This window comes from Gouania willdenowi, chromosome 9 (assembly GCF_900634775.1).
Source record: "Gouania willdenowi chromosome 9, fGouWil2.1, whole genome shotgun sequence".
NCBI classification, from domain to species: Eukaryota; Metazoa; Chordata; class Actinopteri; order Blenniiformes; family Gobiesocidae; genus Gouania; species Gouania willdenowi.
The window spans coordinates 42,058,275-42,202,453 of NC_041052.1; the positions used below are offsets into that span (position 1 = coordinate 42,058,275).

A 144,179-nucleotide genomic window follows, 5' to 3' on the forward strand; every position below is an offset into this window, starting at 1 on the left:
TGTTTGTGTTCATGGCGGGGCAGTCCAGATGACTGTGCACCTGCCCGCTGCATTGCTTCATTGAGTGCGTTGTCACCGTATCTGGAGAGCAACCGGGCACTGGCTCCGCAGGGCGCGCACTCACCGGTGCAGAGCCGTAAGAGACGGGTGAGTCGATTAACCCCACCAGCGATGGGAAAGATCCCGGTGTGGGCTCCTCCGGGTAAGCACCAAACACGCTGTAGATGGAAGTGGAGGGAACGCTGATACTTCTCCCAGGAGGCAGCAATGCCCTTTAACATAAAGGGCAAAAATGTGGAACAAAAAGAGACAAAATGTAGGAAAAAAGGAAACAAGTAGTATTTATAGAATATTTGGATGAAAAGTGGCCAAACAATTTTTAAAAAAAGGACAAAAATTGGATAAAAGTGTAAAAAAGAACTTGCAAAATTGAACAAAAAATAGGAAAAATGGGATATTAATTGTCAAAATGTAGTTAAAATCTGAAAAAAGTGTCAGAATAAAGGAAGTTAAAAAGTTTTTTCCCTTTTAAGGTTTTCTAAGGGAATAATAATTAAAATTAAGACAAAGAGCCACATGTTGAGAATCACTGACTTCATAACAGCTTCTACATGGTTTCATCACTGATAATATAGTGATAATGTATTGATAATGTATTGTATTGGCTCAGGGGTTTCAAACTCATTTTAGTTCAGGGGCCAAATATAGACCAGTTTAATCTCAAGTGGGCCACAGATTATCTGTAGTAAAATGAGCACTATTATCATTCATCTTCCCACGTATAATAATATTTAAAGTATGTAAGGCACTGACAATATCTAAGCAATAAGTGACAAGTATCAGTCCCAAGATCAACTCATAAATTTACTTTGTCACCAATTATTATTTAATTTGTGGAAATCTTGGCTAATAATTTGAGGGAAACTGCAGTATTTTGGAAAAGATTGAGAGTATATAATACAGTTTGAGATTAAAAAAGGCTGCCATCATGTAATATAGGCGTGGGAAAGCTGTGAATGTGTGTATTTGGAGAGGCTGAGATATCTACGGCTGAATACGTTGGTGATTTACACAACGAGTCAGGTTTTCACTGTCATCTTCATTTTCTCCTGCGGGCCGAATTGGGAACTTTAAAGGGCCGGGTTTGGTCCCCGGGCCTTGAGTTTGACACATATGCTATAGCTACTCAACTAAAATGCACAGACAGGCGCACATGAACAGTTTGAACCTGAAACGTTGAATTAATCAGATTACAAATAAATACAGGGATGACAGGACAGGGTGGTTCTGTGTAAAGGAGGGTTTGTATGAGGGGTGGGGGCTGCACCCTAGTGCTGTCAGGGTAATGACCTAACATGTTGGTGTAGATACACTGACCAGGTCCATCAGTTTATAGAGCGTCTCCAGCAGCTCCTCGGGCCTCTTCACATCCACAGAAGAAGGAAGAAGACTTCTCAGCTTCTGTCTCACACTGATGAGAGGACTTCTACTGCCACCTGCACACAAACCAGTCAGTGTGGTGTGAATCTGTTCAAGTGGCTACGGGGGTAAGCTACATCCAGTGCTTCATTTAATGTGTAAATCATCAGGTCCTGGCGTGTTGTTCCGACAGTAAGAGAGAGACAAAAATGTCAGGGAATAAAACTTTTTTTTTAAAACTCGATGAGCCAATAATATCACATGAACACAAACAACCAATAAACCTAAATGTTTATTAAAAGAATCAGCGTTAGAGAAGCATCCGTCTCTGACTCTGAGTGACAGCTGTCACATCTGCCATGTTTCAGCGCCACGGACAGCGCTACACCACAACACAAAAACACACAAATACAAAATATTTACAATCTTTTACAACCATAAGGCCATAACTCCTCTGATGAATCAGCAGAAAATGAAAATAATAATAATTTTTTTTTTTATTTGTAATGCACTTTACATTTGGTACCAAATCTCAAAGTGCTATTGTATGATTAAAACAACACAACACAACATATATTAAAAGACTAAAAGGAGGCGTTAACTGTTAAAAATGTGAGATTACCTTTTATTTGTCCAAAACAACCAAAAAACAGCCATGGAGAACTTTGTATCCCCGCAAATTTTTATGTATTTCACAGCCTTGTCTTTCATAAACCTAGAGCAGCAGCTCATCTTAGCTTTGAACTGAGCCTCTGTCTTAATGTCTATGTCAGAACTTTAGCTTCTCTGTCCCTGAGTCGTCCTCATGTCCCCTGGATAGTTCTCTTCCTGTCTGTTGGAGACAAGTTCTCCTGCTTTAGCATCATCGCTACAGGTGCTGCTAATCGCTACGCTAACTGATGCTAATCGCTATGCTAACTGATGCTCTAACTTGATACGCGATTTTCACAGAAACAACCTTGGACGTATTAGTGAGGATGCAGGAGGCGTCCGCACTAATAAGTAGTTGAAGCGTACGGAAGAAAAGTAATGTTGCTAGGTTAATACTATTGTCAGGCTAATGCTAATGTGAGGTTAATGTTAATGTTAGGTCACTGCTAATGCTAGGCTAATGGTATTGTTAGGCTATTGCTAATGCTAGGCTAATGCTATTGCTAGGTTATTGCTCATGCTAGGTTAATGCTGATGCTAGGCTTTTGCTAACGCTAGGCTAATACTGCCTTTTTTTTAGCCTTTTCTTACCGTGTTCCAAGCCGACAAGAAAACTATTTTTGTGGAAAATCTCACTTTAGACGTAGCGTGGGGGCGTGGCCTGACTATCCCCTCTCTTCCTCACTCATGCTCAGTTTTTACATTCAGTTTTGTGTTTACAATGAAATTTACAGTAATTTAAAATTAATAAAAAACACAGCTGTCCAAATATAATACTTCTAAATGTAATCAAAACATCTAAAAGCAAAGCTGGGAAAAATAAACAAGGCGCTGGAGCCAATCAAATTAGTGTCGGTCAAAATCTGGGAGGTGCCGTATCTTGCTCCAGCAGGATCCGGCTCAAATGAAGCTCTGGCTGCATCTATACCTACAGTACATCTGCTCTGAGACAGACTGAACATTTTGTTTTTGTTAAAGCTGATGGAGATGAATTTCTTCATCAGATAAAAAAACATAACGTAGATATAAGATAATCAATAAATTGAGGATCATTTGCTCAAAATAATATGTAAAGGTTAAAATTGCTGCTCAAAAGTTTTGTTTTGATTTTAAATGTAAACACTTTCTTATTGAAGTTGTTGCAATTGTTTGGCGCATTGCATTGTGGGATGTGGAGTCCTGTAGACGGTTTGTTATTTCTAGTGTTTTCAAAGTGTCTTTCCAACACATTTCTGGTGTTTTCACTGAAAGTTGCATCAAAACAAAGGTGGATTTTTATTTTGGGGCTTACACAGAAATATCCTCCTTGTTGATCTTTTTCCCTGTGCTGGGTCCCAGTCTGGGACAATAGTTCCAGTATAAACCACAGACCTGAGACAGTGAACACACTGACCTTCAGCCTTGTAGACACTGGTCTCTGCCAGCAGCAGGAGATGCTCACTGCGTTTCTTCAGCTGCTGCTCGAAGGCGATACGAAAAGCATCAGCAACCATCAGAGCCTCTTCTCTTCTGGAATGCTGAGCATCCAGCTGCAAACACACATCCATAAGGAATCACTTTACACACAATACATCAGTGTTTTTCAACCTTTTTTGAGCCAAGGCACATTTTTTTCATTGAAAAATTCACGAGGCACACCACCAGCCAAACATGTTAAAAAATGATACTCTGTAGCCTATATTAACAATATAGCCATTCTCATCAAAGTGTCTTGAATAGGAATCAAATAAACACAAAGAATAAAGGACTTTATCATCATTTGTATTTCTTCTTTCAAATAAAAAGTGCACTTAACATGTCCACTTCAAAAATGTTGGATAGCTTCTCGCCACACACCAAGCACAACGGGATCGATGTCGTTGCATCCCCGGTGGAAGTAAATCCAAATGAAACATAACTCTCGCTGTATTGCCTCGAGCTCACCGTCTTTGCTTTCTTTCCTCCACTCATACTAGGGCCTTCTTCTGGGTCCGAATTTTGTCCAGGGCCCAGTTCGGAATTGGTATTTTTCCTCTTCAAAAACTTCACCGTAGTTTCGCTTACCCACAATGCTTTTACAGCCAGCTGTCACTTTCATGCCTCACTAATTCTCTTGTCTCAACGGACAATGAAATTCGCTACCTGCTGCCACCTAGTGTTTTGGAAGAGTTTTACATGATTACGCTCTCAAGGTGGGTTCACACCGAACGCGACTGAAGTGACTGAAGCGATGCGATTACATTAAAAATCAATGTAAATGACGCAACGTCAATTTATCCCCCCCTCAGCGACGCGACTTGCATGATCAAAGTTGAAAAATTTTAACTTTTTAAGCGACGTGAAGCGATATCTCCCGTCCTCCACTGTCTGTAGAGCGGAGGCAGCAGCCCCTCCCTCCCGCTCCCGCTTCAGTGCTGACGGCTGCAGCGGAGGCTGTTCTACTTCCTCAAAGTATCAGGTTCAAAATTAAAGCGGTAAATTTCTTTAAAACCACAGTAACTACTGATCAAACACATTCTGAGTGAAGTCATCCTTTAATATCTCTGTTAAGTTGATCATTTAACCGTAGAAGCGGAGCAAGAAGGGAAAAAAAAGACGTCATCAACACTCTCTCTCTCTCTGTCTCTACCCTGTTACCGGGGCCACACACACACACACACACACACACACACACACACACACACACACACACACACACACACACACACACACACACACACACACACGGAGCAAGAAGGGAAAAAAAAGACGTCATCAACACTCTCTCTCTCTCTGTCTCTACCCTGTTACCGGGGCCACACACACACACACACACACACAGCTCCCTAGTGATCGCGTCGCTGGAGCGATGAAATGATGGACTGACAAAAAAGCACCACTATGTGCAAACTACCGATCAGGGACGATTTAAGGCAACGGCATCGCTTCCGTCGCGTTCGGTGTGCACGCACCTTTAGTCACTACTGCAGCACGGACACTCGACAATGGTATATTATTTGCAGATAATAATTAATATGTTTTCAAAATTTTTTTTTAGACCAATTAGGTGAAATTGGATAATTTCCCACGGCACACCTGACGATCTCTCGCGGCACACTAGTGTGCCGCGGCACAGTGGTTGAAAAACACTGCAATACATAATCCCAGCTGTGGAAAGAGCCAGGTTTGTTTACACATGACATCACTGCTATATTTATTAAGTATCATATGAAGGGTTTCTATGCTCAGATGAAATTCTGGAGTGTTGCTGTGGTTCCATTCCATGGTCCTGTACTACAAAGCTGGATTGTGCACTGAGGTGTGGGTCAATAAAGCACATTTTAGAGCATATGGATCATTTCAGGACATTTCAACAAATGGCCCAACACACTTCAGTCACAAAAAATTCCACAATTTTTGCCAATTGTTCTGTGATTATTAAATAGTCGCACTATAAATGTTTCGTTAGATTGTATGAATACTTTTTGAGGTATGGACAATTTAGTGAGGGGAGGGGTATGTTTTGTTTTTTGTGCCTTTTATTTTATCATTATTTGATTTAATTTTAATTCTTGTACATGGTTTCTCTTGTGTTAAATATGGATTAACTATTTTTGTTTGAACTGTGTCCCTGTTGTAATTTACAGTGTGGAAGGTTTATTCCTGGCTCAGTGCTTTGTTTTATCAGTAATTACTTTGTTATTTCTCTTTTGTCATGTTGTATTCTCTCTGTATTTTAATACCTTTTACATTCTAGGTTGCCTTTTAAAATCTGTCCAGGGACACCAGATGAAAACTAGCCTTTTATGGCTAAATCTGGCTACTTTACAGCATGTCTGTTTATTAATGTGCACTGTCTCTTTTAAATAATCAATAGATTCAAATTCAATTGTTCATCCAACTTCATAGTACAGTATAAGGCCCTGGTCTAATAATAAGATACATGTCAGGTGTGTGTTGTATTTGTTTTTATTGTGTTATAAGGATTTTAAAACATGTGTTCACAGATTTATTGGGGTGTGTGGTACCTCCTGATGTAACAGCACAACCTGTTTCCTGCTGGCAGCAGCGTTACGACTGCATGGACAGACCTCATTGACTCCCAGACACTGACAGGCCCCCAGCACTGCTAACTGCTCATAGTAAACAAACAAACAAACAAGCAAACAAGCAAACAAACAAGCAAACAAACAAGCAAACAAACAAGCAAACAAACAAACAAGCAAACAAACAAACAAACAAACAAACAAACAAACAAACAAAGATCAGCTGCCACATCAACTAAAGATCAGGGACGTCAAATTCAATTTAGTCCAAGGGTCAAATACAGAGCCGTTTGCTCATGAGTGGGACACAGAATATAGAAAACAAGTCATTTCAATATTATTGTTCTCTAGTTTACACTTCTACGTATACATAAAATATTAAATATGTAAGAAACCTACAATATCCAAGTGATAAATATCAGTCCCAACAGGATCTACACTTTAAATTTCCTAGATTTTGTTTAATAATGACTGAAATCATGTGATATAAGCACCGGTAAAACTGTGAGCACCTGCAAATATTGTTGAGTTTCAATTACAAAATGTTTTCTCTGTAATTTTCACTTTCTCATGCAGGCCGCATTGGATGCTCCAAAGGGCCGGATTTGGCACCCAGACCTTGGGTTTGACACATGTAATCTAAAGGCAACTGGTGGCACCGGGGGCTCCAATTTTGTGTGGCGTCCAAAATAAACACAAAAAACAGTAAAATATACAACAATATACACACAGAAAATAGAAAAAAAAACATACAAATGTAATATAATAAATGAAATGATTTCAAAAATACAAAACAACAGCAAAAATACACAATAATGTCAGGAAAATATAGAAAATGACAACAAAAACATGCATTTAACCCTTTGTTCTTTTTTTATTACAGTTTGCTAACAAGCATAAGTCACATGATCTAAACTCTTAAAACTGTGAAACTCATTTATTTTACACTAAATACATTCAGTGACCACAGTCACCAAACATCATGAATTATTTTCTCAGTCACTAGTTATTATTATTAATTATTATAATTATTTCACCACCTGCTAAACATTAAACTTTTACAGCACATTTTTCAAATGCTAACACACTTTGTTCCAAACAATTAAAAACACAAACAAAATACAATGAAAAAACATGAAGAACGTCTGCTGCAGCCACAGTGAAATCTATTGAAAATCATATCAAAAATATTGACATTAAAATTAAATAAAACGATGATGCAATTGCAAACACAGAGACTACAGTCTGAATCCTGAGACTTTACATTTTTCTGTTTACAGTCATCTTTATATTTTTTGTACTTATGCAAAAGCACAAATGTTCATGATTACTGTAAATTGTTGCACAGCTGATACAGTTTTGTTGCAATATATCACAGCATATACAATAATTTAGAACCATTAAAGTGCAAATATCTTATTTAATAATAAAATACTGAGTTACCTGACAAAAACCATTCAAAGTTGAAAGTTCACTTGTCTCTAATGTAACGCTCTTTGTTGATAGTATTGTGTAGATAAGTGTGTGTTTCCACGGTGACACTATGTGCTAGTGTTGTGGTTGAATGAGTTTCTGTTGAGACGTGTTTAGTTGGTGATGAGATGAACTGTTGATCTGAGATCATGATGAACATGTAGACTGTGTTTACAGTTTAGGACATGTTTAGACCAATGCTGTTCAACAGTAACGCTCTGATTGGTCATTATCCTAAAGGCTGATATTCATTTTGTAATAATGTGGTCCTAATAATAATAATAATAATAATAATAATCAGATACAGTCATGTTTCTGTTTCACATGTTGTGATGAAAGTTGCCCATTTCAAAGATGTTGTGAGGAAAATATTGTTACTAGGCAACACCAACAGTAATCTCTTGACGTGTGTGCGTGCGTGCGTGTCTCACCTCCAGGACATGTGCGTCACTCTCTGGGCTGTATGGAGGTTTGGTTTTCTGGTACAGAACCTGGTCCCTGACACTCAGCAAAGAGAGCAGCTCCAAGTACTCTCTCCTCAGAGCTGAAGCCACCAACATGATTAATGAACATCAGCATAAAGTGTGTAAAATACACACAGACATGTGTAGGTATAGCCATTATTCATCATTTACCTGCGTTTTGTGCTCGTAGCTGCTGCAGCTCACTCTCTGTTTCCTCCAGACTCTCAGTCAAAGCTTTGTTCTCACTCAGCATTCTGATGACAACAACACCAGTCATGGATTTACATGAACACGACTAAGAGCAACCACGGCCAGGATGAGAACGTGCAGATGAACCTGCTGTGTTTCTGCTCCCAGCTCTGCTCAGACGTCTTCATCTGAAGCTGTAGGAAGCTGAGCTCCCACTGCAGGCTGTTCACTTCCTACAGGAAACAATCACATCATAGACACAGTGTAGGCCTCATACAATAGATCAATAAATCAGCTCAATAATATATATAAAAGGTTGAAATTGCTGCTCGAAAGTTTGTTTTGATCTCCACTCTAAACACTCTATTGACATTATAGGAAATGTTTTGTGCATTGCATTGTGGGATGTGGAGTCCAGTAGACAGATACGTAGAAGGGTTTTTATACTTCATTCTGACTGTGATTTTCACAAATGTCCTCATTAGTAGATATATGCCAAACATGCTAAATAAAGCTGCTACATGATCTAAAAGCTGTTAAATTATCTAAAAAAGCTACTAAATGATGTAAAAACCTGCTAAATGATCTAAAAATCAGGCTGAATGTTTTACTCCAATAGAAAACAATGGGATGTTTACAGGCAGTGGGGCCGTATGACATCATCAATCAAGTGATTTCAAAATGGCAGAACACAGGCTCTAAAACTGTAAAGTAGTCCCATTTTTTAAAGTTAATAAAATGAATATTATTATTATTCCCTTTATTTGATATGAACATCACAATTGCATTAGTTACCCACATGTATTGATTTGAGTGTTTTAGCACACGTGATAATAACAGCTATCCAAGAGGCTTTTATAAATAATAAAGTGCATAATGATGTGTTTTATAAGGCATAGATCTAATAATAAGGACATTTCAAAGGTTTTAGGCCACATTTGTAAAAACATTGGAGGATCCTTTAACAACAAAGTTCTCGTTCTCCTGAAATATGTAGAAAAGCTAAACAAGGTCTGAAAGTAACTAAATATCCACTAAATAAATCTAGAGTTTCACTCTAAGGCTCCAGCTCTACCTGATTCTAGGCTTTAGCATAATCTCTACACTAGAGAATGAGTGAGGGTTTTTTTCATTATTTAATAAAGATTGAATGTCTGATAAACTGAACACACGTTCTGTAGGAACAAACTGACCAAGCCATGTTTTAACTACTGCTACCTTCTCCAGAGCTTTGGCCTTGTCTTCACTTTTCTGCAGCAGACTTTTGGTGTGAATCGTGGCTTTTTCAAGAATGGCCTGTGAGAAGAAGGTCACATGATATCTGTGTCAAACTTCATTCAGACCAAACCTGTAGAGCAATTTATCATTCTTTCATTTCCAGAGATGTAAACAGTACTGATATATTCTATACTCATGTACATGTACTGTTACTAGATTAGACTTGTACTCAAGTACAAATAAGTCATACATAAAATACTAAAGTACAGGTAGAAAGTAGATCAATTAAATAATACTCAAAGTAAAAGTTACCAGCTACTTTCACCCTCCACGTTTATTGTTGGTAATAAATCTTGGTACGGGTCCCTTGCATACAGTAAACATCTCATGTAGAAACAGTTTTTATTCATTTTGTACATTATTCTGTAATTTAGTGTATTTTTTATGTCAATTTATTTATTTGTCTCTCATTTAGTGTTTGTTTGGTGTCATTTTGTGTATTTTTGTCTTTGTTTTGTATATTTCTCTTCTTTGGTGTTTGCATTGCAAGTAATTTGGTGCATTTTTGTTGTCATATTAAGAATTTTTTTATTCATTTTGTATATTTCTCTATTTTTTTGTGTTGTTTTGTAGCCCATGTGTGTTTTTTAGTCATTTTTGTGTATTTTTGCTGTGTCCAGTGTCCCTCGCCTGCTCTACGTGATCACCAGAGGTATAAAGAGGACTGATATATTCAACTCAAGTAGAAGTAAAAAGTAGCTCAATTAAATAGTACTCAATAGTTACTTTCACCCCCCACGTTTATTGCTGTTAATAAATCTTGGTACGGTCCCCTTGCATACAGTACATACATATGAAACAGATTTTTTTTAAATCACAAAAAATTATAATTTACTCAGTAAAAGTTGGGTGTAGAAATGTGAAGAATTACTTCACTTGTTTTAAAATTACTGATTTCGAAATATACTAAAAACTGTAAAAGTAGCCATAAAAACAACTCAACTACAGTAACGTGAGTATTACTTTCACCTCTGTTCATTTATTTCTAACAGAACATATAAAAGACCATTAACTATGTATTTCACATTAGTGTTGCACTGATAATTAAAAGTATTATTTGCTCATTGTTCACCAGTGTTTGTGCAGCTCTAACATTCCAGGATGTGCAGATTCCCACACTAGATCAACAGTGCTGTCAGCGGGAAAACCCAGGGTAAATATTGACCGAGACTATCTTACTGTAGCTTTCCAGGATGTTAGCGTAGCATAGCCAACACTAGACACACACTGATGGGTTGGAGCATGTGTTAATTACTTATTATAAAGGTTTGACAGGGTTTAATATCCAGCCTGTTATATTTCTACCTGTAGTCACTGTAACACTTATTAAAACTGCACCACAACCTTTTTTTACAGTCAAATAAAATATCTGTATTTACCATGAGGGTAAAAACAAAAGTACTGTAGAATAAAAATATGAGGTCAATTCCTCCTAATCACCACAAGAGGGAGATGACCAACACAGGACACATTTTAGAACAACTCATACTATAATTTAAACATAGTAGAAAAAGTCACTCAATGATAAATAAAAAGTTAAAATGCACAGAAATTATTGATTGAAACACAAAAATGAGGAACCACAAACCACAGCATGTATGGCTATGACTGTGTACCAGGGCTGGGCTCAATTACAATTATGTCTTCAATTATGTATGACATTTTTTACAATTACAATTACAATTACATTCTCAATACTTAAGTTCAATTACAATCACAATTACTGAGCCTTTATTAAACGTAGCTTTCGTCTTGTGTTAAGAGTTTTTTACTGTATTAACCTGTTATGGGGTGTTATTAATGTCTGTAAATACAAACAAACAGATCACATGATCACATGAGATCAGATTGGATTTCGTCCCATGTGATGAAATTAAAGTTGCATTTTCATTAGGATTTTTTTTTTATTAATTTTTTTTTGTCATACTCTAGTTATTGGCAACTATAAAAAAAAATAAAATGCAGTCAACGAAAACTATGACAAAAATGTTTAGTCTAAATAATTAACGATTATAAACAAAGGAGACAGAAAATCAATAACAATATATTTTAATATAAGTTTACCTTCCCCTGTAAGATCTTCAAAGCTTCATATTTTCCTTCAAGGTAGCGATATGTGACATCCAGCTCACAGCATAACAGATCTATTACCTAAATGAAAATACAGTAAAAGATTACTGGATTACATGGACACAGTTTTTAATAAATACAGAATATTTGGTACCTCTGCTGCCTCCTGTAATCTCACTGTCAGATCCTCTTTGGACATCTCTGTGATGGAACCTGATGATTCACATTATATTCACATTAACATGCTGAGTCAGATTATTATAATATACACAGAATAATGTGTCAAATTATGGAGAAAAAACTGTCATTTTGTATAGATTGAGTTTGTATTTTTCATTTTATCTAATTGTATTTTTCATCCTCAGAAAGTCAATTACAATTATGTTATCAATTAATGAAGTTCAATAACAATTAATCACAATTACTGAGCCTGAATTAAATAACCTAATAAAAGTTAACCTTCCTCTTGTGTTAGCTTTCTGTTAGCATCAGAGATGCTAACAGAAATGGATGGATGGATGGATGGATGCATGGATGGATGGATGGATGGATGGATGGAGAGATTGTTGGATGGATGGATGGATGGATGGATGGATGGATGGATGGATGATGGATGGATGGAGAGATTGTTGGATGGATGGATGGATGGATGGATGGATGGATGGATGGATGATGGATGGATGGAGAGATTGTTGGATGGATGGATGGATGGATGGAGAGATGCAGGTCCTAAATCAGCTGTAAAATAAACTAATATCGATCATCTAATGTATTTCCTATCTATTGATTACCTTGTTACGCTTCATAATCAATGTGTCATTATACCCAATTCATTTATTTTGAAAATGGTAAAATGTGTGAAAGCTTGATATGAAACATATTTTAATAATTATTAACTACATATGTGTAGAACTGTACACATAGAACTGGAACATGGTTCCACAATTAAGAGTTAAATTATAATTGACAGTTTCTAAGGAATTTTTATGGCAATTACAATTACAAAGTCAATTATCTAAACTCAATTACAATTTAATTACGATTACAACAGCAACAGATTACATTATGCCATAATTGTAATCATTTATCAATTACGTGACTAGAATTATAATTGACTCTAACCCTGACAGCATGTATTCACTCTATTAATATCGTATTTATTGATATAAATAGTGTGATTGGGTAAAAAATGTTTACTAATTCAAAAAGGGGGAAAACTTGCTCACCTAACTGTAAAAATATGCTATTTCTTTTACCAAAATATGTTCATCATCCAGGGTTCATACAGCTTTAGTCAAATTAAATTCAAGACTTTTTAAGACGTTTTCTTGCCGTTTGAAATTAAATTTAAAACTAACTTCACAATAAAAAAAATGCCACAATATAATTTAGGATTAGGGTTTTTTTTTTGGGGGGGGGGGGGTTAGTGTCTAGTGCAGACCCCCAAAGTAAACACACAAAAATACACAAAATGACAGTAAAATACACAAAAGACTAAAATAATCAAAATCCCTCTAAAAACACAAGATGACTACAATAATAACCAGAAATCTATAAAACCACAAAATTCTTTGTTGGACAGGCAATTTTCCTTAAATGTACATTTTACCATGTTGTTATACATTTTTAAAAAAAACAAATGTTACCATTTATTTTGAAATGTGAGACTAATTATAATTTTAAAATCATACTTATTATGTATTAAAATATGAGACTTTTGAAACATTGATTTCAGATATTTTAATGACAGTTAAGGCCTTATTTTCATTCTATTCCCAGGTTTGTGAACGTGCGTTCTTACTGAGGTGTGGGATGTTCCTGCCTGGGACCTGATGTGTGTGTGAGGTCTTCAGACCAGGAATCCCCAGGAGGTCACCAGTCAACAGCTGAGTTCTGAGCAGCAGGTTTTCAGACAGACAGAAGCTCTGATGGATCCTCCTCCGTGCACAGGCTTCCTTCATCATCCCATCACCCAGGTCTCCATCCACCATGTCATCATCAGGGAGACGCACCTCACCGTCCTCCTGCATCTGCAACCAGGGTTTAACCTTAGTGTGATCTACTCTATACCTACCAAACATCTCATCAACACATAATATGGACCAAAACTCATAGCTCAATATTTTATCTCAAAATGGTGAATTATGATATAAATCTCAATCATTTTAAATCAAATAAAGTTTGACCAGAAAGAAAATTTAGGGTTAAATGGATGGATTGTTGGATGGATAAATGGGATGGATGGATGCATGGATAGATAGACAGACAGACAGACAGACAGACAGACAGACAGACAGACAGACAGACAGACAGACAGACAGACAGACAGACAGACAGACAGACAGACAGACAGACAGATAGATAGATAGATAGATAGATAGATAGACAGACAGACAGACAGACAGACAGACAGACAGACAGACAGACAGACAGATAGATAGATAGATAGATAGATAGATAGATAGATAGATAGATAGATAGATAGACAGACAGACAGACAGACAGACAGATAGATAGATAGATAGATAGATAGATAGATAGATAGATAGACAGACTTTTATAGATAGACGGATTTTTTTTTGGCGAGATCGAAAAATACAATAGCGCCACCTAAATCAATTATTTTTTTATTTTATAGCTTATTTTGTATTAAAATAACAGTTTTAGGAGTTACTGTTTGCTTGCTGAGTGTGTTCTAACCTAGATCTTTACCCACTACACAACTCACTCACACGTGCTGTCCCTTATAGTAGAAAGAGTGTCACACATTGTGCAGCTGTAATAAATGTGCCCAGAATGGTGTAGTGATATACTAATCTATAACACCAGAGGTGACAAGCAACGAAGTACAAGTACTTTGTTACTTTTTGAAAAAAAATATCTTTACTTTCTACTCCTTAAAAAAATGAGCTCGTTCCTTTAAAGACCTTCTAAGATGACGTCACGACGTAAAAATGTAGGTGGTTTGAGCTTTTTTCTGTTAGATAGGTGCCTTACTTTTATGGTTAAAGTTATTTAACATGTTAAACTCAAAGCTGCTCTGGGTTTTAATGAGGTTTTGCACTTTTTTTTTTTTCTTGACACATTTTATTTACAAATGTTATCTATAATAAGTGCTAAATTCTCTGTGTTCAAAGGTAACAGATTTAATTTATTTCATTTAGTCAAGTAGCAACTTCAATACTTTTACTTTTACCAGTCATTTTGATTTAAGTATATTTACATGAGTAGTGATGACTCAGCACTTTTACCACCTCTGTCTAACAGTGACTCTTACCTTATCCAGCTGTGTCTGAGGAATAACTCATAAACGTTACAGTAACGTTACGTCCTCTCATAGAACAGGAACATTCCATTAAACACAGAAACAAACAGTTCTGTTTAGTTCCTCCTCTGTGGTGTGTTCACGTGGAACCTGTTACCTGTAGAACTACTCTATGGTCCACCTGTAGAACTACTCTATGGTCCACCTGTAGAACTACTCTATGGTCCACCTGTAGAACTAGTCTATGGTCCACCTGTAGAACTACTCTATGGTCCACCTGTAGAACTAGTCTATGGTCCACCTGTAGAACTACTCTATGGTCCACCTGTAGAACTACTCTATGGTCCACCTGTAGAACTACTCTATGGTCCACCTGTAGAACTAGTCTATGGTCCACCTGTAGAACTACTCTATGTTCCACCTGTAGAACTAGTCTATGGTCCACCTGTAGAACTACTCTATGGTCCACCTGTAGAACTAGTCTATAGTCCACCTGTAGAACTACTCTATGGTCCACCTGTAGAACTAGTCTATAGTCCACCTGTAGAACTACTCTATGGTCCACCTGTAGAACTACTCTATGGTCCACCTGTAGAACTACTCTATGGTTCACCTGTAGAACTACTCTATGGTCCACCTGTAGAACTACACTATGGTCCACCTGTAGAACTACTCTATGGTCCACCTGTAGAACTAGTCTATGGTCCACCTGTAGAACTACTCTATGGTCCACCTGTAGAACTACTCTATGGTCCACCTGTAGAACTACTCTATGGTCCACCTGTAGAACTACTCTATGGTTCACCTGTAGAACTACTCTATGGTCCACCTGTAGAACTACTCTATGGTCCACCTGTAGAACTACTCTATGGTTCACCTGTAGAACTACTCTATGGTCCACCTGTAGAACTACTCTATGGTCCACCTGTAGAACTACTCTATGGTCCACCTGTAGAACTACTCTATGGTCCACCTGTAGAACTACTCTATGGTCCACCTGTAGAACTACTCTATGGTCCACCTGTAGAACTACTCTATGGTCCACCTGTAGAACTAGTCTATGGTCCACCTGTAGAACTACTCTATGGTCCACCTGTAGAACTACTCTATGGTCCACCTGTAGAACTACTCTATGTTCCAATCCGCCCTAAAGCCTGCCCTCGTCTCCATGCTTTACCGCCCCCTGCTGGCTACACTTAGTGACTGTCTCACTCTATCCCTGGGGTCACCAACATGTTGCCCGCGGGCACCAGGTAGCCCACATGGACCATGTGTGGGGCCCTCAGACTTGGTCTGGAGCTCTAGTCACCAATGAGTTTCATCTCAAATCTGATGAACTTTCCAGACTTCAAACCCACACAGATAAAAACACATGTAGTTAGTACTTAGTGGAGTTACACACTGCTGCACTTTATACGTTTTTGTATTAAATTCATTTTTTTAAATGTCAATTTTCACTAAAACATTGTGACGAATGTGATATGTTTAAAAAACATCATATTATACAAGTGGACTTTTGAAAAATATTACATAATGGTTAAATAGTACAAACACGTGAAATGTTTAACGATTATTTAAAGTTGTTTGTGGCTAATGAGATGACAACATTAGGATGAAATGTAATGAAAATAAAACAATTGCATAAATTAGGAGTGTTGCATTTTGAAACCTGAGGTGAAAATATAGTATTACTACTAAACTGGTAGCCCTTCGATCTGCTTATGAAGATAAAATGTGTGTTTTTCTGATGAAGAACAGTTTAGTCCAGTAATTTTTAACATTGGGGTATTTATTTATTTATTTATTTATTTATTTATTTATTTATTTAATTCATATTTTTCACATTAAAACACGACACATAATTTCTTGGCTATAACTCACTCAAGAAAAATGATCAAAAACTCAAATTTCTGAAATTCTGAAACGTGTGATATCAAAATGGGGTCATGACCCAAAAAAGGTTGGGAACCCCTAGTTGAATCTTTTATTAATAATAATAATAATTATATTATATCATTATCATAATAGCAGGCTGTTGTTTCCACTACGTGTGACTACAAACTTAAATCCTGACAGCATCATTCATCTGTCATTAAAGAGAAAATATTTCTAAAGGCATATCTCTGTGATGCCAAAAATATCCCTTTTTAACTATTAATAACCAAGAACATATAAAACTAGATTCAGTCTACATCCAGAAAGCTGTAAAGAAAACATTGTAGTCACAAATGTCACAGAATGGGATTAATGTGCCTTGTTGTTTTTTAAATAAAACATACTTTTTATTATTATTGCTCATTGTAAGGATAATGATCTGTTTCCCACAACGATGAGTAGAGATAGTTTAGCAGAATGTGTCTTTATTCTGAAAGGATCATCCAGTCCTTCATCCTGCTGAGTGTGGTCTTCTTCACATGAGGAAATATCATAAATGGGTAAATATTACCTAAAGGGGCGTGTCCTACAGCAGCGGTCAATAACAAGCCTCTGATCAGCTTTCACACATATTTATTTTATTCACATTATGACACAGGGTTTCAACTGTTCTGAACCAGGAAAGGAAGATGTTATTTTTTTAAATAGCAGTGAGTGTTTGTGTACATGTGTGTTAGTCACTCATATATTCCTCCATCATCAGATCAACGTTCTCTAAAAACTCATAATCACATATGAACGTACTACACACTCAATGAGTATATATTATCTAGTACATACTAACTATAGTATGATTAAGATGATGAGCGTTCCCACTCAACTATACTTCCAAGTTTCCCAAGATGCATTTAGAACCTACAGCGTTAAAAACCATGTTCACACTGAGGCTAAATATCTCTGTTGATTCTCCACCTTTACTTTGAAAATTCTGAAAACATTTGAAGTGAGAAAGTGACCAAGTAGATAAAACACACGTAGACACATTTAATTCACACATTTTCAGAGACCCTCCATTGGTCTACTGACTAAACTTCCAGTTAACTTCAAAATAAGAGCCCTATTTACAAACGAGTAAAAAAAAAGTAATGGAAGACAAGAAGAGATGCTTTTATTTTGGAAAGGGGATGTTTGATTTTTAGCTTGAAGCCGGTCCCAGGACCATTTTATTATCAGCTCCCAATGCATCATGGGACGGTTGAGTATGACCGTGCACACTTAAAAGATGTCCCCAAATAGTATATATCCTGGTATTTCTCACATACTCAATCTGTTCAAACTAATGTGAACGCACGACATACTCATTTAGACATCAGATTTAGTATATGAATAGTACGTTAGTATGAGTAGTACGTTTGGATGAGTAGTATGTTTGTATGAGTAGTACGTTAGTATGAGTAGTACGTTAGTGTGAGTAGTACGTTAGTGTGAGTAGTACGTTAGTGTGAGTAGTACGTTAGTGTGAGTAGTACGTTAGTATGAGTAGTATGTTAGTATGAGTAGTACGTTAGTATGAGTAGTATGTTTGGATGAGTAGTATGTTTGTATGAGTAGTACGTTAGTGTGAGTAGTACGTTAGTGTGAGTAGTACGTTAGTGTGAGTAGTACGTTAGTATTAGTAGTACGTTAGTGTGAGTAGTACGTTAGTGTAAGTAGTACGTTAGTGTGAGTAGTACGTTAGTGTGAGTAGTACGTTAGTATTAGTACGTTAGTATTAGTAGTACGTTAGTGTGAGTAGTACGTTAGTGTGAGTAGTACGTTAGTGTGAGTAGTACGTTAGTATGAGTAGTACGTTAGTATTAGTAGTACGTTAGTATTAGTAGTACGTTAGTGTGAGTAGTACGTTAGTATGAGTAGTACGTTAGTATTAGTAGTACGTTAGTGTGAGTAGTACGTTAGTATGAGTAGTACGTTAGTATTAGTAGTACGTTAGTGTGAGTAGTACGTTAGTGTAAGTAGTACGTTAGTATGAGTAGTACGTTAGTGTGAGTAGTACGTTAGTGTGAGTAGTACGTTAGTATTAGTAGTACGTTAGTATTAGTAGTACGTTAGTATTAGTAGTACGTTAGTGTGAGTAGTACGTTAGTATGAGTAGTACGTTAGTATTAGTAGTACGTTAGTGTGAGTAGTACGTTAGTGTGAGTAGTACGTTATTATTAGTAGTACGTTAGTATTAGTAGTACGTTAGTGTGAGTAGTACGTTAGTATGAGTAGTACGTTAGTATTAGTAGTACGTTAGTGTGAGTAGTACGTTAGTGTGAGTAGTACGTTAGTGTGAGTAGTACGTTAGTATTAGTACGTTAGTATTAGTAGTACGTTAGTGTGAGTAGTACGTTAGTGTGAGTAGTACGTTAGTGTGAGTAGTACGTTAGTATGAGTAGTACGTTAGTATTAGTAGTACGTTAGTATTAGTAGTACGTTAGTGTGAGTAGTACGTTAGTATGAGTAGTACGTTAGTATTAGTAGTACGTTAGTGTGAGTAGTACGTTAGTATGAGTAGTACGTTAGTATTAGTAGTACGTTAGTGTGAGTAGTACGTTAGTGTAAGTAGTACGTTAGTATGAGTAGTACGTTAGTGTGAGTAGTACGTTAGTGTGAGTAGTACGTTAGTATTAGTAGTACGTTAGTATTAGTAGTACGTTAGTATTAGTAGTACGTTAGTGTGAGTAGTACGTTAGTATGAGTAGTACGTTAGTATTAGTAGTACGTTAGTGTGAGTAGTACGTTAGTGTGAGTAGTACGTTATTATTAGTAGTACGTTAGTATTAGTAGTACGTTAGTGTGAGTAGTACGTTAGTATGAGTAGTACGTTAGTATTAGTAGTACGTTAGTGTGAGTAGTACGTTAGTATGAGTAGTACGTTAGTATTAGTAGTACGTTAGTGTGAGTAGTACGTTAGTGTGAGTAGTATGTTTGTATTAGTAGTACGTTAGTATGAGTAGTACGTTAGTATTAGTAGTACGTTAGTATTAGTAGTACATTGGTATTAGTAGTACGTTAGTATTAGTAGTACGTTAGTATTAGTAGTACGTTAGTGTGAGTAGTACGTTAGTATTAGTAGTACGTTAGTATTAATAGTACGTTAGTGTGAGTAGTACGTTAGTGTGAGTAGTACGTTAGTATGAGTAGTACGTTAGTGGGAGTAGTACGTTAATATTAGTAGTACGTTAGTATGAGTAGTACGTTAGTATTAGTAGTACGTTAGTATGAGTAGTACGTTAGTATTAGTAGTACGTTAGTGTGAGTAGTACGTTAGTGTGAGTAGTACGTTAGTATTAGTAGTACGTTAGTGTGAGTAGTACGTTAGTGTGAGTAGTACGTTAGTATTAGTAGTACGTTAGTATGAGTAGTACGTTAGTATTAGTAGTACGTTAGTATGAGTAGTACGTTAGTATTAGTAGTATGTTAGTGTGAGTAGTACGTTAGTGTGAGTAGTACGTTAGTATTAGTAGTACGTTAGTATGAGTAGTACGTTAGTATTAGTAGTACGTTAGTGTGAGTAGTACGTTAGTATTAGTAGTACGTTAGTGTGAGTAGTACGTTAGTATGAGTAGTACGTTAGTGTGTTAATGTGGCCCCCAAAGTAAATGTACAAAATGACAGAAAAATACACAAAACAAGAGCAAGAATACATTTAAAAAACACATTGACAATATTTCAGGAAAATGCAGTAAAAGATTAGAAAAAAAACGCAGAAACTACTACAAAAACACACAAAACTACTACAAAAATTAACAAAACGACAACAGTAATACACAAAATTACTCTGGAAAATCTACAAAATTACAACAAAAGTACACAAAAAGACAAAAAACGACTCCACAAACCCACAGTACTAACACACAAGCACAACGACAACAGAAATACACAGAAAATACTCCCAAAAAAACGCAAAATGACACACACACAAATACACAATATGACTCCGAAAAACATATATTTTCCAGGAAAATACACAAAAGGAATACAGAAATGCTTCGCAACGAGCAAGACAACAGCAAACCTACACAGAATGACAGAAAAACTCACAAAATGACTATAAAAACTCTGTTCTTTCCTGTATTAATGCTCAGATCGCTCATTATTCTATATGCTGAGTCATGAATGTTGATCATGTGAAACTCTGATCAAACAAACACATTTTTGTGGCCCTGCTGTAATAATAGTTGCCTACTTCTGCTGTAAAGTGTGGTTAGTTTTCTGTTATTTAGACTTATAATGGATGTGAATGAATTTACCAATTAAAATCATCAGATTAATTGTTTGTTGTAGTTTTTGGTTTAACAAAATTGTTTATTTTGTTGTCAGATTTATTGTAACTTTCAAATTATTCATCAAAAAATGTTCGCTATGAACAATTCAGTTACTGCAGTGGTTGCCAAACTTTTCACAGTTCCGTACCCCTTCAGACATTTAACCTGAAGTCATGTGCCCCCTACCGCTGCACATGCAGTTGTTTTCAACCTTGGGGTTGTGACCCCATGTGGGGTTCCTGGAATTCAAATGAGGGCCAATGAAATGTCTCGTAATTTATAATAATAAAAAAAAATACAGTATAACACCACACACACAAAATAATCTTAAATAATTCAATTCAACTTTATTTATATAACGCAAATTACAACAAAGTCATCTCAAAGCGCTTAATAAAATATAGAGTCCATAGTAAGAAGTATGCTTTCACTTTCTTAAATATAAATCTAGTTCAAATAAAATGCATCTCATAACTTTGTGCACTAATCTTGGCAACAACAAACATGATCAAATGCAATTTTTGAATAAAAAAAGAAAAAGTATCTGGAAACACCTAAAAGTGTGTGATATTAAAATGGGGTCACAACCTAAAAAATGTGGGGAACCACTGATGTAATGCAACATACAATGTAGCCCTACAGTAAATTGTACCTATCCTATTGAGCAATAATAATGTATATATTAAAAAAATTATAATAATTTGTAAGGAATGTAAATTGGTGAAGCAATGTCTCGTCATATTTGTACTTTTTTGTTGAGATTGTTTCTCTGTCACCATCTTACGTCGGCTAATGTGTAATATGTGGTAACGCAGTGAGGCTCCTGACTGCTGGTTAACTTATGTTCTAGTTTACTATTTCATTTTTTTTTTTATTCCTGTACCCCCTATGACAATTTGTGCACCCCTGGGGGTACCCGTACCCCACTTTGGGTATCTAGGAGTTACTGGACATTTGTAAAATAAGTGCAGTAAATTGTCTTCAGTTGTTTTGCAAAAATGTTTATATATTTTTTTACTTATCTCATCAAACTTTAAAATGTAGACATTAGTGGGATAGATATTTATTATTTTATATTGAATTTTCTTTGTCTTGTTTGTTTAGAAAATGTATAGGCTAAAAGCAATATTTTTCCAATCAAGATTTGGAAAGTAAGCGATCCAGAAAAATGTACATTTTGGACTTATTTTACCCTTACTGTAAAAACAGCTCTAATAAGTCTATTAGTACATCTATTACTTCCAGAGGTGAAAGTAATGGATTACAAGTACTCACCTTACTGTAACTGAGTTGCTTTTATGAGTACTTGTACTTTTTTGAGTATATTTCTAAAAAAAAGTAATTTTACATGTACTTAAGTATGTTATGAAAGAATTAAAGTAATTTGTTACATTTCTATATCCAACCGTTACTGAGTACTACTGAGTATTATTATTATTATTGTTTTAAATGATCAATGAACATTGTGCAACATAAAGAGAGTGGAATGACCAGACAGCAATCAAATACAACACATCATAGCCGACCAATCAGATTAAACATAATGCAGCAAAACAGCATTAAATGGAGTTTATTTTATTACTTTTAGAGTTCATAAATGTATCTTTCCTTTATTTTGATTTAAATTCATTTGTATTTTTTTATTATTATTTTAAAAGAAATTGGCACATTTTGACAAATCTTTTATACTGAACAAAATATAAATGCAACACTTTTGTTTTTGTTCCCTTTTCTCATGAGCCTCAAAGATCTAAAACATTTTTTAGAAACACAAAAGACATATTTCTCTCAAATATTGTTCACAAATGTGTCTAAATGTGTGTTAGTGAGCAGAGATAATCCATCCCACCTCACAGATGTGGCATATCAACGTGCTGAATATATATTTTAAAAATAAATGAGTGAATCAAAAATATTGGTAATACAGGGTGAGACACCGCAGAGGAGAAAAATATAATTACTCCATAAATATATTTATTTTTATTCATAGTTTGTTAAATAAATGCTAATTTATGTTTTATTTGGAATAGTGAAGCAGAACAAAAACAGAAACATGCCTTCAGTTATATTTGTGGGCGGAGCTTCCTGTTTGATGACGTCACGTGGTATGGCTGCGTTTATCTCAGATATATATTTCATTTCACTGTTCATTCTGTGAAGAGTTTTGAAGAATTAGAGCCACAGATTTAACAGCTGAGTTGTTATTTTTATTTTCGTTCTGACTGCATACTACTCATACTACTCATACTACTCATACTACTCATACTACTCATACTACTCATACTACTCACCATAATCCCCGCGCTGTGTATAAGCGGATTCGGCATCTCGCTGCGCGCAAAGCATGCTGGTCTGGGTCAAAGGTCAGGACTACCCAGCTCCCGCCTAGCTCGTATCATAAAACGTAAACATGGCAGAGTCTGACAAAGATATTGAATATTTTGAGCGTTGTAAAGTGGATGTTTTAAAAGAATATTGTAAGAGATGTGGACACGTTGTTACTGGGAAGAGGAAGAAAGAACTGGTGGCCCTCGCTTGGGCATTGTCATTTAAAAAAGCGCCTATAGTTTTGACAAAACAGCAGGAACGAGAGGCTGTCAACCTTGATTATTAATCTCTGCTCGAGATCGATGTTGACAGTTGTCAGATGACAATTCCAGATCCCTTGCAGCTCAGAGAAGGTTGGGAGAATGAGTCGACAGCAGCAAATAAATGGCCCCCCTGCACCACAATATAATATTTATATACTAGTTTACTAGTTAGCTCTAATGTAGTACAATATATGTCAAACTTACTGATTTAATCCATTCGGCACGACGTTCTGGATCTTTTCTTTCAGTAGGAAATGGGATGAGTACGTATGGCGGGTCGCATATACATCGTGAGGTTCCTTTATTGCACTCGTGAACGGGGCAAAACTCTTTCATCCACGTATTAATCCCACGTGTACCGTTGGAACAGCCACGCACTGAACAATGGGACCCTGGCATATTGCCTTAAAACGACCTTAAGCAAAGTAAATGCCTAAAAGTCCGTATAAGTAGCCAGTTGTTCCGCTAGACAGGGGCTTTGTTGACACGCTGGGTAGTCGTGAACTCTGACCCGGATATATTGACCCGGGAATCGCGCATGCGTACTGATAATGCCGATTTGGCTTATTAAAACCAGGTAAGACATTTCACAAGTACTGAGGACTTTAACGTTGACTGGTTTAAATGTTTCATTTCTTACCACTGGCTCTAGTTGGTTATTCTTACTTTACTGCATCAAACGCGTTGGTTTCTGAGCTTTGTATTCACTCATTCAACTTAAAATATGAGTGTTTTTAAAAGCACTTATAAATGAAATTCATTTATTATTATTCTGCCGAATGATTTTTTATAAAGCTTTTAGAATTGTGTGTTGACATCAGAACGTTAAATACAATAAAATAAATAAATAATAAAAAAAAAGCTTTTACATTACCTTAGTATGGAAGCCTGTTTTCGCCACTAAAAAAAAAAAAAAAAATTCACTTTGGCAAGTCATAATTGAGAAATAAAGTCATAATTATGAGAAATAAAGTCAAAACTATGAGAAATAAAGTCAAAACTATGAGAAATAAAGTCATAACTATGAGAAATAAAGTCATAAATATGAGAAATAAAGTCATAAATATGAGAAATAGTCGTAACTATGAGAAATAAAGTCATAACTATGAGAAAAATATATTTTTAATTTAAAGTTGCAAAGAAAAATAATCACTATGGCAAGTCATAATTATGAGTTAGTAAAGTCATATTTATGAGAAAGAAAGTCATAATTATGAGGAAATTATTTTTTTTTATATATATATATACATTTGCAAAGAAAGAAAGACTTATTTATGTACTTCCACTATTTTCTACACTGTGTACCATGTACTGAGTTCTTCTAACTGAATAAACTAAAGCCAAAATATGTGTTATGAATGAATTATTATTAATCAAAGTGTCATTAACAACGTTAACGGTCAGTATCAGTAGACTGCAGCTATTGTTCAGTTTGTATCTCATATTAATTATGACTTTACTAACTCAGTTATGCTGTGGTGTTTTCTATTTTTAGTGGTGGAAACGGGTTTCCATACTTTTGTCACACTTCTACTGATTTATTTTCCCTTAAATGATCCATTATTAATTTGACCTCGTGTTTAAAGTCATGAAAGAGAGTGGCTGAGGAGATTAATGTTATGTTCCATGTGTTCACAATTGGATTCATCCAAACAGGCATCATCACTGTGTTTAAAGATGGACTCAGACACTGAGAATCTGAATAACGCAGCTTCATCAGACTGCACCAACAGACAGGACACGTCAACAGCAGACATGCTCAGGTTCTCCCCGACATAGATAACAACAACACAGAGTCTCTCTCCTTTGTTCCTACATTATGACATTTGTGATGTTTTCAGGATGCAGCAGCAGATGTCCAACCAGTGCTTTGAGATGTCGGTACAGCTCAATGTAGGTTTGCGTCAAGAATTATTCTATGATAATAATTCTGATTTTGTAGATCAAACAATTTTAAGCCTAGTTTCTAATGACAGGAAAAAGTAAAAGATGTTGCAGCACATCTGAAGCAGAGAGAGACTTGTGAGTTGAATTATATTGTACAACGGCACATTAGGGCCACATTAAAGTTAAAATAAAATAAAAAATAATCTGTCCACTATGAGAATAAAGTCGTATCTTAATGAAATCGTAATTTTATGAGATTAAAGTCACAATATTTCAAGAATAAAGTCATATTTTTATGAGAATAAGATTGAAATACAAACAGTCACGCGTGTGTTATGGAGAATGTGGAACATTTAGTGAGATTATACTTCTCTTAAGGTTTCACACATGCCGACGTTTACGTTTGTTCCGACAAAAAGAACCAGACTGATTTGGAGCAAAAAACTTCTTTTGTGGTAGAGGAACTGGCTGGAAGTGGTCGACTTCAGGTGTTGGTTGCGTTCACTTCAACAGGGAATTCTGTGTGCTACACTATTAAGAGTCTTTTAAGATACGCCTTTATTCTCATTAAATGATGACTCTCTTCTCAAAATATTACAGCTTTGATCTCGATATATTACGACTTTAATCTCGTAGTGCTCAGATTTCTTTTTATTTTCAATGTGGCCCTAATACGCCATCGTAATATTGCACTTTTACATTTGTGTGTAATATACTAATTAACAGTAACACATGTATTAATGTTTCAGACCAGATTACATGAATGAAGTTGAAAAAGTTAAAACAGCTCATTTTACTGGCACGTTGGCCCTGCACAGGTAACGTAAAGTCTCTTTGCTATTATAAAAATGAACATGTTACATCATGTGACCTAAGACCAACTATTCGTGTGTTACAGAATTCAGATGTGGAACGCTATTGGAGAGAAACTGAGATTTTTAGTTAAAAATGATAATCACACTGAATATTACCAGCAACCATGAAAGAGAAAAATATACTGAATAATAAAATGAACAAACAACAACAAAATACACAAAATGACACCAAAAACACACGCACGAAGAGAGAAAAATACTATTACCAGCAACACACAAAACGACAGACACACTAAAGGAGAGGAAAAATACACAAAAATAACAGAGACATACAAAATGACATAAGAAACAAACAAACGACAGCAAAAACACACACACACTGAAAGAGAATCATTTAAATAATACCAACAGCACAGAAAAACGACAACAAAAATACACAAAATAAGAGAAAAATATACTGAATAATAAAAGGAAGAGACAAACAACAACAAATGACACAAAATGATGGTATAAAGGATTTTGATTAGAACGTGAACTGAAAACACAAAGGTCAGTCTTGGTCCCACATCAGGAGGGAGATGACCATAAATGATAAAAACTATGAAATAAATCTATTCATGAGGCACTAAATAAGGTTTTATTCCACTTATTTACAAAATAAGATTCTTTAATATGTTTATCACTCATTCATTCCATTATTATGGTCTATAGTTGTTTTTTCACAGAATTATGAGCTAAATATAGTAGTCAGACATAAGGGGGTACTTGCATTCAAAAGTAAAAGAAACGGGGTACTTGAGCCACAAACGTTTGAGAAGCACTGACTTGGTATATTATCTATAAAACTCCAGACATGAGGTGTAAGAGTGAATTTGATGGCTGTGTCTTTTTACAGTTCCCTGAGAGTCATGATTGATCGCTACATGGCTCTTTGTTCACACATTAAACAACTCCAGCAGGTAAACACTCCTCATTTTCTCTCTGACGCTAAGGTCGATGCACTTTGACCTTTAGATGTGAAAACACTTGAAGAAAGCTTGACCCAGTTTACCTCAGTGTAAGGCAGGGGCACACCCACATTTATATTGTTTAACATTAAGGTTTACAAAGTTCAGTTCATTTTCAAAGTTGGAAAAATATATTTTTATCATTATCGACTGAAACAACCAGATTTCATGCAAGTTCCCGTGATAATATCTCTGAAATTAATCAAAATTCGATTACGTAAGTGTAATTTGGTAACCGTACCAATAGCACCGGGGATCGTCCGTACAAATAGACACTTTCTTTTTAATTTTCTATTAATTCCTGAGCTTCAGTTCACGTGAAAGTTTACAAAAAATGTCCACCTCTTTGTAACCCTATTTAACTCATTCAGTGCCAGCCATTTTCAAAATTTCTACCCCCTCAGTGCCAGCCGTTTCAGAGCATTTTGACTCATTTTTTTAAAGACCCACAGAATATTTTGTATTATGACAACCTGAATTCTGATGCCAGATTCTGAAAGATTAAAGTCTCTAATTTCATCAGAAATTAGCTCATTTCATTCTTCTGTAATCCACAGTTGATCGTAGTTCCGTAAAGTTTAGGAAGAAGAGTTTAGGCCTCACTTCAAGTAATTTACTGGTGTTTCTGTAAAATCCTGGTTAATGAAATCTGAGCTTGTGCTTTGCCGTTTTGTTTTTGTCTTGTTTTTTCCATCAGGAATCGAAAACTCTCCAAGACGAGATCATAAAATTACAGAAGCACAGACTAGGTTTGTTACAATCCCACACATTTGTTTTGCTAAACAGGAATTTTGAGTCTGATTTAGAAGCAGTTGTGGTTTTGACGGCGAATCCCAAAAAGTATTTCCAATCCTAGGATGAGATAAACCCATTGTGTTCATGTTGTGTAGAGCTGAAGCGTCTGACACACGAGAGGATGAAACAAACAGAGGAGCTGGTGTCTAAGATGGAGCACCCAGACACACACAAGTATAAAGCAGCAGTGGAGAAAGGCCAGGCCAACCTGGAGAAATACAGGAGGATGACGGTCATAACCCAGAACGTCCTCAGGGTGAGAAAAACAGGGTTTTTGAAGTCATTTGATCCTGTATGATTGGAAATATCTATTTTATTTCTAAAGCTTTCATTGTTGCTAGAGGTGTCCCGATCCAATATTGATATCGGTCCGATATCAGCCAGAAAACGAATATCGGATTTTATTGGACTGCATCTAAAATCACCGATATAAGCCCTCCGATAAAATGTTTCTATCCATAGGTGACAACAAAGTAACCTACTGTTGCTGACTATTGTTCTCTGTTTGAGTAACATCACTTGATCAAGCCTTTTCTAACATTCCACACTACAAAATAAGTAATAAAAGTATGTATGATTTGTGCTGATATCGTATCGGATCAATAGCGGTATCGTAAAGTTGTATCGGGACATCCCTAATTGTTGCGTTGCAGAAATACTTTGTTCAATTTCAAAATGTAGTGTGTGTGGTTCTTCAGGGCATTCTGCTGGCCTGTAAAGTAAATTGGATGGATGATCCTGAAGTCCAAGCCATCGCCATGACTCTGGAGGACTAGAGATAGACTTTTTATTCTATTGTTTTTGTTTAATAAAAACTGTGTGTTCCAAGTGTATCTAATGTCATATTTCAGTGGATCTCGTCACTGGTTAAACAAGTTTTAGGTTATTCCATTCACAGTATAAATAAAACAGATCAAACTAAATTAGTGTTTTTAAATCAAGTTATTTTGAGTCTAAACTGATCACTATGTACAGCTTCTGTACTGCACACGCTAAGGCCAACACTGTTGACTCGTGGCTTCATTTTGAGCGTAATCTGATTATGCACCAATAGAGTCCAGCACAGGCTGTGTAATGATTATTACTTAAGCACAAAAATGAGTTGAGTTATATCCTTTACATGATGACATATTATACAACTTGTTTTGTATTCTATAGCCACATAATCCTGGAGTATATATATATATATATATATATATACACACACACGAGGGTAGAGATGTGTAGAAACATTCTCAAGATGAAGATTCTTTTCATTATAATTAATGTTTATGTTTTTTTTGTGTTCATTTTTATGAACATTGGTTTTTGAATGGGAATATAACACTCAAAACAAGAAGCAGTGAGTTGCAACCCACCCTCAATAAGATTTACAGTAAATGAACTAAAACAATATCAGTATGTGTATGTGATACTCACAAAATGACTGTTTTGTTGAAATGTTTTTATTTTGGTTTCCTTCCCATGCAAAGTCAATTTAAGTTTATTATAGTTGCAAGGTTTCATTTTACTTTACCATGTCATGCTGTAAAACGGACACTAGATGGCGACACTAACCTGAAACGTAAGCGGTGCGCACCGGACGTGCCTTATAATCCAACTGAATGGAGAAAGAGTCACATGTGTCCGGCTTTGCTGTGTCTTTCCTACACTTACAGGTTAGTTTTTCACCTTTTATGTGAGTACAGGTGTGTATAACATAATGGGGAGCTCCAGTGATAAGTTGCCTGTTAGCTAAAATGTGTGAATGTGTGTAGAAATGTAAGTTTCACGCGACGTGACGAGGAGAGTAAGCAAAATGGCGGTCGACACCGTAGTAATTGTGTACTTGATAAACCTATCTGTATTGGCTCCTGGTCATTTGTGGGTTGTTTTGTGGGGCAATAATGTGTTTGTGGTTCTATCTTTGTGTGTGAAATGTGATGTGTGAGTGCAATACATTGTTGGGTTGTTAAAGCTAATGCTATTGTAGGGATACAAATGTGCTACATGTGAAGCTTGGTTTAGGGCCTGTACGCAAACTGAGACTGTTGGTGTGGTTAGAGTTCATGAGTTAGGAGTTAGTCATGTTTGATTGTTAATAAGTTTGTTAGTTAATGGTGTCTGTGTAAATCTATAACTGCATATAAGGTTATTCTGTGACATTAAGTAGATACTTAAAATATATAGATAAATAGATGCTACAAAATGTACACTCTTAATTAAGAGGTTAAAAACAAGGTGTTTAAACAATAATATATACATGATTGGTGATACAAAGTTAGATGACATGATTGTGAAGAAATATGTTTATTTTGGTTTCATACTGAATTTCATATTTTTGTGAAGAAATGTTTATTTTTGGTTTTATACTGAATTTCGTATTTTTGTGAAAATATATAAAAAGGACATTTTGTGTAAATGATAACATCTGTGGTTATAACAGTGCTTCAGTAAACAGAATAATTCATAAATGCAGAAAAGGGTTAATTTGAATATGTAAATAAATATAATCCAACTGAATGGAGAAAGAGTCACATGTGTCCGGCTTTGCTGTGTCTTTCCTACACTTACAGCGCTCCTCTCGGGAGGATTATCTATACATCTGCTAGCGGTGACCAGACCGGGACCCGCTACATGTATAACATTAAGCATACATACTTTTCAGTGAACATTGCTATGCATACAAACATCTATCCAATTCATCATAAGTCCATAATTCAGTTTACCTTTTCATTTATTTCACAATTCTAATGCACAGAACCAGTAATAAAAGGTTGTTATATGTATACACATTTATTTTTTTTTTTACTTATTTGCTTTTACTTTAAAGTAGCTGCACAAAACTTGCTTTTTTTCTTAATGCTTAAAATTATATTTGCCCAAAATCAACCTTTCAATGTTCAAATATCAAAAATCTTCCATATTTGATATTTTTTTCTTCAAATGTGCCTGTTTTATATTTTCCCATCAGCTCAGATTCTTTCAGAAACTCTGTTAGTATAAAATCTGATTTTTTTAGTTTTTCAACTTTGCAAAAATAAAGTAGATTAGTGCCAAAGTGATACCTTTGTTTATAACATTAATGTGTTAAAACGTAAACGTAACAGACAACATAATAAAGTCTTCACACACGCAAAAAGAAAAAGCACAGTCCTGTTCTACGATTTAGTAAATTAGTTTAACCGCTAGAGGGCGACGCGCCCGAGTTATGCCATTATATTCTATCTACTGTACACCTAAACACTGAAGAAGAGAGCAGCACACGTGTGTACACACTGCACACAGACCTGACGATAAAACGTCGTTAAGACATATTTTAGTGACTGGTGTGTTAGTGGATATCAACGTAAACATGCCGAAAATAAGAGCAGAGCAGGCAGCACCAGGAAGTGAAGAACCAGGGTGAGTCGAGGTTAGCTTTAGCATGCTAGCAATACCACTGCTGTAAGGAGATTTCAAAGTTCACTACTTAAGTTATTCTCAACGCGAAATTTGTCAACACAAGCTGTGTAAAGTGTTGTACAAGTGCTGCTGCTTCTCCAATGAGTCCCAGTATAGGATGAATTGTTCATATTATTATATTTATTACTTGTAGTGAACAGTGGTAAGGACAAAACCAAATGTAATGCTCAATGGTAAGAGTTTAAGAGTCTTAGTATTGGAGTTTATTAGAATGATTAATGAAATTATAGTCAAGGTCTTAACAGGAAGTGAGAATTTTTTTTTTCTTTAACATTTTTTAATCAAATCTTACATGATCGATTATGTATGACCTGATCAGAATCAGTTTTATTTGCCAAGTACAGTTAAAAAAAACACTACAAGGAATTTAGCTTGGTGGATGGTGCGAAGAACAATAAAACCCAAAAAAAAGAAACATTTATAATAATAAATATAAAGGATGGATATATACAAGTGTGATGTACAGTATGTTAACCACAGAAGTTATTTACTCTGAATTTAAACTAAAACTATTGATTTTTGAGACAGGATAGATCTGATTTTAGCAATGTTACGGAGATGAAAGAAGGCAGTTCTTGAAGTTTGTTTTATGTGAGAGTTGAAGGATAAATCCTGAGCTTCGTGCCAGAGTAATGCCATCTAGGGAAGTTAGGCTAGCATAGGTTTCTCTAAGGTGTCGCGGGCCCAGTACAATGACCTCAGTCTTGTCTGAGTTAAGAAGAAAATTTTGGTCCATCCAGGCCCTAATGTCCTTTAGACAGGCCTCAAGTTTAGATAGCTGATTTGTCTCACCTGGCTTCATTGATACATACAGTTGGGTATCATCAGCATAGCAGTGGAAGTTAACAGAGTATTTTCTCATAACATTACCAAGGGGGATCATATAGATACAGAAGAGGATTGGACCTAGCACAGAGCCCTGAGGAACCCCGTAGCTTACTTTAGTGTACACAGAAGACTTATTATTCACGTGTACAAACTGGTACCTATCAGATAGGTAGGACTTAAACCAGTTTAGGGCAGTCCCTGTGATTCCAAGTAATTCCTCTAATCTCTCTAGTAGAATATAGTGATCTATAGTGCCAAAAGCTGCACTAAGATCTAATAAAACCAGCACTGAGAGTCGTCCTTCATCTGAAGCCCAGAGTAGATCATTAGTTACTTTAACTAAAGCAGTCTCTGTGCTGTGTTGAGCTCTAAAACCTGACTGGAAGTCCTCGAACAGGCTGTTGTTTTGAAGGAAGTCACAGAGCTGAGCCGCCACAACTTTCTCAAGAATCTTTGAAATAAAAGGAAGATTAGATATTGGCCTGTAGTTTGCTAAAGTGTTGGAATCAAGAGTAGTTTTTTTGAGAAGGGGTTTAATTACAGCTACTTTAAAGGACTGTGGCACGTAGCCTATTGATAGGGATATATTTATTGTCTCCAACAAAGATGGGCAAACCAGGGGAACAACTTCTTTAAACAGCTTAGTTGGGATCGGATCTGAACTACATTCCCACCATAAATCAGTGCAGTGCTTTGCTCACAGTTACAACAGGATTTATCCATCATTGTGGTTGTGTAAAAGCCACGAGCCTTTGTTTAACAACACTGTGGTAATGGTTCTAGTCAAACTTGAACCTAATACACAGGCTAGTCATTAGGGGTGTCCCGATCCAATATTGATATCAGATATCGGTCCGATATCAGCCAGAAAACAAATATCCGATTTTATCAGACTGCATTTAAAAGTTGTTTTTGTCCCCGCCCTCAGTTGTTCCCACCATATACTGACAGTGAAAAATCACGGAAGTGAACTTGAATTGCTGAGTATTGTTCTCTGAGTAACATCAGTTGATGAAGCCTTTTCTAACATTCCACACTACAAAATAAGTAATAAAAGTATTTATGACTCGTGCTGATATCGGCAAATATGCAAGGTTGCAATATCGGTATCGGAAGTGAGAAAAAGTTGTATCGGGACATCCCTACCAGTCATACATTAAACTTGTGGCTCTCTGTTTCAGGGATCATGTTTAACACAGGCGTTGGTCAACACATCCTGAAGAATCCTTTGGTTGTTAATGGAATCATAGAAAAGGTAGGAAGTGAAAGATGGCTTTGCCTCCACATCATCAGATAAACCCAGTGATGCTTTCATTATTGTTTCCAGGCTGCTCTGAGGCCCACTGACGTGGTCCTGGAGGTGGGACCTGGTACGGGTAACATGACTGTCAAACTGCTGGAAAAAGCCAAGAAGGTGAGAGAGCTCACTTAGCAACCAGGTTTATCCCATGAATGGGTCATACAATGTGTTGCTTTTGCATTTAAAGACATGGAGCTGAACATAAAAATGGCAGCTTCTGTTTGTCAGTGACAGAAGGTGGGTAGTGCGGTCTGTTTGCATGGTCGTACTTTACACATCATGCTTGTATGAAGCTGCTCCTCCACATGTGACGACGATGAAACAAAGCCTCCATAATATATTGCTTAGAAGTCTGAGGGTGCGTCCGAATATTCCCTCCTATCTCCTTTTCTATCCACTTTTTCTTAACCCCTGGAAGTGTTTAAGTGGAGCGTTCCATTTCTCTAAAAGCTAAGGAAAGGAGGCTAAATGCTTCCTTTATAACCTCCTTTAGCCTAGGAAACACTGACTTCTGTAATTTACGTTACGGCTCCCTCTAGGATGTGTATCCAGTGACGCCATAACAGAAATCAAGATTATCAAAGTCATTATTAACAAAGTTTTTAAAGGAGCAACAGAACGAAACAAAACGAATTGGAGATCCTGGTAAACTAAACAAAAGTAGGCAGGACCCTGAGCCAACCCTGAGCAGCGTCCACCCTCTAAACTACTAAAAGTTACAAAACACTAAATCTACATGAACACGATAACAGAACTACCACAAACCTGCAGTCCAAACTAAAATAACAAACTTATAAAACGTCGAGTGGGGAGCTGAAGAACAATCTTTCTTTCAGCCCTTTATACAGCTCCTCCTCCCTCTCCACCTGATTACTGATGTGAATCAGGTGTGTTAGTTGAGAGGGACGAACAGCAGCCGTAACAGCATCCTTTAGCAAAGAAGAAAAGATAATGCTGACCCACAATTCCTTGCGGCGACAGCATTTGAAGGGACCTGCTCATCCGAGCGCTTACGAAAACTCACGATGACATAACCGAGCGCTCAGTCGTTAGAAAAAGAGATCAGAGATATTTTTTTCTTCAACATATTTTATTCACATAGGAATGCTTTGTGTGGTTGTTTATTTGTATTCATACAATGTTACGTAGGCCTATATCAGGGGTCTGTAACCTTTACCCTTCCAGAGCCAAAAAAAATACCTTCTCCATGAAGACAATACAGTGTATAAAATTCTATACAATTAAAATATTGAATAATTTTATGAGTTAATGGATTTGAAGGGTTACAAAAAATAACTAATTTGTTAACACATGATCATGTCGGTCAACACATGCTAATTGCTAATTTCTTGCAACATATCAAGCATGCACATTAAGCTGGCATGTTGGCAATTAAATACATCTTTCCCCACAAAAATACAATCTCTATTTTCTTCCTTTTTGTTGGTGTATTTATCTTAGCAGGGATTTAAAACTTAAGGTTAGCCACAGGTATAAGGGAAGGTGATGGTCTGTAGAGGTTGTAGGAGTTGAAGTAGGAAGGTGGTAGAGTTATTGCACAATGTGATTTCTTTTTAGGTTAACCAATTGTTAATCATAATTTTATTTGATGTTAATGTCATTAATCATCAATATCCTCTAAGAAATAATTCATTATTTTAATATTTATTTTAAAGCTACAGGGAGCCATTGCAAAAGAGTCAGAGCCACAGGTTGCAGACTCCTGGTCTATATCTTGAATTAATGTAACAATTTCATACATCATCATACTTATTTTGGATTAATGTTGGTTTCTGGGTGCAAGGTGAGTGTGAGCATCCATTCTCTATGGTTTCACTTTTGTTCCTCGTAGCCATGGTAGCCTCTTTTCCTTTGATTTACATCAGTGCAAAGTGTTATAAATGTGCTTTTAGTCCATTTTCTGAAATTTGTTGTTTATCACCATTGCAGACGTCACTAACCTTCACCGCCGTCGGATTATTACGTCACCTAGTGGAAGTGCGTCTGTCAAAACAACGGGATGGCCTTTCCCTAACTCCTTTAGGAAGTTTCCCCACGGACTTAAGGAAAAATTGATAGGAGGGACTATTGGGACGCAGCCTGAGCCTTGCTTTAGCTTTCAGCTAAACGATCCGTGTGTGTATTTTACAGGTGGTGGCCTGTGAGTTGGACGGCAGATTAGTGGCTGAGCTTCAGAAAAGAGTGCAGTGCACGTGAGTGAGGAGAGCAGTAGCTAGTGCTAGTGTGTGCTGCAAACATGTAGATTAGTGCAAATGTGACTGATTTCTTTTTCCTGTTAGACCTCTGCAGACCAAACTGCAGATATTGATCGGTGACGTGTTGAAAACAGATCTGCCTTTCTTTGACGTGTGTGTGGCTAATTTACCTTACCAGGTGAGTGCGACTTTGTGCTCTGCACAGTTCAGTCATTCACAATCTAATCTCTTTATTCTTCCTCTTTGTGCAGATTTCTTCTCTGTTTGTGTTCAAGCTCTTGCTGCATCGTCCGTTCTTCAGGTGTGAACCTGTTTATCTGTGTCCGTGTTCTTCCTGTTGTGTCTGCACTCTTTCACGCCTCTGTCGTGTTGTTTCTCTCCATTCAGGTGTGCTGTGTTGATGTTCCAAAGGGAATTTGCTATGCGTCTGGTGGCCCCGCCTGGAGACGAGCTCTACTGCAGATTGTCCATCAACACGCAGCTACTGGCTCGTGTCGACCATCTGATGAAGGTCAGTCCATAGCGGTGTCAGAGGATTCTCACTTCTGTTCTTTCTTTAATTTCAGGGTTTGTTTTCAAACTAAACACTCACTTCCAGATTGTGCGTCATTGAAATCTAACCGACACTTATTGCATATTTGGCCTATTTGTCACTTTGGGCCCAATCAAATCCACGTGGACGGAATTACGGAATCGACCAATGAAAACGGAATGCAGACTTTAATGCGGAAATGGACAGAATCGGGATGAAACGCCACCACCGTGAGAACTTTTTTTTTTTTTTTTAATTGGGAAATGTTTCCAGGGACGGCTCATTAGGTGCCCTGCTCGCCCCCCTCTTGTCCTGGCCGCTTCAAACACTGACCCAAAACACTGCCTAAACCACCAAAAACCACCCAAAACACCGCCTAAACCACCCAAAACACCGCCTAAACTGCCGAAAAACTACGCAAATCATTGACTCCTAAATATGCAGCTACCAGTTCCTGTTTAACTTCACTGTGTCTGTAAAACTCCATGTTTTCACAGAGTGCCACAGCACTTGACGAAAAGCAATGTAAATCATTTTTACACTACTTATAACTATTTTATCTTTGCATTTCACATGAACCAAATCTAGTTTCAACCACACAGTTAACATGGCACTTGAAATAAGCTTAATAAATCTTTAAATTAAACAAGTAAACTCAATAAACATGCCTTGCATTGCCTGTTAAACAATGAACAATTTGCCAAACTTTACAAGTAAATGACAAGAAATGCATTCAACTTAAGTTTCCATGCTGAACAATGTTTAAGTCCAAGTTTCCTGATTGCTTTTAAATGAATTGTCCAAGCAACAGAAGCTCGTGGTTATGTCGAGGTGCTTACCACCAGCTGTCTATCCAAACACGTACACTGTAAAAAGTAGGATTGAGGTCAATTAATATCTATTAAAGAATTATTAGTAACTAATACTCAATAAAATACATATGTGCAGTTTGAAATCAGTTTATGTTGATTTAAACTATTTTTTTTTATTTTTTTATTTAATTTCACATGGTTTTTGGTTGGATAAAATAAGCAAAAATAAAATGAGTAGAGTTTAATTAAAATTTATTAGAACCACCAAGAAAACAAAAATTGATAAATTCTACTCATTTAAAAATATCTAGTTTTAACCACGAAGTGCTTCCACCCAGAGTCCTTTGCGCCGAATGGGATCAGGGGTCATCACGTGCTTCGCGCTTTTTTTTACTGTCTTGGGGTGCAGGTCGTGCAGGTCCTCCATGTCCTCCATCAAACGCAGGTAAGACCTTTTCAATTATCATTTTAAACAAGTAGAATTTATATTGCAAGTAACGTTAGCAAGTTAACATAGGATTGAGCACCATTGTGTGAAACAAATTTAAATAATGACGATTGTGTCAGGGTTTGGTTTTCGGTTTTCTTTTTTCCCCCATTTTTTTTTTTTTTTTAAACCTTGTAGGCTTACTGAACAGACAAGGCGGTTGGTACAGGGCTGGGTTACACGTTGAAACTTTACAGCTTTCTCTTTTCGGAAGCAACTTTCTGCAAAATAATGTTAAACCGTACAAAAATTTAAGAAACTTGCTAAAATATCAATCTTTTCGGTGGATTCAAATTCCTCCCCCGCTTTCAAATGCTCAAACTTGCAACCTCTCTAGTGGTGAGAGGTTTTTGTTTTTTAAGATCTGCACTTTGGCTGTCACGTTTGCTCCATTGTACGTTGACTTAGATATGTCTGTTTGTCCAAACTGTAGCAATGCGTCACAGTTTATTGTTCGTTGTGGCTTGTAGAGACCAGAATCGTTGTGGGGTGGAGGGACATGCGGCGTTGTAGATCCGTTTTTCCCCCTGAACTGGATGATCCGCTTTTTTTTCTTAAGAAAAAAACAAACCAAAGTCAAACGAGAGATTTGGGCCGTTTTGTCTAAGTACTGCGCTAAGAACGCAGCTCAGCTCTCTCACTTAGGGATGCAAACACGGCGCTTTTCGTGCTGAGGGAAAATCCTCATTTGATAACTGGCTGTCTTCACGCTCTGTGATTGGCCAGTCACACATAGCTCCCGCCTCCCTCTCTCTCTCTCACACACACACACAGTGACTGAGGTGAGAGACAGAGGCGAGCTGAGGACTCTAGCTCACGTTGCTCTCTTCACTCCTCAGGTTTTCTTCAGCTGGTCTCTATTTCTGATATTCAAAGTTACTTCATATTCATAAGAAACAGACCTTTGGGCTCACTTTTCTGTTTGTAATATTTAGAATGGTTTTAAAACTAGGTTGAAGTGGTTTTATATATGGTGCAGGGATGTGTGGTTTTGGATATTTAATTTTTACTGCAACTACTTAGGTTTCATCTTTTGATGGCACCAATTTTATTCATTTATTAGACATATTTGTCGGCTACATAACTTTTTTTTTTTTAAATGGCATTTTTTATCTATTTTTTGCCAATCACCATCAGTCTGAGAAATGAATGATCTCAAAGATAAATACTGTTCACTTTGTCTGTGAAAGAATTTAATTTGACTCATTGTGAGCATTAAGTTTTAACATTTTGGTGTTAGTTTAGATTTTTGTTCAATGTCTTTTACATAATGGTATGTAAAGCATGAATCCGTCCAATTGAATTAAGGCTAATATTGCTTTTCTTTCCAGTTGCAGGAAGAGCCCTTTGCTGAAATTCCTCAGATAGGTATGTATAACATGCACCACAAAATAAGCTGGAATAACATGCTTCATACAGATTGAAACTTCCCTACATGATGAAACTGATTGATGGATTGTCAAATTTCAGCAGAAAAAAATACAACCAATGACTGTTTTATCTTTACAATTGATTCTTGCATAATTTTCCTCACAGTATTTTCTATCGATTAGCATTTGATCAGGTTGACCCTACTTAATCCAACTTTTTTTTTTCAATAATTGGGCAGACAACAATTATAGATGTCATACTCAATCAAAGGTGCACAAATCCCCTTCCTCTTAAAAAAGTCTTGATAATTGTAATTCAGTGCCTGATGGTTTACCTTGGGGAACAAACCGATCAACTCTTTAAAGAGTTTAATGTAAGTTGATGTGAATGTTTAAAACAGAAAAATGCAATTTAACTAACTGGCACATTGGACTTTAATGAGAACGTTTCTCTGTTTCAAGAGAGAGAAATTATCAACCTTAACAGCTAAAATTTAGATATTTTAGAGCTTCACTATTTCATGTTCTACTAAAACTATTGCTTTTCTATTTCTTCAAAGGGTTAGTAGGATTTTGGAAGATAAAGGGTTTCGAAGTTTTCTTTTGGCATGACAGTGAAATACCCCATGTTTTTTTTTTGTTTTTAGGATGCTGATGGAGACAGTGTGTCACAAGACCTTGCTGAACAAGGGATGAAAATGTACAAAATCAAGACCAAACTGTCAGAGGACTGTGATGACGTTGGTATTGTGGTGGAGGGGGTGAGAGTTCTGGCTGCTCTGGGTAATGTTCCAAGGGCTTGCGCCATGCTTGTTGGATTGACATATGCAGTGGATCTTGCCTATCCCAAAGAACTAAGGTACACCTTGGAAGTATTCCAGAAATTCCTTGAACTGGATTGTGCAAGGCTATCACCAAAAGTGAACAGCCTCAAGATTAAGTTGCTGACTTAAAAATGAACTATCACGAAGTGAAAGGGATGTGAGGTCACACTCAGCAATTTTACGCGATTACCTTTGATGCTTTCATAAATCTCTTTCACTCTCTCAATGATGCACTTGTCAAGTTAGACCCCACCCAGGTGGCACCTGTTGTTTGACAGGCTGTATTTGTTATCTCTTGTTTTAGTGTGTTTTTATTGTGACATTTATTGAGAAGTGTGAAAACTTTTAAAAACTAAGATGGATGAAACATTTGTTAAACTTTCTTTCATTTGCATCTACTTCAGTAGTCTTGAAGCTGTATTTTTTTTTTTGTTTTTTTTTTCAACATGCTCAGTAACATTGTTACTGATGCTTTGTCATAGGTGTTATTTACTCAAATTTACAGTTTTCCAGTCAAAGTAAAAAAAAAAAAGATTAAAGTTGTCCTTAGTCTAAGCAATGTTGGGTTCAAATTTAGTTTTTAATGTTTACCATTGAGCCAAAGTTGTACATTCTAGCCTTGTAACAGTAGAACTGTATTTGTATTTTGTTTCTTTTTAGTTTGAGATTTAAAGGAAAAGTCCCGTTTTTTAAAACCTGGACCTTATTTATAGCATGAAATACGTTTGTAAACTCACCCAGACAATTTTGGAGTTACTTGAAGTCTATCAGGAGATATTTACATCCATCACGCTGGCGTACATATCCATTCAATGGAAGTGGTCGGGGCAACGTCATTTCAGCCTCTAAATAAGACATTATCAGCCACAAAAGGGCTTCATTTCACCAGTGTTTAGTTATTAGTTGCTGTACTATCCCTCTGTGCCTTCAGAGCCGCTTTGTTGTCATCCTTTTTAAATGCTTTACTAAGATTCTTCTGTGGTTTCCTGAAACTTTACTAAGATTCCTTACGTTTTCCTGAAACCACAGAAGAAGAATAGTCCGCTGCAAACCCTGAATAACAAAACTGTTGGTAGGTCTGTGGTTTTCACTCTGGATAATCTTTATTCGTTTCAGTTTTGGAACAAAGTGTTAACTGGTTGGAAAACATGTTTTACAATAAGTTTATAAAGTCAGTCGTCACACAATGAAATGGCACAAACTGAAACAAACTACATGTAAAAACCTCTCAGGAATAACAGGAAGAAACCCAAAAGAGGAAAAAAGCTTCTTCCAGCCTTAAAAAATAACCTGAGCTGACGAAGGGAAAGCATGAAACAGAAATCTAGAGCACACGTGGCCTCTTGAGGTGGATTTGCTTACTGGCCTGTTCCTCCCTGCATCGTAGAGCGGAATGACTTCACTTTGTCTGGTGAGGAGAAAACACTTTATTTTAGACACAGGCAGGTGCAGCATGTGACGAACACAGCGTGTGCTCTTTGATCTTACCCCGTAGTTCAGTGAGGATTTCTATCTTCTGTTCTAAAATCTGCTCCAGTTGTGTAGCGTAGGACTCAACGTCATAATCTGTCTTTTCCAGGCATGTCTTCTCATCTTTCAGCCGCTGGAAAGACTCCTGAACAAGAATAATTACAGGTCCTCAGGTTTTTGCTGAGAGTGATGGAAATGTCTATTCTTGTACAAAATCTGACATAATGACCTACGACTTCACCTTCTGAAATGGAAATAGCTTTACGACAAACTAAAGCCTTACCGGCACGTTTTGAGACAATCGCACATCTCCATGATTTTTCTCACTGTAAAACGAGTGGTTTAATGTGTAGCTTTAGAAAGTGTAACGAACAGCTTTACATCAAATCTTGCGTGATTTCAGTGTGTAATAATTTCGAGTGCACAATTATGTGTATTTGGTATTTTATTTATTTAAAGGACATCTATGGTCCTTAACAAGGCACATTCAACATACACATTTAAAGTTACATAACAAAAGGTAATTTACAGATACAAGTGCAATATACAAATACAAAGTGCAAGTTGCAAATAAGTGCAAAAATCATCAAGTTACAGTATTTAGCAGCATTATTTAAAGTGCAAAAATATATGAAGTCCATAAAACACATAATACAGTGTGGTAGCTATCAGCTGGTACTCATGAGGGTATCATCAGTCAAATACCTATCTGGTACTATTAGTGTGAGCAGGACTGGTGGTCTAAAAGCCATTCTTTGAGTGCTCGTGACAAGCTGTGAAAATCTGCGTAGTTCTTTAAATTGTCTGGAGCACATTCCAATCTTTGATGGCTTTATAGGAAAAGGCTGATATTCTAGGAACATTGGAGTCACCCCTGGATACAGACCTCAACACTCTGCTTGTTAGTTGAGCTGTACATATGTTTTTCCAAGTACGTTGCAGTGGTGATACCGCCGAGGATTTTGAAGACCTGATTATGTAATGATCTAAGAGGGTTTAGAACGGTCCGTTAAAAAATGGTTTTGCTGCACCCACTGATAAAGAGCTCCTGATGTGCTGGAAGCTGGAGATTTTAGAACATGGCTTACCTTTTTAACATGATTCTGAAAATTAAGTTTTTCAATATCTTTAGAAATTGCAGGGAGTATATACTGATAGGTCTGTAATTCTTAATGTCCTTTCTGTTTCCTGTTTTGAAAATGGGTGTTACAATTGCTGTTTTAAAGGAGGATGGAATGCTCCGGATGATTGACAGCGTGAATGTGGATCCCTCCTTCCGCTATCACTTGGTTTGAATTCACAATCAGCTCGTCACCCTGAAGACAAAATAGATCCAATATTAGCCTCAGGCTCATTGGAAACAGCTGTTTGATTAGGGCTCTGGAGTCAATTATGTAATCACAAATGTTAGCAACACGATACCACAGCGGTGATGACGTCATGCGTAACGACGATGAGGATGTAGGCTATGGGGATGACTGGACAGCAAGAGCTTGTGTTGGAGGAGGCGTCACAGAGCTGGGATTAGTGCGTTTACAGCTCTGATTAATGAGGACTGAGGCAGGATTACCTGCTGAGAGCTCACACAGCTGCTCACACTAGAGTTTCCATGCTGAAGCAGCCTGTGGTCATTCACATTAACATCATTCTTCAGTTCTCGGCATTGGTTTTGTTAAGAAACAGTGCAGGTCAAAGCAGGAATGAAGAACTTAAAGAGTAACTGAACTAGTGGTGTGCCAAAATATCGATACGATATATCGCAATATGTCGTCTTGCCAGACGTTATCAACACTCGCACCAATTATCGTTTTTTTTTTTTTTTTTAATTTACACTGTGCGTGTGTGTTAAGAGACACTGTGCAATTACTTGCCTGTCATTCACGTGAAATTTATTGACAATGTTTTGTAATTCCTGTGAAATGGATTCAGTGCAGTAGATAAATTCTGAATTTCTTCAGTGACACAGATATCGTAATGTATCGTGGATGAAATGTCTTGCAATATATCGATTGTCGCAGAGTCGCTGTATTGTGATATTATCGTGGGCAAAATATCGTGACGACATTGTTTCGCAAGGTACCTGGCGTTACCCAGCCCCAAACTGAACCCCAACAAATGTATTTGGGTATGAAGTAGTTCTGTTGATTGATCCTGGTCCAAGTCTCAACATTTTAGTCAAAGTATTTCAATTTCAGTAGCTAGCTAACCTAGCATAGATTGTTCATTTGAGATTTTAGAGTATAGACTGGGCGTGTCTAACTGCTCATAATCAAGGCCTTTTTTGAATTTCCCTCCTAGTGACAGGTCAGAAGAAAGCAAGGGTTTAGTTACTCTTTAAAGCTCATGCAGATGGAAAAAGGAGGAGACATTTAAACACGATGGGAGTGCATGCACTGGGATTGTGTGTGTGTTCAATGCTGGACTTTGGGTTTCCTTGACCTGCTGGGAGAAGTAGCAGCAAAGTCATCGTACTCAAAGGTATTGGTGGGCAAGTGATCAGGGCGGCTTCCCTGACCGCCCTGGGAGAAGGGGATGTCTGACGGACTAATCCCAAACTCCTTCACTCTGCACAGTGGCAGCGTGCAGTGGAGAAAAGAGGGGGAAGAGACAAGGGTCAAAACTAGTGAGAAAATGCAGATTAATCCAAAGTCTATCAACACTGCCTGAGGTCAGCTAAGTGAGGATTAGAGCTGAGAAGAGGGAGCTTTGCTTTAATGCAGTAGGTCAGCAGGCTCTCACCTGTTGGCGTATTGGAGCGTGTTCAGTGTGCTCGCACAGCAAGTCAATCCAGGTGAGATTGTTGCAATCTTTACCGGGACAGAAGAATGTTGGGATTAGCAACAGATACAGTATATGTAAACACACACACACAGTATATATATATATATATATATATATATATATATATATATATATATATATACTGTGTGTGTATATATATATATATATATGTGAGTTCTCCCCAATGAAGGAGTCTCTGAGGACCTGGGTGAGCTTACTGGTCCTGAAGGGACAATGTGCCTGGTTCATGTTCAGAGCTCTGATACACTCCTGAAACAAGACGCAGAGAAGACAAATAACAGAATATTTCACATCATATATTAAGGAAATTAATAATTAAAAAAAAAAAAATGGGATCTTAGTCCGTGCACTTTCAGGGCCAGCAGGCTTTTGTTGAGCTCTATTCCTTCCAATAGGGTCAGGGGGTCAGCGGTTGATGTGTCAGCACCTCTTTCATGCCCAGCCAGATCTATGAGGGAGAACTTCCCGTGCATCTTCTCATTGCGCCGCAGAATGATCTGAAACACAGCGTGGCTGCGTGACGAGTATGCTTTTGCTGAAGTCTTTCCCGATGTTCTAGAAGTGAAAAACAGACGAGAAAATTACCTGAGTGAAACCTAGAACTCATCACAATAAATGAGGAAAAACAATAAAAAACACTTTATTCATGTTATATTTTTACACAATATATTAATTACTTTCACAGTTTGGTTTGTATTTAAATAATATCTATTTGACCTGCAGCTGGTGCCCCATTCGATGAGTTTCAGGACATCCTTTGTACATTTCACTTCCTTCTCCTGAAGACCAACCACGTTGACCTGCTTATTCCCGTCCTCCAGCACCGTTAGCTCTTTTTTATCATTTAGCAAATCTAAAACCTTCCAGAACAAACATATACAAGTCAGCAGAGCTTTTTTTTTTTTTTAAACATGTACATAAAACCAACAGGTGATCCAGAACTCTTACCTTTCCATTGTAGATTTCAAAAAAAGTTGCATAAACCTGGAGGTCAAACTTTCCGTATTTCGGCTTCTTTAGCATTAGAAAAATGTCTCGAGCTGCACAGAAAAAAAGAAATAGAGTAAAAAAAAAAGGCAGATGTAGAGTAGCATCTTTCTAATGTTTTACAAACTAAGAAGTAAAATTAATTTTCGGTCTGTTAATGTGCGGACAACAATGAAAATCTTTTGTGTATCAGTGTGTGGAATAAGATTCTGGAACATTTGCCAATGGAAATTAGTGTCCAGATATGAAGAAATTTTAAAGAAAATATCTATACGTTACATGAAAATTTTGAAAGTGTGTAATATGTTTTTTGTGTGTGTATTTAATCAAAATCATATAAATATATGACAACATTAATTTATTAACAGTAGCAATGGCTGTAAAACAAGATGCTTAAAATTGATTATTTGTAACTGTAATGTAGGAAAAGGGGTGGGACTACTTCCAACCACTCCCTTTCAAACACAAAGTATGTGTATGCAGTGATTTATGTAATTGTTTGTTTTGTTTTTGTTTGTTGCTGCATCAAATCTTTTGTTTATTGTAATATTGTTTTTTGTATTACTGCATTTGTTTGAAATAAAACAGTATATCAATATCAACATCAAAAGCATGTTGGATCTACTCTTGCATAATCTCATTTTCTTACCAGCTAAAGCATAAATTCCTTTGGAGCAGTCCTTGTTCTTTCCAGGAAAATCTCCTCCCATTGTCTAAAATACCACAAAAATAACACATAATGCATTTCAATATGGTCTAATAAACAAACAAAAAGAAATCCCCAACATACAAAATTCAAAGAGAAATGACTTAACAAAAAATGTGTTTTCTTTGAAAGTAACTCACGTGTGTGCTTCCACTTCCTGTTTGTCCGTACGCAAAGCATGTGGCCACGCCTCCCTCAAAAATGGTTTCCACTAACGGTCCGGCAGTGAACCTACAGCACAGCACAGAGTTACACACTCATTCAGCAAAATCAGTACACACGGTCTACACCAGGGTTGGGGTCAGATATAATTGTAATTGGTAATTAAATACAATTATGGCATAATTATAAATGTAATTTTAAAAATCTGTTGCTGTCGTAACTGTAATGAAATTGTAATCGAGTTTAGATAATTCACTTTGTAATTGTAATTACCATGAAAATTCTACAAAAATGATCAATTATAATTTAACACAAAACTGGGGAACCATGATACGGTTCTACACATACAGTATGTAGTTCAAAATTATTAAAATAGGTTTAATATCAAGCTTTCCCACATTTTACAATTTAAAAAAAAATTGAAATCGAGGGGTATGCTGACATAAAAAGGTCCAAATGTCCACACCAAATATATTAAAACTTATATTTTCATTGATTATGAAGCCTAACAAGGTAACCAATAGATAGGAAAGAAATTAGATCATAGATATTTGTTTTTAGTGTATTTTACACCTGATTTAGGACAAGTTATCACAAGAGAGGCAAATAGAAAGCTAACACAGGTTATCTATCTATTTATCTAAACCAGTTTGTTGCTATTTTGGACCAACAGCTTCTGTCTATGGCTGTTGTTAGGCCTGTCTCTGTTTAATGATCAAATATACCCATTGTAGGGAACTAATACCCCAAGTTAATCTTTGACTTAAGACAAGTTTCAACAGCTCAATGGAGTCAGAGAGCCTGTCGCCTACTGTGAAGTGCAAACGTTCCCACAGGGGGGTCTCCTCCGTCTTCCTGTCTGAACAAAGGAACAGAAGAATCCAAGAACAATTTGCTCTGGTTATCACCTATCTGCTACATTACGATCAAAAGGAGAACATCACTCTTCTTCCCCCTTTACAGACAGATACTGTTGGAGGCTGTAAGATCAAACTCTGGGCTTTGACCCCCTGCAGTTGTTGTCACCTCTAGAACCCAAACCACTGACCACACAGGACGTTGAAACAACACTAGCTCTGCTGCTCAAATGAGAACAAAGAACATGTGCTTGACTGGAAAAGTCACAAAAGAAAGGATTATTGGTACGGGTTCCTGCAGAAATTGAAATTGCAAATATTGTCTGTTCGATCACACTCGTTTCATGTAATTCAATAACCAACAGAATGCTATTTTAAAGTGTTTATCATTTAAAAGGTGCTTGAAATACTAGGAAAACATCACAAAGCTTAGTTCAAGGTACTGAATGTAACCATATGATAAGGAAAATTCCTTAACCCGAATTTTGACATTCAGGTTTATTAAGTACTAACTATGCTATTTTTCAGCCGTGTTTGGTATCAAACTCTTTCATTATAGATGATATATTAAGATATGATGTTGAAAAGATGTTTTGAAATATGTGGAATTAATTATTAGGCATTCTTTTATGTTTAGGAACTCCCTCTGTTGTCTGTCATTCCATCACATACACACACTTGAGACACACCCACAAGCTGAAAGCAGAGACATTGACCAATCACCGATATGATCTCAGAAGCATCAACCAAGACACCTCCTCCAAAAGGGCGTCTCCAAATCCCCTTTAAAAAAAAGACGCGCGACCAGAACTTCAGTTTTGGACGCGGGCGTTCATACTCAACGCGTTTCCCTCCCCATCTTTTCATTTATTTCATTTTATTTTTAGTTGAAACAGTTAGATTTATATATTAGTATTAGTTTTAGTATTTATATATTAGTATTAGTTTTAGTATTTAGTATTAGTAAATGTTTTATCTGTTGTAAAAATTGTATGTCTACCTTTAGTATAGGGATGTCTTTTCTGTTGTGCCTGAGCACTTTATCTGTTGCACCGTGGGAAGTGAGAAACATCTTCTCGATTCCCTTGTATGTTTGTGCATGCAAAGGAATTGACAATAAAGCTGACTTTGACTTTGACTTTGATTTTTGGAACCAGCAACTGCTTGGTTCGGACGAATCCAGCATCTAGTGACGTGCGTAACAGCCGACCTAAGCCCGGCCTGCGACCCACTGTGGTAAGCCACGAGCCACTCTCTAAGCCAGCTGCGAAGGCCAAGACCGCCTGGAACGGCTGAAGGGGCTATTCTCTGTTGAAACGCAACAGAGAGCAACGGTGGCACGTCCTGCTGCATTCCTACAAACAGAACCTCCAGGTCCAACCAGACCGCACCTCAAGGTATGGACCAGTGAACAATGGACCAGCAGAACTGACTCACTTAAACTACAATACAACCTCATTCAATACATCCTCATACTTACACTACACCCAGTTCATCTCATTCATGTTTGTTCGTCTCCCCTGTCTGTCTTCCTCTCCTTGTTTTATGAGCTCTGTTTATGATTTTAGGATCTTATTAGTCGAATATGTATCCTGCATTCTTATTCAATATTTAGTAGATTAGCACTCTCCTAGAATAGTGATTTCACTTTATTACATATAATCCTCACTTTTATTAGCCTAGAAATGCATTTTATCATGATTTAATTATCCCATTTCAATTGATATTTTGACTGTGTTAATTGTTGACTTTTGAATAAAAGGTTGAACATAATCTTTGATTCCTCTGATTCATTAAAGCTGTGATTATGGTGTAGATATTGCTGTTAGAATTCACTTTCCCTTGGTTTCACATTGATGAGTTTAAGTCTAAAAACGTAGACATATTTCTCCTGTTAAAAGGAGTGGCACCCCGCAATATTTGAAGTAATATTAATAATCATAATTAATATTCTTAGTTATATAACCCATTAATAATAACTCATCCTCCTACACCATATTTATTCAGCGTTCAGTGAACTTCAGCAAAGCCCGGCTCTCACGCACTTGTAAACCATCTCATTATTGGAGGTGTGATCAAAGGCGTAGTCGAAGCAGAACGTCTGTTTCTCCAGGAAGCGGGTCAGGTCCACCTTCTTTTTGGGTACGTGAACGATCACCACGTCTTCGCTGGGAATGGTGATCACATCCAAATCCTTTTTTGCCAACTCTGGAACACAGAAGACGTTACACGTTCAATTCCAAGGATCCTGATGACAGTAAATCTCAATCACCAAACCAGCGCTGTTACTGAGACTACCTTTTTTGTTGAGTGGGCGTTTCCTCACGCAAACACATATTCTGTGCTCCTCAATCTAGAAAAAAATAAAAAAAATTTTAAAAAAAAGCGTCTTTCAATGGGTCATCGCTGAGGACATCGTCACAGAGTCGGATTCTGGTTTGAATTTTGTTTTTTCATGCACATACCTGCAAACCAGCAAAGGGACTGTGGCAGAGATTGCTTTCATCTAGTTGAAAGTGTAGTCTGGATCAAAACTATCCAGATTTTAAAATCCCTTTTTTATTTTTTATTATCCAGGATCCCATAATCGGTCTTAATTTTATCCAATTTGTTGAAAGCAAAAATTGGATTGAATCAGTCTGATCCAGATCTTTTAAGATGACAAAATTCAGATAATAATCGCTCTAAATTAGACACCATATCATCCTGAAGGCTCCTAGGTGTGTGTAAAAATAGTGTGTGGTAGATAGCCAGCATCGGGTCACTCCAATGGTAATTATTTAAAGAAACAAAAAGAAAAGAAAATAGAAATACCTTTAATAACATATCTTTTGACCATATCTGCCCCATAAAAAATAAGGAAAAAATGCAAATATACAGTCCATATACTTCAAATTTAAACTTAATATGCCCACCAGGGCTCGAGACTGCAACCAAATTGGTCGCATATGCGACTATTTTGTCCGCGTGTGCGAGTGCAAGTGGGATGCGCTTATCGGACCTTCCATTCGCCAAATTTGCAGGGTCAAGGCCAGGTTTTTTTTATCAAAGGCTCAACTACAGCATTCTTACAAAAAGCTGGCACTATGCCAGTAGCCAAGCTGCTGTTGATGATCTCCCTAACAGAAGAGCCAATGGTGTCCCAAACTTCTTTGAAAAAGCGAGGAGGGACCGGGTCTGTGGGACAGGAGGAGGGTTTAAGTTTTTTAACTATCCCTGTGAGCACAGACAATGACACAGACTCAAACTGACAGAAAACAGCTGAGCATTGAGTGGATACACAACTCCACACTGAAGAGGGAGATATGTTGGCCCTAATAGCAGCAACCTTCTCATTAAAAAAGGAGAGGAATTTTTCACAAGTTCCACTTGTCATCTCCAATGAAGTGGACGGACTCGGATTAAAAACAGAGCCAATCGTTTTAAAAAGAACTCGAGGCTTACTGACATTATTCAAGATCAAATTTGAGAAATATTGAGTTTTTTCAGCTTTAACAGCACTTTGATAGTTTCTCCAGCACTCTCTAAGAATCTGGTGCGAGACCTCCAAATGGTCCTTCTTCCACCTCCGATCTGCCCTCCGACACTCACGCCGAGCTGTGCGCGTAGTGTCATTGAGCCACGGTTCCTGCTTTGGCTTAGGACATAAGGCTCTGAGGGGAGCAACACTGTCCAGGACTTCAGAGCAGGTGGAAGTGAAAGAGTTCATCAATTGCTCGGTGTCCATAGATGCAACGGAGTTTAGATGATCCAGAAACGATGCAGTAAAAAGAGGAGAAAAAGCAGCGGCCGTGTCGGACTTAATAACACGACCATGACGCACGCAAGACAGCTTCACCTCCAAGTCCAAAATAAGATCAAACATGACAGGGCTGTGGTCAGAAAACACGGCATCTCCAACAACGACATTGTTCACAGGAAAACCACAAGACAACACAATGTCTAGCGTGTGCCCGTGCACTTGTGTAGGGCCAGTGACATGTTGCGTCAGATTAAAAGCTTCCACCAAGTCCAAAAACTCTCTGGCCATGGGTTTAGAAGGACAACATACATGCACATTAAAGTCATAACGCGTGAGCACACAAGCAACAAATTCATAAAAGTCTCTAATAAAATCCTTGTTGTGCTTCGGTGGTCTGTAAATGACAGCGCACAGTACTGGGTCAGCCTGTCGCAGCTCAAAACAGCTCAGTTCAAATGAAGAAAAAGACCTCTCAGATACCACTTTGTGATAAAAGCAGTTCTTTAAAACAGTAGCTATACCTCCACCACGACCAGTGGTTGTCGGTGCGTTGATAAAAGTACAGTCTGGAGGTAATAACTCTGAGAAAGCAGTAGACTCACCGCTGTTGATCCAAGTCTCTGTTAAAAACAGTACATCCAAATCGCGCGATGCAAAGAAGTCCTGCAGGATGAAAGTTTTATTCGCCACAGACCTCGCGTTCACGAGTGCGCACCTCGTAGAAGCTGTAGTAGCCGCCTGAGCTACCCAGCTCAGCGGCCTGAGGTTAGCCGGGGACACACCCTCAGAAACCCAGAAAGAAGAGCGGCGAGGGCGCAGCTCGCAGAGATCCTCCTGTTGTCCGGTAATGGGCACCAACCAAGCGCCAACTGGAGCGAGTGTGCGTCGCGAGACATAGCGGAAAAAACAGTCTCTGTAATCCCATGGAAGTTCCGAGGACCACACCGCGGTGGGAGAAAGAGCCAACCAGGCTTTCAGCTTCACAAGCCGACCGGATCGGACTCCTCGGCGTTTACGCTTCCTGGGCAGCAGCGCATTCACCCTGAGGAGGTGTGCAGGCAGGTCGACCAGGTAGAATGAACCTGACTTGTTGTTTGCATCACGAATGGTACACGATTGCACCGTTTCTTTTATTTTTAGCAATTCTTGACAGTTATACACCCGCAGTGAGTCGATGGTCCTTATAACAGATGTTAAAATCAGCATAAAACAAATAAAACTGAGCAGAGCCAAGCGGCACACCAGACACACCGGCGCCATCTTGAGATCCAGCATGAAGGGAGCCTTTTTTTTCTCATTGAAACATTACATTCAAAACTTGTGCATAAAACCCATGGCCTTAATCTACTATGCATTACACAGTGTACTTACCACAACCAATTAGCTGGGGACCAAAAAAAGATCCTAGCTCTATATTAGGACTGAGCTGCACGGTAGCACTAACGCTTTACATTAACTCTGTCTTTGAATACTGAACCAAAACCCACTAATGAGTTTTTGCTCTTTAAATGATTCAAGTCATAACGAGGGAATAAACCTCACATTCCTTCTGTTGAAGTCAGAGTTAAGATGACACGGTTGCACCTACCTTTGCAATTTTCCCACATATGGGTGTAGGAGGAGGTGGAGTCTCTGGACTAGAACCCATCTCCTCATCGGGGGCTGAGTTTGGATTAAGCCCAAACACACTCAACAAGTCAATCTGTTCAAAAAAGAGTAAAGTTGTACATCAACAAAGGTGGTATCAGACCAAACCTGATCAAATACAGACTCGTTTATTTCTAAAGGAAATAAATATTGCACTTAAAGGCACAAAAGGATGGGGTTTTTTTATAAAGAGGATTTATGACCAAATGTGCAAACAAAAGTAGAACTTTTCCACAACATGCAAACATTGCTAATTGCCTTATGATCTCTGTTCAAATCAAAACCAGAACAATTGGGCTGTTGTAGTCATGAGGGACACTTGAATCTGGCCTCTGGGCTGTGAACACACTGCTGTATTCAGTCAGCTTACTGCTGATTCGATTCACGATACTGGGTTCACGATACGATTTTCTCACGATTTATTTTACAAAATGGGAATGTTGACAAATGACTGAAAAATATTCTTTTATTTTTTGGGGGAAAATACTGTACTATTTTCCTTTTATTTTTCATTGTCAAAAGAATCCCTTGATAAACTATTCAAAATGATGCAATTTAACTAAAAATACATCTTGAATGAAATAAATAAAGGAATAATACAAATGAAGAAGAAGCCTATTAATTTAAATTCTGGTTCTATAATAAACAATTCAAAACTGCGTAATAGTTCTTTTTCTTTTTAAAAGTGCAACTAAAAATGTATTTTGTGCCTTAACAATTGGACTTTTAAAAAATAAAAAACAAAAAAAACCCAGTCATTTTACTGTATTTACGTCAGATATTTGTTTAGACCAGCAGAGGGCGCTAGGTAACCCAGTGGGTCGGTTGGCATGCAGATATTCCACCAGTGAAGAAGAGAAGTTATGCTAGCAGACAGAGTTAATAATAAAACGTGACTTTTACAGATATTCACGTAATATTACAGATATTCTTTCGGTGCTAAAGGAGTAAAGAATCATTTATGAGCATGTTTAACAGTAAATGGCCGCCAGAAAGAAAATAGTAGCAGATTTCGCCCGTCACGTCCGCTTCTGGAAGGATTAATATATAGTAATATATAAGTAATATATATAAAAAAAGTACTGCGATTCAATTTTCAGAGCATCGATGTGAACCGTGGTACCTATGAATCAATTTTTAACTGCCTTACGATTAATCGTTACATCCCTAGTGGATGGGATATTTGTGGTATGCGTACATGCAATAATACATTATTAGTTCATTACAATTTGCTCTCCTCCATGAACCGCCACTTTAACGTGGTGGAGGGGTTTGAGTACTCGAATGATCCTGGGAGCTATGTTGTCGGGGGCTTAATGTCCCTGGTAGGGTCTCCCAAGGCAAACAGGTCCCAGGTGACGGGTCCGACTAAGAGCGGTTCAATAGCCATATATGTACATTAAACAACAAAGGCAGTTCACGTCGCCCGGATTGGCGCTACCGGGGCCCCACCTTGGAGCCAGGCCCGGGGTTGGGGCTCGAGTGCGAGCGCCTGGTGGCTGGGGCTTTGCCCACGGGCCCCGGCCGGGAAGAGCCCGAAAGGACGACGTGGGCCCGCCCTCCCGTAGGCCCACCACCCGCAGGAGGGATCATATGAGGCCGGTGCAATGTGGATCGGGCAGTCGTCCAGGGCGGGGGCCTTGGCGATCTGATCCCCGGCTACAGAAGCTAGCGTTAGGGACGTGGAATGTCACCTCTCTGGCGGGGAAGGAGCCTGAGCTGGTGTGCGAGGTGGAGAAGTTGGTAAAAGTGCGTATGTGTGAATGAAGGCAGGCTGACGGAAAGGAGGCAGTGATGTCATTTTTTTGGGCTGTCTAGAAATCACGGAACATGGAGTTTTCCCAACGCTTGTAAATGTCATTGAAATCCGTGATCACTTTTAATTTGAAATGCCTTCATTGATAAACAATATAACAGGTTGATTTGATCATCATCATCATCGCTGTAAAGCGTGATTGAGTTAGATGCACTGGAGATATGAGGAAATAATGCGGCCGCAGAGCGTCCTGCTTTAATACAGAGGGATGTTTGAAGTGAAACAGGACTTTTGGCTTCCATAATACGCAGTTTTAAATATCAATTGTTTAAAGCGACCTGAGCTGAGCCTCATTAAAATATGAGTGGGAACAGATTCATCCTCATATGACACCTTGTTTCACTCTGTAGTGGATCAAACTGTGACTTTATGTTGGACATATGATGAAAATAGTTGAATCACTGTGACCAAAGTGGACAGAAGTCTGCGTTTGTCAGAGTTTTAATTAATCGTGCAGCAGCAGCTGAGTGATCACAGCTGCTGCTGTGCGACACACAAGTCCGTGTGGCTTCAAATGTAACTAAGTCCATATTTCTAGTGCAATATAATGTTTCACTTTATCGGGGCGCTGCACTTATTCCAGGGTTAGAAGGGCTTAGAGGAAAAGAACTTACGCACACCGGGGAATGCGCGTAAAGCCAGATTTGAATGGGAACACCCACATTTCAGGGCTGCTCCACCCACAGTATGTAACTGGGATGAAGGCGCCCAGCGACTGACTTAAGTACAGGGGGAGAATAGCGTGCAGCCAGAAACAGCGCCGCTGCGCGCCTTTGTGGACTTACGCGCATGGGAGAATAGAGCCCTGTGTGACATGTGACAATAGTAAAGGAAAATTATATGGATTTTTGGGCTTGTTGTGTAATCGCAGCAGCTCCACAATGTCTGATAAAAGATTCATTACTGGATCTTAAAAGCATTCACCACTGCTGCTGTTAATGTGAGCTGGACTGGCATTGCATTTTACCTTTTTCCTTTTTGTGTCGCCGTTCTCTTTCCATTCCACTGTGACACTTTTATCATCATCATTCAGTGAGGTCACCATTGCCTGGTGTATACGTCCTATAGGAGTGAACAGACAAAAGGAAACAGTAGATTAGTCTTCAGGAGGTTCTACTAACTGAGAAGCACACTTCAAATACTGTCATCGCCACAAAATTGACTGGTGATTTTTATGTAAATAAAATACACACACAACTCCATACCAATGAGCTTTATTAACACATGTTGGCATGGCAACGGTGTTAGTAGGGTAAATTACAGAAGCCCTATTGGTAATTACCACCTGCTGCCCTGATCGGATGCGTTTGAACCAACCAAAATGTGTTAAAATGCAACAGTAGACGTGCATGAGCACTTTAGATAACATAAACATAATGGAGCACATTTTCTGTCATTAAGCCGTGTTTTTTTTTTTTTTAATTGCAATTGAGCAGCACACCCTTCAGTTATCTAATACTGTCCTTCTGCTGTCAATTTACACCAACAGATTCTTCTAATGATTAATCTTTGCCTCTTGTTGTAAAATGTCAGTCGGCTTTTGATAGTAATAAATTCTGCATGTAGGATTTTGAAAGTAACCACTGCTGTAGATAAAGCAGACACGCAAATGATTCATTGAGTTTTCCGAGTAGAGCAAACTTATATTTCAACATGTTTGCTCACCATTCTTCACTAAGCGATTAAGGTTCTATGTTTACTATCCGTCATGTGTTTTTCTTTTCATTAGTGAGATTTACCATCTACAGCTGAGCCTAAAAGAAGATAACTAAAGAATTGATGGAATATGGGAAAATAGACAGTATATTAAACATGAACCACCGACTGAGCCCTGCTCGGCCGACGAGACACACGCAGAAATATCAAAATGCATCAGCTGTGTAAACAAACACAGATGTAAATTAGCTGAAGTGTATTTCTGTACATGTATGTTCATTAATATACAGTAGATGAATTGTAACAAAACAAAAATCCATAATAACAGCAGTAATTTTGTTTTTGCATTGATGTATGAGAAAAATGGAGCTCCAATGTGGTTCAAGTGTGAAAATAATTCAATACTTCTACCTAGAGACAACAGCAACATATTATATACTGTAGGAACAAAACTAAGGCTGATCAATTCATTGCATTATGTTAAGTTCAGAGTGTTTAAGAAGTGCAGTCCACATTTTTACATGTTTCGTGAAACGCAAAGTTAGTTAGATATGTTGAAGAGGTAAAGCCACAGATTTGTTTGCTTTATTTTTGTAATCTGTGCTTTAAAATGTATATTTTGTATTTATTTTAAGTTTATATAAATCTGAAATTGTTTATTATGAAACAGATTAGGGATGGAACGATTCATCGTAAGGCAGCTAAAAATCAATTCATAAGTATCACGATTCACATCGATTCTGTGAAAATTGAATCGCAGTACTTTTTTAACCAGCAGAGGGCGCTATCCAGAAGTGTTGGCAGCGGGCTGAATCTGCTAATACTTTCTTTCTGGCTGCCTTCTACTTTTAAACATGTTCATAAATGATTCCTTAGCCCTTTAGCACCAAAAATATCTGTAATATTACATGAATATCTGTAAGTCACATTTTTTATTAGCTCTGTCTGCTAGCATAGCATCTCTTCTTCACTGCAAGATATCTGCATGCCAACCGACCACTGGGTTACCAGCGCCCTCTGCTGGTCCAAACAAATATCTGACCTAAATACAGTGATATGACTGTTTTTTTTTTTTTAAGTCCATTTGTTAAGGCACAAAATACACTTTCAGTTGCCCTTTTAAAAAGAACTATTATGCAGTTTTGCATTGTTTACTATAGAACCAGAATTTAAATAAATAGGCTTCTTCTTCATTTGTATTATTCCTTTATTTCATTCAAGATTTATTTTTAGTTAAATTGCATTGTTTTGAATGGTTTATCAAGGGATTCTTTTGACAATGAAAAATAAAAGGAATACAGTATAGTTTTTTTCACCCAAAAAATAAAGGAATATTTTTCAGTCATCATTTTTCTACAGTCCCATTTTGTAAAATAAATCATGAGAGAATCGTATCGTGAATCGAATCGTATCGGGAGTTGAGTGAATCGTTACATCCCTAAAACAGATTGATTTCTTGCCTGCGTTCATTGAAAAATACATGACAAGAAGCCCTTGACAAAACAATCATATTAAATCGCAATCATAATAAATGAATGAATTTAGGCTACAGACGATGTAATGAAATAGGGATGTAACAATTCACGATACTGGGTTCACGATACGATTCTCTCACCATTTATTTTACAAAATGAGGCTGTAGACAAATGATGACTGAAAAATATATATATATTTTTTTTTTCTTCGAAAATAAAAAAAAGAATCCCTTGATAAACTATACAAAACAATGCAATTTAATTAAAAATAGAACCTAAATGAAATAAATAAAGAAACAGTACAAATGAAGAGGCCTATTCATTTAAATTCTGACTATACAGTAAACTATGCAAAACTGCATATTTAGTTCCTTTTCTTTTCAAAAGTGCAACTGAAAATGTATTGTGTGTGTTAACAATTGGACTTAAAAACAAATCCCATATTAAAGAAATAATATAAATAAACAAACTATGGCTTTTATTTATTTATTTATTCAGTTTATTTCCGACATGGTTACATTCACTTTTTTTTTTTTTTTTTTTTTTGTACATGCCGAAAAAGGAGACGAGAGAAGCAGTTTGCTTATCTGGGTCCCGTCCCCTGTTTTACCATCGCAAATTTACATGGGTTTACATGTCTCTCTGGTCAAACATTCTTGAGTTGTTCTGAACAGTCCTTTTTTGTGTATTCTCATCTGTAGTCAGTGTTGTCTTGTTTTTATTCCTCCTCCTCTCTATTGTTGTTCGTGTTGGCCTTGTTCCCTGCTGTTATTCTCTCTCTATTGTTTCTCCCTTTCCTCTCTGTGTACCTCTTACCTTGGATTTCACATGTTCTTTCTTTCTCACTTCTTTCATTTTGTCTTGGGGAAGCCAAAATGCTTCCACACTTCTGATTTAAAACACAGTGGTGCGTCCTGAATTTTAAATTATAAATACATAGCACCCTTTGCTGTAATTTTTTATTTTTTTTTAAATACTACCGAGTGTGTCGGTGTGAACCATGACACATTTGAATCAATTTTTAACTGCCTCATGATTAATCTTTACAGCACTAATTGGAAACAGTCTCTTTCCTAAGCTACGTTTTAAAATTATTACCATTTTAATTCAAATTAATGATACATGCAAAACCAATGTCCAGACATTTAAAGTTATTGAAGAAGTGAATGAATGTGCACAATATCATGTATGATGGTCAGAGTGGGAGCGTGTTTGGTATAATAGGACATGCCCACTTTCTGTATAAACATGACCAAGAGTTTTCTAACCTGTTTTACACTTCTAATTAGGGATAGACCGATATGGATTTTTTTTAGGGCCGATACCGATTTTTTTTTCCTTAGCTGATGAACGATCCGGACTGCCAATTTTCTTGAGCCGATACTACTTTTGCTCCCTCAATTTACAGCATAAAAATTACACAATGATGATAAGAAATGGTACGAGACTCAATAATTAAGAAAAGGAACATTTATTGAAATTAACAAAGGTGAGGTAGAACGACAGCAAGTAAAAAATATTTAACAAATATTAAAAACGGGTGATGCAGGACAAGTAGTAAAAAATATTTCGGCCCTCTGTAAATAATGCGGATTGGCAAATGCAGCAGCCCGCATCGGCCGATGCCGATACACGTAAAAAACGCAAAAATCGGCCGCTAATATCGGACGGCCGATATATCTGTCTATTACTAATTCTAATGTAGGATAAACTTACTTATTACAGTTCCTTTGTTTAAAAATCGGCTGTGTTTGAGAAACAGTGCGACTCAACGTTTTTCAAAGCAGGACAAGCTAACCCCTGAACCCATGAATCACCTAATACTCCCTCCGAGAGCTTCACCATATGTTCATTAAAACTCATTAGAACAATTGTTTTTTTTTGATAGATTTAAATTGTCTAGATTCACAATTATAACTCCCATTGTCTAATTAATCTCAAGATTTCTTTTCGGTACTAATAATAGTTGAGTGGTTTAACCTAGAAGTCCCAGGGATTTCTATATCCCCCCAGAAGTCCCAGAGCAGGGTCAAATGAACTCTAGGACCAAACTGACGACTCTGATGGCTACAATTTGCATCTATTCATTTGTAAATGAATCACCTGAGAAATCAGCAGGGGGGAGAGCCTGACTCTAACAATGGAAGTCTGGAATGTTAGGGGGAAGTGCCCTGGAAGCTAAAGTCACAATGCCCCGTTTATTAACTCGTTCTGCTTGATGCTGGGGGAGAACAAACACAGACTACAAACATTGAAAGAAACAGAGTCACTTGAGTATATAACTATATATTAACTGAAATTCTTCCTGAACCCAGGATGCAGGGCCCCTCCTGTGGTGCGACACTTACTGCCTCATTGACATAACAAAAGCAGCTGAGGACAGCCGTTAGCTCAAATCCTTTGGGTCGAATGACCCCTCTCTGGGTTTTATAGGTAAAAAGTTCATTTGACCCCTCTGTGGGACTTCTAGTGTTAAGGTGACGCATTCACCGCTGACGTGCGTTCGAATCCCACATTTGACAAATTTTTTCTTCATTTTAACATAACACGGCAAATTCCACCTTTAAAAATAAATTTCAAACATTTTAGAGTTAGGGATAGAGTTACAGTTAGGCTTAGGGCTAAAATAAAAGGGTTAGCGGGGTAGCTAAAAATAAATATGAGCTAAGGTCCTTTTTTATATGCTGGGTGTTGAATTCTCCCTGTAAAGTGGTGTTTACAGTCAAGCCAACACTGCTTCCCATATTAGCTAGTTTAGCATTCCAGCTAGCTTAATTTCAGTTTAATTTTGAAACCTGCTAACGCTAACGTCACGCCCGGCAGCCGGGAACAACGGTTGCTAGGTCCAACGGCTCCACAACAACAAAGATCCCAAACAACTAAAAATCGAACGAGACAGACCGGCCAAAACTCACCATCACTGTGCTTTATCGCCACAAAAGTTTCGACGACGATCTTCCCAAAACAAGCCGCCATTCTCATCACTTAAAAGTGGACGAATGCGGCAGTGGAGTGTGGCTGAGCCAGGCACACAGAGGTTTGCTTTGGATGCAGCACAGTCAAGCCGGGGTGACGCAGCAGACTGCTTCCTGTAGACCACAGTTACTCATTGCGCGGCTCGTTACGCTATAATAAGCGGATTCGGCATCTCGCTGCGCGCAAAGCATGCTGGTCTGGGTCAAAGGTCAGGACTACCCAGCTCCCGCCTAGCTCGTATCATAAAACGTAAACATGGCAGAGTCTGACAAAGATATTGAATATTTTGAGCGTTGTAAAGTGGATGTTTTAAAAGAATATTGTAAGAGATGTGGACACGTTGTTACTGGGAAGAGGAAGAAAGAACTGGTGGCCCTCGCTTGGGCATTGTCATTTAAAAAAGCGCCTATAGTTTTGACAAAACAGCAGGAACGAGAGGCTGTCAACCTTGATTATTAATCTCTGCTCGAGATCGATGTTGACAGTTGTCAGATGACAATTCCAGATCCCTTGCAGCTCAGAGAAGGTTGGGAGAATGAGTCGACAGCAGCAAATAAATGGCCCCCCTGCACCACAATATAATATTTATATACTAGTTTACTAGTTAGCTCTAATGTAGTACAATATATGTCAAACTTACTGATTTAATCCATTCGGCACGACGTTCTGGATCTTTTCTTTCAGTAGGAAATGGGATGAGTACGTATGGCGGGTCGCATATACATCGTGAGGTTCCTTTATTGCACTCGTGAACGGGGCAAAACTCTTTCATCCACGTATTAAGCCCACGTGTACCGTTGGAACAGCCACGCACTGAACAATGGGACCCTGGCATATTGCCTTAAAACGACCTTAAGCAAAGTAAATGCCTAAAAGTCCGTATAAGTAGCCGGTTGTTCCGCTAGACAGGGGCTTTGTTGACACGCTGGGTAGTCGTGAACTCTGACCCGGATATATTGACCCGGGAATCGCGCATGCGTACTGATAATGCCGATTTGGCTTATTCATTAACCTGACAAGAAATGAGACGAACACATTCAGATGTTGTCCAGATGTTTTCCTCGTAGATCCTGGTTTAGCTTCGCTAACCACTAGCTCCTCCTTTCCTCTGATAACTGTTGACATTGTTCTCCCTGATTTGTTCTAACTTTTAACAGTTTATAAAACTCTGAATGTTTTTCACGGTTTGACTGATTGGTACAGTCAAAAACACGGTAATAATTTACCATTTCTGTTTTGTTTACCTGCTGAGTACCTCCAATATGGCGACTTCTGGTTTGATGACTCGGCGTAAAAACCCTCTATAAAAAGTCTACAATGGTTCCGTGTCTTGTACAGAGTTCATTATAAATCCTGTTTCAGAGTTTTCCAGCCCGACATGAACAGGTTTCTGATCAAACCTCAACGCTGGTCCTCAGACCAGAACCTCCTGATGGTCCCTCGTACATGTTTTAAAACTCATGATCAGTCATTTAAAGCTGGTTTTTGTCACAGATTGTTTTTGACTGCTGCACTTTTAAATTAGTTTTCATGCAGGTATTTAGTTCGATTTAGTTTTTGATTTATTATAGTTATTATTTATGATGTTACTCGTTCCCTGTTAGTTCGATAAATTTAATGGGCGCAGGTAACGTGTGAAAATTCAGCTTTGTTCAAAGAGGAAATAAAACCACTGCATTAACATGACTAGGTTTATTAGTTTGGGTGGTTTTACTACCAGTTAGTCAGCAGAGGGCAGCACTGCACTGCTGTAGGTGTCTGTGCTGTAGCATCACCAGCATTATAATTATTATTATTAGCATCATTAGCTCCACCAGCAATATCAGAACCACTGGCATTATTAGCATTATTAGCATCATTAGCATTATCAGAATCACTGGAATTATTAGCATCATTAGCATTATCAGAATCACTGGAATTGTTAGCATCATTAGCATCACTAGCTCCTCCAGCATTATCAGAACCACTGGCATTATTAGCATCATTAGCATTATCAGAATCACTGGAATTATTAGCATTATTAGCATCACTAGCTCCTCCAGAATTATCAGAACCACTGGTATTATTAGCATTACTAGCATCACTATCTGCTGAGCCTGTTTTTTGGCCTTTAGCTGCTCTGTCACTGAGTCGATGTTGATTCCGAGCGTGGAAACAACAGCCGTCCTTGTTAAAGTGTTTGTTGGGTCTTTAGACGATGGTCTCCAGACGACACACGCTCAACCAGCACATTTCATGAATAACGTGCTGTAAACTGCTGCCCTGTTTTCTTTTCGCAGGCCTGTAATTGACAGCATGGCTGTGAGTGAGTGACCCTGGAGATGAGGACCATCGTTGATGATGTTCTGCAAAATGTCACAAATCTAACAGAGCAACGCTCAAAGACATGATTGATTTTTCCCCCAATTTCATAAAAGTTGAGATTTCAGTAAAAGATCAGCAGAGATGTGCTCTAATAACCAGCTGCTTTCTGTCCTTCTGCAAACCTTAAAGAACACAGCACACCACGTCTTGTTAACATTTACAAGTTATAACCTACAGTGCACCACCAAATGTCACTGCACTGTTCACCAAATACAAATAAAAAAAACCTTTTTTTGTGCAAAAATAGGATGACCAGATTTTTAAAACTCAAAACCGGCGTCACGTACTGAGTTTACTTCCGTACTGAGATTATAACCCTAACCTAACCCTAACCTAATCTAATAAACAAATAAAACACATGTTCGTTCACTTTGAAAACAAAAATAAACAAAAATTAATTACTATTTTTTTATCAGCAAAAATTAATTTTCTGGTAGATTGTATATGCGTGCATATATGCGCATATACAATCTTAGTACGATGTGAACTCAGTACATGACACCGGGACAAATTTAACCAAGAAAGACGACAGATTTTCAAAATAAACTATTTACATATGCTTTTATTTGGTCACATGAATTTTATTTATTTTTTTTCCTTCCTCTTGGACGGTCCCACACAAAGTTCCCATGGGCCGTCCTATCGTTAGCGACTGCGGGTCAGAATCCTACCGTATAGCAGAGTTCATCGATCACTACATCAACCCACTCTCCAAAAAACACCCCAGTTACATCCAGGACACCTATGCATTCGTTAACAAAATAAAAAACATAACCATTCCACAACACGCCTTTCTTTTCACAATAGACATAGAATCACTATACACTAACATAGATACAGACCTTGGAATAGAAGCAATAAAAAACATCCTCCACCAACACCCAGACCCACACCGACCGGATACAGCCATTTTGGAACTTCTGAAACTCACGTTAACCAACAATGATTTTATTTTTAATGATGAATATTATTTACAAATATGTGGTTGCGCAATGGGACGTAAATACTCACCAGCATACGCTGACATCTACATGGCGGACTGGGAGAGAACGGCCTTTTCTAAATGCACACAACACCCGTTCACATACATCAGATACTTGGATGATATTTTCGGAATCTGGACACACAACATAGAAACATTCATTAACTTTTGCAATATCCTCAATAATCACCACCCCAATATCAATATCAAATACAATAAACAGGACACAGAGATACATTTTTTAGATACAACCGTTTTTTTTCATAATAATTTTCAGGACAGCAAACAATTAGCAACAAAGGTTTATTTTAAAGAAACAGACAGACACACATTATTACATAAAACCAGTTATCATCCCAGACACACATACAGAGGAATCATCAAATCTCAACTCATACGTTTTCATAGGATCTGCACATACCCCAAGGACACACAGGAAGCCACACACACATTATTTCACGCACTCAGACCCAGGGGCTACTCAAGGAGGTTTTTAAGGGAAATACGCACAGAGGTGGGGGGGCTGTTCTCTTCCCGGTCCGCCCCTGCACCACCTCAGACCAACTCTGGCGACGCCCCTCTCTTGGTGCCTCTGGTGACCACCTTCCACAGACAACTGCACGGGCTAATCGGGAGTCTCCATGGGAACTTCCGGTCACTACAGGAGAGGCACCAGCAGTTCCAGGGATGCAGAAGAATCACAGCCTATAGGAGAAACAAAAACCTGCAGGATCTGTTGGTGCACTCACGCTTCCGCCCATCCAACCCCGCTGTCAGCAACGTCATCCATGACCAGCCATACGTGTTAAACGAAGCAACTGACAGCGGGGGTCCCGTGGTTAAAACCTGGTCTCCCCAGGACAAAAATATTGTATACTTAATAAAATGCACACATTGCAACAAAATGTACGTGGGGGAGACCGGGAACAGCCTCGGGACCAGGGTGGGCCAACACAAAAGTAGGGTGAGGACCGGAACTGGAGTTAGCCCCCTCCACATACACTTCATTACATTTGGCCTTAATAATTTTACTTACCGGGTCCTCCAGAGAAACCCCTACTGGTCCACTGGACAGAGACGGTACGCGGAGAGACAGTGGATCGGTAGGCTGGCCACGAGGATCCCGGGGGGGTTCAACCTCAGAGACACCCCGGTTCCGGTCCCCCCTTTAAATAGCTGACCGGAAGTGGGAACCCGGGGAAGGTACGGTCCCATGCGCAGCGGCCTTTTAAATCATATTTTAATGTTTTAACCTCTTAAAAACTTTAAATTATAAGCTTTATTATTTTTATATTTTATATTTTAATATATTATTGGCTCCTCCTCCTCCCCCCCTTTTCAGATACTAACGGTTGTTAGAAATGTTTTTTTTAAGAAAAAACTTTAAAAACAACGACAGCACTTATATTTTAATTATTTTATTTATTTATTTATTTATTTATTAGGAAAAAGAAAGTTGTTTTAATATATTTATAGGATAGAGGCGCTTCTCCCCGGGTTGGACAATTTTAAAATTTTGAAATGACTTCTTTGATGGAACAGGGTATTGCATGTGTCTTTTACTTTTGCTCTTTTAGCACAATGATTGTGTAAATATTTTTTACTATGTTTTATTCATGTTTTACAATTTTAAATGAAATTTTACCCGCTTCCACCACTGATACCCGCCCCAGGACCACCGCCTCTCCCTCCTACAGTTTTATGTAAAAAAAAATTTTTTCTTTTATTTATAATATATTTCTATTTTAGTTCTATTTTGGGGAGGAGTGGGTTTGGACCAATTTTAAATTATTTTAATGGTTTTAGAATTAATATTTATTAGCTATTTTACTGCCACACATATATATATATGAATTTCTTATTAGTGTGTCTATTTATTATCTTAAAATCTATTTATACACTATCCAGGAGTTTTTTTTAAAAAAAAGAACAAATATAAATGGGGAGGGATGGGTGCGGGGGATACCAGCCATACAGAAACAGGACAATGGGAGAGGAAACAAGGGAGGGGAACGATTTTCCTCCCTGATATGCTTTTATCATGAATTATGTCTGTTTGTATATGGTGTGTTTTTTTATATAATTCCTCTCCCATAATCACCTTTGTATCCCCCTGACCCCCTTCTCCTCCCCAATCGTAAAACACTATTCCTCTCCCCAAAACCTAACCTAACCCTAACCTCTTCCTAACCCTAACCACCCCTCCCAAACCTTACCCTAACCCCTTACCTAACCCTAATCCTAACCCCTTACCTAACCCTAACCCCTTACCTATACCTAATCCTCACCCTAACCCCTTACCTAACCCTAATCCTAACCCCTTACCTAACCCTAACCCCTTACCTATACCTAACCCTCACCCCAACCCTTTCCCTAACCCTTTCCCTAACCCTAACCCTACCTCTTACCTAACCCTAAACCAGACCTATCCCTAACCCTAGAACAGACCTTTCCCCCCCCCCCCTCCTTCCTACCCTAACTTCCCCTTCCCATACCTAACCCTAACCCTTACCCTACCTTATTATTCCTACCTCACTATTTTAAATTTTTATTAAATTATTTATGAATTTTTTAATTTATAAAAAAAACATGTTTTTAGAGGTTTTTCACTGTTGTATTAAACCCCCCCTTTTTTGAACATCAGGTTGCTGCGCGGGGACCACGCCCCTTGGTTTTCCAAATTCCCATGGGGACCAACGCCTCTTTTTATGTCCTTTTTACGGGTGTCTGATCGTTTGAATTGTTTTATATTTTATCTTTTATTCTTTTTATTATTTTTATGATTATTTTTTTTGATTAAAGGAAAACCCCACCTAAAGCCAATATCAAAATAACAAAAGGGGATTCTTTTAATTGGGGGCCGAAAGGATGTCCTGAGCCCGTGCTATTTTTAATAACCCTAACCTAACCCTAACCCCTTACCTAACCCTAAACCTAAAAAACCTCCCCCAGACCTAACCCTAACCCTAAAACAAACCTCCCCCCCCCCCCCCCTCCTTCCTACCCTAACTTCCCCTTCCCATACCTAACCCTAACCCTTACCCTACCTTATCATTCCTACCTCACTATTTTAAATTTTTATTAAATTATTTATAAAAAAAATTTTAAACATGTTTTTAGAGGTTTTCACTGTTGTATTAACCCCCTTTTTTGAACATCAGGTTGCTGCGCGGGGACCACGCCCCCTGGTTTTCCAAATTCCCATGGGGACCAACGCCTCTTTTTATGTCCCTTTTACGGGTGTCTGATCGTTTGAATTGTTTTACATTTTATCTTTTATTCTTTTTATTTTTTATGATTACTTTTAATTTGATGATTAAAGGAAAACCCCACCTAAAGCCAATATTAAAATAACAAAATGGGATTTTTTTAATTGGGGGCCGAAAGGATATCCTGAGCCCGTGCTATTTTTTAATAACCCTAACCTAACCCTAACCTAATCCTAACCTAATCCTAACCTAACCTAACCTAACCTAACCTAACCTAACCTAATCCTAACCTAATCCTAACCTAACCTAACCTAACCTAACCTAACCCTAACCTAACCTAATCCTAACCTAATCCTAACCTAATCCTAACCTAACCTAACCTAACCTAACCTAACCTAACCTAACCTAATCCTAACCTAACCTAACCTAACCCTAACCTAACCTAATCCTAACCTAATCCTAACCTAATCTAACCTAACCTAACCTAACCTAACCTAACCTAACCTAATCCTAACCTAACCTAACCTAACCTAATCTAATCTTAACCCTGACCTAATCTAATAAACAAATAAAACACATGTTCGTTCACTTTGAAAACAAAAATAAACAAAAATTAATTACTATTTTTTTATCAGCAAAAATTAATTTTCTGGTAGATTGTATATGCGTGCATATATGCGCATATACAATCTCAGTACGATGTGAACTCAGTACATGACACCGGGACAAATTTAACCAAGAAAGACGACAGATTTTCAAAATAAACTATTTACATATGCTTTTATTTGGTCATATGAATTTTATTTATTTTTTTTCCTTCTTTTGGATGAAATGTATTATTGCAGCAGCTGAATCAAATATCAAGTAGTCCTCAGTAAAAAAGAATCTAAAAAAGCAACATTTAAGTGAACATAAAATAGAAAGTAATTATATTTTTGTCATGTTGAAGGAGAAAGCATGAGAAGAACAAATGAGTTATATTGTCAGTGCCATCAACCAATCAGCATCGAGCTGAAAACGGAAAACTTTTGAGCTTTTTAATTGGTTTATATTGCATGTGTTACTATGGCAACTGTTGTGAGATCTGGGCCCGTGTTTCTAAAGATTCTGAGAATCATCTCAGAGAACTCCTAATTTAACCTAAACATTCCTAGCAAGGAGTCTTAGGAGTGATTCCAGAACATTCTCAGAGAACTTTGAGCAAGGAATGGACAGAATCTCTCATCTTAGTGAGGAGGTGTGGTTGACCCTGTTGCTAGGGATGAGTCATCATATCAAAAACTGTGATTAGTTGATCCTAAAAGCTCGATAAAAAATATATTTTTGGTGATAATGGGCAAACGATAGACCCTCAAATCGACAAAATTAATCATACAATATAATCTTATGAAGAACGTAATTTTAAACAATATTTCACATAAAAGAAAATATCTGTTAAATGAATAAAAAGCGATACTTTAAAATTATCTTACAAAATGAGTGAAAACTTAGGCCCACTTGCACAGTATTCAAATAGTGATATTTATAATTATTTGCTTATATTAATTGTCATCCTGGTAAGTTTTGCTCTTTCAACATTTCAACTCAATTTGGTATAAACGAGGGTAAAATCTTTCATGAATGTGTGTGATTGATTCAAATCTAGCACAGACCAGTAAACAGCGATGGAGAAAAGAACAGGGTTTGTTTCTGGCTTTTGCATGAAATCTCTTTCTGTTCACAAAGACGGTTTCATCTTCTGACGGTGCAATTATTCAGACGTGTGTCCTATCGATTACACCCACAACACCGGGGAATCCTGCCATGTCCATAAATGCCCTTTTGTTAGCTTGTAAAGTGCTAGCATCCAGGTTGTGACAGTGCTGTCAGTGTTTGGTTGATGGTTGTGACAGATTCAGGTCATCACTGCTGCATTGTTATTGTTTTTTTCCCTGTTGTCAAATACCTCAGTGTTGATGACTTTCATTTCTGGTGGTATTGCTATTTGAGAAACACTGCAACACATTTATTGTCAGTATTTGTTTTATTTTTAATAAACAACTATGGTTATTATAGAGACAATGAAGTCCATGAAAAAGGCTCAGCTGAGAATGTGAAGCTGCTTTCTAGAACGTTCTACAGTCACTTTCCTGGACAGAAAGGACAGGAGTTGTTTTTGCTGGACTGGAGCCACACCTGGATACAGTCCCTGTGGATGGTGTGGGAGCAGCTGAGGGGGTGGCGGTTCTCAGGGTCCACGTGGTTCTGGCACATGAGGCAGAGTTTACGTGGAGCCACAGTTGGACCCCTGGGTGGTCCTGGTGGTCCTGGTGCTCTGGCTCTAAACTGGGAGGTCACAGGTCGTTGGATGGGGCCCAGCGCCGCGGGGCGGCCCATGGCTAACTGAGGTGGTGGTGGTGGGGGGTCATTCTGGACCAGCTTGAAGCCCACCTGCTCTATGAGCTCATCCATAGACAGACCAGCGAGGGTCCCACGAGACCCTTTGACCTGCTGCAGCAACCGCGTCAGGTCAGACCTGCTGCACTGGGGGAAACTCTTCCCCAGACGCTCCAGATACTTGTCCAGTTTACCAGCAGCAGGTGGGGGAGGGGCTCCCGGCTGAAGGGGCGGGGCAGGAGGAGACGGGGAGGAACTGGGTGGGGCCGTCATCCTCAGTGGAGCCCCAATCATGTGCTGGAATGAAGGTGGGTGCTGCAGGGGGGGAGGGGGGGGCTGGTAGTGCTGAGGGAAAGGGGGACGGGACACGTTAAAGACAGCAGATCTGGTTGGAGGGAAGGACTGGACCCCTGGATTTATAGGGACCGGAGTCCTGATCTGTGGTGGTCTCAACACTGACTGCATTACCTGACTGAACCTCACATCAGCCTGTGGGACACAAGGAGAACATCATTAGATTCATATTATACACTTAGAAAAATAATATGATTAGTTTGATAATAATGTACTATTTGTCACTCATGGACTTATTTATTTTGGTTCTGAACCCTGTCATCTTCAGTGTGGATTGGAGACACTGTCTGCTCCCACTAGGACCTTTGTCCCTGCTAGCTGCTACATGTTAGCATTGAGGTGCTAGCTGCTACATGTTAGCATTGAGGTGCTAGCTGCTACATGTTTAACATTGAGGTGCTAGCTGCTACATGGTTAGCATTGAGGTGCTAGCTGAGGCTAGCAGAGATTCTCTGATCCACAAACTCTCGTTGTTTGTTATTTAAACTTAAATTAACGCCCATGAAACAGTAACGACTTCTCCTCTGGTTCTCCTGTTTCTTTTGTTGTGCTCTGTGCATCAGTGTTGTGGGTATACTGGGAACTCATGAAATGAGAATGAGATTAACAGCGTTTTTTTCTGTAATTAATGAATAACAATTAACGAGTTAAAAGTCCCGGCCCTAAAATACACCCATCGTGAAAGTAAAGACCTCAGCACAGTTCCTTCAGGTGCTACATCAACTTCTTCTTCAATAGGAAGCTAATCTAAGAGTTAATAACACTGTAACAACAATAATAAAAACACTTTTGGATGTGTGTGTGTTTAAACAAGCCTTATGGTACGTTAACACTAAACGCATTTCGGACGTCAAAATCATACCTCACGCGCGTTGTTGGACGCTTGTGCTCATTGAATACATACGCCTGTCACCAGCGTCGAACATGCTCAGGACGCGCGTTCAGTGCAGCAGAGGTGACCAAAGATGCCGTTTTAAAATATGTTCAACCGCATCGGTCCGCCCTCCCGCAGCTCGGAGGTGCCGATTTTGACAGGGGGAATAGATTGGCACAGTAGTTTGGTGTGAACGCGCCATTAGCCCTTTTCCACCCTGATGAATAAAGTGAGTACAATGTTTTCTAAGGGTTACCATGGGGATGGGGGGCAGAGGGGGGACACTCATCTTGGGGAGGGTCTCCATCTCCCTGCCCTGCTGCAGCTGCTGCACAGCGTCCTGGAAGCGAGCGAGTAGCTCCGTCTTGTTCCTCCGCACCGTGCTCTCCATCTTCTCCCACTTTAGCCTCTCCTTAGAATACTGCTGTGGGAACTCCATCCTGAGGACGTTCAGGTACTGACCCACCTGTAGGGGGTCACAACACACTTAGCTGCTTGTTGGACACACGGTACACGAGTCCACACTGGTGCTGAGCGTACCTCACTAAGCCACGCCTCCATGCGGAACATGGCGGCGTCTCGTTGTTTCTCCATAGCTGTGATCTCATTCTGGACACTCTCACGCTGAGCTTTCTGCGTCTCCTTCCTGACTCGCTCCATCTCCTTCCTCAGCTCCTCTAGCTCCTCCCTCCACTTGCTCTGCTCCTCCCTTTGCTCCACTGTTAGCGCCGTTAGCTTCTGCTCACTCTCCTCCAGCTCTTTGACAAGGCTGATCAACAGAGGAAATGTTTTAGATTCCCTTTTTATAGCCTTTTGTCTATATATATATATATATTTGTATTTATTTATTTATTTTTATAATTTTTTTTTATTTTTTTGGACTCCAAACAGCACGGAGCCGTTCTCTTTTCACTAGTTCCTGGTTTACCAATACACTATATTCTTTTTATTCTACTTCAATCAATACTTGAAGCAGTGGTTCACAACCTTTTTAGGATCGTGACCCCATTTTGATATAAAGAGTTTCTGGCGACCCTCAAGACTTTTTTTCTAGAATTAGTTTTTGATCATGTTTGTTAAAGTAGGGATTAGTGACATGTTTTACCAGCTCAGATATACATGTTTCATTACAACATCTAATTAATTAGCGAGGATGCATTGGCATCCTCACTATTGTATTCGTTTAATTATTATTATTTTTCATATTATTATTAATAGAATACAGCTTAAGATTGTGTTGTTTTATTTTGAAAAAGTATTTGAAAAATATGAATCAATAATCAAACATGCATTTTTAATCAGTATATGTATATATATATATATATATATATATATATTTTTTTTTTTCCAAAATCAATTACTAGACATTTCAGCCAACCTCATTTAAGATCCAGGTGACCCCACATGGGGTCCGAACCCCAAAGTTGAAAAGTACTGGTTTAACGGCTTCAAACGTTTAAGTTAAAATCCGGTTTTTACGTGAATAATTAACGCTACTTTTAATGGATCTCGTGAGTCACCTGTTTCTTTCCTCCTCTGCTCTGGTTTTCTCTGACATCATTTCCTGTTTCTTGGTCAGGAAGTTCTTCCTGGAGGCTTTGGAGTTGTTCAGCTGCAGCTTCACTCGTAGTGAGTCGAGTTTATCCAAAAGGGCCTGAAAACGGCACAAGCGCGTGTTGGTTATAGTTGTATTAGTATTGTTGTCACCGAGGGGCGTGTGCGTTACCTGATGTTGACGCGTAGCCTCGTCCTTCCTCATCTGCAGCTGGAGTTTGTCTTTGGCGTTCTCTTCCTCCTCCTTGTTCTGTTTCTGAGCCAGAGACTCGTATTCCTCCTTCAGACTGGAGCAGTACTCAAACATGGCCGCCACCTGACTCTCCCACTCAGGGTCAGTGTTTACGCCACAGGTGTTGGTGGAACATTCCACCTGCACCGCTTGGTCATTCTGGGCCACGTCTGAGTCTGTGGAGTTACAGGAGAACCATGAATTAAAACCCGTGAAGAAGAACATGTGAGGATAATTTACTGGTGTAGTGCATTAATACTTTATTTTATTACATACATAAGTCTTTCTGGTAATTTCTGGTAGAATGTTAAAGCGTGTTACAATATTCTGACACTAATGGTGAAATAACATCCTTGTGTCCATTTGTTTTTGTTTAATCATTATGATCTGGAATGATGTCATCAGGATCACTTAAATTAAGTTGATCAAAACTTAATCAATAAACCTGATCAGATTCAGTAAACCATTGATCCCTGAGGGGAAATAAGATGATATTAATACTGTTCTCATACATCTTTATTGGTGATAGACTAATATTGTTGGCCGATTATTGTGTTTTTTACGTGGATCGGCCGATGCAGCTGCTGCGTTCACATTATTTACAGAGAGTAGAAATATATTTTACTTGTTCTACGTCACCTTTTAATATTTGTTACATTTTTTTTTTTTTTTTTTACTTGTTTTCTTTCTGTCTCACTTTTGTTACTTTCAATTAAGTGTTCCTTTTTTTTTTTTTTAAAAAAAAAAATGAGACTTGTCCCATTTGTTATCATCTTAATGTAATTTTATGATGAACTGAGAGAGCAAAAGTAGTATCAGCTCCAAATATCGGCTCCAAAAAATGGTCAGTCAGTATCGGTATCGGCTAAGACTGATGGAAAAAAAACAGCCCTAAAAAATCCATATTGGTCTATCGCTAATCAAAATTTGATTAATTGTGCAGCCCTAATATATACGTACAGTGTATAGTGCTAAACCAGTTCATACCCAATAACACTGTTATTATTATTATTAAATGTATTTTCCCTCATTTTTGGTTCAATACAATTTAGCTTTAATTAAGCAAACTAATGTTTTGTCCAATTATTCCATTCATCGATATAATACTCAATTACCTGGATATTCAATAACTGCAGAACATCTTCTAAAATGAGTTGGGTTAATTATATATAGATTATAATATTTTGGATGTACTTTTATATATATTTTGAATTGTTTCTGGTATCAAAGGTAAACCTTAATGGGGTGAGAGGAGAAAACAGTGTTTTTAGCCCATTTATTGACTTATTGAATGTTAAAGCACCGAACCACTGTTTGACCACCAGTCAGTTGTGATTTGTAGTAAAATAACAGCTCGTTTAGCTACTGACCAATGTAATAAATCTACAATGTTTAACCTGTATTTTACCTTCAATGGTCATCTTTGATAAGTGTAGATCCAGGTCCGGGTCTGATTCCGGGTCTCGGTAGAAATCCAGGTCTAGATATGGATCTGATAGCTCGTTATTAGCATCCATGCTAACAGTGCTAACAGTCAGTGTTTACAGTAAATAAGCGTCCAAACACAGATAAACACCTCAGAGTGACTTTAATAACTACTGTTAAACACACATTTATGTAAACTTGTCTATCTAATGAGGGGTTTGTTCACTGTGTCACACTGACATTGTTCCGGTTAGAACACCACAAACATGAACATGGTTCCGAGACAAAGATCGTCTATAGTGAGAAGATTTATTGTTATTTGATCATTCTTCATTAAGTGGATTAGAGCCACTGGAAAAAAAAGGCCATATATATATATATATATATATATATATATATATATATGATGAAAATAGGTTGCCATATGGAAAGTTTGGTGTAGTTGGAGAAAAAGGGTAAAAAAATAAGCTAAAATGGAACCCTGTCTCTTCTGTTTAATTACAGTATTTATGCCTTATTTTATGCTGAGCTCAGGATTCTTTAAAAAGCTCCAAACACAGACACTCACCTACTGAGAAAACACTATCACACACACTCTGCCACACACACACATACTGAACTTTTTCCTTCACCCACATCCTATTACATTTATTTTTGTGGTAATATGTAGCACTTTGTCTCTTTTTTTAGTTTTTTAATTTTATATTGCAACAAACAAAAAAAATATATATATATATAATATGTTCTGAGATAAAAGTCATATTTTAAGGTGTGTGCTTCTTTGATTTATTTGGTATATGTATATTAGTTGTTTAATGTAATAAAATTATGACTTTCCTTTTGAAATATGAATTTAATTTCGTAGTGTTCAGACTTGTTTTTATTTTAATGTGACCCTAATTAGATGAATTAGCTAAATGATCAGCTAGATTTACCTGTACAAATGTTATATACTGTCAGTAATAGTTGTTTGGCCAAAAGCGGGAATTAATTTCTGCCCTTTTAAAGTTTCCATGACACTCATGAGTCGTTGATGAGTAGGAAATGGTTCCATTAAATCCCGTCAGAGTGAGACATCGCGCGGTTTCTAGTTTTCCACGGTAGTCACGTGACGAGCAGTGTAAACCTGCTGACTGTCAGCTCACCTCCTGTCGTTCCTTCACTAACTGTGTGTGTGTTAGTGTTAGTGTGTGTGTGTGTGTGTGTTACTACCACATCATCACAACCAGCCTCTGGAAACAAGGCGAACATGGCGGACACGGACCGAGAGGACGAGGAGCTGTTCACCGAGCCCAGCGGCACTCAGGTAGGGAGGAGGAGGAGGAGGGGGGGGGGGGGGGGTAGTGATGATGATGATACACACACACACACACACACACACACACACACACACACACACACACACACACACACACACACACACACACACACACACCAGGGGCGTCAGGTGACAGTCACACAGGTGAGCGTGATGCGTTCATGTAACCTGGGAACACAGAAACACCTTCAGACAGGCAGAATAACACTTTTAACCTGTCAGCACAGGTGTAACTGATATATCTACTGATTATATCATATATAAAATACTCAAGTACAAGTAAAAAGTAGCTTAATTAAATCGTAGTCACAGTAGAAGCAGACGTGAAAGTAACTGATTACAAGTAAGTACTCACGTTACTGTGATGGAGTTGTTTTTATGGGTACTTCTGTATTCTTTATTCTATATTTCTTTATTTTTATGTATTCTGTAAAGTGGCTTTTAGTCCCCCCCAAAAATTGATGCATTATTATTATTATTATCATTATTATTTATATTTCTAAATGTGTAATTTTACTTGTACTTAAGTATGTTTTAAAATAAGTATTTAATTACATTTCTACATCAAACCGTTACTGAGTAAATTATATATTTTTTGTTTTAAAACGATCAACAGATATTGTGAGACTACATAAAAATTAAATGACAATGACAGACAACAATCAAATGCATTACATCATAGCCGACCAATCAGATTAAACATATGCATCACATCATAGCCGACCAATCAGATCACGGTAGCGGTATTTCAGAAATAGAGTAAGGTCCTAATGTGTTATTAGTAGATGTAGATGTTTTTATTTATCAATAGAATACAGTTAAAGATTGTACGTTGTTTTATTTTGAAAAAACAACAACAATTAATCAGTATTCAAAAATGTATCTTAAATCAGTAATTCTTTTTTTTTTTTTTAAATTTATTTACTAGACATTTCAGGCGACCCCACATGGGGTCCTGGCCCCAAGGTTGCAAAGACCTGACTTAGGCAGTAGAACTAGAGTTATTTTAATTTGTCCATGAAGTCTTTTATCTTGAAAAGAATGAGGAATAAAAACAGACCCCTTCAAAACAACATAATTTAAAATAAAACTTTAACTTAAACTTAACTAAGCAATATTCATGCTTTTCAGGATTTTTTTTTAAACTTTCTAAAACAAATTGTGTTTTTGTATTAAAATAAAAAATAAAAAAAAGCATCACTTATTCCAGAACATTCCAGAGAAGTATAAACTGAACATTGTAAAATAGTTAGAATATCTGTAAATATTATGAAATAAACAGAGCAACTGATGAAGCTGATTAACTTAGTCTGAAATAGTCTGTGTTTTAGAAATAAACTAAAAAACTAAACTAAAATTCTCCTGTTTCTTGTGTTGTGGTTTGTGCATCAGTATTATGGGTACACCAGGAACTCATGACATGAGAAAGGTTCCACACTGTTTGGAGTGCAAAAAGTGATTACATGTGTTATTTTTTATAATTAATAGCAATTAATGCGATAATGTCCCAAACATATATATATATATATATATATATATATATATAAATATAAATAAAGATGCACAGATGATTATTTACATTATAGAAGGTGACGTTTATTTTGATATTCAAACTATCAAAGTGTAAACACAGGAACAGCCTTGTCTTTTAGGCGTGGCATGACTTCAGCTCTTGAACAAACTGCTTAGGACGCACGCACGCACGCACGCACGCACGCACACACACACACACACACACACACACACACACACACAGGAACTCTTTTGTTAACCTTAAATTCAAGGAAAAAGTCAAAACAACAAGATCAAAATCGAAGTGTTGAGATAAACTCAAAATACAATATGGTGTTAAAGTTGAAGTCAAATCTGAAGAAGACAAGAAGAGATGCTTTTATTTTGAAAAGGGGATGTTTTTGTTTTTTTATCATGAAGCTGGTCCCAGGACCATTTTACATTCAGCTCCCAATGCATCATGGGACGGTTGAGTATGACTAGTGTGCACACTTAAAAAATGTCCCCATGTAGCAAAGATGGGCAACTTTTATCACAGCAGGGCCACAAAAAAATGATTTTCTGATCAGAGGGTCACATGATCAATATTAATGTCAGCATTCAGATTAATGACCAATCTGAGCATTAACAGGGAAAAACAATACATTTGTGTTGTCATTTCATGTGTTTTTGGTGTAATTTACTGTTTTGTTTTATTTTTTATGGTCGTTTTGGAATTTTTTTTTTCTCATTTTGCGCTTTCTGTTGTTTTATGTGTTTTTTAAGTCATTTAGCATATTTTCCTCTCATTTTGTTATTTTTTTTTGTCATTTTCAGTATTATGAGTTAATTTGTGTATTTTTGTCCTAATTTTGTTCATACATTTTGTGTATTCGATTTATTTCTTTTTGTTATTGTTTTGTAATTTTATAATTTTTTGCTTATTTATTGTTGTTTTTTGTTGTTGTGTTTTTGCAGTCATTTTGTGTATTTATGTTGTTTAGAGCGAGGACCGCATGTGGCCCCCGGGCCAGCAGTTGCTCATGTCTGATATAGTATACAGTACGTCTGGGTATTTCTCACCTTATTTACAGGTTTTCTGTTGCGTCAGCTTTTTGTCATCACAGACAATTAAATTAAACTTCCCAAAATTGCACCAGACATGCCTAATATGGTTAATGGAGTTAGCGACAGTATTCTAGAAAACAAACAAACACAACAAACGTGCTGAGATCACATAAGCTCTTCTACGAGATTTGATGTTCAGCTATTTTCTAAACTCGCTAACGCTAGACATTATAGGCCTATGTTATGTTATCGCGCTAACTTCCAGGATTTAATCAGTGTGTGCTTGACTACGAAGCTCACTAATGTCTTACGGAACTAAATCACCATGGTAACTTATGCTCAATGACTAGCCTGTTCGAGAGCAGGTTTTTCTCTGGCTAGGATCTGAGCGAGTGCTAAAGTCCCGCCTCCTGACCAATCAGATCTTTTAGAAAGCAAGCTGTCCGATAACAGGTGATGTGTGAACACGTCACTGTGTGGATCTGATCTGACGCTGACAGGAGAGATAATATTAGACATTGATGCAATCCTTTAATTTAATGATGACATCATTTAGGAAATATATACATTTATATCTGATAGCCTGATGTACAGTCAGCTGATGTAGCCTGTGTCTCCGTATGCGCAAACCGGTAAAGTAAGTAATTAATTAATTCATACGCTACAGTGAGGTTGTCTGCATCATCAGGAACATACTACAGTGAAACAATGTGTTCTCATCCCAGTGTGTGATAGAGGTCTACTTAAATAAAAACACGTGTGTGCTGTAATAAAGTTTAACTGCAGAGTGCTGTTTGTTTATCATCTAATGGATTCATATCATAAATAATGTCACACTTTTATACATTAACATTATCAGCAGCTTCCTGTCTGAGTTCTTTCATTCCTGCCTTTTCTGTAACAACAGTGTTGTCTTTGGTCTGAATTCTGGATTTTAGTTATTATAATTTTTAACTGAAGCAACACCTAACCTGGTCAGGCACAAGTTATGAAGTGGATCCGCCTCCTGGTGCGCTGCACTAACACTGTTGCCCTTCACTGTCATCATGGATTTATATTCATTATATTTGTTTAAGATCATAAACTGTTCTTCCTGTGAACACGCTCACTCTACTAGGTTCTCCATTGATTGGTCAGATGCTGCAAGCTCCACCCCTTTTATATGAACGCTCACGTACAGAGGCTGAAAACACTTGCCTTAAATTAGCATGTTGTTATCGACCCTCGTAGGACAGCTTCTCTCTGACAGGGAACGTTTGGTTAGTTGAATCCCGCTAACGGAGATTAATCCAGGATATAATTATCTAGATTAGTAGCATAGGCCTTAGATTCCATTACCCATTGTACGGTAAGAAATATTGTGAATACGTGTGATATTGTCCCAAAACATGTCTGTAAGTGTTCATGTCACATCGATTTTTTTCATTTTCAATTTTATCACATCAGATCTTGCACGAGAAATGCATGTAAGGGTATTATTAGTGTAAATTAGTTTTAAATAAATTCTAAAAATAATGTTAATTACAATGCTGCGATATCCTTTTCAGAAAGTCTTTTCACTCGCTCTCGGATAATTGGAGGCTCTCCATTCCTTGAACCCTATGTGTTCTGCTCAGTGCTCATTCTATTGATCTATATATCTATCTATCTATAGAGGTTAACAGAGCAACATTTAAAAAAAAAAAACACCCCAACTCATACATGCTTCCAAACTGCTTCACACTCCTAAACTGCTGTGGATTACTCATATTTCCTAAGTGTGATGAACTTTCTCAGTAAGAAGGAAGGAAAAAAGGGAAATGAAAATGAGTAGTTTTTTGTTCAAGCATTACAAATGGACATGACCATTAGCATTCACTTCAATTCTTCCAAACAATTTACCAAGATGTGGAACATTTCTATCCCAGTGTGAAGATCTAGTGCAGAGAATATTACAGAGTATCAGCGTTTGTGGAAGTTTTTAAAGCAAAAACAAAATAAATCACCAAATAAATGGTACTTCTCCTTTAAGAATCTTCTTAATGAAGAAATATTTGTGACTTTTGCTACATAAAGGGGCGGATTCACTGAGATCTGAAATAAAGGGTGGTAAACCAGGTGTGTCCCTAAATCCTTTGGTGACACAGTTTCGTCACCTGCTGCGAGGAATTCACTAAGATTGCTGCAATGATTAGTGCGCGTGCAGAACTGGTGCAGACCTCCTTTATTTAAATGAGCGTTTTGCTTGTTCATTGTGGAGACGTCAGTGCACAGAAGTTAAATTGGAGACAGATGGACTTCTCTGTCTGCTGCACAAACATTTAATAATGTAGAAAACTAAATAAACAAAATGTTATTTTTTGTTTTTTTTAAACAACATTAAAACCTAATGATATTTTTCCAGCTAATTTAATGTGGGTGCTCTATAAGTACAGTACCTGTAACTTTGCTCTGATCAGTCCATGAAAAACAGACAGATTTGAACAGAAACCATCCTATTGATCTACCATTGATCTGAGTTAATACAGCTACACAGTCTGTCAACCAGTGGATCAGCTCCATTTGAAGATGATCTACTGAACATCATCCAGCAGGTCTGAGCAGCGCTGAGTCACCACACTGTCATATGGGAACATTGTTCCATCACTGCGTAAATTACGCATCTGATCAGCTGATTCTGGCTGATGCTCCTTCATCAACGTGACACCAGAGTTTGACGGTCCAAACATCACTGGAGCGTTGCGTCCGTTGCGCGCACAGCATCCTCTCTCCATCGTAGCGTCACCAGACTCCACACACACACCGCCGCGGGTGTGCAGCTTTTTCCCTCCCTCACACACACTTTACTCACACTTTATTTTCTCATTCAGTGGCTGTTTAATATTGACTATTGTTTTATTTAAATTATTTTCTTATTCTAGAAAGGTTAACTGGAGCTTTTTTCATCTCTGCTGTGTTTTGCGTCAACATTTACTACAGCTGATCTCTGCGTGTGTGTTTGCACCTGCTTGTCAGTTGTACTATTTTCCAGAGCTAAAACAATCTGTGTATCATTCGTTCATTCATTTTTCATTATGTAACATTATTTGATATTTGTTCCATTTACCAAAGTACGTGACAGAGACTTTGACGAGCGAGTTTGAAAGATAAAATTAATTCATGAAGTGTTACAACACCAGACCATGACATAAATACATAAATAGTGAAATATTTATATTTCATATACATTTCAAAATGAAAATTAAATATAAAATGGATTTAATTGATTATTGGCACATTTAATTAATTAATGAACGGTGTATTTATCTGTTTAATTGTGGCACTCCTTGTCCTCCATACATTAATACTAATTTATACAATTGCAATATTATAATTTTAGTGCTTAGTACTTGCTCATATACCCATAAATGCAATGGGAATAATAATTGGCATAATACGTTATATTGCTGTTTCGGTTTTCAACCTTGGGTTTCTCATTTTCGGTTTCGGCAAAGAATTTTCATTTTGGTGCATCTCTACTCACAATGACTGTCAGCCTTACGCACAATGGCCGCAGGCGTGAGATTGTCCCAGATGGACTGAATAAAGAAATTCAAAGTAAAACTACGGTGGCTGAAAGAGCTCTTTGTGAGGACCATGTCTGCCTCTCTAATCATTCAGGTTTATCTTATTTAAACACTTTTTTGAGCTCAATAGAAGTGCATCATTTGGCCACTAGGTGCGCCATGCACTGGTTGGCTCAAACTTGGGGCCCTAGCCAACATGACGGGTGCACTAACCTGCAGTTGTAAGGAGAATTAGTTTACTCACACCTTGAATGTGTATAATTTAAGAGCAGTTCTCTACATTGTTGTTTCTGCAGCGGGGGAGGGGTCAGATTAACGTTGTGTTTCTTTAATTTACTGAGTGAGTCGTACCAACCGTAGAGGATTGAGTTTATTAGAAATAAAGCCTTGTTGCTGCTACTGATGATTGATCTATTTTGCTGTTATTGTTCTCGCCGGAGCAGCTGGCGGTTTCCTCTGAGGCTGACAGGAAGCTCAGTACTTCAGCAGGATGGATGACACACACTGAACAACCTGCTTTTCTTCCAGTGTCTTCTGTGGAATATGTTGAGTGTGCACACTGATGGCACACATGGGGCTTCCAGTCTGCTTCCATTTTCCTCGTCGCTGTTTGGGAAAAGGCTGAAAGTGTAGTTTCTGTGTAGTGAAGGAAATACACTTTATTTATCACATAATGTTTGTGTTTTAAACTGCAACACGATGTGTTGTTGTGTTTAGGAAGAACTCCTCATCTAGAGGAGTGATGGAGCTCTATTCCACGTGTCAAACTCGAGGCCCAGGGGCCAAATTCGGCCCTTCAGAGCAGGGTTTCTCAAATGGGGGCACTAGAGAGAGAAACAATACGGGTTTTTTAGTTAAATATTTAAATAATATATTTAAATTTAAATAATACCAACAACAAACAAAAATGACAAAAAGTATACCAAATAATAAAAAGAACAACAAACAACAATAAAACACACAAAATGACACCAAAAACTCACACACTAAGAGATAATAATACCATTACCAGCAACACACAAAACAACAGAGGAAAATACACAAAAATAACAGAAAAACATACAAAATAACACCAAAAACACACACATTGAGAGAGAATAATTTAAATACCAACAACACACAAAACCGACAACAAAAAGACAAAAAATAAGACGAAAGAGACAAAATGATGATAGAAATAATCTTGATTAAAACATGAAGTAAAAATACAAAAGTCAGCGTTGGTTCCACATCAGGAGAGAGAAGAACAGAAATGATCAAAACTATAGAAATAAATCTATTCAAGAGGAACTAAATACTGTTTCATTCACTTATTTACAAACTTAGATTTTTTAAAATGTGCGTTTTCACTCATTCACGCCATCGTTATGATCTAGAGATGTTTTTGTCACAGAATTGGGAGCAAAATGTTATATTTGGACATAAGGGGGGACTTGGATTCAGAAATAAGAGAAAGAGGTACACAATCATTGTGTAAATTATTGATATCTCAGCCCTTCCAAATACACAAATTGAATGAAACTCTTAATTTTTTCCTAAATCCTGCCATTTTCCTCAAATTATTCCTCCAAATTTCCCCAAATTAAATAAAAATTGGTCAAATAATCTATTAAATTTAAAGTGAAGATCTTGCACAGACTGATATCTGTCACTTATTGCTTGCATATTGTCGGTTTCTTTCATATTTATCATATTTTAGGCATAATTCATGCGTGGAAATGCAAACTGGATTACATTAAGATTGAAATTACTTGTTCTTTCTACCAAAAGTCTGTGGCCGTCTTTAAGATCAACTTATTCGTGTTTGGCCCTGAACTAAAATGAGTTTGACATCCCTGTTTTATTCTAACACTAACAACTGAAATCATTTAATTTTGGTCTGTTGTTAAGTATAAAGATGAACAGAGGGAAAATAACATTAAAGGGGAAAATATGACACTGTTATTTAAAACAAATGATATTTGTATTTATTGTTGTTTATTGTGTGTTTCTAGTCCCAACCAGCCAGTCTATCTACAGAGGACGTCAGTGCCAACACCAATGGACCAAACCAGGACGCCCTTTTTGACGACGACCCTGAGGATTTGTTTGCAGGTACAAACTCACCCACACAAGCATTAATATTTGAACAGTGATTTAATTCAAATGTTTTACAGTCAGCTCTGAACACCAGTGCAGACAGAAATGCTTGAATTATTTCAAAATCCAAAAATTCCAAAATCTGTATATTTCTAAATGTAGAATCTGCATTTCTTAAATTGTAGATTCTAATACATTTGCTAATTAAACTCCTAGTCTTTCCAGCAGGTTGTTTAAAGCAGGGTGTACCATGGGAAATTCATCAATTGTGGGGTGCCAAAGTCTACTCCCACCTGGAGCACCTTATTACCCTGAATATAAGCTACAAAGTTACATTTTTTTCAATGACAAGATGTTCTTTGGTCTAAAGAATCTGCTTTTTCTGTCAAAATGCTGATTTATTTTGATCCTGCTATTCTCATGCTGTTCAACTGAATCTAACTTTATTTCATCTCATTACACTAATAGCAAACCTAAATAGCTTTTACAGTAAAAAAAAAACGATGATGGAGAGGAAAAAGTGACTTTGAACAGTAGGAAAGTGATTCAGAGGTGGAGACCATCTGCCCCCATGGGTGGGATTTAGTGGAATAGAAGCAGAGAAAAGTACAGGAATCATTAAAGAAACATTAAATATCATCCATAGAGAGTTAGAGATGTCCCTCTATCACATGACCAACATAAAGATCACATCCTTTGTTTGGACTAAACTTTCATTGCTTGTTGAAAGCCTCCCTGTGGAGCTCAGGGATGCTTTGTCACACATGAGTTATATCGGTTCATTCTACTTAAAGATATAAAAACCAAAGGCTTTACTTTAGACGATGATGACGACCTGCTGCATCAGGGAGAAGAACTGCTGAGTTTGGGCTTTTCCTCTGGATGTTTTCTCTCTCAAACTTTAAAGAGTCTGAGTTCCCTCAGGATTCTGCCTCATTAGCAGAGAAAAAAACACATTTTAACTTTAAAAATATGTCAGACATTTATCACTTTAACCTCTAAGCTCTAATGTTATGCTCGAGTTGGAAATTTAGTTTTTAAAGTAATTACCGTAGTTTGATTAGTTTTCCTGATAGTTTTTTCCTGCCTTTCCACCAGGTTTGGTGTCAATTATAATTGTAATCATGTAATTGATAATTAATTCCAATTAATCACAATTACTAAGCCTGAAATATTAACCTAATAAAAGTTAACCTTTCTCTTGTGTTAGCTTTAGATGCTAACAGGTCCTAAATCAGCTGTAAAATACACTAAAAACTAATATCTATCATCTAATTTCTTTCCTATTTATTGATTACCTTGTTAGGCTTCCTAATCATTGAAAATATAGGTATTAATATTGTTGGTGTGGGCATCTGAGCCTTTTTGTGTCACAATACAATGTACAATATAAAATGTGGTAAATCTTGATATGAAACATATTTTAATAATTATTAACTATGCATGTGTAGAACTGTAACCATGGGTCACCAGTTTTGCAATAAATTATAAGTGACAATTTTTCTGGAATTTTCATGACAATTGCAATTACAAAGTAAATTATCTGAACTCAATTACAATTTAATTACGATTTCCACAGCAACAGATTTTGTAAACTTACAATTATAATTAGGCATAATTATAATCAAATATCAATTATTCCGGAGTTATTCCCTTTTTTTTACTCTGTTTGAGGTATCTTCATAAGATTATGCAATTTTATATTCTGGTGTGATAATATTTTCTTACTGTATGTATACATCTAAGTTCTTAGATTTAGGACATTTAGGAAAAGGTTGTGAGTTATAAGGACATCTAATCTGGCGGGGGATGTTGATGACTGTCTTCTTGTTTTGTTTTAAAACCAAATCAAAATAACAAATAAACACTGTGGTTATTTTGTTTTACTGACTTAAAACCAAAACAGAAATACAGAAAACCAGATAAGCAGTGTTTTTTCTGTTCAAGGGAAACTATGACGAGAGCTTCATGTTTTAATCTCACCACACAGAGTGGACACACAGGGGGGCGGACTTTTACTCTGCTGTGTTTAATAAAATGATCTTGTATCATGTTGTCCACCTCACACTGATGGTAAAGAGGTGTAATTTGTGTGTTGATGACGTTTTGTTAAAGAGTTACTGATGCTGGAAGTCTGAATCTGTGAACAGTAGGGATGTAACGATTAATCGTAAGGCAGTTAAAAATCGATTCATAGGTATCACGGTTGATATCGATTTTATGAAAATTGAATCGCAGTACTGTTTTTAACCATAAATGTAGGCGTCAGGCGGAGTCTGCTAATACTTTCTTTCTGGCTGCCTTCTACTCTTAAATATTTTAATAAATGATTCATTACCCCTTAAGCACCGAAAGAATATCTGTAATATTACTTGAATATCTGTAAAAGTCACGTTTTTCTATTAGCTCTGTGTGCTAGCATAGCTTCTCTTCTTCACTGCAAGATATCTGCATGCCAACCGACCACTGTGTTACCAGCGCCCTCTGCTGGTCCAAACAAATATGACGTAAATCAGTGTAATCACGTTTTTTTTTTTTTTTAAAGTCCAATTGTTAAGGCACAAAATACATTTTCAGTTGCACTTTTAAAAAGAAAAATAACTATTATGCAGTTTTGCATTGTTTATTATAGAACAAGAATTTAAATTAACCGGCTTCATTTTAATTTGTATTATTCCTTTATTTATTTAATTCAAGATTTATTTTTAGTTAAATTGCATTGTTTTGAATAGTTTATCAATGAAATCTTTTGACAATGAAAAATAAAAGGAAAATAGTACAGTATTTTCTATTTTTCCCAAAAAAAAAATTGTCTACAGTCCCATTTTGTAAAATAAATCGTGAGAGAATCGTATCGTGAACCCAGTATCGTGAATCAAATCGTATCGGGAGTTGAGTGAATTGTTACATCCCGTGTACTGACTAAAACTAGGAGAAGAGATCACATTACTCCTGTATTAGCCTCTCTGCATTGGCTTCCCATAAAATATAGAATAGAATTCAAGATTCTTCTTCTCACTTATAAAGCCCTAAATGGACAGGCACCAGTCTATCTCAAGGAGCTTGTAGTGCCATACAATCCCCCCAGAACACTACGCTCTCAAAATGCTGGACTACTCGTTGTTCCATTTGTCTCTAAAAGTAGTATAGGAGGAAGAGCTTTCAGTTATCAGGCCCCACTTCTCTGGAACCATCTACCAACCACGGTTCGGGGGGCAGACACCCTCTCTACCTTTAAGGTTAGGCTCAAAACATTCCTCTTTGGTAAAGCTTTTAGTTAGGAACCAGCTCATAGCTCATAATTAAGATGCAATAGGCATAGACTGCCGGGGGGGGGGGGGGGGGGGGTCTGGCATGCTCGGTTGGAGAGAGGTTGGAGAGGGCGTTAAGAGAGAGGTCATTTAGGTTAGAGAGGGACCGGAGAGGGTCCCATTCCTCTTTCAAACACTCCCTCTATGTCTGCTTCTTCCCTTGTGTGTTTGCTCCTGTTCTCCTTCTGGCTTTTGTCTTGCAGGTCCGTGGGATCCTCAGTGTGGAGTTACAGAGTCTCAACAACTCTGTCTCCACCCTTTCCTCTGCACACACCCAACACAGCATAACGTGGATGGCTGTTCATCATAGGAATGGGATCCACACAAGGTTCCTGCTGCTTAACAGAAGGTTTTCCTTGCCGCCATGATGAATTCATGTTGGGTGTGGGATACATATGTATGTGTATTTACGTATATATGCATATGTGTGTATCCATAAAATGAAGAGTCCGTCCTTAAGACTGCTCTACTGTAAAGTGCCTTGAGATACCATTGGTTATGATTTGGCGCTATACAAATAAAGATTGATTGATTGATTGATAGTGAACAGTGTTACAGTCCAAATAGTATCCAGATAATCTGGTGACTGGGTGGACTTTTGCTCCCTGACATAAAAAGAAACAAAGTCACATTAGTGATGAACTGGTGTATAGAAACGTTATTAATAAATCAAAACCAAAAAATGGATGTTTCGTGAAACATGCACATGATATGTAATTAAAGGAACCACAGGTGGTGTAATGAATCTACTGGTGTTCCTCATTTCTTGTGATGAACTTCTGTGTGTGTTGACGGCTGCCGTTAGTGGCTAGCAGTATTATAACGTGCAAAATAAACATTTTACTGCACTCAACAAAGTTGTAATTGTTTTTGCAATAGTGCAAAATGGTAGAAGTTCTAACATCTATTGTTTCTCACAGTCCATAGTCAGTCACCAGTTTATCTGGATACTATTTTGACCGTAACACCATAAAACAAAACATAAATGTGAGCAGCTTTTTACGAGCTAAAACATCCACAGACTGAATGAAAACATGAGCAGGACCAGAAAACTGCTTAAATAAATCCTAAACAGTCCTATTGTGAGAGGAGACCTGGTCCTGGACCTGGGGAGGGAAACCACGTGTAGTTCACTTTAGTTCTCACTCTAAATATCGTAAATTACTATTGCAACAACACATCATCAGTAGGGTGAAACTAACCTGTCTCACGACGGTCTGAACCCAGCTCACGTTCCCTATGAGTGGGTGAACAATCCAACGCTTGGTGAATTCTGCTTCACAATGACAGGAAGAGCCGACATCAAAGGATCAAAAAGCGACGTCGCTACGAACGCTTGGCCGCCGTAAATATCCAAATATTTCACAAACAGAAAAATGTTAAAATCAAAAATTTATGTTTCGGTTTTAAGTCAGTAAAACAAAATAATCAAAGCATTTATTTGTTATTTTGATTTGGTTTTAAAACGGAATAACCAAAGAACAAACGGTACATGAATTATCTCACCTATAACATTTCCTCTCTTTCTTAATTTTTTATTTTGGTGTCAGAGGCAACAGAAGAGGTTTCATTGGACAGTCCAGAGAGGGACATCCTCCTGTCTGATGGACCATCACCTGCCATTACCCCGATCACACCCCCCACTTCTGTCATTGCACCTCGTATTGGACACACTCACGACGATATGTTCACACACTCCTCGTTTGATGAGGTGAGGATCATCATATTCTTAGTGTTTATTGACACTTTATGTTTGGATAAATGTACAACGCTGCGTGTGTGTTGTGTGTGTGTTGTGCAGATTGAAGAGGAAGAAGTCGATGATTCTTTTGACATCAATATATCTGTGTCAGACCCTGAAAAAGTTGGTGAGTACGTGGTTCACCCAGTACAAGAACAGAAAGCTGCTCAATGCCAGAGGTGGCAAAACTAGTCTTCAGTACTCAAGTAAAAAGTATAGATACTTGAATAAAAATGACTCTGGTAAAAGTATTGAAGTTGTCACTAATAAGACATATGGAAGCATATCTGGACCATAATTCAGTTTAAAATGGATTAACCAATGCTTTTTAATTTTCAGAATATAGCTGTATTTTGTAACTCATAAATAATAAATAATCCAAACTGAATTTTCATTTTCTTCTTTAAGGTTGTTCACTTTGTAACTTAAAGCCAAACTGTGAACTCTGTGACGTACAGAGTTGACCCATATGAGTTATTTTAAATGATTCCTCAGGCCAATATACAGCGCTGACAGTATCAATGGTCAGAGCGGGGCGGGGCTTCCCTCTTCAAATACCGCCCGTGTAAGTTTAGAGAAGATTGACCATCGTTGGCCAGGTCATGTGACTGATAACTGCTTTTCCTTCTTACGTTTACAGCACTTATCATAAACAGCTCTGCTTTTACGGTTAAAATGATCAACTTACGTAGTTACTAAAGTACGAGTTCACTCAGAATGTAGGCTTATTCAAGAAGTTAACCACTGTAGTACAGCCCTCTGCTGCAGCCGTCTGCACTGTAGCGGGAGGGAGGGGCTGCAGCCTTGGTTCTATAGACAGTGAAGGACGGGAGAGTTGCTGCTTGAAGTCGCTTAAAAAGTTAACATTTTTCAACTTTGAGTGACGAGGTCGCGCTTGACAAGTCGCTCAAATCACGCAAGTCACGTCGCTTGTGGGGGGATAACTGTATCATTTACATTGATTTGAATGTTATCTAATTGCTTCAGTCACCTCAGTTGCGTTGGGTGTGAACGCACCTTCAGGCATTTCGCGCGAGCCACAGATTCCTACTTCCATAAACTAACTTTACTTTTCTTTAATAGTGAGTTGATGATCTCTCTTCAACCAACAGGTCTACTACTGTCTGCATACACAATCAAAAGACAAGGGAGGCTGTCCCTACGGACCGACTGACTGACTGACTGTTGATTTTTGCGACAGTGCTGTGACGCTTGTTGCCACTAGGGGCGCTTGACGTGAAAGTTACAGGTCTAGCGCCCCTAGTGGCTAAAGGTTACACAGTGTTGCTTTAAAGGTATTGTGGAGGACGTTATTTTGGCATCAAATTCTGGGTGGATCGTGTTGGTCCTTCTGAATGTCAATCATTCTGACGTAAGGCCGTCTACGTGCTCGTCCCTAGCTAATTTTTGTTTGCTGCGCATGCTCACTTTCAAGTGTTTGTGTGTCTCATGAGCCTAGTTTTCAGCCATTCATTGACGCTTGCTGTTCTCACCGGGGAAATTACATTTAAGTTTTAATTTTCAAAAGATGGCCCAGCAAATAGGTACCAAAATTCAATTTTAAATGGAAATTTAGAAAATTAAAATGCATTGAAAGTTGTAGCTGCAATATTTGACTCGTAAATCAACTTGGAAATAAATAATCAAAATTGCATTTACAAAATGAGCATCCTTAAAGAAGAAAATTAAAATGCAGTTTGGATTATTCATTATTCATTTTATTTATGAGTTCTGTTAATCCATTTTAAATTGAATTATGGTACAGATATGCTTCCATAAAGACAGCTTTTTTAAACCAGTAAATTTCATATTTTTTATTTTTAAGAACTTGTAGTAAACTGGTTCATGGAAATAAATGAAATGTTACCTTTGAACACCTGGAGAATTTAGCAGTTATTATAAATAGCATTTGTAAATAAAATGTGTCAAGAAAAAAAAATGCATATGTTCAATTAAATTAGGGCTGCACAATTTTAATCATGATCACGATTTTGCCACGATTAAATTAACTTGATTCTCGGTAATATTTACATTTAAAATGTGTGCTTTGTGCATTTCTGATCAGGCACTGAGAGCTGATTGTTTCCATTGAGTTCCATTTGGTGAAATCACTCACTGTAATAGTGTATTTATTCAGTGAACCCTTGGTACATTTTAAATTGTTGTTATTTTCTTGTGGTATAATTTTTATTTAAAGCTTAATTTTGCAATGTAAACTGTTCATATATTGTTTTTTTAAGTAGTGCGAAACAAATACAGATTTTCACTAACATGATAAATAATTGTGATTACAATCATGATTACAATATTGATCAAAATAATCGTGATGATCATTTTGGCCATAATCGTGCAGCCCTAAATTAAACCCAGAGCAGTTTTGAGTTTAACAATTTTAAGAACTTGCAAATGTTAACTATAAAACTAAGGAACCTGCTTAACAGAAAAAAGCTCAAACTACCAATATTTTTTATTTATCCTCAAGAGAATCATGATCTCCAGGTTTGTGGGAATGAGTCGTTCTGATAAAAATGTGTTTAGTTTGAGTGACAAGGTCTTAAAAGTAACCAGTTCATTTTTAAAATGTAAAGAGACATTTGTTTAAAGTAAGGTGTGAAAGTAAAAAGTCACCATTAACATTAACAAAGTATTTGTAATTCATCACCTCTGTTCAATGGTGAAGGTTCTCCATCACATTTCCCATCACCCCCTGTTGTTTCCTCCTCTTTCTGTGTTTAAAGTGTTGGATATGATGATTATTTATTTTCTCCTCTTTATGTTTTTTACTGCTAAGCACAAACCCAGGAATGTTGAAAGAAAAATGCTGAGTCATCTCTGCAGGAGGCCAGCCATTATGCTGCTATCCTTGTTTTCCCAAATTATGGCTTTTACAGTTTATTGATGCAATGCCACTGAAGGTCTGCAGAACCTTTAGAAATGTTCCTAATAATCAGAAACGTTGACGTCTAAAGAAACAAAGGAGCTCCATGAATATAGTGACAGAAATAAAACCTGAAGGCTTTGATAATGATGCTGTGTTGTCCATCCATCCATCTTCTCAGCAGTAGAGCTTTGTGCTCGTCACGACTTATGTAGAATGTGATTTTTGAAAATGAAATTGTAAAGTTGTTACACACGTTTTTCGGCTGGGTTTAGTGTGGACGTGTGTATAAGTAGATGTGTATCTGTGTGTGTTTCCTAGGTGATGGGATGAATGCATACATGGCCTACAAAGTGACGACCAAGGTAAAAGTTAAAGTACACTGTCTGTATTTTACTCATCATGCAAAACCAAAAGTTAAACGTACATTTAGTTTAAAGCACAATAACCAGTTTCAATGTATTCCTTGTGTACAGTTCTTTGGCAGGCTGATGTATTACAGTGATTGATTGATTGATTGATTAATATTTATTTGTTCTTGGCTCTCATCCAACATATACAATTCAATACAAAGAATAAACATTTATTTTAACAATCATAAATGAAATGAGCTGAAGCAGCCACTGCTTATCAGAGCCCAAACAGCATTATATAAAAAACACTATAGAAACAAATCAATAACAGCATTATTCATCAACTCATGTTTCAATAGAAGCAAAACATTTAGTTTTTCAAATCATTTTTCAACATAGGCAGTGAACTTATTAACTTAAAGTGATCCTCAAGATGATTCCAAACTTTAACATAATAAACAGAAACACATCTTTTAACATTTATTCAAAATGTATTTTGTTGAAAAATATAAACCGCTTAGTTGAAACAGTGATATACAGTAATACCCAATGGAAGGCTTTTATTTCTTACTAGGAACAACACTTTTAACCTTATTATTTCCATAACCTTTATTGTTATAGATTTTATAAACAGCTCATTAGTAGGTGTCCGGAATTCCACTTTATATATTATTCTTAATGAACTCTTTGTAATTTGATTAATGATCAATATATGTTCTGTGGGTAGTACTGACATTATACTGATATACTAGATATAATCTTTCTCCTGTTTCTCAGACTTCCATGTCCCTGTTCAAGCAGAGAGAGTTTTCAGTGAAAAGGCGTTTCAGTGATTTTCTGGGTCTACACAGTAAACTGGCCTCCAAGTACCTTCACGTAGGCTACATCGTGCCTCCTGCACCTGAGAAAAGCATTGTGGGTAAGTACCATTAGATGGTTTAATAACTTGTAGCAGAAAAGACGGACGTCATTAGGTCATGCAGCTCAAAAGCACCAGAATTAAAATGAAAAATAAAAAAACTAAAATATTTTTTTTTAAATGAGCTATCAGATACTAACCTGCATTGTGCTCAAAGCGCTGAACCTTTCCTTACTTTAACCAAGTCACAACGTTAACTTCCCTTAAGGTCTTAAAAAAACTTTTCATTAAAATGTATCTTGTCTTGTGTCAAATATCAGTGATAAAAAAACCCAAAACAACTAAAGTAGATAAAAACAGCTTTATATTCAGTTTATTTTTATGAATATCACACAATGGCAAAGAATAAGAATCATCAAAAATTAGAGTCAGGAGTGATTTTCTATAGGTCAGCTTATAAAAGGTATACATCTGCTTACTTAAATAAAAAAATAAATATTAACATGTTGAATAAATAAGCTAGGTAACTTAACTGCCCAACCAACAGCAGCAGCTCAACACACATTAAGTGGTTAGCCTGTTGTTAGTTAGCCTGTTAGCTAACGCTGCAAAAAGCATGAGTTCATATTTATGCACATGTTGAGTTTCCAGCTACATTTATATAGACACAACTTAATATAACATTAGTTTGAGCTGTTTAAACATCTTTTATAATAACTAGGGATGAACTCAGAGGAAAATTATTGGACAAAACCAAAAATGTGAAAACCAAAACTGACGATTATGCCATGTATTAGTGCTGTTGCATTTATGGCTCTCAATGTTACGAACCTCACTAAAATTCAAGCATTAGAATTGCATAAACAAATATTAATGCTTCTAAAATAAATAAATAAAAGACAAAAAAAAGACAATATTTATTAAACAGTGACATTCCATCAATGCACAATATCATTTAAAATAAAATACTAAATATGTTTAACGTGACCCGTTCATGTATACATAATCCTAATGACACGTTGACCTGTTTACAGATCATCATTGGTCATCACAACTTCCTGTTTCTTCTGCGATGTTTCGGTGGGAAAGTGTTTTCGGTCAAAAAACGAAAATGCAATTTTAAGCCTCGTCTCCTGTTTCTACAACGTTGTCTTTTTCTCTGGTTGATCAAGTGCCTTAAGAACCACGTTGTCTTTTTTGTTTTTTTTGGCGGAGACGTTGCATACTGCCCCCAAATGTACAGGAGGTGTAATGACACGCTACATTTATAGAGATATAGGCCTGCTACACATGAATGAATATGTGGGAAACACTGAAGTATGAATGTGATTGTTTTTACTGTGTGGTGCTTAACAACTTAGGGGCCCCCAACTTTGTAATTGTGCTCCCTACGGAGCGATGGCGCCCCCTACACTCAGTTTTCAACAACATAGGGGGTATTTTCTGTTGTTTTTTCTTTTTTTAATCGGTTCCATCATAACCCAGAAACACATACATCAACCGTACCGTCTATTTATTACAGGCAATCTGCTCGGATGCTCCTGTCTTCACCTGAGGACCCCTGCAGCCACTTAAGGCTGGGATACACTGTGTGATTATTTTCAATCGTTGTTCTCAGCTTCAGCTCAAACTGTGCGACTCAGACGCAGAGCCCGAATGTTCTCAGCTCATTATTCATGTTCTCACACTGTACAGTTCGACACTCTGACACGATCTGACTGCTCACACTGTACGTTCATACACGACACGTCGGGGTCTTGTTTCCGGAAATGCAATGAAGAAGAAGAAGAACACTGAAGCGTCGCCATTAAAACAGACGAAGAAGAAAAACCCAGAAGTGGAGAGACGCTCGCAAATCTCAGCAAAAAGAGCTTTAAAAAAGAAAAGACGGCGACGTGATGGACCAGGAGCTGAATGGACAGACGTGGGCACGACAGTCCGTCAATTTTACAGAGGTCCTATTTGTGCATGCGCAGTGTGAGCGTTTACGGTAAACCGGTCCGTGGCACTGCTTCAACAGTGGGATACCCTCACGAGGAGAGACTGGATTTCAAACATGTTTGATTTCCTTACGACCTACGATTGTTGATCGGGAGCTGGTCGTGAGGTGTTAATTGCTTCTCGTGACCCCATGTATACTAGACGATGCACGACACACGATCTAGCAGAGACTCGCACAATCCCACAAAATAGTCGCACGAGTCAAAAGTTGGCTCAAAATGGGCCAAAAATCACACAGTGTATGCCTGCTTTTAGCTGTCACTGATATTGCCTGTGTGTATCCTCTGCTTGGTAACCCATAGTTATCGTCCAATATAAACAGAGCTTCCACCAGATGTAATGTGTAGCGACACATGAAGCTGCTCGTCATGTTTATAACTCACAACGGATCATTCTACATGCGTGCATAGTGCACGGATGTGAATACCGTCTGGTTGAAACGTGTTCAGGTGTGCGTGCGCGCATGCATCCTCTGCATTTTATATATATATATATATACACTACCGGTAAAAAGTTTTAGAAAACCCTAATTTTTCCAGTTATTTATTGTAATTCAAGTTGTGTAAGTTCAATGAATAGCTTGAAATGGTCCAAAGGTAAGAACTGAACAGCCAGAGGTTAAAAAAAAAAGGTTTGTTTACCCGAAACTGAAAAATAATGTACATTTCAGAATTACACAAATAGGCCTTTTTCAGGGAACATGAAGTGGGTTAACAATTTAAATCTGTTCTGCAGCAATAAAGGTTGAATCAGATTTGAAATGGTGCTGGTGCTACTCATTCCTACAGGTTTTCACACTTTTCTTGGTTACTTCCAACCCTCTCTGTCTGCATAAAAAGCAGTGTTAGAACACACTGTACTTTGATGAGTCAAAAGTTTAGAATACATTTTGGTCTATACATTGATTCCATGACTTCTTTTTCAACTTAAATTGCTTATTTGTTCTATGCTTTCATTTCAGAGTGCAATGACACAATAAACCGAATCATTTTCAGTAGAAAACTGGAAAAAGTGTGGTGTTATAAAACTTTTGACTGGTAGTGTATGTCTATATATATCTATACCAAGCATGACTAACACTCTAACTACATTAATAATCACTCTTCACCAATTCAACACTAAACATATACATCTCAAAATTTTCCTCACCGGTGGCGCTTGCTCGTGCGCCTCGCGATCCCCCTATACTGTGAAAAATTCCTGGTGAAAACCCTGAATGTTAATTATGTTAATGAGCGTGTCTTCATCTGCAGGGATGACCAAGGTGAAGGTCGGGAAGGAGGACCAGTCGTCCAATGAGTTTGTGGAGAAGAGACGATCTGCACTAGAGAGGTACAGTGACTCTGATACACACACAACGTGTGTGTGTGTGTGTGTGTGTGTGTGTGTGTGTGTGTGTGTGTGTGTGTGTGTGTGTGTGTGTGTGTGTGTGTGTGTGTGTGTGTGTGTGTGTGTGTGTGTGTGTGTGTGTGTGTGTGTGTGTGTGTGTGTGTGTGTGTGTGTGTGTGTGTGTGAGCTTACATCTGGAGCATACGTAGAGACAGGCATGGAGGGGGCGGAGCTGACATTCTGCTGCCCTTTGTTGATGGGGTTTGATTGGTAAGAAGGTCATCCAGTGACATCTGATGGAGCTCAGAGAACTCTACACTGATGAGACACAGAGCAATCAGCTCGGTTGATGCAAATGAATTTGAAAATCAATTAATTAATTATTCATGGGAACATAGCACAAAAAACAAATAAATGTTAGTTTGGTAGATTATTCTTTGCTGTAACAATGTTTGCTGGTCTTATAGTTTTAGAAAAGCCGTTTCATTGCACTTTTAAATAAATCACGTGTAAGGAACGTACATTTGTAGGATGAGCAGCAGAGCAAAGCATGTGGTTAGCGCCCATGAAAACATGGCTGATATTGTCATGTATTTATTTAGTGCATCAGTCAGAGAAAATACAGATGAGTTGTATGAGAACGTTGTTTAACGCCAGATTCGTTCTGCAATGACTTGCACTTTAAAAAAATGCTGTGAATCGAATGCGATGTAGGAGTTGAACCATTTGTACATGGACCCAAGAAGGATGAGTGTTGATTGGCTGAAAGCCTGAAACATCATGGCCCTCATTTATCAGCCTTGTGTGAAAACGAGTGTAAATCTGAGTTCACATTTGGTCGTAACGTGTGAAAACTGAAATTAAAGCAGATCATTTTAACGCTCTGTGGAAGAGGATCAGCTACTGAGCAGGTGACGTCTGCCCCCCTGTGTGCACTGAGAACAACTACACAACAGAGATCCTGGAAATACACACGGAAATATGACGTTTACATCGGCCTCAGTCCGCACGCTTTGGGCAATGAATATCATATTAAAAGAAATGAACGATCAAAATGTTTCTAAAAAGCCTTAAAAATGACTAAATGCTGTCCATTGACTGTTTTTATTTTGCCTTCAGCTAATTTCACCAATAATTCATGGCAATAGCAGAATTTACCAGCTGGGTTATCACGTATTCTGGGCGACCGTGGCTCAGGTGGTAGTGGGTCGTCTTCTGATTGAGAGGTTGGGGGTTCGATCCCAGTACCTGACTGTGTCGAAGTGTCCTTGGGCAAGACACTGAACCCTAAGTTGCCCCCAGTGGTCGACTAGTGCCTTGCATGTCAGTCCTGTCCCACTGGTGTGTGAATGTGGGAGTGATTGGGTGAATGAGCTGATATGTAAAGCGCTTTGAGACTGTTTCAGTGGTGATAAAGCTCTATATAAATCAAGTCCATTTACCATTTATTCTGTGGAAGAAAGAGGTGTCAGTAATAACGTTGGTTTTTAAAATTAATTGTATTTAGTGTTAATTATGTGTTTATGTGTTTAACAGTTGGTTGGTTTGTGTTTCAGGTATTTAATGAGAACAGTGAAGCATCACATCCTGCTGAAGGACCCTGATGTGCTGCAGTTTCTGGAAAGCTCAGAGGTAATAATAATAATTATCATTATAATGACTAGTGGAACTGGATCATAAATAAATATTAATAAACCTCCTGGGTTACAGTCGGTAATGTTAAAGTGGACACAGACATTGTCTTATTGTTGCTCTTCAAATATCCAACATGATACTCAACAATTCACAGTATCAAAATAAAAATGCTTTTTTTCAAAAACCGTTATTAATGCAGTTGCTTACTACAGCGGCATTGAGGCCACGCCCCCTGCACCTACTGTACATGAACTGTGTGGGCTATTGAGACTATAGAGACCCAAGCATTTGAGCTTGTGTGTTTTTATAATATCATTGATGTGTGATGTATCTATTAATATGTGACACAAAGGTAGATTCTGGGTAGAGAAATGCCTCTCTATGCTCCATGTCATGTAGTAGACCACTACCAACATTCATGACTGTGGCTGTGCAGAACATCATCACTACAAGCACAGTGAAACACAATGAATCTAACAAAACTATCTGGAAGTGAGATTCTAGATCATTAATCATGTTACTGTACGTACACTTCAATAAGAAAAAACACCAAACAGTGAAAGAGAATGACTACACCGACTATACTCTACATGTGCACATCTACTCAGACCAATAGAACTTGACAAGCTGGAATAACTAGATAATAATTATAAATATATAGGGATGTAACAATTCACTCAACTCCCGATACGATTTGATTCACGATACTGGGTTCACGATACGATTCTCTCACGATTTATTTTACAAAATGGGACTGTAGACAAATGACTGAAAAATATTCCTTTATTTTTTTTGGGAAAAAAACTAGAAAATACTGTACTGTTTTCTTTTTATTTTCCATTGTCAAAAGAATCCCTTGATAAACTATTCAAAACAATGCAATTTAACTTAAAATAAATCTTGAATGAAATAAATAAAGGAATAATACAAATGAAGAAGAAATCTATTAATTTAAATTCTGGTTCTATAGTAAACAATGCAAAACTACATAAGAGTTCTTTTACTTTTTAAAAATGCAACTGAAAATGTATTTTGTGCCTTAACAATTTGACTTTTTAAAAAAAAAAACCCCCGTCATTTCACTGTATTTATATCAGATATTTGTTTGGACCAGCAGAGGGCGCTGGTTACCCAGTGGTCGGTTGACATGCAGATATTCTAGCAGTGAAGAAGAGATGCTACGTGCTAGCAGACAGAGCTAATAGAAAAACGTGACTTTTACAGATATTCATGTAATATTACAGATATTCTTTTGGTGCTAAAGGGGCAAGGAATCATTTATGAACATGTTTAAGAGTAGACAGCGGCCAGAAAGAAAGCAGTAGCAGATTCCGCCCAGAGCATCGATGTGAACCGTGATACCTATGAATCGATTTTTAACTGCCTTACGGTTAATCGTTACATCCCTATAAATATATAATTGGTCAACATTTGACCAAATGTTAGAAAGTGTCCAAAATCTGAAGCGCCCGCCAAACGCCATCTTGATTTTGGAGAAATGCTAAAGGTTGACCAAGTAGCGACAAAGCTTATTTTACTCTCCTACCTTTATAAAACATAGTTCCATTAAAAAAGGTTTTCAGGAGTTAACATTGAAGGGTCAGTGAAATAGTAACTGGACTATAATACTTGGTTTGAATGTAAGTCATTTTTTGAGCCTTCTTTTTTAAATGCTGTAAGTGAAAAGCAGAATTCCTCTTCAGTAGCTTACCTCCACCACCTCAAATCACTAAACAAAGACACACACACACACACACCAGATAAATACAGTTTGCTTTAGAGCCTAGAATGGAACTACCAACCCTCGCACACACAGTCTTCAGTTACTTTTAACTCATCTTTAAAACTCAACTGTGTATAAATGATCCCAAAGTTTCAATCCATACACACTGGCTCTCATTACCAAGGCTCTGCTGGATCAGCTGACTGATCTGATAGATGGAGTTCACATATAGAACCAACAGAAAAGGTTGTTTGCAAGTTTTTGTTGATTTTCTGCAGACACGCTTTGAAAGAGAAGCAGCTTTTAAATAACGACACAGACTGAAATCCATTAAAAAGGAGCTGGAGGCATGAGCTGCTGCTAAACAGAGACTTTCAGAGTGCTTTTAAACTAAACAGATTGGTATCATTGACTGGTGTACTATACAACTTCTACCCTGAATCAGTTTGGATACATTTTAAAATCAACAGTTGATGCTGCAATTGATTTTCAGTGTCAATCAAAAAGAAAGAAATTGAAATGGGTTGAAAAAAGTTGCAATTGGTTAAAAAAAAGTTGAAAAAGTTGGAAAAATGTTAAATTAAATGGACTTGGTTCATATAGTGCTTTTCTCCCTACACTGAATTAGTCCCAAAGTGCTTTACAATATTAACACATTCACACACCTATGGGACTGAGCTGCCATACAAGCGCTGGTCAACCACTGGGAGCAATTTAACGTTCAGTGTCTTGCCCAAGGACACTTTGACACATAAACTGGGATTGAACCCCCAACCTCTCGGTTAGAAGACGAGCCCCTTCCCTACGGGTGGGGCTTGGTGCTTGTCTCGTCTCCTGGTTGCCTTGGGGGCGCGCCTCGCGGCGTGCGGGTCTGGGGTGGCCTGCCGCGCCGGTCTGGGGGTGCTGGCCTCTGCGCCGGGGTTGGGGCGGGGTTACTTGGAACTCCGGGATGGTGCTCTTTGCTGGGGGGCGCCCCCCACGGGGGTTTGGCCCGGGGGCTCACCCTTGAGGGTTCCCTGTCCTGCGGTGGTACCCTTGGGGTCCGGCTGGCCAGGCCGGCTGGCTAGGCCGGCTGGCTAGGCCGGTCCTGGCGGGGTTGCTCGGCCGTGGGGGGGTGGCCTGGGGCTCCCTGACCCCCACTCTTTCTGCTGGCCTGGCTGCACCTGTGGGCCCGGGGCAGTTCCTGGGTTTGCGGTAGCGTTTTTTTTGCACATATCCTGGTATACGATGCACTGGCACGCCTTGGGATGTGGGATAAAACTCATACTGGGCTTAACTTCAGACACGTTCATCCCAAATACCTGCTTTAGGTACTACCAGTCACTAATTCCCCCTGTCCACAGCCACCACCATTATAGCTAAGCTTCACACTTGTCACTATACTGGCTTGATTACACAACATAATAAGCACAATATATTCTACAACTTCACATCTCACCCTCACTGTAAAACAATCTATTCATACCCACCCTTTCTATTTTCTACCTTGAGTCTCTCCTCCCTGCTCCCTTTCCCCTCCCTCTCCACTTAGGTGTAACACTGCTCTCCAAAAAAAAAAAAAAAAAAGAAGATAATGACCCCCTGGGTCAAAAAAAAGTTAAAGTTGGTTGAAAAAGCTGAAAAAAGTTGAAATGGATTAAAAAAGTTAAAAAAAACCAAAACAACAAACATTGAAATGGGTTAAAAAAAAAAGTTGAAAAATGTTGAAAAAAGTTAAAATTGGTTGAAAAAGTAAAAAAAACAACAACATTAAAATAAGTTTTTAAAATAAGTAGAAAATGTTGAAATGGGTTAAAAAAAAAAAAAAAAAAGTTGAAATGGGTTGAAATTAGTAGCTGAACATGTTGTTGTTTCAGAAACAAATGAACCATTTTCCTTCCATCCAACATTGGCTTTATCAAGTTTGTCAAACTGGAAGTTTGTCAATTCCAAAGTTTGAATGTGAATATTTCACATTTTTTTTTAACCCTATACATGTGACCGTCTACTCAAACCCATAAAACGTGACCAACTGGAAGAGATATAAATAATGGACTTTATGTGATTTATAAACACAAAATGGATTCCTAATGCAGAAACACGTTAGGAGAAGAGGAATTACATAACGTCCTGTGTCATAGATCAGTGGTTCCCAACCTTTCCACATTCATGTACCCCTTCAGACCTTTAACCTGATGCCATGTACCCCCTAACCGCTGCACACACAAAAAACAGAATAATGTAATGCAGTGTTTTTCAACCTTGGGGCCGTGACCCCATGTGGAGTAACCACTTTGTGCACTAATCCTGGCAACAACAAACATTAGTAAAAGATCATTTTAGAAAGAAAAAAGTCACAAATTTGTGATAATAAAATAGGGTCACGACATAAAAAAGATTTGGAACCACTGATTTAACGTCATATACAGTAATAAATCCATACAGTTACATTTGTCTCTGAATTTGACTCATCCTGTTGAGGAATAATGTATAATAATTAAATGAAAGAATCATAATTTGTAAGGAATGTAAATCTGTAAATGTGGCTCTCGTCATATTTGTGTAATTTGAGGCAATGAATGGAGGCTCCTGACTGACAGTCAAAATGTATTCTATTTCACCCGTACCCCACTTTAGACAGCAGCTAAAATCTATGGCGTTATATTAAATTTGAAAGAACTCTAAAGGTGGCCTCTTACTCTCCTAGCTACAGTATATAAAACATGGTTCCATTAAACAGTTTACAGTAGTGATGATATATGAGAGGTATCTGGTACTAACTAGACTATTACTTAGCCACAGTGTTGTAGAACTCACATTTTCTATTAAGACCAGTTGAAAGCAGTTATCGTCTGTTTTTTAACTTCATTATTGTGAAAAGAAGAAACACTTTGAACTGTTCCAGATGATTTAATGTTGTCATTTGATTTAAAACATTTAGCGTTACCTCACTGATCGTTCTGCGTCTGTTCCACTACCTTATGTGTCAAACATCTGCCACAACATCTGCCACAACATCAGTCCATCTTATTTCTAGTCAGAAATACCTTTAAACTCTTAATTTAGGCTTCATTCACCTGATAAATTAACATCTTAATAAATAACGCACAAAAAAATGATGCAGTTAAACACTTCTTTGCAATCATAATATTCTTTATTCATATTACACATTATGTTAGCACTCAGTGATGGAAATAATAAACACTAATTAGTTGTTTAAGTTCATTTATTGTTTTCATTCATTCAGTCATAAAACAACTTACAAATAAAAAAATGTTGCTTCTCGTGTCAAATATTGCCATTAATTTAAATGAATTAGCTACAAATTTTAATTTTGTTTGTGGACATCCACCATTAATTTAAAGTAATTCTGGACTTATCAGTGTATATTAAATACATAGAAATATATATTTTTTGCAAGAATTTAGTGAAAAAAATAGTCAAGGTTTGAGATCTTTGCATATTGTTTTTAAATAGTTGCTGACAAAAATAAAAACAGAATTAAAGAGAGAACGCTTTCCAACTGTTCAACCTTCTCATGGTTTTTAAAAAATGATTTTAATGGTCTTGGATAGTGTTGTCTAAAGCAGTGGTTCTCAACCTTTTCAGGTTGCAACCCCCAAACTAAAGGTCCCAGAGAGCGGGGACCCCCACTGTAGCTGAAGGTGGTTGAACACAGACATTGAAGAACAGTCATGTGGAGACAGGACCATCTATAAGGGGGAAAAAAGGGGAGAGATTTTTGGGGTCCATCCATAAAGTCAGTAAAATGATGGTCTATTGTTCTATGAATCTGTGATAACCACATTTATTTATTCATCTGAATAATATCCACTGTTATCCAGGAACGTTTATTATTATTAAAGTCATCTGAAAGATGGAAATCCTGGTTTTAATCACTAATAAAATGGTTCAAAGTAAATAAAAATGGTGGAAAAGGAGGTGAAATGGGATTTTAAAAACCATGGAAATTGGTTAAAAGTTGCAAATTAGAGTCGATAAAAACAGACAGAAGAAATGGGTTCAAAGTGTCAAACATTTAGTTTAAACTGGCAAATAATAGGCATGACAAATGGTGAATGTGGTAAAAGATGCAAAAAAAGCATGAAATATGGTGAAAAGAGGTTAAAAATGACAATAATGGATCAATATATGTGACATTAGGTGGAAAAGTGGTGGAAATGGTTTATAAGTGTTGAACATGTCTGGAAAGTAAGAAAAAGTCATTTAAATGTGATGTAGAAGTGTCAGAAATGGGAGAAATGTTGCAAAAATACATTAAAAGGAGCAAAAATATGGTGTGAAAAAGTGATGAAAATAGGTTAAAATATGGTGAGTTTGATTGAGTTCCAGAACAATTGTAAAAATAAGCAAAAATGGGCTCAAATTATTTAAAAATATTGTTAGTTTCTTAAAGGCATCTGGTGAAACCCTCCCAGTGTCTCAAAGGTCTAGAGTACAACACGACTACCAGTGTATCCTAAGATTACCTCTGCTTTTGGCGTTTAGATGACACGTGCCAGTGGGGGGCGCTATTGAATCACTAACCAACGCTGAAAGCTCACGCTGGTCTTTTTATTTGACTGTTTATAGAACTAAAGGCTGCTACAGTTTAAAGCGGTGGTTCTCAAACTATTTTAACTTACGTTCTCCTTACTTCTGAAGTACCCTTCATTTGTTCAACTACATTTAGCTCAGAATTCTGTGAAAAAACATCTGTAGATCATAATGATGGAATTAATGAGTGATAACACACATTTTAAATGATCTTATTTTGTAAATAATTGAATGAAACAGTGTTTAGTGGCTCCTGAATAGATTTATTTATATAGTTTTTTTTCATAATTTCTGCTCATCTCCCTCCTGATGTAGAACCAACATCAAGATCCTTTCTGTCATCATTTTTGTTGTTGTTTGTCTCTTTTTTTATTATTCAGTATATTATTCTCCTATTTTATGTGTTTTTGTTGTGATTTTGTGAGTTGCTGGTAATATCTAGTATAATTATCATTGTCAACTAAAAATAAACATAAAAACTCACATTTTTAATGCTTTCATTTGTTAAATTTTTTTCTCAAGTACCCTCTGTAGTGCCGTCGCGTACCCCCATCTGAGAATTACTGCTTTATAGAATAAATGATAATGATACAAAAATAGAAATGATTCATATGAAACGATCCAAATACAGTTCAGTAAATACATCCAAACACTTTTCTTCCAATTAGACAGAAGCTTAAAAGTAAGAAAAAAACTAAGTTTAAAAAGTGTTTCTGAACAAGGTGAAAAACTCCATCCGTTCACCAAATCCCCTCATTGAGACAAGGTCAGACCAAAAGTCTCAGTTCTTTGAGTTTAATGTCTCCAAAAGCTCCACCTCAGGGTTTCAAACCCTCCACCTTCGTCCGTTTCCTCCATTCTTTGCTCACTTCAAACAAATTCTCTGTAACATTTGCTTTCGTTGACCCTCCAGTCCTTTCCTTTCTGCAGACCCTCTCCGCTAAGTGTTGTTGAGATTGAAACACACATCGCTGTTGTACCGACAACAAATGGCTTTGTGTCACTGATTTAACAAATGAGTCGGTGGGATGCCTGAGCGGGCGCGTCGGGCCGTCCAACACGCTTAATGAAACGTAACCAGAGGTAGAGCGGAGCGCTGGAAAGCTATTCTTATTTCTCCTCTTGCTCATTTACCCACGTCCCCTCTCCACCCGGCGGCCCCTGGGACGGAGCCGTCCCCTGGCTGTTACCGCCCCTATTAAAGCAGATTGGTCAGGGAGGAGGAGGCCAACCCTCTGCTATAGCTGAGAAAATGTAAACCTTTCCAAAATGAAGAAAAATGAGTCTATTTTCAGACGGACGTGTTGGTGACGGGCTGGAATCGCAGTCACAAAGCACTTAAAGGAAGGATTTAGTGCTGATTGGTCCCAAAATGCTGGATATGTTTGTGTCGGAGGAAGAAAGAAAACAAGTTAAAGCCCAAAAACAAACACGGCAATGAAAGGAACTCCCCTTATCCTGATGTTATACAATATGAAGTGCTGTTTATGGTTTACTACAGTGGTTCTCATTATCTTTGTCCCATGTACCAGGGTTGGGGTCAATTATAATTATAATCTGATTTGATTTAATTTAATTTAATTTTAAACATAAACACAACTTAACTTTATTTAATTGTATTTAATTTAATTTGAAGTTCCTTATTATGGAAGTGGAACAAGAAAATAATGATTTTAGGGTACGTGTTTGACAAAATCCTAAATATTTTTAAATAACAGTTTTTATCAAATTTGTCTTGGGAAATGTGTAACTTTGATATACAGTAATTTTATGTCCTGGATGTAAAACGCCCTTGGTTACGGTAATGATCCTGCTTTTATTTGTTGTGCAGTTGCCTCGTGCCGTCAGCACTCAGGCCCTGAGCAGCGCGGGGCTCCTCCGTATGGTCAACAAGGCTGCAGACGCTGTCAACAAGATGACCATCAAGATGAACGAGTCCGACGCTGTGAGTTAAGGAAGACGAGTGGACGGGAAAATAAAGGAGGAGGAATGGGTCACGCCTTCAAAATAAGAGTAGATGATGGGTGAAAGCAGCAGGAAATCAGAAAATGAGTTATTATAACAAGATATATTACATTTTACATTAAAAAAAAGATGACCAGGAGGGAAATGGGAGAGAAAATGGGTGAATGTAGTGTTAGTAATGAAATGAAAGCAAATAATACAAGTAGGACATATGGAGGTAAATGGGGGGAAATTAATTTAAATGAAAGTAAACTAGTGGAACAAAGAGAGCAGTAAAATCACAGAAACAGACAGAAACGAGCCATAAGATTGGTGAACAACGTAGATTTTTATGAACATACAAATACATGATTTATAATATCAAAGGCACAAAAATTCATGGACCTGGTGGATCAGAAAAGAGCAGATCACCAGATGAATTGAAATATAGTAGAAATGCCTTAATATTGGTAAAAAGATATTGTGATGGAAAAGTACAGGCGTGATTCTGGGGTACAGAAGAATGTACGAGAGGGAGCAGTAAAGTGTTTATGTTATTTTTATTTATGAAACGTTATTCTTTATGTCAGTATTAAGAATATGTATGCATGTATATACTTTAGCTTTTATTAGCCGTTAATATTTTATATGTATACAGTATATGTATATTATTTTGCTTTGATTATCAATTAATATTGTATTTTGTAAAGTAAATTTCAAATGGGCGGGGTTAAACATTAACTAAGGCTTCTGCTCCTTTTCCCTTGGTCTGACTAGTGTAGACTGTTTATGCTCTGATTGTGACCAATAATAATAATAATAATAATAGTAATAATAATAATAAACTGAACCAAAAAGATGTTGAAAAAAGAAAGGCGGAAATAGGGATTTTTAAGAAGGAAGGAGAGAAAATAACCATGTTATTAGAATAGAAACATCAACAGATCATTAAAATGTGTTAATAGGTCTTTAAAAACTTTCTTTCTTTATTTCTTTCTTTCTTTCTTTCTTTCTTTCTTTCTGTCCATCTCAGTGGTTTGAGGAGAAACAGCAGCACTTTGAGAGTCTGGACGTCCAGCTGAGGAAACTACACATCAGTGTGGAGTCGTTGGTGTGTCACCGGAAAGGTACTGTTAAAGTTCTGAGATACTCTCATGTTCTGTACCTGAGATTGTTTACAGAGACGTAGTCAGAGGTTTTGCTGAATCAATCAATCAATTTATTACAGATGAACAGAAATCAATCAACAACAATATAAAGTCAGTAGAATAACAGACACTCGTCTAATACACAGCTGTGGACCTCAGGGTCGGGTCACTCCTGGGCCTCGAACCTAGTTTTCTCACCCTTTTTATTCCATGTTGTCTAGTTTTTCTCCTCCGTTGGCAGCACATGTGACTTCTTTTGTTATGATACGTAGGACATTTGTGATTGTCAAACATCAGCTCATCATTTAAAAGTTTACATCTAAGTATTATTTTTATTAGAATATGGTTTATATTTAGAAATCATTTACTGTGAATTTAAAGCAATACAAATTATGTTCAAGATTGATTTATTCATTATTATTATTTATCATTTAGGGGTCTGTTGTCTGCTTTATTTGATTTATTAGGTATGTATGTATATGAGTTGTTTAGTGTGTATTAAGTTTTGTATTTAAAATATTATTTGTTAATGATTTAGATGTTGTGCATTTTGCTCTAAAACGGTCTTTTTTAGTGTTAATGTGAGTGTCTGGTGATTATATCTGTTTTGTCTCTTCACTTACGTACAATTCAGATTAAGTTAAAATCCTTGTCCTGAAAATGGCAGCCAACAAGTGGACCTGACTATATTTTATGAATAGAATTGAGTGTAAAGACATTTAATTATGTTAAAAATAAACAAATGATTGATAATCCATTTCAACAGTACGTTCTGTGTTCCATTCCTTCCCTCGACGTGAAGAGTTCTGTTGATTCATAGGCTTAAGGAGCCTTAGCGCACCCCCCCCCCCCCCCCCCCCCCCACACACACACACACACACACACACACACCTAGAGGCTGAGTTGTGTAAATTGTTGAAGGTGTGTTCTCAGAGGAGATGATTAAGCCCACCTCCTTCAATTGGATCAAACTGTCATTATTCATTAAGATGAACGTTCCTGAGAGCAGAGTTGATAAAGTGTTCCACTCACCATTAAAGCTCATTTAGCATCTCATACGTGTGAACCTAGTGCAGCAGATTAGTAAAAAAAAATCATTCACTTTGGTATAAAAACATGACATTTGGCACAGATACTCTCAGAGACGCTATTCTGGAGAAAGGCGTGGTCCACTCAAAAATTCAATATGGTGGCCATTTTTCAAGATGGCCACCATTGCTATTCAATGGTTATTATATCACCAAAAAATGCTTGAATCTGGTCAAACGAGGTTTCAGCAGAAAGGTGTGGTGTTTTGTAACCTCAGAGGAGTTTGATACTGCTTTGTCCCATTGACAGAGGTTAACCCTGGTGCAGGAGAACACCAAACCTCCGCAGGTGCAACCGGCCTCTAGCCAAAAACAAACCATATATTCAGACTCGGGGGAATAAAACGCACAAAATTAGCAAATTTTTTGCAGTGTTTCGCCTCTAGCGGGCGCATTCCTGACTCTACCCCGCCCATATGGTGCCTATCAAAGGTCAGGCCCCGCCCATATGGTGCCTATGAAAGGTCCGGTGAACAGCCTTAATGAATATTCATTATAATGAATTTCACAGTAGGCCGAGGGGGAAAACGAGTAAATAAAACACATTTCTGTCACTGTGAGGGGGAGGTATTAATAGTTGAGGTGGACACACCCAGGAGAGCGTGATGTGGTGACACAGTGAACATTAGAAAAGAAATGATCTGGCATAGAAGCGGAGGATAAAATGTAGATCACTCTCCATAGGAAGTGTCTGTTCAACAGGTAGAGGAAAGGGGCGGAGCTTACTCTCACAGACTAAAAGCTGGAGGGTCATTGGGGAACCCCTGTGTTATAACGGAGGTGGGGGGACACACAGATGCACTTTATGAACCAGAAACATGACATTAAATTATATTTCCTTGTTTAAAATAATAAAAATGAACAAGTAGTAAAACACCTTTGAAACTATATGTAATTCACAATATGTAATTTAAAGTAAAACCATATTTTACATCAGTCCCAGGGTGTTTACTGGTGCTGGGTGGGGGGTCCTGGTCCTGCCTATAGGACTCTCTGGTCTCTGTAGATCCTCTCCCTCCAGAGTCTCCCGTGCACCTCGTCCTCCAGCAGTGCCTGATAAGCCACTGTGTGTCTTTACACATTGAGCGTGTTCCTTTTATAACAGCTGCAGGTGTTGCAGATAATTGATCAGCAGTTTTGCACAATGATCATGTGATTTAGATTACAGTTATTATTAATAATAAACTGTATTTGTAGGAGCACGTATGTCACCCTGGGGTGTCGGTATCATTTTGTCCTTCACATATGAAATGTGCAGTGTTTGATTATTTTACACAAATGTATTAATTTCACAAAGCTTTCATTCATTTCATCCTTCTCCTGTTGGGGGCGGAGTTTCCCGTTTCTCTTGATTTTGTGTGTACGGCTGGGTCAGAGCTGCTGTGGAGGTGGAAACATTATCTCGTCAAGTTTGTTTTTTATAAATCCCAAACGATACTTATAGGTGGCGTACGCTTTCTTTAGTACGTACGCAGCATTTATAAATGAGACCCCTGGTTTACTAACATCTTATTAAGCGTTAAATTGAGCGTGCGGCTGTTTTTTTTTTTGTTTTTTTTTTTACCAGTTACTGATAATTTACTCAGATTGCTTCAGCAAATGATAACAAGTGCAAAAGTAGTGGATATTGTTCAAATGTTCTACATGGCGAATGTAGGAGAACAAAGTCATCAACAAACAATAAATAAAAAGACATTTTTCAATTATATCAAATAAATCTGAATTAATCAGGATAATGAAAATAAATGACTTCTACCCAGTGACGTGCCGTCAGGGTAGGCAAGGTAGGCAGTGCCTACCCAACCCTAGTGGTCACGGCACGTCACTGCTTCTACCCATTAGGAAGAGAAAATATGTGTGTTTGCCTCCCAGGGTGTGGGTTTCTGAAGGTCATTAAGTCTTAACTTAAACCTTTATTCTTTGTATGTTTCTTATGATGTCATTCTAGAGCTTTCTGTGAACACGGCTCAGTTTGCTAAGTCTGCAGCCATGCTGGGGAACAGCGAGGACCACACCGCCCTGTCCAGGGCTCTGTCCCAGCTCGCTGAGGTAGAGGAGAAGATGGACCAGCTCCACCAGGACCAGGCCAACGCTGACTTCTACCTCTTCTCTGAGTTACTGGGAGACTATGTCCGTCTCCTCGCTGCTGTCAAAGTAGGAAAACAGACATTACACATGAGTCTATGAGTCAGAAGAGACAAATTAAATTAATATGTTTCATTTGTCACTGAATAAAAATGCTTTTTAATAATTTTCCTCCATAGAATGCACCAAATAACCTTTTATCTAAAGTTATTTTTCTAATTAACCACACAGGTACCAAGCTTTAACATCCAGGACTCATTTATTCTAAATACTGAATGGGTTCAATCACTCATTGGCTCAATCTCTGACCTCTTGAAATTGACTTGTTCATTTTCATAATTTTTTTTAAATTATTTGTTCATTCAAAATAATAAAAAATAATTAAAAAAATACCCTTTGAACAGGAAGAACCTTAAGCAGTACCAGACCATTTTTTTTTTTTTTTTTTTTTTTTTTTTTAACCAATTACTAGACATTTCAGGTGACCCAGTTTTATTTCTGGGCGACCCCAAGATTGAAAAACACTGGTGTAAGCTGTTGCCTAAGTCCTACACCAACTATTGACAAATTACAGTAAAAGTTGAGTCTCTAGTACTGAACATGCTCCACGTCTCTATAATCTATTCTATTTAAATGTATTATTTATGTTCTATCAACATTAACAATGATCATGGTAAATAATTAGTATAAAATCTGAGCAAAAACACACAAAAAACAACAGTAATACACAAAATTACTCAGAAAAATGTACAAAATTACAGAAAATGACAAAAAAGTACAAAAAGACTAGAGAAAACATGAAAAATGACTCCACAAACCCAAAGTACTAACAAACAAGCAAAACAACAACAGAAATGCACAAAATTGCTCCAAAAAACTGCTGTAAAAACAATAAAACGTAACGTGATATTTACAGATTTATTTTATTTTTTTATCTATGTGAAGTTGAACCATGTCATTAAATATCACTATTTTTAGATCAATGTTGTTAATTCATGATATGATAAAATCTTTCTGCTTCATTGTTGCTGCAGTACCATACATGAACTGCTGGGTGCAGTGTCGCTTAAACATTAACAACAGAACAAGAACCAAGTCACATGACTCGAGCGCAGGAAAATAACTTGTATTTTTTAAATAACTTGCTCTTGTAAACAAAACGTACGCTTCCGTTTATTTACTTTTTACTCACCAACTTCACGTCACACACTGATGCATACCTATGACTGTTATTTTTTAGCACAATTATGTTTTTACAGTTTTTGTTGAATTTCAAGATATCTATTCAAGTTTATAATTTGATATACTCGATAGGGCTGGACGATATGGACCAAAACTCATATCTCGATATACGATATGAATCTCAGTAATTTTATTTCAAAATAAATCTGACCAGAAATGATGGGTTAGATTTGTTGATCCAAATGCCACACAGGCTCATTTATTAACAAACATCTGTACAATATGTGTCACTTTTTGTCTTTTTCTCCTTTAAGGGACAGCACGTGTGAGTGAGTTCTGTAGTGTGGCTTGTTTAGATGAAGGTCTGGGTTAGAACGCATTCAGAAATCCATCCAACAAAATAAGATATATATCAATATAGACGATATCCACACCCAGCTCTAATACTTTTCTATATTTTAAAGCAGTATGGACCAGAAAACACCAATTATTGTAAATGAGCCACAAGATCATTTTTGCCCCTTGTCAAAAGAAAGTTCTTGTCTCGACTGTTGATATTTACATATTTTTTATTAATGATTAAATGATTCTATATTTGTGTGTTTAGGGCGTGTTTGACCACCGTATAAAGACGTGGCAGAAGTGGCAGGACAGTCAGATTCTGCTTCAGAAGAAACGAGAAGCTGAAGCTAAACTACAGTTCACCAACAAATCTGACAAACTGCAGCAGGCCAAGGATGAGATCAAAGACGTGAGTGGGAGCTTCTGCTTTTATTTTGAAAAAGAAAAAAAAATGGTTCATTAGCGTAAATGACTGGTACGAGTTTTTAAACGTACTTCTTTTGAGAAAATATGGACTCAAGCGTGTAACTGCAGTCATTAGCATAAATATGTTGTTCACTTACAATAATAAAATGTGGAGGTAATGACTGAGCATGACTCAGCAAAACCTCTGAGTTTTGTCCGTAAAACACAACATGGCGTTTTATTTTGAAGGAACCGGAAGTACACATAAAGAGGTAAGTTGAAAAGCTTTCCTTTTGTTATTCAAAAGTTAAGATATATCAGTGTATTTTTTGATTAATAAATACATAGTTAGATGAAATGTTGATATATCTTAACCTTTAAAAATAAATAGAAAATAAAATCTGAAGCGGCACATATTGATGATGTCATATCGTGTTTTACATCCTAAGGCCGTTGAGTCTGCCGACTTTTATTTTGAAGCCTGAGACCGTGTCATCTGACAGAGTTTTTGCTGAGTCATGAGTCCGTTTGGTCTGATAAATGACAGAGGTTTTGCTGATGCCTCACTCTGAGACCTGAGGATGTCCTAAAATGTACAGTATACACCAGTATGGTGTTAGGATACGACTCATGACTCAGTAAAACCTCCATCAGATGAAACCTCTGTCGCTTGTCAAAATAAACGCCGTCAAATGACACAGCCTCAGGCTTCAAAATAAAAGTTGTCAGTCGGCCTCAGTCTGTAAAACGCAACATGGTGCTTTATTTTGAAGGAACCGGAAGTACACATGAAGAGGTACGTTAAAAAGGCTCTCTTTCCTTTTATTTTTCAAAAGTTAAGATACTGTATATCAGTGTATTGTTTGTGTAATAAATACATCGTTAAATGAAACTTTGATGTATCTTAACCTTTAAAAATAAATAGGAAATAAAATCTGAAGCGACACATATTGATGATGTCATGTCGTGCTTTATGTCCTAAGGCCGTTGAGTCTGACGACTTTTATTTGTCATTTGACTGAGGTTTTGCTGAGTCATGAGTCTGTTTGGTCTGACCAATGACATAGGTTTTGCTGATACGTGATACCTCACTCTGAGACCTGAGGATGTCCTAAACGTACAGTATAATACCACCAGCTACTACTCAATAACAGAAACTGCCTGCGTCAATTAGCATAAATATGTTGTTCACTCACAATAATAAAATATGGAGGTAATGACTGAGTTAATGAGGCCCAGTTGTAATTGATTTTTCGTTGAGTGATTTTCACGTTTGTTCCTTAATGATCAAATGAATTCTTCCACACTATCTGTGTGTAGTTGTGTTGTGTGCTGGTGTGTGTTTAGATGTTGAGCTAGCTTGAAAAGAAACAGTCCTTCATGGTTCAGTCATGTGAAAACTTTTTCCTCTTCTTTTTCTATCTGTTGGCTTCACTTAAAACTCAGTACGACAAACACCAGAGAAAAGTACTTTATTAGAGCTTCTGTTGAAGCTGTCACCCCACAAATTCATCCTGTGCACGGTCTGTCAACACACACACACACACACAGCTGTGGCGTAGCCGGGGGTCTGTGCATTAGAGCTGAACTGCTCCAGCTGTCAGACGGGAGGTTTTGGGCAGAGAACGAGGGTGTGTTTTTGAAGGCTGAGGTGAGAAGAGGCTGATGGAGGAGGACAGATTACAGTAGAGTTACAAACCATGTTTATTTGGACCCAACGAAGACTTTTCCTGCCTGTCAGGACAGAAAGGTTTTGGTTCATGGCAAAGACGAAAGAAAACACACACTGCAGCTTTTTTCCTTCTGAGAGCGATGGTCGGACCTGAGGCTGATGCAACTAACGACTAAACCAGGGGTCACCAACCTACCTTTGTGAAACTGTGGCTACTTCATAGCTACTCACTAGTCCAAAGCGCTACCCGTTAGAAAAGCACTTCTTAATTACTAAATGTTCATGATTTCACATTAAAGGTCACATATCATGCTGTTTTTCACCATCATCTCCATTTGTTCTCAGAACCACAAAAAAAATATTTGAGGTTTATTTTCACAAACTCTCCTGTTTTCCAGAGTTTTATCCTCTGAAAAGTCACTTTCTGACCAACTCTACAAACAGGTTGATTTACCTCCTACTTATGCATATTCATGAGTGGGCGTGTCTATAGACGGGACACTGACTTCCTCCTCCTCTCACGGTGATGTAGGGTCAGAGGACGGCCCACCCTCCTCCCACCCACTCCCTAGCCGAGCTCATGCTGCTTTATAAACATGAGACAGGGCTTGGGGGCGGGGCCTCCGCCAGAACATACTGAGACTGTAGAAAATACATACATAGCACTGGGTGAAGGACGCTGACATGCTCACCTTTGTGGGCGTGTCTGTTTACATGTCAATCACGGCAGAGAGCTTCCTGGAGGCGTGGCTTCTCCAGCTCAGTGCTGCGTCAAATTCGTCATCAAAGTGGGAACGTGTCATCAAATTGTAGCGAGGTGTTTGTGTTCACCCTGTAGTAAGAAAGGAACAAATCACCCTCTGACTAATGATTGATGGAATCAATGATAATAACACTTTGGACATGTTTATGAAGTCATAAAATACCTTTATCATGTTTAAAGCACAGAAAAGTTCATTTAGCTTAACATGGACCCTAGATAAAGATTTGTAGAAATGTTGGCCAACTGAAAAGTATGAAGATGAAAAGTATGATCATGTACTCAATACTTAGTTGATTTTGTCTGAATTACTGCAGCAATGGGCGTGTCATGGAGTGGATCAGTCTGTGGTACTGCTCAGTTATGAGAGCCCAGGTTGTTCTGATAGTGACCTTCAGCTCTTCTGCATTGTTGGGTCTGGTGTCTCACATCTTCCTCTTCACAATACCTCATAGATGTTCTATGGGGTGAAGGTCAGGTTAGTTTGCTGACCAATCAAGAACAGGGGTACCATGGTCCTTAAACCAGGTACTGGTAGCTTTAGCACTGTGTGCAGGTGTTTGGTCCCCCCCCCCCCCCACCAACCCTCATCTTACTCCCACCTACACCCCAGCATCAAACCCCACCGAGATGAGGGCCCAGAGAGCCCCCTGGCGGAGGAGCAAAGGCCCACGCCCAGGAGACGGCCAGAACTGCACCGAACGGACAGCCAATGGGCACCCGCTGGCGGGCCTAAAGGCAGCAGAGACCGGACCCCAGGTCAGTAGGGGCCAGGAACAGAAACAACACCAGCAGCAGCCCACCCAAGGACGACGGCCGCACCCCCAGCCGCTAGAGTGCCCCACCGGCCCCCAGGTGCAACGGCCGAAACCCCAGATCACCCCCCCACCTTAGTGTTTGTCAAAGTCAGGCCCCCCCAAGGGCCCCCCAGACCATCATCCTGGTATGTGGCGCACACAACCCTGAGGCAGTAGAATCGCAGAAAATGGCCCTGCAGGGCACCACCCAAACAGGGGCCACTCCACGCCGCACCTGCAGGCATGTAAGGACACAGCCTTCCCCGGAAGACCCCCGCTGAGAGCGGCCTAGCCAGCAGGCCAAGCCTGCCGGATCCCAAGGGTGCCCCCCTGGGACCGGGAACCCCCCAAGGGCAAGCCCCCGTGCGAAGCCCCCTAGGGAAAGCCCCCCCACCCCAGCCCACAAACCAGCCACCATGCGGCAGGACCGCACAGCCCCAATATATATATATATATATATATATACAGTATATAGGGATGAGCCAGGATTGTGAGGAGGAGGAGTTTACACCATGTGACGTCACGTGGCGAGAAAAATCCAACTGAAAACAGAACTTTTTAAACGTTGACCCTCTGAATGAGGCTAAATTAATGTATATCACTGTATAAAAACTATTATAAAGTGATTTATTCATAATACCTTTAAAGGATGTGTTTAAAGAAAACAATGCACAACGTATTCATACTGTATTTACTCTAAACCATACGTTTGTTCTCTCCATGTTTGTGGTTTCTTCCTCTAAGGATGATGAAATCTACTGTAACCTCACTGGGATCAATCAATCAGTCTATAAACACCTCACTGAGCGTCATCCTCTGAGAATCAGCTTTATTTACTACTGTTGCTAACTGAGCTTTTAATACTGTTGAACCAATAATGATTGCACATTTTGAAATTATCTTTATATTTAAATGTACCTGTACACAGTAAACACACTTAGTCAGCATATATTTAAATAATTCAGTGAGCTGGGTAGTCTGGTTACTGACATTTATTCACATAACCTATAACAATCAAGTCATAATAATGTTATTTTTAAAACAAAAAAATAATTATTAGTTCAAAACAAGAACAAAAAAAAATAAAAAATAAAATGCGATTTCATTTTTGCCATAAATTCAAATACATATTTAAATATAACAACATTTCTGCAAAACAAGAGTATAGTGAAATTAACCCTTTTCTTAAAATAAACAAAAAAACAAAGTACAAACGCTGTTTTGACTTTCTCACATTTAAGATGTGGAAAATACTTTTTAATTAAAAGTTAAAGTATATCTTTCACACTATTCCTGCACAATTAATCATTTTGGTTGTCAAGATTAAATGAACTTTATCATCAGCAATTTTTACATTTAAAAAACGGGTTCTGCACTCTGTAATAATGTATTTATTCAGTTAGCTTTTAAATTCCTGGGTTAATTTATTTATTTATCTTATTAGTATAATTGTTATTTAATGCTTAATTTTGCACTGTATACTGTACATATTGTTTGTTTAAAAGTAGTCAATTAAAAACACTATCTTTTTCCTGACTTTTCCTGAATATTTGCGATAATAATTGTGATTACAATATTGATCAAATGATTTTGGCCATAATCGTGCAGCCCTACTTCAAACACAAAGTTTGAAACTACAAAACTTAAATTCCAATGTTGACATTTCAGAGTTACTACTGGAAAAAATAGCAATTTAGTGCAATTGCAATGAAGTAATTTGTTTTCCTCTAATGATAATCAATGAATAATTGTCCTTCAAATATGTATATGTATATGTATGTATGTATATATATATATATTTATTTATAACTTTACTTATGTTGATATGTTCTCAGCAGGTAACAGAGTTTACAAAGTTCATCTTTACAAATTGTGTGTTTTTCCTATTTAAGAATTTAGAATTTAAATAATTTTTTAGTTTTTTGAATAATAAGATGATTGTTGAATAGAAAAAGTCACTGGAACACGGTTGAAAAACACAAATGAGTTATTAATTAGTGATATTAGGAACTCTTCAGCTTCTCTTTAGTTTTTAGTTTTATTGATCAGTTTAGAAGATATAAACATTTTTCCCAGCCTATTAATTCTATTATAATTTTTGCGTTTTCCCCATCATGCTTTCCCACACTCAGGAGATCGAGGAGGTAGGAGGAGCCTGTCTGTCTGTCTGTCTGTCTGTGTAAAGCTTAATATCTCCCATTACTTTATGTCTAATGTCTGTTTTTCATCCTATTTATTTCTGAGCGTTTAACAGATTTGTTGATGCTGCTCACTACAGTTTTCCTCTTTTTTCCCATGTTCTGTTTTTCTGCATGATATACCTCAAGTAGAGCTGGGCGATATATCGAAATTCAAGATATATTGAGTTTGAGCCTATATATATATATATATATATATATATATTATAGCTTATTTTGCTTATTTTGAAAGTTGTTGCTTTCAAAACTTCTCAGAACATCATGAAAAGATCAATGTAAACTTTTACTGATAGTACATGAGTTTAAGGTTGATCCATTCTTAAATATTTATTAAATCCTAATATTAAATACCAATATCTGGGAAAACTTAATCTGTTCCAACACTTTATTATAAAATAAATTTTGTGCTGAAACAGTTCAAACGTTCCCACAAGAAATAATAATAAATCCACCCCTGGCTCTCCAATTCTATAATGCCATTTACAGGAGCTTTATTTTGAAATGCCCTTGAAAGGAACCAGTATGAAAAAAAAAAAAAAAAACCATGGTAACAGTATCTGAGAAATCAAAAGGATTGTTTTTAATAAATATAATAAAATAATGAATGCAGAATAAGGTTTTCTCTTTCCATCATGGGTTTGAACATAATTTTCTTGGAACTGTAAAAAAAGAAAGTTAAAAAGTTTATGACGAGGAGATGTAAAAGTCTCCTATTGTTTTATAAATATATATTATATTATTAGACACAGAGCTAAGGCCTCATGTAAAGGATTAAAATATTTATGTGGTGAAATAACCCAAAGTTTGGGTCCAAAATAAAAATGAAGAATTCACATAAAGAAAAATAGTTTTATATCCCAATAAACAGTAATATTTATACTATAAATTAAAACAGATCAGATTTTTTCTTACATGCAGTTATTGGCCAATGAACATATTTTAAAAACAGTATATGTTCATATTTCCAGAGTGTGTGAGTCTAGAACCAATGCATATCTGTAACTAATCATTAGTGATGTGAACAGTCTATGTTCATAGCTCTAAGCTGATCACATTACAGGGAGCTGAGACATATGCTATGTAGTTTACTGAAGACCCAAACATGTTCCAGACCCAAACACACACTGACTGTGTGACTATTTAGAGGAGCTGACATGTCCACCAGATAGGATGTATAGCAGATCTATTTCTGTAGGTGGAGCTTATTACTATACCATATTTACCTTTATATGTGATGGAGTTACTGATATATTGAAAGATGAAAATGAAAGAATAATGAGGTCACACCCCCCTCACTACGTTATCCATATCTATAAAGTATTGATCTGATCAAACTAAATATTTACAGTGTGAATATTAGATTATTTTTAATACTGTACTGCAGTAATTAACAAAAAAGTAATTGTCACTAATAACTGTCATCAAAAGGACACTGCATTTTAAAATACTTATATATTAATTAAATAAGTCAAAATACAAAAAAAAAAACTAAAGAAAACGAAAGAACAACAAAAAACAAAACAAACCAAAAAAGGGGGAAAACAAAAGTTTAAAAGAAAAACATTTTTAAAAAATTGTTAAGTAAATAAAAAGGTTAAGTACCTTTTTGTCACACATCTTTTGATGTTATTATGTAATTATTTATTCTACTTTGTCTATTTTCAAGGTACATTTTATTTTTTTTGCAAATTCTCTAATTTTTAATGTTATTTTTTTGTCATCTAAAGTTTGTTCTACTGTTCTCCACCAAACATTTATTGTTTGGTGAGATTTGTTGTTTCCATGTCTTTGTCACTGTTTCATAACGTAACACATAACATTAAAGAGTGGAATTTATTATTAATAATACATTTATTCACAAAAGGTTTTCATTTAGTTCAAAGATAATCATCAGTACATTTTCAACCTCTTTCCAAAGTTTGCTCAAAGTAGGGAAACAATTACATTCTTAAGAAACAATTACATTCTCATGAAACAATTACATTCTTAAGGAACAATCGGCAAAAATTTCAGAATTTTTTTAGACCAAAGTGCGTGGGATGTTTTAAAAATGAGTTGAAATGACGTAGAATGACGTTATAGCCATGTAGTAATGCTGTGTAACATAAACCATACGTGTGTTCAGATGGAGGGCAGGGTCCAACAGGACGAGAGAGACTTTGAGCAGATCTCCAGAACCATCCGTAAGGAGGTGGGCAGGTTTGAGGTGAGGACAATGTTAGAAAGTTGGTTTATTATTATAAATAAAAGGTTAAATATGAGGAGGTGACTGTATGATTCTCTGATCCTCACTAACTTACTGAGTTATATATTTCATATATTTCTCTGATCAACAGAAAGAACGTGTGAAAGATTTTAAAACCTCGATCATCAAATACTTGGAGTCACTGGTTCTGACACAACAGCAGGTAATAAAAAGTTACTTTACATTTCGTTATGTTACGGCCTCGGTCTGAAATGGAATTTAAAAAGTTCTAAACACAAATTCCCATAATGACATCATAAAAAAGTTATTTAGACGTGTTTCAAAATAAATAAAAACAAAAAGTATTGTATTTAAAGCCTTTTCCACTGATTGTTCTACAACTTAATTAGACTCTACATGTGGTAAATTCAGCTGATTTGCTAAATTCTGTCAATATTGTAACGAGTGTCCTGATAAAAACCAGGCATTAGTAAAATAACATGTCCTAACCATACCTGGAGATGGACAAAAAGTACCAAAAGTATTATTAATTATTAAATCATATCTTTGTTAAAAGTTTTAAAATTTGAATTCATAAAGAACATTCACTGTTTACTGTATTTAAAACTGAACATTTAAAATAATGCATAAACTCATGTTTTTATTTCATGTTTCTGGCCCCATCCATTATAACTAACCATAACACTCTGGTTAAGGCCATTATTTTTAATAGAATCCTGTTATATTTTTGTAATAAAAGTGAAAAAAAGTACAAAAAATGGACCAAGTTGTTAAACATTTTCAGGCATCTTCTTCAGTAACTATGGTTTAAGTAAAATGTTTAAATATAGATTTTATTGTGTATCAGGAAAAAAAAAAAAAACAGTTCACACCAATCACCTTTATTTTATAATTATTATAACTTTATTATCAAATTTTCACAAAACAAAAAGCAACATTTGTTAGTTGTAACTTTACAATTTTAATCTCTGTGCATTGTTCTGATGTAATAATAATAATAAAAATTGTTGGGTAAACTAAAGGAACGATAGATTTTACAGGAGGAAATGATGGCGTCATTTAACTTTATTTCAGACCAATTCAGTCCATATAAAACATTTTTATTTAAATGTATTTAAAAAGTAGGATGTTTAAAAAAAAAAAAAAAAAAAAAAAAGTCAAACTGAATTGTTTGTTTTTCACCCAAATAAACTGAATAAATGTATTTTTCTTTTTTCCTGTAGCTGATTAAATACTGGGAGGCCTTCTTACCTGAAGCCAAGGCTATCTCATAGAATCCTTCTGTAGTCATTGGACACGCCTGGTTTAACTACAGATAAACTACATTACCCACGTCCCCCATGAAGCCCCTCCCCCTGTGTTCAAACCAGTGTGTAGAAGAAGAAACAGAAACAGCATGCTGCAGCACATCTTCTCCTTCTTTTCATCTTCTTCTGAAAACATCACAGAAACAGAAAGAACTCCTCAGAGACACTGACTCCAGTGCTTGAGCCGAGAACCCATGAGCAACTTTATCTGAGGATTCAGACCAACATCCGGAGCTTTTTCTCCTTTTTCTCTCATGTTTCAGACTCTTCCACCTCCTCGTCACACGTGTTAATGATATTTGTGTTTGATTATCATTTAGTGAACATTCCTCTGACTGGGGATTAAACAAACCACTGAAAGGAAACACCTTTAATGATCTTAATCATGTGCTAATTATGGCTAAATAACTCAACTTTACACTTTCACAAGAATAAATGAACATATTCGTCTGAATATCTAAGAATTCAAACTAAAGTCCTCGACATGAACCACTTTATTGCAAAGTTTTAGCATGAAATGATCCATTAATCAATCTATAAACCTGTAGGTGATGGTTTATTATGAAATACATTACTTTGACTGATTAGAGAAGAAACACAAGACTGAAAAAATGACGTTTGCACCACCGAGAATGAGGCGTATAAGCAGCTACTGAACCAGTACAGGACGGGTTAGCGTCTGCTAGCATAGTGATAGCATCCGCTAGCATAGCGTTAGCATCCGCTAGCATAGCGTTAGCGTCTGCCAGCATAGCGTTAGTGTCTGCTAGCTTAGCGTTAGTGTCTGCTAGTAGAATGTTAATGTCTGCTAGCATAGCGTTAACGTCTGCTAGTATAGCGTTAGCGTCTGCTAGCATTACGTTAGCGTCTGCTATTATAGCGTTAGCGACTGTTATCATAGTGTCTTTAGCCCGCGGGACTTTATGACGGCAGGGGATCTAAAACTGTCTTACTCAAACAAGAATTCACCCTCTACCTTGTCACCGAAGCTGGCTGCCTATCCTCTATTATTGTTATCTAATAAAGAAAAGGACTAAGTGTACTTCCTCCTATTGGAAGTCTATCATATTTTAGGTTTATGAGTAGTCTCGCTATAGTTTTGTGGGATTGATATTAAGACCCATCCAATATAGGTCGAAGCTGGAAACAACTCTTTTTTACAACAGCATGAGTTAGCCCACCCAGGACACCCCTATTAAGAGGATACCAAGGGCAGGCTCACTTACCAGAGGCCTAGTAGTGTGTCCTCCACTCAGGCGCCGTCTCAGATGTGGGTGTTTGCAGGCGGTTAATTTAATCAAGTAGGCTTCTTAATAGTTAATGCATTTTTATTATAGGTTTACAACAATTAAAAGTCAATCAAAAAAGTTTCAAATTATCAAAGTCTTAAGCTATCAGCCGATAGAGAAAGAAGGGGGTTTCATGAACAACTAGAATGTCCGTGTAAGAGAAGCCCCCGAACACAATATATCAGTGGTATATATAGCCTGAAGCATGGCGTGATAGTATGTCATAATACATAATCTCACCACCTAAGCGAATAGAAAAATAGGACAAAACTTCACACAGATGTCATGGCCCAGCTGGCATAACAGGTCTTCACAAAGGGTGGTTTCCATACTAGTTGTTGTTGTTTGTGGTTAACACTTGATACATAACAAGGCGTTGTCTTCCTGTTAAGTAAAGTGTGACTTCTTACACCTAAAGTGTGACTTCTTACACCTCGAGGTGATGGTTTTAGCACCTTCTGTGGGAAACAGGTGTTGTTTTGGGTATTACTTAACAACATTTGCTTTGCAGCTGTCTTTACAAAAAGCTGTAAACAGGTGTGACATGTCAGAACAGGCGAATAGCTGTAATGGTTAAATAAGCATTTCTTTTGCAGAATAATGAATGAATGATTAATACACACCATACAACACAGCGTTAGCGTTTGCTAGCATAGCGTTAGCGTCTGCTAGCATAGCATTAGCACATGCTATCATAGCGTTTGCATCTGCTATCATAGCGTTAGCATCTGCTATCATAGCGTTTACGTCTGCTATCAGCATTAGCGTCTGCTGGCATAGTGTTAGAGTCTGCTAGCATAGTGTTAGCATCTGCTTGTAGAGCGTTATCGTCTGCTAGCATAGTGTTAGCATCTGCTAGTAGAGCGTTATTGTCTACTAGCATAGTGTTAGCATCTGCTAGTAGAGCGTTAGCGTCTGCTATTATAGTGTTAGCATCTGCTCGTAGAGCGTTAGAGTCTGCTAGCAGCAGGTTGATACAAAGACGTGTTGCCTTTGTCTGATTCTCTGCTTTTATTTTCTACTTCCTGTTCATAACCTGACCATCTGTCTATAAAATGTGTGGCGTCCTCCTGTATTTCTAAAACCTGTTTCCTCGCCTTGAGCATTGTTTACTGCGTTGACTGAAAACGACGGCAACTTGAGTTGGGTTTGGTTCACTGCTTCTTTTCCAAAGTTTCCACAGTTTTAACCAAATGCTGAAGCGTGTGGGCCTCTCCTAATGCTACCATGTCCACTCATGTGCTGCAACCCAGCTTTTGAGAATCACTCATACATGATTCATATACTGTTACCGTTCAGATAATAATGGAGATACATTGTTTGATTGTAAACACTTGATTCTGTTTAGTAAATCCTAACATTTCAACATAAATATTATATGATACATTTGTATATATTACATTAGCTTGTTTGTTGCTAGTTTTGAGATGTGTGACATACTTCTCTTCCCTGATTATTCAACCTCTGATAATACGTCATCGGTTACAGACGAGCTCATCTGATTAGAATATGAGAATTCTGATGTCTGTCTTAAAGGGATCCTCCACTGTTTTTACAAATGTGTTCTAAAACCTTCTAAATGTCCTTATTAGTAGATCTATATCTAACAAAACACATTATTATGAACCAAATTTGTTTTATTACCTTTTAAAATTAGGGCTACTTTACAGTTTAGATCCTGTGTTCCTCCATCTTGAAATCACGTGATTGATGATGTCACATGGCCCCACTGCCTGTAAACATCCATTGTTTTCTATTAGAGTGAAACATTCAGCCTGATTTATAGATCATTTAGTAGATTTTTCAGTCAAAATAACAACTTGTGCTGCTTTTGGTTGATCTAAAAAAACGGAAAAGTTAAAGATGTCGATGTAAAACTATTTTGTTTATAGAAAGTTAGAGAGTAAATCACAGACAGTTGAAGGACTCCTCCCAAAAGTCCTTCTATCCTCAGGGTTTGTGTGTCTTCAACAGGCTGTGATTTACTCTCTAACTTCAGCCACCAAAGCGTATCAGCGCACTGTTTAAGGGAGAGTAAAAGTTCCTTAAGAGAGCTCTTCTTCTCTGCTTCATTGTCGACAACCAAACCTCAGAGTTGTAAACAGTTATGACCACAGGGGGCTACAGTTCCAACAGTTTACAATGACAAATTTAACATTTCCTAGTTTTTTAGAGCAAATAAAAGTAGCACAAGTTGTTATTGTGACTGAAAAATCTACTAAATGATCTAAAAAATCTACTAAATGATCTAAAAATCTACTAAATAATGTAAAAATCAGGCTGAATGTTTCATTCCAATAGAAAACAATGGGATGTTTACAGGCCGTGTGACATCATTCCCAGTATTCCTATTTTTAAAAAGCAAAATAAAACAAATGTGTTTCATAATAATGTGTTTTGTTAAACATAAATCTACTAATGACATTTAGAAAATTTTAGGACGGATTTGTTAAATTAGTGAAAGATAACTTTAAGGCCATTCACTTTTCATCAAAACAATTCTGTTTGTTTGAAGCGTATCAGAAATTGTCTTAGTTTGATTCTAGTCGTCAGAATATGTGATCATAAAGTGGTCATGTGCCAAACTAAAACAACTTAAAGTTCTTCTGATGTGATTTTATTTTCTACTGTTTGCTCTAAAGAACGTAAACTAGTTTAACAGGAATAATTAATGAGTTATAATAAAACGTAGCAGCCGACGACGTCTTAACAAACTGCACAATCTGTGGATTTTTAGATTTAATGAATTTGTGTCTCGTTGAATCTTTTTGTCCAATCATCATCATCATCATCACTGTCCTAATCTTTGCATTATTGTGTTTGATCGTTACCTTTGTGTTGTGTTTGGGAAATGGCTATATATAAAATATACTATATATAACCTTAATGAAGGAATTCTCAATAATTATGAATCACTTTGGTTTTTGAACTTTTGGTTGGATGTGACATTCCCGCTGCACTAAATGGCAGAACTTTGAATACTTGGATTAAAAATAAAGGAATTATCTCATCCTTTGGTTCACTGAGCTTCACTTTTTCAACAACTTTATTTAAGCTGGACGCTAGTTCTCCACATCAGAGCCGGCCCTAGCCTCTCTGGCGCCCCCTTATATGTCGTTTTTTTAAACCAAGTAATTGACTTTTACAACATTGTTATATTATTATTATCAGAATAATTTCTAACACTTACTGTACATAGTGGTCTTCACCATATCCACAAAGATGCTTTACATTAGGAGAAAACGAGCAAAATTATTTTTTTGACATTTTATTTAATTTTGATAAAAGAGTTTCACATACATGCATAAAAGAACACAAACAAGTGAATATCTTAGTAACACGTTCAAAATACAAATGAGTAATATTATTAGTGTAAGGCATAGCACAAAAACAAGATACAAATAATAGATAGATAGTGGTGTGTTGGCTCATCAAGTATTCTTTTTAATTTAAGTACTTATAACTAAAATGTTTCACTATTGACATTCACATTTTGTTGAAAAGATGCAAAACTTCCAGTTTATATATATATATATATATATATATATATATAATACTGAAATTGCAGTAATGAACACATCAACTTAAACAACTGCAGTTCACAGACGTATTGCACAAAGTAAATATTTAGTAAAAATAGTGTCATTTTTTTGTGGTGCTTTATAAAGCAGGCTTAACCAACACAAGCTATATACAAGATATATATCAATATATTTTACATATATTAAAAAAATAAGGCCCCATGTATATGTCACTCCTTACATGTACTGTACATAATAATACATAGTTCTTTTAAAATTATGTTAAACTACAATGTAATAAATTAATAGTAAGTAAGTAGTAAAACTTTTTTTTTATTTTCATTAAAACTAGACTAACGAATTATTAATAATACTATCAAGTTTAGTTTGCTAATAATACCAGCGCTTTCATTGTTTAATTAATATAAAAAATATACAATTTTGCGCCCCCTATGACGGCCGGCGCCCCTAGCATTATACTGCCATATCATACTGCCTATGCCGTGGGCGGGCCTTGCTCCCCATCCACCTGATCCTCCTCTTCCTCCTCCATTCCCAAGATACTTCAAAGAGCATCTAAAACAATTACTAAACCTTGAACAAAATGATGAGAACAAATCCGTGTGAAAGTTTTCCCTGTTTTTTTTTCCTGGTTATCCACGCCTCCCTTTGTCACCTCAGTCGTGGGTTCCTGGTGAACTGGTACCTTGTGTACTTGTGTCTTCTACAGAGAACTGGAAAGTCATATTTGAGTAAAAACAAAGATCCATCACTGAAAACTGACTTTAGTTTGACACGTGTTTAGATTATTATAACACACAAACCTTTGTACGGCAATGGCACATTTATTTGTATAGCACATTTCATACACAAGGCAACTCAATGTGCTTTACATGATAAAACATTCAATTGTTTAAAATCAATAAGAACATTTAAAATCATCAGTAAAATCAATTAAAATCATCAACACATTACATCATCAACATGACCAAAAATCTCCCTCTCAAAAATGTTCACATGTGATGCTGACTTCAGCTCTGCTGCAGTTTGTTCCACTTCTTTGCAGCATAACAACTAAACACAGCATCACCATGGTTACTGTGAGCTCTGGGCTCCACTATCTGACCTGTGTCCATAGATCTCAGAGACCTGCTGGGTTCATACCTGACTAACATCTCACTGATGTATTCTGGACCAAACCCATTCACACATTTATAACCAGCAGCAGAACTTTACAGTCTCCTCTGAGGCTGACTGGGAGCCAGTGTAAAGACTTTAAAACTGGACTAATGTGTTCTGAACGCTGCAGCTCAGGTCTGATGTTTTGATCCTCTTTTATGAGATTCCTGTCAGAAGAAAGAAGAGTTCTGCTCTTCGTCTACAATGACCGCTCGCTCCGATTAAACTCCGCCCACTGTTCTGCAGAGTCACTTCATCTCTGTTTATAGATCTGATTCTAACCTGATGTATTTCCATATGTTAGAACTCATTCTGACAGGTTGATGATTGACACAAAACAACACCTGCATCCTCAGGTATGTAAAGCCTGTGTGCAGCACGCACACGCCTCTTTAAACATCCTCTAATGTGACTTTAAAGTCCATTTGTCACTTTTTTGACATCATGTGTGATTGACCACAACAAAAAGATGTCGTACACTTAGAAATCAAAGAATATTTGAAGATTTTTCCATGTGAATGTTGGAACTGTTGCATTAACCAAACCACAACAATGTTAGTCACAGTCCGTGTGTGACACGTCCAGACTCTTCTTATTTAGCTAAACACTCCATCTGAGTCCAGCTCGTCTGTCCTGGTTCCAGATCCCTGGATATAGTTCTAGAAATCTTATCAATCACTAAGGATGCACCAATCGATCGGCCGGCTGATCAATCGATGCCGATTTCCCTTATTTTGTGCGATCAGCCGATCCTTGCATAGAAAACCGATCTTTTCTACTTCTACAAACGTCTTAAAGTCAGTCATAAAGTCAGTCACTGTCTTCTTCTGCTGTGTGATGACTGACAGCCCCGCCCACCAGCTCATGTGCGCATGCCTCTGCTACACAGGATAACAACAACAGCATGGTTAGCTTAGCATGTCATCAGTTTGACAGTTTTACACAAAAACAGAGAGCAAAGGATGGTAATTTATAATTCCTGTAATGCAGAATAAGTCTCGGTGCAGCTACGAACAAAGCGCTGCGTCATTCACTATAAAACACTGCATTACTGAGTGTGAAGCATTTGAGGCTAACGTAATTACGCTAAATCTAAAGCTAGCGGTGCAGAGTCAGGGCTTCACTCAGAGCGCTTATTTGTGAAAAGAGCAAAGTTACTACAGTGAAAATGATGGAGTTGATGGTTTTGAACATGAATAAAAACCTTCCACTAATGTATAAGTGACTGTAATAAGTGTGAGAACAACTAACCCGTGTCATTCAGTCATTACTCTTTAACTTATGAAAATGTTACACATGATGCACTTTATTATTTCTCTACAATCTTTGACTTTTAGCTTTTATCTTTTCAGCTGTTGCAAGTTATTTTTAGATTAATATTTTAATATTTAAATATCCACAAAGCTGCTGCAGTTGGACATTTTTAATTTTTGCTCTACAAGGAAACTTCAAACTCAGGACACTTTATTGGTAGTTTAGGATGTTTATTTAGTTTGTTCTGTAGATTATTATTATATCATCTAAACCTTGTGATTTTATTTATTTGTTAAAACCAAAATACTGCTGACTGTGCACTTTATTTTAGTCAAAGAGCTCCAAACAGGTCAGCAGTGGAACCTGATGGACACGTTTAGGTAGTTTTTTAAATGTGAAAAATGAAAGACTAAAACTGATATAATTTAGTATTTTAAACAACAATGTTCTAAACTTTTATATATATTTGAAATAACTACGTCATGTGCAGTTAAATCAACACATTTGTATTGTTTCACAGATATTGTTCAATGTTTTACAATAAAATAAGATTGGAACATTCAAGGTGTTTGACATCAATCATAAAAAGAAGTTATCGGCCGATCAGGCTTTTAAAATAATCGTTGCAGTGCCCCGTGAGGTAGGGTGTCGGGGGCCGGAATAGGGGGCCACATCCCGGCGGGGCGGTCTGGCTTGGCCCTTGGAGGGGGCCCTGGCTTTAAAAAAAAAAAAAAACTGAAGCTCGTGGCGCGGGCGGCATCAGTGAAGGGTGATCTGGGGCGCCGTGGGGGGCTAGGTTGGGGTGCCTGGGGGCCGGCGGGGAGACTCCCAGCGGCCCCCTGGTGCCTTATGCGGCTTGGGGTGTGGTCGTCCTCCCTGGGCGGGCTGCTCCTGGTGCTGCATCCGTTCCGGGTCCTTCTGGCCTGGGGTCGGGCCCCTGCTGGCTCTGGGCTCGCCGGCGGGTGCCCACTGGCTGCCTGTTCGGCGCGGTTCTGGTCGTCTGCTGGGCGTGGGCTTCGGCTCCTCCGCTGGGGCCTCGGGCAGGGAGTTCTCTGGGCCCTCCCCTCGGGGGGTTGGGCGCGGGGGTGGGGTGGGGGGGGGGGGGGGTCGGGGGGTTGGGGGTGGGATCGGTGGCGTGGTGCGCTGGGTCCTTGGCTCCTTGGGGCTTTCTCGGGTGTGTATGGGGGGGCGATGGCTGATCTTGGGGGCGTTCGGGGGACTGCTTGGCCGTGGGGTGGTCGCCGGGGGCCCTTAGGCTGCCTGCTCTTGCTGCTGGCCTGACTGCTTCTTCGGGCCCGGGGGCGGCTCTTGGGTTTTGCAGTGGCGGTACTTGGAAATACATTTGTCATGGATGCACTGGCCTTGGGCTGTGGGATAACACTCATACTGGGCTCAATCATAGACACGTTGTTCCCAAATACCTGTTTTATGGAATTTCCACTCACTTCTTCCTCTGTTCACAGCCACCACCATTATTCCTAAACCACACACTGGTCACCAAACTGGCTTGACAACACAACAATAAACACAATATACACAACCACAATTTCACATCGCATCACTTAAAACTATTCCCCACCCATTCCATATCCTATCTTGTATCCCTCTTCCCTGTTAACTTCCCCACCCCCCTCCAACCCCTCACCTTGGTGTAACACTGCCCTCTCTTTTTTACATCCTCCCTTTAATAAAGTATTTCTTACCCTTCCCTAGGGAGGGCTGGTGATGGTCACAATTATGCAATGAAATAAATAAATTTATTTAATTGCAATAATAAAATATGCATTGCTGTCAAAAGATTGCACTTCTTGTAGTGTTAACCTTCGACAGCATGTGCAGACAAGGTAGAAAAAAAAAAATAAATAAATAAAATAATCGTTGCACCCCTACTTATCATATTGAGTGATAAGATCATTAGAACTACTCGCTATAAGCATTAAGTAGTTTTATTTAGCGTTTACATCTCACTCATCTGTCCCTCACTGTTTGTTGCTTCTTCCATGTCTGAGCAGAAACAGCAGCGGTAACACCAGACTGTTGGGAAGCTCTACCCAGGCAAAAAACAACACAAATACACACAAAAAACGGACATTACTGTTTTGTACAAACAGCCAAACTAAATCACCAAAAAAAATCAACACCAGCACTCCCAGTATGGACACAATGGTAAAGAACGCCCTCTTCTTTGATGGATCAGCCCATTGCCTGTTCCCTCCCTGCTCCCCTGGACCTGGACGGACCAGAACCAGGAGAACTGAGAGGCTGAAGAAGGAAACAGCTGAGAAGGTAAATGCTGGGACATAGTAATCTAAATATTGTGGGCAGGTCACATACGCTGCACTAAACACCCAGACACACACGGTGGAGACGTTCCTGATCCTGATTCCTTTGCTGTTCTTCAGCCTCATGTAGGTGATGGGATGAACCACAGCCAGGTAGCGCTCCACACAGGTCAGAAGGTGGAAACTCATCTTTCCCATCCAGCTGAACCTCAGCTCATTATGCCCCCAACTTTCAACGTCATCATTGTGTAAAAAATATCCACAAAGGAAGATAACTTCTCCAATGATTTGCACCAGTTCCATCAGGACCATGTTGTAGGTGAAACAGTCTGAGTGACTCATGGCTGCTGAGGAGGAGGAGGAGGAGGAGACCTTCTTCCTCCACTGTTGGAGGCCATGATGGAGGATGAAGATGTAGACAGGAAGGACCGTGAGGACGATTAAAAAGAAAATTGTTGGGAGGATGATGGAGTACGGATGGATTTTGAAACATAAGAATGAATTGTTTGGATTGGAGTCGTTGGAGGAGAACAAAGAGTTAGCAGCCATGTCTGAAGGAGAAAACAAAGAAGAATTGTTCTTTGTCTTTTTCTAGTAACAGTGAGATGAAGAAGTGTCAGTTGTTGAACAAACCTAGTGTAGAACCTCTGATAGTAAATAGATTGAATCACTTGTGACCCCACTTCTGGTCACCAGCAGCACCAGACGACCACTGACTTGTGTCCGAAAAGCTGCTTAACATCTACAAAAGACTGTAGAAGATGTTGACCCACATAATGTTGTATCTACACACCAATAATCAATAAGCTGATTAGTTGATATTAGAACCTTACAAAGTCAGAACTGAAAAGTCATATTTAAGTAAAAACAAAGATCCATCACTGAAAACTGACTTTAGTTTGACGCATGTTTAGATTATTATAACACAAACCTTTGTAGAGTTCTGCTCTTCGTCTACAATGACCGCTCGCTCTGATTAAACTCCGCCCACTGTTCTGCAGAGTCACTTCATCTCTGTTTATAGATCTGATTCTAACCTGATGTATTTACATATGTTAGAACTCATTCTGACAGGTTGATGATTGACACAAAACAACACCTGCATCCTCAGGTATGTAAAGCCTGTGTGCAGCACGCACACGTCTCTTTAAACATCCTCTAATGACTTTAAAGTCCATTTGTCACTTTTTTGACATCATGTGTGATTGACCACAACAAAACCAAGGAACAAGATGTCGTACACTTAGAAATCAAAGAATATTTGAAAATTTTTCCATGTGAATGTTGGAACTGTTGCATTAACCAAACCACAACAATGTTAGTCACAGTCCGTGTGTGACACGTCCAGACTCTTCTTATTTAGCTAAACACTCCATCTGAGTCCAGCTCGTCTGTCCTGGTTCCAGATCCCTGGATATAGTTCTAGAAATCTTATCACGTTAAGAAGTAGAACTACTCAGTATAAACACTGTGTGTGTGTAATTTAATTTAGCATCTACATAAAAATGGAGAAACTTTATTAAACAAACAGACAACTTCCCTATTGTCTGATCTCATAAATCACTAGTTGTGTTTCTATTACAGATTAATGCTAAATAAAAGCAACATCTCTAAATATCAACAAAGTATAATTGCACTTTGAATTCCCGTAAATCCCGTGAAATCTCATCCCGTGAGACTTCGCTGCAGAAAGACGGACGCTCCAAACCTCCTTAAAACTCTCCGTATTCTTTTGTTGTTTCACGTCTAATGTGTCAGTAATAATTATTAAGTCTAATGATAAGAAATGTCTGAGTCTCCTCTTCGGTCCACACTTACCGCGTCATGTTTTCTCGGAGAGAAGTGGTCATGTGACCAGGTACGTTGTTAGTTGGTTGAATTCTAAAAAGAATAGTTTGTGATTTAGTGACGGGGGTAAAATGTGGGTCCCAGGGTGAGACCAGTTGAGAAGCCCTGACCTAGACATTATTCCTTGTATTCCTACTGGTTTTTATGACATTTAAACATGTTTTCCAAACACGTACAATGATCAGTTCCAATGCTTTTTTTTTGCTGACTGGGTTTTTTCTCACATTGTGAATAATGTGAGTAAAGCTGAATCTTTAACCTCCTCCGCTATCACTGAGTTATGATGCGTTCAGTTCCCTTTACCTCCACAATAATACGTCTGCATGTGTTTTCTCTGCTCACCTCATGACTCCACAATAATGTGTCGCTATCAGTTTTCAGCTCCAGAATAATGTTAGCACGTATGTTGTTGCTCACCCTGCTAACCCTGCATTTATGATCTGACTTTAGATTTACTACTGCTGCTACATTAACAACCAGTACTGAATAAACTCTAATAAAATGTGAAAGCTACTGAAAGAGGTGACAATTATTATTATTATTATTATTATTATTATTATTACAGATCATCCGTAAATCAGGGATCACCAGGGTTAAGGTCAATTCTAATTGTAATCTTGTAAGATTGTTTTTGAGAAATAACAGAAACATATTTAAATGTCTTTTAAATTAAAATTAAATGATCAAAAAAAGAAATTAAGAAATGTAATTGTTTGATTACATGTTTTAATTTCATTAATTAAATGAACACCCCTTAAATTCACAAATTATAATGGTAACTGTAATTGGAAAATATGTTTCTGTTGTAATTGTAATTAAATTGTAATCAAGTTCAGATAATTTACTTTTTAATTGTAATTGTAAATGAAAATTCTATAAAAACTGTTATTTGCAATTAAATTAAACACAAAACCATGTTACAGTCTTTTAAATACGTATTTAATAATTATTAAAATATGTTTCAGATCAAGTTTACATGTTGGTTCTCTAAAGGATTATTTTACTATAAAAAAAAAAAAATTATAGGTAAACTGACAGAAAAAAGTCATAATTATGAACTAGTAAAGTCATAATTATGAACTAGTAAAGTCATAATTATGAGATACAAACTGATCATTTGCCGCAGTCACAAAACACATATTTTGGCTATTTATTCAATTGTTAGAGTTCAACATAATAAATAGTGTAGAAAATAGTCCAAGTACATAAATAAGTATTTATTGCAAAATTATTTATTTGCAAATTTACATTATTTTTTTTTGTCATATGACTTTCTACCTAATTATGACTTTCTTTCTCATAATTATGACTTACCATAATCATTTTTTGTTGTGTGGTGGAAACGGGCTTCCATAATTGTGATTAATTGTAATTGAAGTTTAGTAATTGAGAACGTAATTGTAATTGACTTTCAGGGGAAAAATACTAATAGTAATATTAGTTGTAATTGGAAAAACCGTAATCATAATTGAGTTGTAATTGAACATGTTTAATTGTAGGTGTAAAAAGTACTGATAAACATAAATGTACTCAAATAAGTCATAACTCAAATACTCTAGAACAAGTAAAAACTAACTCAATTTAAAAAGTACTCAAAGTTAAAGTTACTGAGAAAATAACCTTCATTCAACGCTGATTTTAACGTGATGCATTACAATTAATCTGATTGGTCGGCTGTGATGTTATACATTTGATTGTTGTCTGGTCATTTCATTTTTGTTGTTGTTTTCCAATGTTTGTTGATTATTGCAAAACAAAATAATAACAATTGACTCAGTAATGGTTGGGTGTAGAAATGTAATGAATTACTTTACTTCTTTTAAAACGTACATAAGTGCAAGTAAAATGACTGATTTAGAAATAAACTCATAAAAGTACTCATAAAAACAACTCAGTTACAGTGACGTGAGTATTTGTAATCAGTTACTTTCACCTCTTTTTAAATCACTTCCTATTACAGTGGAGGGTACGGAGCAGGACCAGAGATGGAGGAGGTTGGAACAAAAAGGCGCAGGAAGCAGATAACAGTGTTGTTTTATTTATCATATCTCCACACAGCGTGTTAGAGTAGTGTTAGTGTATCTGTAATGTAGTGGTCAGGATACAGTGACCTCAGTTGATCAAATACCTCCTCAGCAGCTGATAACAGCCTAATATCACAGACACTGTAATTATTTGTGCGCTGTCAGAGGGAAACGGACCACGGCCTCCGTCGATTCACATCTGGGAAGAAAAGCAAGGAAAGAGGAGCAGGAGGAGGTAAAGGATCTAAAGGAGGAAAAGGCACGACAACGACAACGACAACGACAACGACACACGGACAAATATCAGCAAAAGAACTACAACACGCCTGAAATTTGACAGTTTGTCATGCACACACACACACACTGATCTATGAGGACTTATGGGAGCCGATTCTAACTTTATTTGCTACATTAAATACCCACATGTTAAAGTGTTTTATTCAGATAAACAACATCACTTTAACGTCTTCAGCCCCAGCCACTTTTCTCAGAAAATCACGTAACCATAACAAATACGTTTTTTCTAAGCTTCTACATGACCTAAATGGTTCTTTTTTTGTTCAGATCGAAGTAGGGCCCTTAGTGGTGACAGATTATAGGACATTTTGAAATTCTCATTATTGAAGGCTAAAAAAGCAGAAATAATTGATCTATTGTATGGACATCAACTGCAGTAAGTTTGGTGATAATAATAAACGTTAGGCCAAAGATACACAGGTAGAACTCCACTTTGCCACAACAGTGTCAACGTTTTCCACAAGTTTAGAAACAAGTGTGTGTTGCAATTTGGCTTGAAATAAACACAGATCCATCTTTATTCAGGTTTCTGCACTGCCATGCCTAGTGCTATGTTTGGTTCCACTCTTTGAAGCCGTTACGCATACATACGGTATTTACTCAATGGGTATAAAGAATTAAAAATAAACTAAAACAATCTGATGTGTAGTAGAGCGTGTTGATATTTTATTTACCTTTAGTTTTGTGGGTTGTTTTTTCTGTTAATAAATGCATTGCAAGACATTTCAAACTGTAACTTTCCTCTTTGATAGGAAACAATCTTTGTCAGCATTCCTACACTTAATGTGCCAGGGAAGTTCAATGTATTTAGTTTAATTTCCCAGTTTGTGCTGAAGGTTTCTTTGAATTCATTTAAGTTTGTCTGACCTTGAAGGAAACAAACCCTGCAGTTGCACATAATTGTGGAAAAAAACACAATAAAGTGTCAATTGGTACTTTTATTGTGAAGCTGGGAGGATGTATGGGCTGGAGTCACACAGTGATAGATGACACGATACACAGCTTTCCTGATTTCGCAAATTTCTATGAAATGTGTCCTGTGTTGATGATGAAGGCAGGAAGATAAGAGAGTGGGGGGAGGATCGCTGGCCAATGGGATTCATCTATTTCTGCTTCTTATCTGCTGATAGAGGAGAACACACTTTCCACTTTCCTCTCCCAAATATCTGCTCTTACTTTGTTTCTGCTCGTCTCTCATCTACTCCCTCCTCCTCTTATCACATATACATTTATTTTTCTGTTCTCTCTTTGTTTTTATGCTATTTCTATTATCACCTCTTATACTATGTTCCCTTCACCTTTTCTTTTATATTTTATCCATTACTTTGATAACTTAATGAGCCTCAGAACAGATCATATAAAGACAGTTTTAGAGTGTTAGTGCTTATAATGATGTATATGGACAGTATTACCGCCTCTCACTACAGACATATCTACAGTATGTACTCAATCATCACTAAACGCCTGTATGAAAAAACCCAGACTCATCATAAATAAAGACATTGGCTGTGTTGTAAATGTCATCCTAACGTACTAGTCATTATAACGTACTACTCACACTAACGTACAACTCACACTAACATACTACTCATACTAATGTACTAATAATACTAACGTACTAATAATACTAACATACTAATGTACTAATAATACTAACGTACTAATAATACTAACATACTAATGTACTAATAATACTAACGTACTAATAATACTAACATACTAATGTACTAATAATACTAACGTACTACTCATACAACGTACTACTCATCCCAATGTACTACTCATACTAACGTACTACTCACACTAACATACTACTCATACTAATGTACTAATAATACTAACGTACTACTCATACTAACATGCTAGTCATCCTAACGTTCTACTCATCCCAACGTACTACTCATACTAACGTACTACTCATACTAACGTACTACTCATACTAATGTACTAATAATACTAACGTACTACTCATATTAACATACTACTCATACTAACGTACTACTCATACTAACGTACTACTCATACTAACATGCTAGTCATACTAACGTACTACTCATATTAACGTACTACTCATACTAACGTACTACTGATACTAACGTACTACTCACACTACCGTACTACTCATACTAACGTACTACTCATACTAACATACTACACATACTAACGTACTAATGTACTAATAATACTAACTTACTACTCATACTAACGTACTACTCATATTAACGTACTACTCATACTAACGTACTACTGATACTAACGTACTACTCACACAAACGTACTACTCATACTAACGTACTACTCACACTACCGTACTACTCATACTAACGTACTACTCATACTAACATACTACACATACTAACGTACTAATGTACTAATAATACTAACTTACTACTCACACTACCGTACTACTCATACTAACGTACTACTCATACTAACGTACTACTCATACTAACGTACTAATGTACTAATAATACTAACTTACTACTCATACTAACGTACTACTCATATTAACGTACTACTCATATTAACGTACTACTCATACTAACGTACTACTCATACGAACATACTACTCATACTAACATACTACTCATACTAACGTACTAATGTACTAATAATACTAACATACTACTCATACTAACGTACTAATGTACTAATAATACTAACTTACTACTCATACTAACGTACTAATGTACTAATAATATTAACGTACTACTCATATTAACGTACTACTCATACTAACGTACTACTCATACGAACATACTACTCATACTAACATACTACTCATACTAACGTACTAATGTACTAATAATACTAACATACTACTCATACTAACGTACTAATGTACTAATAATACTAACTTACTACTCATACTAACGTACTAATGTACTAATAATACTAACGTACTACTCATACTAACGTACTACTCATCTGACGATCTTTTTTGAACACTGCGTATGCGCACATATCAGTAGCTTTGCAATTGGTTTAAAAGTGTGGAGAAAATGTAAGAAGCCATATGATTGGCTGAAAGCAAACACACCTGATTGGCTGATGAATCTGTCAATCACTTTTATCAGCCAATGGTGACGTTTGTTGATCCACGACGTCAGGGCAGTCTCACATTTCACCACACACACATTTCTCTCACAAATACACAGATGTTTCACAGAACAGAAGCAGTTTGTAAACGCACATTCAGCAATTCACATTATCTGTAGATTTACATTACATGTGTGCCTCAAAATAATATTCGTGAAGTAGAGCGTGTGCACTTCAGAATTTGTATTACAAGTTTGCAAAAAAATACATTTTTGTGAAACAAAACATGTGCATTTGTGGGAAAACACTGGAAGAGTTCATTATGATAATGTTCTGATTCCATAAAACCTCAACTTAACATAAAGTTCTTGCTCATCCATACATTAATGTTGGAGATTAATGATGATGGCAGAAAAGAGAGGAGTCATTGGGGGAGACGGAGAGATAAAATACAACTGGGTGTCGTCAGCATATAAATGATAGTTGATGTTGTTGGGTGGTAGCATGTAAATGGAGAATAAAATAGGACCAAGAACGCTTCCTTGTGGGACACCAGAGTTGGAGTGTTGATGAAGAACCTATGCTGAGATAGAATTGTCTGAACCAGGATAAAACAAGGTCGGAGAGACCCGCCCATTTCTCAAGTCGGTTGATTAAAATCTCATCGTCAATTGTGACGAAAGCTGCACTAAGTTCTAAGAGAATTAAAACTATCACGTAATTTTAATCAAAAATCATTTTAACATGATTTACAACTTTCAGCAGAGCTGTCTTTAAGAAAGTACAAATACTGAAAGACTGTATTCAAGTACAGTACTTAGGTAAATTTACCACTGTCTAAATGTAAATGAATCCTGTGGATTGGTCTAGAACATAGACAACTAGCAGCCCGGGAGCCACATTTGGCCCTCGGTCTAATTTTATGCGGCGCCAAAGTAAATGTACAAAATGACACAGGAATACACAAAACAAGAGCAAGTATACATACACAAAGATTTACAACAGTGCAGAAAAATACAGTAAAAGACAAGATGCACAAAATGCCTCACAACGAGCAAGACAACAACAAACATACACAGAATGAGAGAAAAACACACAAAATTACTAAAAAAAACTCTGTGTTCTTTTCTGTATTAATGCTCAGATCACTCATTATTCTAAATGTTGATATGAATGTTGAACATGTGACCCCCCGATCAAACAAACACATTTTTGTGGCCCTGCTGTAATAATAGTTGTCTACCTCTGGTCTAGAAACTCTCTCCACTCTGAGTGAGATCAGGTTCAAAGCTGTTGAGATGTGATGGTCAGTGCTTTGGTCAGAACTCCTGACTTAACACAACTGTTTGTCTTTAAAAACCTCCGTTAGCAGCTCTGTGGTTTGTCCTCAACCATCTTTACCACACTTTTTTCTGGCCTTTTGTTTTTTTAAGGCCCCCAAAACAGCATTGATTGTTTCCAACAATGACTTTCTGTCGTCGTGGTAATGATTATGCAGATGTGGCACAACCTTTCTGTTTGACGGGCGGGTCCCGGGGGGTTCTGGTGACACAGAGGCTGTTTCCAAGTCGACAGGCGACGGACATCCTCCCTCCCTGCAGCCCACACCCCACCTGACCCCCTTCCTTGTGCTTAGTTTGGCCTTTTACGGACCACGATGAAGGTGATGGAGAGGAGCGATCAGCTGATACATCATCATCAAATCATTGGAAATCCAAAAGTTCTGAAACAGCGAGCGTTTTTAAAGTTGTTTTAATGCAATTAGGGTCGCAATTTGGTCTAAAAAAATTCTGTAAACAAATAAATAATAAATGATTATTAGACACAGAGCCAAGCTACAATGGCTAACACTAACCCTAACCAATAAGGCTAACCCTGACCCAAACCAATAAAGCTAACCCTGACCCTAACCAATAAGGCTAACACTAACCCCCCCCCCTTTTTCCTAACCCTAACTTCCCCTCCCTATACCTAACCTTAACCCCCCCGTACCCTGACCTCAACTTTCCCTTCCTAACCCTAACCCATCCCCTTCCCAACCCTAAACCCTCCTTCCCATACCTAACCCAAACCCCTTACCCTACCCTAACCATTTCTACCTCATTAATTTTTAACTTTTATTAAATAATTTATGAATTTTTAGTAAGTTTTTAGAGGTTAACACTGTTTTATAAATTTTTAACCCCCCCCTTTTTTTTATGACAATCAGGTTGCTGCGCTGGGACCACGCCCCCTGGTGCTCCTAACTCCCATGGGGACCTATGCCTCCTTTTATGTCCTTTTTATGGGTGTCTGGATGTTTTATTAATTTACTATTTTTTATTTTTTATTTATTTATTTTTTTTTATAATATTTTTTTTTTTTTTAAATGATAAAGGGGATATCTCACCTGGGGTGTGAAAGGATGTCCTGTGCCAGTGCTATTTTTAAAGAACCCTAACCTAACCAATAAGGCTAACACTAACCCTAACCAATAAGGCTATCCCTGACCCTAACCAATAAGGCTAACACTAACCCTAACCAATAAGGCTATCCCTGACCCTAACCAATAAGGCTAACACTAACCCTAACCAATAAGGCTAACTCTAACCCTAACCAATAAGGCTAACTCTAACCCTAACCAATAAGGCTAACTCTAACCCTAACCAATAGGGCTAACACTAACCCTAACCAATAAGGCTAACACTAACCCGAACCAATAAGGCTAACACTAACCCTAACCAATAAGGCTAACACTAACCCTAACCAATAAGGCTAACTCTAACCCTAACCAATAAGGCTAACACTAACCCTAACCAATAAGGCTAACTCTAACCCTAACCAATAAGGCTAGCACTAACCCTAACCATTAAGGCTAACTCTAACCATAACCAATAAGGCTAACTCTAACCCTAACCGATAAGGCTAACACTAACCCTAACCAATAAGGCTAACTCTAACCCTAACCAATAAGGCTAGCACTAACCCTAACCATTAAGGCTAACTCTAACCATAACCGATAAGGCAAACACTAACCCTAACCAATAAGGCTAACACTAACCCTAACCAATAAGGCTAACACTAACCCTAACCAATAAGGCTAACTCTAACCCTAACCAATAAGGCTAACACTAACCCTAACCAATAAGGCTAACACTAACTCTAACCAATAAGGCTAACACTAGCCCTAACCAATTAGGCTAACACTAACCCTAACCAATAAGGCTAACACTAACCCTAACCGATAAGGCTAACACTAACCCTAACCAATAAGGATAACCCTAACCTAACCGATAAGGCTAACACTAACCCTAACCAATAAGGCTAACTCTAACCCTAACCAATAAGGCTAACACTAACCCTAACCAATATGTTTAACTCTAACCCTAACCAATAAGGCAAACACTAACCCTAACCAATAAGGCTAAAACTAACCCTAACCAATAAGGCTAACACTAACCCTAACCAATAAGGCTAACACTAACCCTAACCATTAAGGCTAACTCTAACCCTAACCGATAAGGCTAACACTAACCCTAACCAATAAGGCTAACCCTGACCCTAACCAATTAGGCTAACACTAACCCTAACCAATAAGGCTAACACTAAGGCTAACTCTAACCCTAACCGATAAGGTTAACACTAACCCTAACCAATAAGGCTAACCCTGACCCTAACCAATTAGGCTAACACTAACCCTAACCAATAAGGCTAACACTAACCCTAACCAATAAGGCTAACTCTAACCCTAACCAATAAGGCTAACTCTAACCCTAACCAATAAGGCTAACTCTAACCTTAACCAATAAGGCTAACACTAACCCTAACCAATAAGGCTAACTCTAACCCTAACCAATAAGGCTAACTCTAACCTTAACCAATAAGGCTAACACTAACCCTAACCAATAAGGCTAACTCTAACCTTAACCAATAAGGCTAACACTAACCCTAACCGATAAGGCTAACTCTAACCTTAACCAATAAGGCTAACACTAACCCTAACCGATAAGGCTAACTCTAACCCTAACTGATAAGGCTAACTCTAACCCTAGACCAAAACTGCTGATGGTCAAATCAAACCTGTTCTCACTCAGATCAACACTGGGTTGTGTTCAATAGTATAATTATGTGTAATAGTGAGTAGTGATGTATGTATGAAATTAATTAACCTTGTGTGTGTCATTATGAACTTTTGGTGTTTGTGTATAGTTTACTGTCTTATTCTGTATATAACCCCATGTGACCCCAGCCCCATGTGACCACGCCCCCATTTGGTACAACAGATGGAAATTAGCCACTGGCTACAATCTAGTGTTTACATGTATTTTTCATTCATGTATGTCCAATAACACACACTGTCCCAATCAAATAAATAAATAAATAAGTAACTAATCATTAGTGATGTGAACACTATGTACATGTGGCTCAAAGCTGATCACATTTATTAACCTTTATGTGCTGGAGTTCCTGAGATATTGGAAGCTAAAAATAGAATTAAAATAAGGACACATACCCCCACTCACTAAATTGTGAGCCGTGTCTGAGGGGTTATAACTCAAGTATATTTCATGAACATTAAACTGTTTTAGCAAAAAGTGAGCAGGTATTAAATAATGATAGTTTCAGACATGAGGTTCTCTCTCTGTATTCTGTTAACTTCATTTATTTGTGTTATTTCCTTTAAAACAGTAAAAACTGGTGAGTCATTATAAGGTGGTTGTTAACCTTATTCACTTGGAATAAATAAATAAATAAATAAATAAATAAATAAATAAATAAATAAATAAACAATTTTTTTCTGAATAATTTGTTTTTGATTTGTTTTTCAGAGTAATTTTTTTTTTTTTCTGACAATTTATTTTCCAGTGTTTTACATAATTTTTTTTCAGTTTTTTGTGCTAATAACAGAAAAAAAAAGTCAGAAAAACTAGAAAAAAAATCAGCACGTAAAACAGAAAACATGAAAAAAAATTGCCTGAAAAACAAACCCTAAAATAAATTATTCAGAAAAATGCATTTTTTTTTCCCGTGAATGCAATACGCCACTGTAGATTTTTGACTAAACTGAAACTTAGTTTTTGTTCTGCCAAACTTCCTGTTTGCTCCTCCCTCCTGCTAAGTAGAGGGCAGAACTAGGTGGAAGCCCCTCCCACTTGTGAGTGCACACACCTGGTTGTATTAATGACTCTAACCTGTTCCAATGGCAGTGATTTTTTAACAGTTTAATAGTTGTTTCTCCTCATTAGGACTGAACTTTAATGTTTGATGAACATCTCATGGTAAGAACCTTTAAATATAAGGTCGTTTAATTTGACACGTTTATTAATCTGACGGAGGTTTTGCTGAGTCATGAGTCAGTTTTGTCTGACCGATGTTTATCTAATACCTCACACTGAGGATGTACTTGTGACGTCTATCAGGACACAGTCATGTTTGCTCACAAATGATTGTCTACGTTTGTGAACATTTGAATTTTTTTTTATCATCCATTAAAATTTTAAAAGCTACTGAAATAAATAAATCATGAAGAATAACACTAAACCATAGTTGTCATTCCTCTGATTAGGGCTGAGCAATATATATCAAGATTCAAGATATATCAAGTTTTCTATTTTGGTGATCTAAAAAATTACAATATCACCTATATATATATATATATATATATATATATATATATATATAAATGATTATAGCTCATTTTTGTGTTAAAATACTTGTTTTAGGAAGCACTGCTTTCTCTAATGCTCAGAACATCATAATATTCAGTTAGATGATCACTGAGTGTCCTAACCCAGACCAACTAAACAATCCACACTCACACGTGCTGTCCTTTAGAGAAGAAAAAGCCAAAAGTGGCACATATTGTGCAGTCTTTTATTAATAAATGTATGTGTTATATTTTGAATCATCAAATTTAAACCAAATAGTTTTTCTGGTTTGACTTCATTTTGAGAACAAAAAATATTGCGATATGAGTTTTGGTCCATATCGCCCAGCCCTACTATACACATAATTCAGTTTCAGTATTTAATAAAGAAATGTGAATTTATCCACAAATGTTCACAGCTGTTAAATCTGTAGTTTATGAAATGATCTGTACTTTTACTCTATACTCTATAGTGGGCGTGGCTTATTTAAGAAAAATAGATGGTCACATGACCCTGTAAAATGTGCTATGAGCGTCTGGCACTGATTTACTCTAAGAAAGTAAGTAAAGTGAAAAGATGATTTTTCCTTTTATTTTTTAAAAAGTTAAAATATGTCAACATATTATTTGATTATTATATCATTTTTTTATAGCTGATTTTGTATTAAAATACTGGTTTTAGGAGTTGCTGCTTTCACTACTTCTCAGAACATCATTAAAAGCTCAGTTTGATGATCACTGAGTGTGTCCTAACTGCACAACTCACTCACACGTGCTGTCTCTTAGAGGAGAAAAAGCCAGAAGTGGAACTTATTGCATCAACAAATTTAACCCTGAATGATCTTTCTGGTCAGACTTTATTTGAAATAAAACTATCGAGATTTATATTGTACAGTATATCGCTATTGAGATATGAGATTTGGTCAATATCGTCCAGCCCTACTACCTATGATAGATCATATCGTTTGCAGTATTTCATAAAGAAATGTGAATTTATAATAACATAATCTGTAGTTCATGAAATGATCTATACTTTCACTCTATTCTCTATAGTGGGCGTGGCTTGGTAAAAAAACAAGATGGTGGATAGGTGGTCACATGACCCTGTAAAACGTGCTGTTTTAGTCTGGCACTGGTTTATCCTCCATGGATTGGCTGTCTGCTCTCCCTCTGACAGCAAGTCTTCATCATATCTTCACTTTTCCTCTTCTCTTCTTCAAATCATTTTTTCTTTCATATTAAGTTTC

The 144,179-nt window shown here is 37.4% G+C and overlaps 5 protein-coding genes, 1 long non-coding RNA gene and 1 pseudogene across 7 annotated transcripts in view; 3 read left to right on the top strand and 4 right to left on the bottom strand.

The window, feature by feature from the left end:
* LOC114469156 (coiled-coil domain-containing protein 125-like) overlaps positions 1-14,966 on the bottom strand; it is a 15,225-nt gene extending 259 nt beyond the window's left edge. Inside the window, exons 1-12 of the mRNA XM_028456377.1 lie at positions 14,826-14,966; positions 13,350-13,578; positions 11,703-11,761; positions 11,543-11,629; positions 9,419-9,496; positions 8,348-8,433; positions 8,183-8,265; positions 7,979-8,091; positions 6,057-6,161; positions 3,464-3,599; positions 1,378-1,496; positions 1-272 (exon numbers count right to left, since the gene is read on the bottom strand). The exon at positions 1-272 is cut by the window's left edge and continues 259 nt beyond it. Of these exons, the coding sequence (XP_028312178.1) occupies positions 1-272; positions 1,378-1,496; positions 3,464-3,599; positions 6,057-6,161; positions 7,979-8,091; positions 8,183-8,265; positions 8,348-8,433; positions 9,419-9,496; positions 11,543-11,629; positions 11,703-11,761; positions 13,350-13,578 (1,367 nt within the window). The 5' untranslated portion in view covers positions 14,826-14,966. The remainder of the gene's footprint in view (positions 273-1,377; positions 1,497-3,463; positions 3,600-6,056; positions 6,162-7,978; positions 8,092-8,182; positions 8,266-8,347; positions 8,434-9,418; positions 9,497-11,542; positions 11,630-11,702; positions 11,762-13,349; positions 13,579-14,825) is intronic.
* A 10,279-nt stretch (positions 14,967-25,245) lies between these two features.
* On the top strand, positions 25,246-28,869 carry LOC114469164 (centromere protein H-like). The gene is given in 10 exon segments (XM_028456387.1): positions 25,246-25,352; positions 25,431-25,482; positions 25,562-25,611; positions 26,226-26,294; positions 26,375-26,410; positions 26,778-26,798; positions 27,187-27,250; positions 27,996-28,047; positions 28,189-28,349; positions 28,792-28,869. Coding segments are annotated over 10 exon segments (669 nt in total). The 5' UTR covers positions 25,246-25,266.
* A 2,558-nt stretch (positions 28,870-31,427) lies between these two features.
* On the top strand, positions 31,428-40,274 carry LOC114469162 (probable dimethyladenosine transferase; annotated as a pseudogene).
* A 711-nt stretch (positions 40,275-40,985) lies between these two features.
* LOC114469165 (uncharacterized) lies at positions 40,986-41,473 on the bottom strand. Its single transcript, XR_003674734.1, has 2 exons — positions 41,395-41,473; positions 40,986-41,314 (listed from the first exon to the last, which is right to left on the bottom strand). It is a non-coding gene; the product is annotated as an uncharacterized LOC114469165 (long non-coding RNA).
* A 1,792-nt stretch (positions 41,474-43,265) lies between these two features.
* LOC114470132 (kinesin-like protein KIF2A) lies at positions 43,266-60,202 on the bottom strand. The gene is made up of 15 exons (XM_028458143.1): positions 60,142-60,202; positions 55,063-55,157; positions 52,221-52,334; positions 51,235-51,718; positions 49,976-50,106; positions 49,189-49,243; positions 48,936-49,098; positions 46,012-46,102; positions 45,815-45,878; positions 45,127-45,218; positions 44,896-45,038; positions 44,529-44,733; positions 44,325-44,427; positions 44,116-44,191; positions 43,266-43,941 (listed from the first exon to the last, which is right to left on the bottom strand). The coding sequence occupies exons 1-15, from the start codon at positions 60,200-60,202 to the stop codon at positions 43,788-43,790; spliced, it is 2,031 nt and encodes a 676-aa protein (XP_028313944.1). The 3' UTR covers positions 43,266-43,787.
* Positions 60,203-68,769: 8,567 nt separating this feature from the next.
* rnf214 (ring finger protein 214) lies at positions 68,770-73,884 on the bottom strand. The gene is made up of 6 exons (XM_028456363.1): positions 73,556-73,884; positions 72,088-72,323; positions 71,882-72,015; positions 70,902-71,130; positions 70,618-70,827; positions 68,770-69,622 (listed from the first exon to the last, which is right to left on the bottom strand). Exons 1-6 carry the CDS (start codon positions 73,662-73,664, stop codon positions 68,879-68,881), a joined length of 1,662 nt encoding a protein of 553 aa, XP_028312164.1. The 5' UTR covers positions 73,665-73,884; the 3' UTR covers positions 68,770-68,878.
* A 784-nt stretch (positions 73,885-74,668) lies between these two features.
* snx2 (sorting nexin 2) lies at positions 74,669-120,713 on the top strand. Of its 2 annotated transcripts, XM_028456364.1 has the most exons (16): positions 74,669-74,878; positions 82,989-83,088; positions 87,935-88,095; positions 88,186-88,252; positions 91,325-91,368; positions 92,134-92,275; positions 95,470-95,548; positions 97,102-97,177; positions 105,271-105,384; positions 106,417-106,510; positions 109,568-109,773; positions 111,494-111,637; positions 116,995-117,006; positions 119,186-119,266; positions 119,397-119,468; positions 120,490-120,713. In XM_028456364.1, the coding sequence occupies exons 1-16, from the start codon at positions 74,822-74,824 to the stop codon at positions 120,538-120,540; spliced, it is 1,500 nt and encodes a 499-aa protein (XP_028312165.1). In that variant the 5' UTR covers positions 74,669-74,821; the 3' UTR covers positions 120,541-120,713. The 2 variants fall into 2 exon arrangements, with proteins under 2 accessions (XP_028312165.1, XP_028312166.1); XM_028456365.1 differs by lacking the exon at positions 116,995-117,006.
* The last annotated feature ends 23,466 nt before the right edge of the window (positions 120,714-144,179 follow it).

Bases quoted from the DNA above. Each gene is read 5' to 3' on its own strand.
- snx2 (XM_028456364.1), top strand. From the start codon at position 74,822: ATGGCGGACACGGACCGAGAGGACGAGGAGCTGTTCACCGAGCCCAGC. The intron at 95,549-97,101 runs GTACAGTGACTC...TTTGTGTTTCAG, and splicing joins AGACGATCTGCACTAGAGAG to GTATTTAATGAGAACAGTGA. The intron at 119,267-119,396 runs GTGAGGACAATG...TCTGATCAACAG, and splicing joins AGGAGGTGGGCAGGTTTGAG to AAAGAACGTGTGAAAGATTT.
- rnf214 (XM_028456363.1), bottom strand. From the start codon at position 73,664: ATGGATGCTAATAACGAGCTATCAGATCCATATCTAGACCTGGATTTC. The intron at 72,016-72,087 runs GTAACGCACACG...TGCCGTTTTCAG, and splicing joins AGGCTACGCGTCAACATCAG to GCCCTTTTGGATAAACTCGA. The intron at 70,828-70,901 runs GTACGCTCAGCA...GACCCCCTACAG, and splicing joins TGGAGGCGTGGCTTAGTGAG to GTGGGTCAGTACCTGAACGT.
- LOC114470132 (XM_028458143.1), bottom strand. From the start codon at position 60,202: ATGGCGGCTTGTTTTGGGAAGATCGTCGTCGAAACTTTTGTGGCGATA. The intron at 44,192-44,324 runs TATATATATATA...ATTCTTCTGTCC, and splicing joins CATTGGGGAGAACTCACATA to CGGTAAAGATTGCAACAATC. The intron at 43,942-44,115 runs GTGAGAGCCTGC...GCCACTGTGCAG, and splicing joins ACGCTCCAATACGCCAACAG to AGTGAAGGAGTTTGGGATTA.